Genomic DNA, 144,179 nt, shown 5'->3' with positions numbered 1-144,179 from the left:
ACTTGCTGTATATATTACTTTAGTATATTCATACATGTCTCTTACTTGAGCAAAACCTAATGCAGAAATATCTCATCTTTAGTTTATTTTGGATATCAAGGATCTGTTGGCAACATGGACAGTATATTCAGGAAACAGGAAAAAAAGTACAGCTATCAGCATGAAAATGCTACAAAGTAAAACAGCAAGAATTTCTCCTACTTTAATATAGTCAATACTGAAAAAGTTAAAACAGCTTATCAGTTTTTATTTCTGCCATATCCTTTTTTTCATCACGCCTGAATACTACTCCGATTTTAAATCTCTACAGGGCTTAATTACTCTGAAGACACACTTTTGTCACTGGGAGTGCTCTTTGCACACTTCCTGCTAACAAAGAAATGCTTTGATCCACACTGATGACAACAGTCTTTATTCTTCTCTTTCTTAAATCCAGTAAATTCCAAGTCTGCAAGCAGTCATAAATTATATGTACATTTTAGTGTTTATATAGAGAAGCTGTTGTGTTTAGAGAATGAGAATAACCAGAGTGGTCAAAGAAAACTCTGAATAACAAATGACACGCTTCCAGTAAAGGTCTAAATCTTTTTGATAAAAAACAAACAAACAAACAAACAAACAAAAAAAACAGTGGTCTGCCCGAAGCAGGGATGTACATGTATTTTTCAAAAAGTAAGGTATAATATTGTTGCTGGGTTTTGTTTCTTTGTTTGTTTTTAAACATCAGACATATATCAGCTGCAAATTATCCTACTGAGCTAATTCTCACAGCAAATTCTCCCTCTAAAAGTCCACATTTTCCTTTGTACAAAGCACCGAAAATTTATAACTTCAAAAAGAATTCTCAAATATTTTACTATGGAAATAACATGGCAATGCAGGCTTCTACTAAGTGGACTTATTTAGTAAAGTAGATCTGTATTTATGCACAACAGTAACATTTAGAAATATGAAGCTTCACTGTAAAAGTCAGAATACATTAAAATGGATCTTAGGGTTTATAAAGCCTGGATGGTATTCTTAAGAGCTACATATAAACTAAGATTTACTGAGCCCCTGCTCTACTGAAAGAAAGATAACTTATTCTCACACTATTTATATAACAGCTTTCAGGAGCACAGAAGATCTAAAAGTAAATCTTTTGGAACATATAAGCTGTTATTAAATATCCCATCTCTGGAATCATAAGATACAGAATGTTGATGTGAAAAGGAGAAAAGTTTTACTTGTATTGCAAATTCTTTTTCCTTTTCCTTTTTCTGCCCTCCCCTTCCCCCCCCCCCCCCCCTTTTTTTTTTTCTTTTTTGTGGTCTTAATGTTCATATTTCTTCTCTTTTTCTTTCTCTCTCCTGAAAACTTTTCCAGGTTGGCCCTTTGCTATGTTACCAGAAACGGCTGCCATCTTTGTTACTGTTAAAGATGAGCCTTAGCCATCCTGCCACACCAATATGGCCTCAGTTTCAATAAACTTACAGATTTCTATAAAACCTTGCCTTTCAGGTTTTTGTCCTGCCTGTCACAAAAACAAGAGAAGCTCTTGGCAGAATTTACTTCTCCCTTAGAACATTATTTCTTTATTTATTTACTTCTCACCAAAGGTTTTCCCTATACTTTCACTTTTACAGGTGAGTAGTTGGAGACCTTCGCCTCTTCTTTTCTCCTTTTGGCTGTCCTGTTAACTTTTCACTGAGCTTCTGTCTTTATAATGTGCAGAATTTGAGGAAATGACCCCTGGGGAGGCAGTTCCACTCTTTTCCTGAAGAAAGCCAAACCCCCAATTCAGTCAGAAAATGGTGCCAAGTATTCCAAAACAGGAGATTTTTTTCTATAAAGGCTTCAGCACTCCATGCTGCAGATAAATCTGATCAAAATGGTGTAAAAACTCTCCTGTGTATTTCAGCTTAAGAAAGTTCAAAGAGCAGTAAAATCCTTTAAATACTTGCATTTATGAAATTATCAAAGTCTTTATGAGGGTAAAATAGATGAATCTGAATAACCATTTCTCAGTTTATTATTATTTTTTTTTTTTAGATAAATCTGCATAACTATCAGTTTTATTTGTGGTAGAAAATAAATAAATATTAGTGTGAACAGAAGATACCTGTGAACCTGATCTCGGGCAAATAATAGTTGGAAGATGTATAAAACTGAATAGTGCTGAGCCTTAGGAGATGGCAAGCAAAGGGAGAATTATTATTTTATTATTATTATTAATTGCCTCTCCCCAAATATATTTTTGGGGTATTTCTAGAATGTGTATTTTGCATTTCTTAGCAATTAGGAAAAATCAGCTGCTTACAACATCTTAAGGGGTCTGACATTGATTTCTAGTGCTACGATTAGTTTGATTGCACTTCTGGCAACCTGACACAGTCAAGTGCAAACAGATGTTCCATGGCAGTGGGATTGAATTCAAAACTGCTTGGACACATCAGCATCAGTCTCTGCCCAACCTAATTCACTCTCATGGCAAAACTTCAGTATTTTATGAAAGTCACATGGCACTAATATATCAAAACTGTCTTTTTGAAGGAATAAATTGATTGACATCATAAGCAAACAAAGTAAGAAAAAAAAAAACAAACACACTTTATGAGTATCTGATCCATAAAATTTCAGTGCCTGGAAAGGCAAATGCTGTGGGTCAGATACACAGACACAACTAAATACTGTTAAATGTTAAGTGTACTTTCCTTGCTTAACTTCTGAGTCTTCACTCATGACAAAATCCATCTGGAGCAAAACATGACCATAAATGTAACCACAAGACTATAAATTACCCTGTGAATAAGTTGCTGTCACTTCTTTCTGTTGCTTTTATTTTCTAATAATTATCAATCAAAACTATTCAAAGGAATTCTAAGGAAATGGACATTTTGATTGCATTAACATAATTGTTTTCCTTGCAATTGTTTTCAATTTTGAAATATTTTAACTAAAATTAACTAATGTATTTGATATTGATAGGTGTGGTTGTATGCAGCTCTACTGCTGGGTATAAATCATGACACTCACTGTCTTAGATAATAGCACACAAATAATGGAAATAATAGGCCAAAAGGAAATCTCTCTGTTGGACTAATCTTTATTCATCACTAACCTCTCCAGCCATATTTGCTGTTTTGTCTATTGGATATCGTAATACATCAATCTTAGGTGGTCTTCTCTCAGCCACATACCATCATCCTGCTCAGATCCTCAAATCCTTTCAAATTCTGACATTTCTCCAGACTTCTGCAAGTAGACCTGGAAAGTTTTCTGATGATTTTCATAATGTATGGCTGATAAACTCGGAAAGATCAATACTGACATTTTAAATACTCTATAAATCCTAGAATCATAGAATGGCTCAGGTTGGAAGAGACCTTCAAGATCATCTAGTTCCAAGCCCCCCACGATGGGCAGTGATGCCACCCACTAGATCTGGTTGTCCAGAGACCATCCAACCTGGTCTTGAACACATTCAGGAATGGGGCACCCACAGCTTCTCTGGGCAACCTGTTCCAGTGCCTCACCACACTCTGAGTGAAGAATTTCCCCCTAACCTCTAATTTAAATCTCCTGTCTTTTAGTTTAAAACCATCCCCACTTGGCCTGTCATTATCTGACTGAGCAGAAAGTTGCTCTCCATTTTTTTTATAAGCCCACTTTAGGTATTGAAAAGCTGCAGTAAGGTCACCCCAGAGCCTTCTCCTTCAGGCTGAACATCCCCATGTCTCTCAGCCTCTCCTCATAGAAGGGTTCCAGCCCTCTGACCACTTTTGCAGCCCTCCTCTGGACTCGCTTCAACTGGTCCACATCCTTCTTGTGCTGGGGCCCCCAGACCTGGACACAGTACTTAAGTGGGGCCTCACAAGGGCAGAGCAGAGTGGACACAGTACTTCAAGTGGGGCCTCACAGGGGCAGAGCAGAGTGGGACAATCACCTCTCTTGGCCTTCTGGCCATTCCTCTGCTAATGCAGTCCAGGAGGCAGTAGGTCTTCCAGGCTGCAAGCACACACTTCCAGATCACATCAAGCTTTTCATCCACCAGAACCCCAAACCCTTCTCTGCAGGGCTGCCCTCAATGACTTCTCTCAGTCTGTACTCATGTCTGGGATTGCCCCAGCCCAGGTGTAGCACCTTGCACTTAGACTTGAACCTCATTAGGTTCATGTGGGCCCACTTCTCAAGGTTGTCTAGGTCTCTTTAGATAGCATCCCTTCCTTCTGTTGTATCAATTGCACCGCTCAGCTTACTGCTATCTGCAAACTTGCTGTGGGTGTACTTGATCCCACTGTCTATGTCATTGATAAACATACTAAGCAGTACCAGTCCCAGGACAGACCCCTGAGGGACACCACTTGTCACCGGCCTCAACCTGGACATAGAGCCATTGATCACCACTCTCTGGGTGTGACCTTCAAGCCAATTCCTTATCTACTGAATGGTCCACCCTTCAAACCCATCTCTCTCCAATTTGGAGATCAGGATGTTGTGTAGGAACATGTCAAAAGCCTTACAGAAGTCCAAGTAGAGGACATCAATCATTTTTCAACTGATGCAGTCAAAATACAGAAAAAAATAATTGGCAACTTCTGAAGGTAGTGCTTGTAAACACGGGAGCACAGATGTTTGACAGTGACAAATCAGTGGTGATGTGGGCATCAATGCGAAGGAGAATTTTAAAGAGGAATTTAAAAGGAACTGAGAAAGCGGTTTTGCACATGTGATCCCAGGCTGGCCTCACTGTGCTGAATGAAGATAATTGATCTTTTAATGTTAAAAGAGACAAGACAAATGTATGTGTATAGGTAGTCATGGTCTTAAAGTAAGCTGTTGTATTTTTATTTAAATAGCCACCTTTTGTGAGAGAAAGGACAAGGTAAAAGGATATAAACAAAGTTGTGACAAGAACAGAGAAACAGACTAGGGGAAATATCTTTGAATTAGCATTTTTTTTATTTCATTTTGAGCAACACAAGACTGTGTCATGGTCAAAAACAGGTCACTGAGATTGCTAAAAATGGCATTCTTCACTCAAGTATATTTTGTGGGTGTATGCCCTTTATCCTTAGGGTCATTAGCTAGGTTCCCATCATTATCTCCAGTATACATCTCCAGAAATACTCTGTTTGATACTCTTCTACATAGGGCCTATGTAGAACAGTGTTAGCTCGATCGCTTCTAGACCTCCTCTTAAGTAAACCTCATCTTAAAATTACAGGATTAATCTTTCAAAGACATATGAGTGTTAAAGGAGATTGTCAGAATCTGTAAAATATTTTAAATAAAATATTACTCTTTAAGAAGCATAAATTGGTATTTACCTCTCTCTGTTTTTGTAGATATAAAATATAGGAAAGATAAATGCTTTCTTACCTCAGTTTTCTCAACAATACTGAGCATGCTTTAGCCAGGCTATCCTGAAAACAATGTTAATTCCTACTAAATATATGACTTCTGAAGTAGAAATTTTAACTTGTACCTACATGCTTACAACTCAGTGGGTTTAACAAAGGATTTTTGTAGTAGTTTTCTTAGCTTTCCCATCCCCTTTGACATATGCAATATATATTTTTATATGAAATATTTTATTTTGCTATCAGATATTACAAAGGTATCTCCTCAAATTAGTCACTAATTTCACCTTTTGCATAACTCAGTTATCTAGTTTTCCTGCCTTCCTAACAAAGCTTCATTCTATTGGTGAGAGAAGTCAGTGTTTTGGGAGTTTTATTTTGTTCTATGTGGAAGACTTCCTAAGAAAACAGGATGTTATGTGTGGCATCTTCTGCCAATATTTTTCTTAATATTCTTCATTTTTTAATATGAATGTGATAAACATTACACCTTTCAGGTATAGAAAAAGTCAAATAATCTAACTACAAGGAGTAATAAAATTCACAACAGTTTGTATCTCACTGGGTAATTTCGCAGCCAGCAGCAAGATCTTACAGGTTAAGCAGGATTTTACATTTACTCTAGAGATGTACTGTGTGGGAGCTGATGTAATCCATTGAGTTTACTCCAACAGTAGGCAGATATTTCAAAAGCTTGAGATTGGGAAAGAGAAACATCAGTTTCCGTTTGATTAGTGCTTCTGCAAAGCTACCTTTCTATAGCCACTGAATAAGAAAGAACAGTTACTTTTCCATACCTAACTGAATGGATCAAAATGCATCCTTTAATTTACTTCCAGCTCTACTTTGGAAAAAGTCTAAGAGAAAGACAGCATCACCCTATACTTTACCATGGGAGTGTTTAATGGCATAAATACAGTCATGATGAACATTGCTGATAAAAACAAAACAAAACAATACAAATCAATCAATCAAACAAACAAAGAAAAAACTTATTGTGTGCAGCAGCTCATATGAAGAGTGGTTTGTGTTGACATATGCTAACTCCTGATGATACCAGTATTGATGATTACTTCAAGTAATAAACCTCACAGTAAATCAAATCAGTTCTTGATGCTGGAAAACCCACACTTTAATCTGATCAACAGTTGTCTAGATTTTGCCAGGTCTTGGTTCAAATGCTGCCTTGGTTCAGCCTCTCCTGGCATCAACGGAGTTACACATAGTAACCTAGCTTTAATATGCTTTCCAATCATTGTCTTTTTATTTATTTATTTATTTATTTATTTATTTATTTATTTATTTAATGAAAGGGAAGGGTTTCTGGCACAGAAACCCTTCTGTGCCCTTTTCTGTTGTTGGGTTTTTTGTTTTTTTTTTTTTAATTATTCTCTTCCCCATCTCACTGGGATGAGCAGAGTGAGGGATGAGCAGAGTGAGGAAACAGCTTTGTGGTGCTTAGCTGCCTGCCAGGTTAAACCAAAACAGTCCTTTTGGAGTCCAACATGGGGTTTGAAGGATTGAGATAATAACAGATCTGACCAGAATGTGTTAAAACAGGATTTGTAATAAACATTATATTAGTTTAATAGTTGCTAGTTGCAATGTTGATTTTTTTTTTCATGTAAAATGTTGTTTTATTTGCTTTCAAGACTGTTTTTCTAAATTACTTTGATGTTATAGTAGTTGTTGTTGTTATCACCTCCTCTGGTGGCTAGCCTAAGTCTGTTTATGGTTTTGCCAATTTGTATATAGCATGTACTCATACCAACCATGAACATAATCCAGTATTTGTACTTAGTATGGCCATCATTTTTGCACTTCAGGAACCTTGATATGAAAACTGTTATAACAAGTACACAATTTACACCATGTGAGTTAAAATAATTTTTGAAATTTTTTAGTATTCTTGGGATGTTCAAACTGACATGATCCTATTGTTATGTCTCTTGCATGTGTTTCCAGTTTGTCTATGTTTAGACAAATATTTAAAAATACTACCCAGAGATTTGCCCTGAGGCAGAGTGGCTATGAAAGTAGGAAGAAGAATGAATGGCTAAGGAGTGTGGGAGGATATAGGCAGGTATTTACAGTGGTTGTCACCTCTGATGGTTTTGGAATTTGCCCCTGCACAGATGCAGAATCCTAAAAAGCTGATAGAATGTTTTAAAAAGGTGTGTCTTGATCCTGGCACTGCCTTAGTTTTACTGCTCACTGCACTGTGCCGGTCTCTGCCTATCAAATGCTATCCAATACTATTCAGCACCTTCAAGTGGAAGAAAATGCCACTGAATCTGATCCAACCTTCATTTCACATCCTGCTGCTACTCCAATTCCTGAAACAGACCTTGCGGCTGGGCCAGAGAACCAAGATATACCAGTATCAGTTGCCTCTATATGCAAGGTGAAACAGTGGATGCAAAAGTCAGCTTGTTTAGTAAGGAAATAAACTTACTAAGAAGGAAAAAGAAGAAGAAGAGGATGAAGCATGCTACTCTAAAGCAGGGCTATCATAGGAACAGGAGAAGGAAGTTCCGCACAGTTCCTTCTGGGTCTTCTCTTTCCTTTTGCTTCAGTTTTAACTTTGGACCTACTTCTTGCTTCACACAGGCCCCCTGCTCCCATTCTGCTCTCTGTCCTTGGCTGATTGCTCCACAGTGCTGTACAAGGGTTTTTACGCACATGAATATGATCAGCTGCTCTTAGGGAAAGAACAAACTCTTCTTCCCTCTTCCTTACTGAAAGAAGTGGCACAAACAGTACGGTAGCCAGCTCAGGGAGCTTCTCTCTCTCTCTGTTGCCCAGACAGCCCAGACAAAACACAAAATTTACATTTATATGCTATGAGGTTGAAGCAGTTGTCGCACATACACTGAAAGACTATCTTGGAAGGGAAAGCAGAGAAAGCGTATGCTAACTGATATTACTAAAGATGAATATAAAAAGATATCTCAAACAAAAAAGGAGTCAGAAAGTTCAAGGCTGAAAATGAAATAAAACTAACAAGAGCATTAAGGGATAAAATTGACTCAGAGAAAAAACATGGTTCCTGTGGCAGGACAGAAAGTTATCTTGATTTTACCATGTTCTTAATGTCCTTTTTGCTCCTGCCTCTCCACCCAAAAATAAATAAATAAATAAATAAATAAATACACAGATAAATAAATAAATGAATAAAATCACTTTTAGTCAGCCAATTATTATAGATGTAGCAGAGAAAAAAAAAAAAGTGCTTACAATGCTTCAATAAAGAAAGAATGGATTATAGAATAGCTGGATAAATTGCAAATGCTTTGAAGGCCAAACAGGGTCATCAAAGTGTATCTAATAAGAACAAGGAACTAGTGGTCTCCAATTTACTCCATTTAATTTCAGTTCCAAAGAAAACAGACAAACCTGTTGAAATGAAGAAAAAATCACCTAATAATTTCTACTTGGTAGATCTTATCTGTCTTGTTCAGCACTGCTTAGAAGGTGCTGTCATGAGGAAGCCAAGGAAATCATGACTGGTTGAAGCAGTTGCACAACTGACTAGAAGCATACATCCAGAGGAATACTCATTCTTGTTTCACTGTCAGACTAGGAGCTAAATAAAGTAGGTTTCTATGTGAATCTCTCTTGTACCTATGAGTGTTTGATGCGTCTGATAGTGACTTCATATGATGTGAATGCATATGATCCTTTAAGACAATTTTAGATTTTTTTTAAAGTTTGAAAAATAAAAGAATGATCTGAGAAAAACACTGCAATTCAATAGGATGAATGCAAAAATCTATCTTCATATAGAAGTTTTGGGCTGTACAAATATAGCTTGAGGGAGAATGCATGAATACTACTGAGCAGAATACACAGTTATAGTAAATAAGGAGATGGAGTAAATTTGGTGCATTGATATATATATTTATATATATATAAAAAGCTACACAGTAATAAATAAATAGAAGTCTCTTCCACAAAATGCACAAGGTAGGTCTGTTCTATCTGGTGCTGTATGATTGGAGGTCTAGAAAAATGGTCTACACAGAATTGTTGAAAGAAATTTGTGTGTTTAATTCAGGGGAAAGAAGGCTAAAGGAAGATATAATGTTCTTCAAATATGTAAAAGGAAGCAGTAAAAAAATAAAATAAAATAAAATAAAATAAAATAAAATAAAATAAAATAAAATAAAATAAAATAAATGTAAACTCCAGTAAGACTAAACACTAAAACTAAATTAAAAAAATAGGGGTGAAAGAAAGTTCATCTGAGCTTGTTAATTTTGCATAGCTGGAAGATATTAAGCAAAGGTTTGACAAATGTTTGGCATAGCCAATTTTATCTTTGGCTGAGGAAGAAGACTTACATAAAGGTGAGGAAAAGCAAAGAGAACTGCACTGTAAATGTTTTATAATTCTCTTTCCCACCATTCTATTGAGAAAAAGTTGTGTTGGAAAAAAATGGTTGTAAATATTGTGCATACTCACTGACTGAATCTGTGTTGTGCAATAATATTGCAGGTCTTTTTTTTTTTTTTTTTCTCCTCTCCTGAGAGCTTATTGTGAAGTACTCACCACACACTTATTTTGAAGATTGAAAGAGGAAATAGTTCTCTAAGTATAAAGCATAATCTACTATCTGGAAGGGTTTATATACACAGTAGGCTGTAATGTCTAATGACAGATTTGTGATACTTGATCTCAGAGCTCTGATTTATTTACTTAAAATATGTTTCTAGGTAAACAAGGACAATCTTCACGTGAAACTTTCTCAACTCACTGGGCTCCAGCTAGCAAATAGTAATGCTGAACAAGTACATAATTTTATAATATTTTTAACTTCAAGGTAGTTTATCAAATATCTGACTTTTGATTTTATAATACTGGTTGCTTTTAACACAATTTAGGAACAGTTAATTATTCACTCGATAAGGACTTAGATTTCTGAATAGGTCAGCTGGGACTGCTCAACCAAAAAATTGCAAATGAAGTCCATATTTTTGACTTGATTCAAACCCCACGTGCTGTAAAACATTTAAAACCGAACAAAACCAAACAAAAATCTAGTAATGAAAAAGATATAATAATTTTATTGGTGGAAAATGATGAACATGTATGAACAAGACTGGGTTTTAGAAAGTCTTTTTTTTTTTTTTTAGCATAAAAAGGGGAATTAAAGATGTATTTTTAGTGGCCATAAGTTCAAACCTGGTTCTCCTGTCTTGAAGAACCTTCTTTTATGAGTTTTTGCCATTCTAATAAATCTCTCTGTAACAAAAAAAAAAAATCTGGTCTGTTAAACAGAGGACCCATATTCCACCAAGATTTCAATTTTATAATTTCACACTGAAACCCTTCACAGCCTATTAATTTGTTATTAATATTTATGTTTGTAAAAAAAAATACTGGAGAAATATTTAATTAAGCCAATTTGACATAAGCTTCATTGTCTTATTGCTAATTATATCATATAAGTCTCTAGTGAATATCTTTTAATTAAATCTTTTTCCTAAAAAAAATTAATCAATTTCATTCTAAAAATTCCCTCAGGTATTAATGATTGAACTGTAACTTTTTTAGTGTGTAATAAGAACTGAAAAAATAATATTTAACATACATTTTATAGAACAACTTGTTATAGAACAACTTCACCGAAGCAATAAAAGAACACTGCTTACAAAGCAGTCTATGTACCACTCTTCTACTTAAAAACCCACATGGGAATAATTAAACAATAATGTGTTTACTACGTATTCATTATACTTGGAGTCCCAATAGAGATGATTACCTTTCTGTTTCCGTCAGAAAGCAAAATTATTTGTTGTGGAGATGAGTCTTATGCCTTAGTTATATTCCCAAATCCAATACAATTTTGCAATAATTCAATTTACAGCAAAAGTTAGGAATAGTGTTAGTGGCTTTGCCATGACACTGCAGTCACAGGGTCAGAAGCACAGCCTTCTAGACCTCCTTCAACTTTTGAGTAACCGTGAACACTAATATAAACAGCTCCATAACATATCATTCCTTATTTTTCTGTTCTTTTACATCTTTCTTTCTCTCTTTCTTTTTTCTTTTCTTTTTTTTTTTTTTTTTAATTCATTTTTAAGTAATATTTTTGATCAATCCTTATATTCTGTTTCTTGAAAATAGAAATAGGTAGGAATTTTATTTGACAGTATCTGTGATAACCAGGATACCTTGCAATCAGGATTCTTAGCCAAAAATCACATAACAGTAAAAGAGACTGCACAAAGCTCCAGGTAGTAAGGGCATGTACCATTGGTCAGAAGAATTTGTCTCGTGCCTGTGGTGTCTATGTGGCATGTGCGCTCATAGTCACAGAACACAAGAGGGGTAGAGTAACAGAAACAACTGTCCAATTACTACATAAGAAGTGGCAGCATGCCTTGGTTTCTCACCATTGTTAGGAATTAATCTTGGCTGTGATTTTCTCAAATATATACGAGGAAGATATTCAACTTTGCAGGGTAATATTCATTTAACTACAGAATAAATAAGAAAATATATATATATTAGGTAAAGTGGAACAGTTTAAATGGAGGAGAATGAGAAACCTAAGTCCTGAACATGTAATAAACACAGTGTAATAAACACCCAAGATGGCAGACACAATCTAAGCAAATGAGTTCTCTCAGAGATGAATATTCTGAAAGTTCTGGGGAATGAAATGTAAATCTTCAAAATTCAATTAATGGAGCTGTGAGGAAGAGGAGTAGGAAGCAGCCCTGGGCAAGGCAGAGGAAAGCAAGGAAGCAGAGGGAGCCACTTTGGCATAATGGAGCGCAGAATAACACCTGATTTCTCATGTGATGCTCGGCTAAAAAGGGCTTGAGAGTTGCTTGCCTGGGATCTTTCTGGAAAATAATGAATGACATGTAACAAAAAGCTGCAGACTTCTAATCTCTTGCATCATGAAAAACAGTGAAGTTACCCTGTGTACTTTCTTCCCTTTCATCTATTAGGGTGCAGTGCCCCTGCCTACAGGACACACAAGGGAGAAGACAAATAGCTGGTCTCTGATTTTTGACTGGGCTTATATGTTGGGCAGATGTCCAACAGAAGGTGAAATGCATCATTTCTGGTCATATCCAGAAGGTGCACTTAAGGCTTCTTACGAAGTTTCCTACCTTTTTTTTTTTTTTTTTGGGGGGGGGGGGGGGGAACTGGGCACCAACTGAAAAGAAAATTGGAGGTTTTTGAATTGTGTGTTTACTTCCAACTTTCATCATGTACAGCTTTTATGAATATAATCCTGGGGTTGCACTGTAAATGTATTTTTCTTTGCACCAGTTCATAAGAACCAACAGTTCTCTATGCCTGTAATATATTTTCAAGAGTAGCACCAAATGTGAACTTCTCTGAAACACTCTGCTCCTGAGGGTTTTTGATAAATATCATTTAATTAACTATTTGTAAGATAAAAGTACAATAAAAGTGATAAACATATCCAGCTTGCTATATATATTTTGTTGTTATTGTTATAAGGTAGAAATTTCAGAAACTTGAAAATCTTTAAAGAAACATTATTGTTATATCATAAAGGGACATACCACTTGCTTTAACACAGTTCTGAGATATGCTGATTGTACTGATTACTAACCATAGTATTTTGTATAGCTTTGATAAGATGAACACCATTACTCCATAATGATAAAACTTTTTTTTTTTTTTCCCCAAATGATTTTGTTAAAAGTGAAAATACAAGAAAAAAATATAAAGATGTAAAAGTTTTTTATTAACTCAGGGTCTAGTTGGCAGCAATTTTCTATTGTAACAATTTAGAAATGTGAGTAATGTTAAACAATTTACCCAATCTTCTCTTTCCTTCCAGACTCACCTACTTTGGAGGTAGAAGTAAGGACTGGAAGACAGTCCTGAATCCCAAGGACTGAAGGACATCTGATCCTGGTTTGCATAAAAGAAAGTGCAGTAGAGGTTTTGGAACACCAGAGCCTACAATTTTAAGTTGCTTGGTGGAAGTCTGGCTAAGTCATGTTTAAATGTGTCTTGACGGAATTTGGTTGTATTCTGTATAGTTGAAACTGATGTTTCCGAAATTTCTCACACCTCTGCAAGAAGGGAAACCACTGAATAGCTAAACCATTCATATGAACTGTGTCATGGCCAAGTTTAATTCCCTGCTCAGTCTAATTTAGAGATGGAGCTTGAAGCTGGGTTTCCTTCAGACTGATGGACTGGCCTTGCCACTAGTTAATGAAGCTTTTTTATTTTGTGTATGTGAAAGTTAGTCATGAAAGTGGAGCAGATCCAATTATCACTTTTGATTTCTAGAAAAAGCAGAGAGAGCACATGACCTAATGCAGGAGCTGATAGAATCCATACAGTTTCATAGTTATATGCAGAGCTGGTATAGTCCTTATAGGGCAGTTACAAGCCTGATACATTATAGCTGGACTAGTCATCAGCTCTCTCCCAGAACTGAGTAATATAAATATTTTGACTCCAGTCAATCAGCATCTTTCAACAAAAATTATTTCACTATAAAATCAATTTTAATTATGACAGTTATGGGCTGCTAAGTTGTGATACTTGTTTGGTTGACTATGTGTCAGTAAAAATAAGTCAGTATATTTGGTAGAGTTTCAAATTCTGCCCCTGATTATCTGCAGGAGGGTGGAGGGAAGATGGAAAGTTGGGAAGAGGGAAGGATGGAAGAAAGGAAAGAGGGAAGGAAGGAAACAGAAGGAAAGAGGGAGGGAGGGAGGGAGGGAGGAAGAAAGGAAGGAAGGAAGGAAGGAAGGAAGGAAGGAAGGAAGGAAGGAAGGAAGGAAGGAAGGAAGGAAGGAAGGAAGGAAGGAAGGAAGGAAGGAAGGAAGGAAGGAAGGAGGGAGGGAGGGAGGAATGAAGGAAGGAAGAAAGGAAGGAGGGAAGGAAAGAAGGAGGGAAGGAAGGAGAGAAGGAAGGAGGGAAAGAAGGAAGGGAGGAAGGAAGACTATATCACTGGCATCAATTCTAGAAGAATAGATTAGTAGGCTGAACTTTCGTTTCCTAAAAGAGCTGACTAGGGTCACATCTACTTTCACAATGGATGGAATTTTTCAAGGAAGAAGGTGATCAGACCTAAAGACTATTTATTTATTGTGGAATCTGCCTGTAGTAAATAGGGAGGTTCTTAGAAAGAATAGGAAGTTAATAGAATGAAGTTCTTTGAGATGTCAATTCAGAAACTCTAAGATGTTGTTCTGAATTGCCTTCTGGAGTAGTTAATCTCATTCCATTAACTAGAGAAAGAATGTAGAGAGACTTGTATGAAACTAACTTTTATGTACAGTCCTTCAGTGCTGCTGTTCAGTGCAGTAATACATACATTTGTATACTGTTGCTCTAACTTCTGGAACCCATCGTACATTAAAAATGTTCCAAGGTTTTATAGGAAAAAGATGGGATTTACTTTATATTCACTTTCAGGGCCAGGAAGAACAGAAAAATGCATTCTTCAAAAATGCTCACAATGTCCTTCAAACAATACTGCCCTTCCAAAATATAATCAGAATTGCTTACAGATTGCCAAGACTGCAAGTGCAGTCTCAGCCTGCTATGGCATCCCATATACTGTTTTCCAGCCTTTCTGTTGGAAGGATTACTGACCAGAAGCTAGTGGGCCAGTGGAGAATCTGGCAGGTAAATGTCTCCCTCTGACATTCTTTTTCATTGTCTCATGGCTGCTGAAAGTGAGGAGATGGATTTCTTAATTTAATATTTTCACCTAGATAGCCAACAAAAACAAGCATAGATTTGTCAAAATACTGCTATTGGAAATATGGCCTCCTTGACAGCATAGTATAACATAAGATCTATGCTTTATCATGTGATGAGAATGAGGAAGGTTATCATCGCTGCACTAGTATAACTCAGGAATAATACTCTTTTGGAAGCATGGCATGCCTATGTACCAGTTTCTGAGAAAACAAAGTTATATTCCTACAGAATACAACCCAGTAGCCAAATCTCATCCAGCTCTTTAAAGCTGAAGCCTAGCAGCATATCCCTTCTGTAAGTATAAGGTCTAGATAGTCTCAGCCAGAAGTAAGATGTTGTGACTTAGGACTGGTCTGTTGGACAGCTGACACAACCTCTACTCATCTGTGCTAGCTCCTAGCGCTGGGTTGAGCCTAAAATACAGGCATTCCCCATTTCAATTTCCAGCTTCTATGTTCCTTGTGAGCTTATGGGAACTATTCCTCTCAGGAAATATCAGGAAGGCCTTAGGCATACTGTAGGCTTTCAAAATATTATGGAAGTCCTGAGTGCAGGAGTTTCAAAGAAATAATAGGAATAATGGCTTTTCTAGTTGTGGACTCAGGACTGTTTTGTTTAAGATAGTCTCATATTTGTAGCATTGTTTATTGGTCCACAGTCCCACCTGGTCTAAATCAGCTATATCCTTTTGAAATCAGTGGAGCTGTGCCAAATTATATCAACAAAGATTCAGGTCCTTCACTTCATAAATACATTTATTAAACTCATTTATTACAAAACAAGGCACCTTAGGATTCTGAGAATTCCCCACAGGATCTGGCAAAAATATAGCTTAGCCTGTCTGGTATTAATCTGATTCACAGTCCAGTTAAGAAAGTGTGCCAAAGGAATCCCCAAACATAAAGACTGTTTGGCTTTTCTCTCACAGCTAGAGATATGTTCTTCCCTCCTGGTTCTTCTCAAATGGATGAGACATTCATCCTTGTCCCATCAAGTTTATTATCTATGTTGTAAAATGTGAAGCTTGGCTAGTATGTTTTAAAATTACCCAGTGTATTGACACACTATTTCAGGAATTTAGCATTTCAGGAAGTAGCAAAATCATGGGGTAGCTTACCTAAAGGTCATAGGTGCCCAGATCACAAAATACCATCTGAAATGCTCAGCAGCAACCCAACCATGAAAGCAGCTAAATAGGTGCACTGTCTAAGTTTGAACTGAGAATTCCCAAGACATATTTAAGAATATTATGTTGTGAATATACTATATGGTCTTGATGAAGGCAGCTGACCAAATGTCTTCTGAAATGGGTTTCCAAAAACTGATCAGAAGGAATACAGTTATGGGTCAACCTATTAGGTGCACAAAATTAATGTGCTTTGTTAATCCGAGATTCTTCTCAAAATGAGTATAGCAATATCCTTCCTTCCTTCCTTCCTTCCTTCCTTCCTTCCTTCCTTCCTTCCTTCCTTCCTTCCTTCCTTCCTTCCTTCCTTCCTTCCTTCCTTTCCTTCCTTCCTTCCTTCCTTCCTTCCTTCCTTCCTTCCTTCCTTCCTTCCTTCCTTCCTTCCTTCCTTCCTTCCTTCCTTCCTTCCTTCCTTCCTTCTTTCTTTCCTTCTTCCCTTCTTTCCTTCTTTCCTTCTCTCTCTCTCTCTCTCTCTCTCTCTCTCTCTCTCTCTCTCTCTCTCTCTCTCTTTCTCTCTTTCTCTCTTTCTCTCTTAAATTTATTTTTACCATCTTATTTTCTCCGGAACTAAAATATCAGAAAATAATTTATTTTTATGCGATTAAAATACTCACAAGAGAAGTAAGAAATCAAGGTTTAATTCTGTCTTCCACTTCAGGCAGCTCACTGCTCTCAGTTTCAAGGAGAAACATTTTCTTCCACTCTCTGGGCCTAATTTCATTGACAGATCTAGTCAATATGCTTAGAGAAAAAGATAATGTATTTGCAAGGGAGGTAAGGTAAACGTTTGATTTTAATATATATTAAATTAAGTAATAAATATTTAATAATAATAATAATAATAATAAATTATTGTTATCATTTTATTATTTTAAATAAATTTGAATATTAAATACAATTAATGATTAATATTAGTATTAGTTAATATTAATATATATAGTTCTGAAAGAAACTTCTTTCTAAATGAATCACCTGAACTATAAGGAAATAATCCCAGAATCACAGAATCATCTAGGTTGGAAGAGACCTCCAAGATTACCTAGTCCAACCTTTGACCTAACACTAACAAGTCTTCCACTAAACCATATCACTAAGCTCTACATTTTATCAATATTTCCAGCCAATGTTTTAACTCTTATGTTTCTAACTTCAGAGTAATCAGACAAGATTCTTAACAAGATTCTTTCTCTAATCAGATTGAAAGTCCTGCTGTTATCTTCTTTACTTTAATAAGCCTTTTAAATAAAATGAATTATCAACATTATCAATCTCAGTTAAACACCTTTGACCCCAAATTCCCTTTAGTTTTATCTTCAGTTTTGGGAATTTTTTTCTAAATTTTCTGACCTTCAAGAAGGTCACGTGTTCAGCTATTAGTCTTAACAACTGTGAATTTAATATATAAGATGATATATTCTTCATAATTTTCATTGAAAACTGATTTTTTGAGGCAACATTTTACCATTAACTATAAGTGAATATTTCATTTTGGATAGCTTTTGTAAATATTAGTCACATAGATATTACTCACCATTGCAAACAGCCTTTCTCAACAGGACACCAAAAGTTGTATTATGTATTGTTTTGGGTAGGACTTCATGTGCTCAAGCTGATAGCTATCCATAAGATTATGTGCATAACCAGCCTACCAGGGATTAAAATGCTATGTGATATTTTCATGACTTGGCTGGTCTATACAGAAGCAAATTAGATGATTTTTTGAAAACGCATTTTGGAAAGCAATATTCTTTAGTGGGGTTTTAGAAGATTAGTCACATTTGTTTAGAGCTCAGATTATTACTCCTATTACTTAAGTCAATCTCTTAAATCCTGCCCTCCATGCATCTAATAACAGCATAGATGTAACCATTCCATATAAATAATACCCCTGTTTAAACATAGTGATGCACTGAAAGACACAAAGGACTTTCAACTTCTCTTCACTGTATCTTACCCTATTAAAGGTACGTGGATTGAATTTATCTATAAATAATTTCTTTAATCTTCAAATTAAAACATCACAGTCATCTTATTTATCCCCCTTTGATTTCAACAGTTAGACAGAAAGCATTGGATAGCACACAGAATCTATATGCAGCATTCTGTAATGTATTATTCAAGAAGTCTGCCATTAACTACAATATATATTGCAGTACCAGATGCTGTTGCAACATAAATAAGGAACTGCCGCTTCTCCACTACGTGATCAGGAAAATGTGCTGGATCAGCTTATGCACTGAAGAAAGAATCCAGCACTGAGCTTTCCTTGTTTCCTTCTCGCAGGACTGTTATGAGCTCAGAAATTCACTATGTGATACACTTAGCTGAAGTGCAAAGCCTTGATTTCTCCCGTGTTTCATTGTCATGCAAATCAAAGTGGATCATGGAAGTGACATGAAAAAAACAAACAAACAAACAAACAAACAAAAAAAAAACGGTGAGAGAGATGGCAGATGCTACCAGTGTGAGAATCATGCTACTATTGTCAGGTGAATAGTTAGGATGAATGGGAAGGCTGCAGACTTCTAAATCCTTGACAGTAGCATCATATTTGTCTACTATGTTTTACAAAATAAACCAGGCACAAGTGGCTTGTGCTGCCCTGTTTGTACAGTGTCAATGCGGTCACCCTAAAGACTATACTCGTTGTCCATTCCTACTTCCTGGCTCTTTGAATGACTTTAAAAACATGTTGAGGACTAAAATATCACTCCGTAAAATACTGAGATTACTTTTTCTATTGCGCCATCCATGGTATGTTTAGAATCATTTTGGATGACGGATACATAGTTTTGAATGAACTATTAGCAGTCATCTCAAATGGCCACATGGCATACTCTGAATATTCAGTGAGGCATATATGTTCCTTCACATGGAAGGGAAAGATATAAATGGCTGGGTTTTTTTACAGCTATTTACACCTCTGATTTTTAAATGTATTATAGATATTTAATATCTAGATATTTAAATGTATTATATAAGAACAGGAGGAGATCACTGGTGGATGAAGGTGAAAACACTTTTGCAGCAAGACCAAAGATGAGGACAGCTACTTGGAGGTCAAGAGAGAGCAGAGACAGGGAAAGAACAGAGAAGAGGAAACTCTTATGTCTCAAACAGGACATGGTCCAGTAGACCTATAGCAGGACTCCTGAGGGCAAAAGGCCCATAGAACAGAGGTCTGTGACAATGCATGTATGCTCCCAAGGAGTTTGGGAAGACAAAAGAAATCTAGTTTCATTGTAAAGAGGAAAGGATGAGGCTAAAGGTTATCATTTAAATTTCTGAATCTTATGTGGAAAAGGACAATATCCTTAGGCCAAATATTTTCAAAATATTTCAAATATTTTCAAACCAAATGGAACGTCCTCCAGCCTGAGTAGAATCACCCAGCAAGATGCCACTTCCCAAAAGTGTAAAACTTGGAATCCTCCCAGCAGCATTTTTTTTTTATCACTGTGACATGACAAAATCATACCACAGAATGTAGTGAATGAATGACAACCTTGTCTCATATTGCCTCCAAAGAGCTCTAGGGATGGAATTCAGAAAGTTCAGGACTCCACAGGTTGCCAGTATTTGGTAATATAGCCAGAGCACAACAGTTCTCCTGCCTATTCTAAACATGCAGGAGACATCTTCACAGATCTGCTCATTGGGTAACTCCATAGATGCTCTTGTCAGCATGGGCTTTGGCCTGCAGTCACAATGGCAATAATGCTGGCAGAGGCATCCTGACCTAAAGCAATGGCTATTGCAAGAGACAGGAAGAGACAAGGGAGTGTCTGGGAATTGATCCTGGCCATATAGTTCTACAGGACAATAGGGGCTCTCCAGGTTTTTCCATTCTTTCCCAATTGACAATTTTTCTTGATCTGTTTTCATAGAAGACCCCACTGGCCACTGTTATAACTCAAAATTATAATTCATTATTTTGAAGGCAGAGGGGAAACAACATTTATTTTTATTAACTGCTCTTTGGTCAAAGGTTATTGCTATAGGTGAAACTTTATTCCTCAGCTGCCTTGAAAGGCCAAGCAGGAACCTTGCCTCTGTGTGTATGCCGTGATTTCCTCTAAGCAATCTGCCCCGATCATAGCCTGAAGAGGGCCTCAAGGCACATAAATCTCAAAGGCTTTGAGAAAGTCCAGATGGCCTCAGTAGGAAAAGGTGTCTTTTCTCGATATATTCTCATTGCATTTTGACTAATGTGTTCTGGCCAATAAGAAGGCCTGGCCTAGATGTAAATATTCTCTCTCTCTTTTTTTTTTTTTTTCTGTTATTTTTCCAAGAGGGCAGGCAGTCCTTGAAGTGCTGTTAAGTATGGAGTGGTTTTCAGGCTCAAAACCATTTGCACTTGCCAAAGGAAAAATATTTTCATATTTGACAATAAGAAAATATATCTGCAGTGTAACGCATTTTGTCTGTTCTCTTGACTTCAGAGAGTCCTTCAGCTTCCTACCTTCCTCCTCTCTCCCCACTGTTGGTGGAGTGCATGAACCACTGTCTTGTGCCTTGATCTGGGCAAGGAGGAGCTCTGCTCCATCTGGGAACATTTCATATGACCCTCAAGTCATGTACTTAGGAGAACAAGGACAGGGCACAGATACATGAGTCTCTGGACAGTTAGAGCTGAGGGACAGAAGGCTAGCCAGCCCCCACAAGTTTTCAGTACCATGGCAACCAAATAGTAAAAAATACAGAAGAAAGTGGGTGGGATGTTATATTTTAGTCACTTACAAACAAGAGATGCTTTTCGATAAAAAAAGAACAGGAAAGACCTGTGTGGGTTAGGCAGCCTTAAGAAATTGTGATGGCAACAGAGGGAAAGCCTCCGTAGGCAAATGAGGCAGAGAAGGGAAAGGAAAAACTGTGTCAGAGTGAGAAAGTGGAGCTGTCTGGGAGGTATGTGGAGGATTATGGTCCCTGTACACCCAGGAAGGGCTGGGATGAGTGCTGTTTGGTGTCATACAAGTGGTAGTCCCATGAAGGGCACAGAGTGGGTCGTGGAGCTGGCTGAAGGGAGCTTGCAGGTCTGCTGGTCTTCAGGAAGGGAACAGCAGCTCATGGGAGTGATCAAAGAGAGCAGCTAAGGCGCGGGCACACTAAGGGAGGGACACTTGTAGTTCTGTGCATTGGATAAAATGCAAAGCTTTATTTCATATTTATTTGTTTATTTTTGATCACCCATCTGAGAAAGTAACTAAATATGTCACATGAAAGCTATGCTATTTCATGATTAAAAAGCCTGTCTTAAGCTAGCACTAGAAGTGTTTTAATGTGGAGCAAGTCAGATGTTTTCTTCAGAGCTATCTAGTTATCTGTACCTAGGATATTTTTACATTTTCAGAATGTATATCAGGATGTACATTTACATATGCATCTTTTATAGCAAGGATGATATACAAATTTTATGTCAAATTAATTAACCAAGTTTTAATTTTAAAGATGCCAGTTTGCATAGATTTATTTTAATTTATATACTGGATTAACTATTAAAGTATGTATTTCATTTTTGTGACACTGATGTGCCTTTTTTTTTTTTTTTTCAGCCATAATACTTCATAAATCTTTTTAAAAAGTTATGGGACAATCATCTTCAGTTAAGGATAGAGATCTTTGGCATGTGATTATTTCCCTTCAGGCCAGGTGCTCTGTGCCAGTCTGTGCCTGTTTTTTCCTGTTTGATCAAAACCAAAATTATTAAAAAAATAAACACACACACAACAACAAAAACACACACAACAGATTTCATGTGTGTCCTGTTCTTACAAGCTCTTTAAACATATTTCTAAAGTACTGTTTTTATCTCAGTATTTATGAGCCTGCAGGGATGATAACAAGAATCTCTTCCATTGCACCATTGTCACTGAAGAGCATTCCCACAGTAGTTTTGAAATAAAGTATATCAATTCAGAAAGCAACCTCCTAAACTTACTACATTATATTAACCATTTCTCTGTAAAATGAGAATTAATAGGTTGTTTCTGGTGATTAAAATTGCATTAACATCAGATATGGTTTTCTTAACCCATCTATAATGGAAGTAAAAAATATGGGTATTATATTAATTCTATTTATAGTAATAAAAATATGGGATAGTGAAGGATGCAAGCAATCAAGGGAAAATGAAAATATAGCATATGAAAAATGAAAATGAAAATGAAAATATAGCATAAATACCACTGATGGCACTTGTTGCATTGACAGACTAACTTGCATTGATACACTAAAACTGCAATCAGTAATATTTCTGTTCATCACAATGAAACTGAGATGAATTCAGAGAAGAAATTCCACAGATACTGAATTATATTACAGCCTCACCAGAAGATTTTTTTTTTTTGGTCTGTTTTCCTCAGACATTATGGGCTTTAAAATCAGCTTCTTCAGCAATAAATATAAGCAAGCTTTAAGCACATTTTTGTCTTCTAATGAAATGTACGGAGGAACTGAAAGTTGTCAGCATGGACCAGGATCTGCTTTTAAGCTCTCCATACCAGTAAGCATGAAATGCTTTCAGGTCAGACAACACACGTAAATCACCTTTTATGTCAAGCCAGGCTACACATAAACAAACAGAAGTACTATTTATTTACCAAAAATAAATAAATGTACTGCACTATTTGCAAAAGTTGTTCAAGAATAAAAAGAAGGAACATATATCTGTCTGGTATTTTTGCTTCCAAGGTCCATTCCACCCTCCTGAAGTCAGCTAGGAAGCTTCAGCCTTCCTGTCTAAAGCCTGTTTTGCATGCAACCTGATTTTGTTCAATTGCATTCATGGAAATAGATCCTGGATTTGCTGTTTCTGCTTCAAAAATATCATAATTCTCCTGCTGAGATTTAACAGATTGAAAATTCCCTCTGCAAGACTCATGATTTTGGGCAAAATTTCAACATTCCTGCCACCAGAAAAGTGTCTGTTTTATCTAATCTGGAAAAGTTAATGTCTCTTGGGTATGATCCAGGGCTAATCTTATTTTTTCATGCAGCTAATGAAGGATTATTTTCATGGTGAGCTGAGCCAGTAGCAAAGTCATTCACTGTAGGGCAAAAACATTTCCTACTTGTCAAGTAAATGAATTATATCTCTTCTCATTGACCCTGATTTTTCCTAGAAACATAGGACTGGACAACCATACGTTATAGTAACATTTAATGTATTAACACTACAACTTTTTTTTTTTTTTTTCCTGGATTTTGATAGAAAGATATTTTCAACAGACGTGACATTAATGGATCACTTTCAGAAACTGTAGATTCAGAATGGGTATCTTTGAGCAATAGTGTGATATCAGAATACACTATACACAGTGACAAGTTATGTTAATAAAATGAGTTTCACTGAAATTTAATTTGTGCCTCATTATTCTCTTGTGGTTATCTATATGGAACTTTCTAAAATAATTCCATATGGCTTGATTGTCTTTGCAGGCTATGGGAGACACTTTTTAAACATTATCAGTATATTTTTAAACGAGGTGTCAATGAAGTATTGTGATTACAGCCCTGTAGTTTAGTAGCAAATAAAAAACAGCAAACAACATTAGCATAGCTTATGCTATGCCTGTCTGAATAAGAAAGGACTGTAACATATGAACAGGTAATGTTTATAAACATTTTGGTTATGGAAAAAAAAAAAAAAGTGACATAATCTGTTTAACTGAAAAGTATCAGCTTGGGTTAGAACCCTTTCTGCCTTCACAAACAATTGATCTCCACATCCATCACAGTGTTTCTGAATACTTGGCTACAACCCTGGGCTTAGCAGCTTATGCATAAATATGTTCCACAGAAATGAGAAGTGGCACCCTATGCAAAACTTGCATCTACTTTTCCATCTGCTTTTCTTCTATTTTGTGCTTTTTCCCTCCCTTACAAGGTCCTAGCAGATTCTGCAGAACTTCAGGCAGAAAGCAATTTGCATATGCAAGTGCAAACAGAATGACACTGGAGAGGGAGAGCTGCAATTCGATTATCTCTTAGTTAAATGCTGAGAAAATCTGTGTTCTGTGGGGATTACTCAGAATGTCTTAGGAGGCTGTAAAAACCTTACACTGATGAAAGTCACTTTGAATATATCATCTAACCTTCCTGTGTGAAAAGAGTTTTTCTCTCCCATCCCCCCGTTGAATTCTGGCAAGCTCTTTGCATTATCTAAAGCCGCTAGCATTTCTGCAGCTTCAGGAGACGATCTACAGAATCCTAAGGAATCTACATTAGCATCTCTGGGGTTTGGCTAGGTTTTGTGTTCCTTGCAGGCTGCTCTGGGGATTGTATACACTTCATGCCAGTGTGTTGATGGATGTTTTGTGATGTTATATAAATTTATTTATTTATTTATTTTTAATACATTAAACTTTACAGGTGGAGAATGGGTATTCTATACCTCAGAAAGGGTGACTGTGAGAGACCTTATCAGAATGAACAAGTTAAAATAACTGCTTATATTTTAAAATTCATTTCCATTTAAGACACTTAAAAATGCTGAGAACACCACATCTACTTGTTCATCCATTTTGTGGCTTTGCCACTTTCCCTCAATATTCCTTTATAAAAGCAAACGTATCTACTCAGAGAAACTGCTATCACACTGCGGGACACAGCTTTCTTCTAACTCATTTGCAGTAAGGTTCCTGGTGTAATAAATTTCAAGTCAAAAAAGGCACTACATTCTATTTCTGTAGGGCGACAAAAATAGGATTTCATAGAAGGCTATTCCCAAGGGCAGGTCTGTGGGAAAAGCTGCAATAAACTGGCTCCCACCATTGTATTGTCCAGCAAACCAAAAAAAGCAAACAAATAAGTTTCTTCCTTTCTGTTTAAAGAAACACATATAATTCTGTTGTATGTATTATTATAATACTGTTTAATTTCTGTGAACTATGAGTAATATCCATGAATAAAAGCATCCAAACCTGGTAGCTGGCAGTTATAGCATGAGATTGATTTCTCCAAAGACAAATTCTGAAATGATAAAACACTGCCCCAATTCATTGTGAAGAGGCCAACGACCTCTGTCCCTTTAAAAATCTTGTTAAGTGGCCTTCCTTTTTTTTTTTTTCTTTTTTTTTTTTTTTTAACTTCCAGCCTTGTTTAATAAAACAGTTCTAATGCAAGATGCCCACTTAATAACATGTCGTTCAAAGTTAGCAATATTTTGGCTTGTAGAATTTTTCATGTCAGGATCATGAATTAGCTTACTAATACTTGCTTAAGCCAACTGAAAAATTGTATATTTAACAGATGTGGATGGAAGTACAGAAAAAGGGATGTTAAAAGATGTTCTCCAACTCATTGATTTTCCTACATACTACTTGTGATTATTATGGCTGGTGAGAAGAAAATTGTTTTTTAAAGGTTTTAGATTATTTCAGAATACATATCAAAGCTCTTCCAGAAATGCAGATTGCCTCATTTACTAAATTGTCATTCACAAAAATTAAAAAAAATGCTGTTTTTTTTTCCACAGACTTTTTGTAACTTTTTTTTTTTTTTTTTTCCCCTAATAAATGGTATAAAAATACAACCAGAGTCCATGCAGCTGTCAAACCTAAAGAGACCTAATGCTTCCTCTTGAGATCTGCTCTCACTGGGAAAAATGCTCACTTACCACCATCAAAAGTGCAGTCTGTGCTGGGGAAAACAGAAAACTTGGCTCAGAAAGAGTCAAGGTTGATCCCCAAGCAGAAACAACAGTTCATCCCCATGGAGCAGGCACAGAACTCCACATAGGTGGGGTGCAGATCAGGGGGACATGAATTATGGAGCAAAGAGCTCTGGAGACTGAGCAGGAGCCAGTGTTGTATCCATTTTACCACTATCTAAGGTCTGGTGCAAATAGGAAAGATCCTGCCTAGCCTCAAACACTGACAATCTGAGCATTTACAAGAAGGACTGATCTGAGATCAAAGGAAATTTGGAGTATTTCAGGGGCCTGGGCCCAACATCGCCCCTGCTTTATGCAAGGATTGAGATAAGAAATCTAACTCCAGAAATATGATTTAGGGACCCAAGCTATAAACAATGCCAGCACTCTCCTGACAGCCAGCTGGCTCAGGAGCCTTTGGCTCACTGACAGAAGCCTTCAGAAGGCTCCAAGCCAGATTGTCGTATGGATGATGGTGGCTTTTCACATCCCTTTTTTTTTTTGCCCAAATCTTCTTGGATAGTTTTACTCCCTTGCTTTGTCAGACCTCTAGAAGTAAAACATGCCATAGCTAAATAAGATTAAACTGAGTTGACAAAACCCTTCTTTTTCATTATCTATGTCTTCCCAGTAATTATCAATTAAAATCAGTTTTCCTATTTAAAGGGAAGAGTGGTTTTATATTATCTATAGGAAATTTCAGAACACTATTCTTTGTGAAAGATTCTGGGATGTGGGCAGGCCTCAAGGTGTCAGGCAGGGCAGGGCTGTCCCGAGGGGAAGTGGATCTGGGTAGCAGGGTCAAGCTTGTTGTGATGCCTCCTCACTTCCCAGTGTGTGGTTCTGCAGGCTCTGGTTAGCATGCTAGTTTGATGCATACTTGTGCTTTCTTGCTGCTGGTTTCCCATATAAATATATGGTTTTGGATGGGAGGTGAAAATGCAATTGATCATGGCCTGGAACATGCTGTGATTATTGCTGGAAGCAATGTCCACATCTTCTCCCATGCAGCTTATCGCTCCCCAAACACCTTTTCCTTCATCCATAAGTTTACAAGAGTTTTGCACAAAGATCGTAACTCCTTTAATTTCATTCTGCAATTCTCTAACCATATTGTTTTCCAGTGATTTCTAAGCCAAAGAACATCTCCTACCTGAAAACCCCTATCTCCTAAATTTAACTAGTGCTGCCACAGCTGCTTGAGCTGTTCTCTCTCCCATTCCTTCAAAAATTCAAATACATATTTTCATACATCCTGGAGTGCAAGTGTTTACACATTCATACCCATCCTGAGGATCAGCCCGTTTGAAGACCTTGGCATGGAATCATCTTATCACCCCAACTGTCATGCTTTATCTTCTTAATGGTTATTAGATCTGTGTACTTGATTAACAGCGCTCACCCAGAAGCTGCTACATGACAGTCCAGTTCCTCTGAGGTTCTTACCACTTGTAAGAACTTTGCCCTCTCCTTTCAACATTGATCTCAGCTCTGACACTGCAGTACCTTTCTATTGATATTCCTACCATTGCCATCTTTACCGCCTGTCCTGCTGCTTCCCACCTCTCTCCCTTCAGGGCATATCTGCCTGTGCACTCTGTCATTGTCCTCCTCTCCCAGCTTCCAGAAGTCACTTGAAATATCCCACCTGTTGCTTCATTTGATGCTGTCCAAACAGTTGCAATTTGCTGTAACTGGTTCCAATAGTGTACAATCTCCAGATACAATCTATTAACATCCCCCAAAGCATTAGGCTTGCTGTTTGACCAAAAGTTGAGGGAAATCACCAGTTTCAGTTGCGCAATCAACTGAAAGCCAAGCCACAGCTCAAGGACTCCCTTTTGATGCAGCCCTACACAGCAGGTCAGGGTTTCAGTTTGGTGGAGTGAAAGTTGTCATGGATGGCCAACAAAATCTATTGAACTCCTCCATGTATTTAACAGATATTCAACTACACATTTTTTGTTGGTGTATATTTGAGTGGGATAGTGCTTTCAATTTATTTTTCCTTGCATTGAATGGATTCCTCTTCATGTGTTCTTCTACACTTCAGAAACCCAACATTATTTTTCTCAAAAATTTTAGACAGTGGTAAATGCGAATAAATATTTAAATTTTCTGAAAACAAGTAAAATAGAATTTAAAAGGTTCTCAACTCCAAAAATGAAATTATGGTTACAGTTCTGATTACTTATGTAAATAAATCTGTCATCAGCAAATACAAAACAAATGATTATAGTGAATTTAGTTTAAACATAACCTGTCATAGCAAAATTTAATTAAAAACTGGTGTATATTTACTTTAGTTTCTACCTTTACCAGAATGTGTCAGAACAAAAAGAAAATCAACCCTGCAGACCAGGAAATTGTGGAAAGACCATCAACTCCTTTTAATGCTGTGTTCAAATATGATGGTTGGACCAGATGATCTTGAAGGTCTTTTTCAACCTTAATGATTCTATGACTTTGTCAAACAATGGAAAACTGTGGTCAACAGAAGCCCTTCTGCAAAGCTTTAAACTTGTTTATAGATCAAGTGTGAAAAGTGGAAACATTAAAAGGGATTGTGACAGATGATGCAGATTGTGTTACACAATGCCAACGTTTTGGCAAAGTGAGAAAGATGTTCACAAATCCTCTTTGGACCTTAGGCATGCTGTCTCCATCTCAGAAGAAGCAGACAGTAATCAGTTAAGGTGAACTGACAGTAACTTCATTCTCTGTTTTCTTCTCAGGTTCCATCTTCTGTAATACATAATAAATATGTTAGTTTATGTAATGTATATGTATATGCAATTCTTGACTGGAACAAATTAGTTAATTCTCCTTCAGCTAAGTAGCTAAAGTGCTTTGCTCCAGCAATGATTTCTCAAAGCTGCTGTGGACAAGATCTGAGTCTCTATGCTCTATGCTGCTTTTAACAATATCCCAGCAGTCTCTGGGTCATCTTCTACTTCTCCTCAACTTTACTTCCTATCTCAATGTATGCAATGCCTGTCATTAACATTCTCCAATAGAAACACCACAGTTTTTTGCTCTCTGTATTAATTTATGCACTTTCAACCAAAAACTCACAGCAAAATGATACATTTTTCATGGTACAGATGGGTACTACATGACATTCAGAGGTTATTCAGAGAAGGGTTTCAGGCCAAATGTTATTTAGTGTGCACACAGCTTATGTACGTAAAGAATGATCACCATCTACAGTAAGAACATGACCCAGGCTTTGCAACTTGGCCTGGACTTCAGGGAATGCGTCTTGTGGGCAGTGTCACTGGTGGTGCAGAAGTAATTACAATCTAGTAGTGTAATGCATGCTTTCAGTGAAAATTGCTGCTTAACAAGTTGGGTGCTCTTCCATGGGCAACTTCAGGATCTAGGTTGCCAAGGGTTGGGACAAAATGTACATTATAGCATAGCTCAAAATGTCAAAGTCACAGGTTACAGAAGCCAGCTGCTACAATGGAGAACAACCCCTCTGCTTCAAATGTGAGCCCAGATCTTCGAAGACTGAGCCTAGGAAGACTAATTTTTATGACCACCTAATCTCTCATCAGCACAAAGCCTGTAGTAATTGTAGCTGGATTCATTGAGTCACAGCAGAAAATTCTCAAAAAAAAACACCCTATTTTCCTACAAAATTGATGAATTGAAGTAAATAAAGTCATTATATATATATATATATATATATATATATATATATATTTTTTTTTTTTTTCTTCTGTGAAACACATCCCATAAAATAAGGTGAAAAACTGCATTTAATACTCCCTTCTCCAGGTACTAATGGAATGCACTTGGGCCAGCCTATTCTCTCTCTCCTTCTTTTTCATTTTTTATACCACTGATGTGAAATTTTATGTTATAAAACTTTGCATGTCTATTCCTTCAGTTTCACTCAATGTTAAATGTACGCAAATATACAGTGGGGCTTATGAGTTTTCCTAAGGTTATGAAGGAATTATATCCATTTGGCATCTTCAAAATGATTGCCAACGTACTTTATCAGGAAGCACATTTTACATTTCATATTTAGAATTACTGAAGTGATAAGTGAAGTGCTGCTATCTTTATAGGCTGAGTTTATATCAAATGCTGCTTCTGCATGCTTCAATGCCAGGTTGAATTAAGTGAAAGAAGGTGGCTTCTGTAGTTAGTACTACGTAGAAAAAAAATTTAATCACATAAGACCCTGTGAAAATGAAGAGCTTCCACACAACCCATGTATTCCTTCTGGTGAAAAGGAGATAATCTAGGTTCTTAATATGTAATGATGGAATAATAATAATAATAATAATAATAATAATAATAATAATAATAATAATAATAATAATAATAATAATAATAATAATAATAATAGTTCCTTATGTTTCAGAACTATCTGTTTACTATCTGTTTAATCTAGTCTGTTTACACTATAGCCTAAATTTATTCATTCACTGAAGAGAAGTTTTTACAGTTTTTTCTGAAGGAGATAGGAACGGGAGGGTGGGAATAGCGCAGTAGTATTTCCTTAGTCATTTGTGGATTGCCTTTCCTACTGAATAAGATATTTAAGCATTCTATCTGTAGTTGTCAGTTTAACGCATTATGGATTCATAAAACAAATTTGTTCATTTGAGGAGGATCAGATTATGAAAACAGGAAAAAATCATAGTCCTTTCTATAAATAAAATACTTTTACTTTTTTGACATACTTAATTCTTGAGATGAGTAAGGGTAAAAAGAGTTAACAAACTAAATATATCTGAAGTGACTACTGTTAGCAGTTCCTCACAATATTCCAGAAATGTTCCATATGGAAGGAAGCAGATCTGATACGTTTTTCAAGAGGGAACTAAAAATAAGACGATGAAAATAGACAAAGACTCTTCTGTCTTAACTAGAAGAAATTGGTCCCTTGGGTCTGAGAACTAAAGTTTGCCAGGAGAAAAGGAGTATGTTTCCTAGGGACAACAGCAGAGAGGAAATAGAAATCACAATAATACCGTCAGACTCGGTTATGAGAAAAGATAACTGGCAGAATGCTCAAAGTACAAAATCAGTCTCTGAGACTAAGATTTTTGAAGAATAAATACTATTGTATTTATTGTTATTACTTGTTGTTATTATTTGCGCTTCAGCTTTTTTTTTCTTTTTTTTTCCAGTTTTGTTACATTTCTCCACTAGAAGAATGGAAATGTGATTTTCATATACAAAGTTTGTTAAGAACCAAATAACTCCACACCATACCTTAATCTAGTATAAATTCCATTACAAAAAATATTTACTTTTGATTTTGAAAAGAAAGTTGTGTCTCAGTCAATGGGTTTCGATGTTCCTCTTCTACTTAGCTGGCCATGGCTCTTTTTCTCGACCTTTTTTTTTTTTTTTTCCTACTTGACTGTTTGACTTGACAGTGTTACACAGTTCTTGCAGTATATAGGAAGTCCTGTAAAAACCTGAATTCCTGCATCACCCTAGGCTGCAGCTGTATGCTTGCAGGCAGTCAAGTGGATCTAACAAACTGCCAGAGTGAAAGGAGGTTGGCTCCTGTCTTCGCCTGCCCTCTTCCTTCCTTGCTCCTTTCAACCAGACCTACCTGGGAAGAGCCCTTGTACTGATGCCTCTGAGGCTTGCTTTTCTCTTGATATTTGTGTGTTACTTCACTAAGTAGATTGCCAGTTTGTAGATTCTCTGGTTTACAAGCTTTTTCAGATGGAAATATACTTTTTCATATACTTTTTGTTTGTTTGTTTGTTTGTTTGTTTTCACTGCCTTCTGTCCTTCAGTACTTATGTGGTTTCTAGCAATAGACGATCAACAGATATTTTTTATATCAGTCAAAATACAATGACTTCTTGCCTAAAATGTTTCAGACTTTAGGTGACTTAAATGCTTACAAATGCTTCCAAATAAATTGCAATATGAATAGAGGGTAAGCAGCTCAAAATCTCTAGTTTCTGCTTTGTTTCAGGATCTGCTTTTCAGAAGTTATGGAGAGGAACAGTATCTGTGGTATTCAGTGTGTATTTTTGATGCTCAGTAAGTGAGGTTTTAAATACCTTAAGGATGGGTTCTTGTGTTCCAGTCTGGTAATTCGGATGTGGCAAGTTTGTCACCTTTTAAATCAGATATTACCATTTCCTACATCTGTATCTATAGACAAGCTGCATCTATAATTGTTCATCTCAGTACAAAATAAAAAAGCGTAAGTCTTTTGCAAAATAATGTTGCACCTAAAAACTTTACTGAAAGACCAATACTAAAAATGAATTAATATTATTAAAATGTTAAAATTATTAACATATTAACTTATTTGGGCCTTGTTACTTTGTTTCATTTAAGATGAAGAGTTTATTACATGAACCATCTATGTTTTTTCATATTTTTTCACAATACAAATGCATTGTCTTGCTCACCTAAGAAGAGAAAAACAAACAAGCAAACAAACAAAACAGCAAGCACTTTTCTTTCTCGGAAATCATCAGGAATGTTACCTAAGCAAGCTTCTTGCCAAAAAAAATCTCTGGCTTATTTTCTTCTTCCTACAGTCATGCTTAACTTTATCTTCTGCATTGCTCTCTCTGAAACCCACAGCTGATGCTGATACCATCGCCCCTACAGTAGGTCCTAGATAGATTTGGAGAAAACTCTTAAGCAGATGCTTGAACAGTAGGCCTCTTTATCTGCAGCTTATTTTATTCTTGGCTTGTGCTGTCATGATGAAATACCAAACTAGATGGAGACTTATGAACATACTCATCTGAGTGTTAGTGCCAAACATCTCAGTGCTCTGGAATTTCCTTCCAAATTAGATGATTTTTAACATCCACAAGAGCTTAGCTGGTCTTCTGTTGGGACTGATGATGTATGCCTGGGAAACTCACTGGCTGTACCACTTGTTCATCTTGGTTCAAGACTAGTGTCATGTTGCAGCTGTTTGCTGCAAAGTAAGCTGTTGTAAATAAATGTAGATTTAGAAATGTTATTCTGTATCTTGTGTAACACAGAAAAAAATTATTAGAATATAAATTTCATGATGAGCTCTTACATCTGACCTCAAGCTGTCCTCAAGTGGATTTCTATATAGACACTCTCTTCAGGTATTGGAAATTCCAATAGTTTCCACTGAGGAGACAGGACAACCACTGTTATATGAACTATATAGAATTGCTGGTAAAGAAATATCATTGTCCAGTGATTGCTTTACAAAAAAATCCAGATTGTATAAAACATACATTTTCTCATTTGTTCTTCGTAACAGATCAGTCTATGCAATTTGAATCCTTCTAGCTACTTGGAAATCAGCAAACTATTTCACTTAGCTTTTCCTTTTTCTTCCACATCATGTTATTGTATTTGTTTGGAATTTCCTTCCTTCCTTCCTTCCTTCCTTCCTTCCTTCCTTCCTTCCTTCCTTCCTTCCTTCCTTCCTTCCTTCCTTCCTTCCTTCCTTCCTTCCTTCCTTCCTTCCTTCCTTCCTTCCTTCCTTCCTTCCTTCCTTCCTTCCTTCCTTCCTTCCTTCCTTTTTCCATGGTCTCACTGTCCAGTAGCTAACATATTTTTGTTGCAAGGATATCGTTAAACTTTTCTATGCTTTCCATGGTGTGATAGGTCACAAAGGAACACTTGCTCCTTGGCAAAATTGATGTAGTATCTGGAAAAAATACAAGTTCTCCAGGCTCTTATTTCTGGTTATTTGTCCATGGATTGATCATATATGCAGAAGAACACTTTGCCACAATAATGTTTTTATTAACCTTCTCAAAAAATTGAAGGGTCTTTATTTTCTCACTCTCCCCAGTAAATTACAGAAAAAATATTTTATGTCTCGGTGCTTGTGCAAAAGAGAAAACAACACCAAAAGCTGACTTCAAGGTAAAGCAGATTGTGCATTGGCTTTGAGTTTTCCAGCCATTCTTCTGAAGAATGAAACAAGGGAATTTATTTGGGGCATCATATTTTGACAAATTCCCTATTAAACTTGAGGAACGTAAGTATTAAGAGTCAACACACTACTCTTATAGAAGAGTACAAGGCCACAGAATATGAGACAAAGAGCAACAGGTCCTAAAGAAAAGACATAAGGTGGACATTGTACCTTTCATAAAGCATGAATGTTTTTCTCTTGTATTTTTCCTACATCTCATTCTGTTTCCAGCTTCTTTTCCTGATGTTGTTTATCATTTGTTCTTTTTTCCATCATTTGGGTGTGCCTTGTCCTTATAGTTATCCTGGCTATATAACAAATGTTATACCCCTAAAACTCCCACTTCCCATACCAAAAAGGACTCTAAGCTTCTCTGAAAGATTATGATACCTTCTGTCACTTTGGTGATGGAGCTGTTAAATGCCAGTGAAGGTTGGACTAGACAAACTCTAGGCATCCTCTCCAACATATTTTATGTTTTTGATTTGATTCTGTGGTTTAAGCATGGACAAGGGGGAATATACCTACCAATTCTCTCTCTTTGGGGACTGAAATGCACCTTTTATGGGTCAGCTACAGGCTCTGGTTTTGTATGTGTGGCAACACATGCCTGAGAAAATTGATGTTCACTTGCTTCCCTGCTAACCTTTTGGCTTTTCTAATGTGCTACAGGGAAAAAAATAAAAAACAAAATAATCCACATCCCCCAAACATTCTGCAGTGTCTCTGCCAATAATGGAGAGCTTGTTCTTTCATCCTCCCCTAGAACTCTTTACATGAGACATTCAGCTCTGCTTTTTCTCGCCTTCTGTTGAGACCAGTTCATAGTGTCCAGCCATTGCAAGCTGGCATCTGTACAAGAATGTTTTATGGGTCTGTGCATGTTCAGATGAAATATGCTGCAATGTATTCTGCTGTGCTTGTGTGCTTAGGTGAATGTGTGCCAGGGAAGGAGAGGGGCAGACCACTCAAGAAGGGCAAGCTGGTGCTTACCTAACACTTTCTGAATTTTGAATGCTCAGTGGTATGCATATGTAGCTGTGGGTATAGCTTTAAGATTGAGTTTGGCTTTGGATAGGATGGCAACGCAGAGACTACAAATTAGTGATGGATATTCAACACCGCCCTCCTTCCTCTGCAGTCATTTGGCCCTACACTTGCTTGCTCTGTATCTCCTCTCTGCATTGAAGCTAATAACAGCTTCCCAAATAATCTCTGGTGCAACAAGAGAAAGCCCTGTGGTATTAGGGATTGTATTTCATGACAAAATAAAAATAAAATAATAAAAATAAAATAAAAATAAAATAAATAAAAATAAAAATAAAATAAATAAAAATAAAAATAAAAATAAAAATAAAAATAAAAATAAAAATAAAAATAAAAATAAGGAAGTCAGAAAGACATGCTCTGAATCAGACTACTGTCCTAAGAAAGAGTCTCATTAAAGGTTCTTGCTGCCAAATGCTGTTTCACTTGCCTTCAAAACTGTCTGCATTAATGACTACCTCCACTTGGAAGTTATTTACATAAAGTATTGTTCTCATGTCACTGCTACAGATAGCAGCTCCTCACTAGGTGAGAGAGAAAAAAGAGCAAGTTGCAAATTAATTCAGAGAAAGTTGGTTTTAACACGTGGTGGGAGGGATGAAGTATTCATCCTGTAATGCCCCCTCTTGCACAACGGGGTATGGCATCTCATAAGAACATCACATTGGCAGTGAAGGTGCAGCTCAGTGTTACCATAGTTCGTGCTTCACAAACTGTGTTTTTCACTTTACACAGTTGAGTAAATAATTCTTTCTCAGATAATGTTTATTTTCCAGCTTTGCAGAACACATTTGTCTAACAGGTTTTGATACTCTTCCATTGCATATATTATTCCATATATTACACCAGAAATGTTTGGGCTGGTGACATTTTTATCAGCAAAGTTAATTTCTATTAAAACAAGGTTTAAATTAAAGCAGAAAATCTGTCCTCATTATCTCTATTATGAAGTTATTTTTTACTTACTGTTGGACATCCTAATTAAAAATAAGACTGTTTGTACCAAACTAATTTAATTCCTTTCAAAATGAGTTAACTTCTTTGGAAGTAGACAACATTAGCTTAGGTTTAGAAGGTCCATTCCTGAATTTAATCAGGAATAGCTATTCTGGAGCAATGCCATGTAGACAAACTTCCCTCAGAGACAGAGCTGGAATTTTCTTCTTTAGTGAAATGCTACACAGTTGAAAAATGCTTGTATTTTGAATTCAGATTCAACTACCATTTTTTTCAGAAAATCTAAGAAGGAAAAAGTGTGGTGAACATTTCTGTTCAATACGTATGATGACTTCTTAAAAGAAAACTTCAGTAGCAGGTCAGCTATTCAATGTTTGGATAAACTTCTGTGTGGCTGCTGAGGCTGACAGTGACTTCCTAGCTAAGAAATACATACATACGTACATACATACATATTTGGAATTAGAGGGAAAAAAGCTATTGATCTCTCAGAACCTGAAATACCTGAAAACTCTGAGGTTTATTCATTTTTTGTGTCTTTCTTGTGATATCTACTTAATAGAGTGAGATTTTTCTGGGCACACATTAACATGTTAAACCTGAAATAGATCCAAATAAGATTAAATACAAGGTCTTTGAAAAAATAATAATATATATATATATATATATATATATATATATATACAGTTGTTTGTTGCTGTTTTTTCTTTTGTTTGTTTGTTTGTTTGTTTGTCTGAAAACACCTTGTTATTTTTGTAAATCTTACATTTGATGAAATGTTCCAATTTGTTATTTTTAGAGGTAGGCATGAAAGGTCAGACAAGTTGTGTAGAGAAACAACCAGAAGTGACTTAAGCGTAAGAGAAAAAGATTGCAAAAGATTGGGAAGTTTCAATTTTATTTTTTTTTTTTTAAAGGATGTTATGATACTCCCCTTGGAATAAACAATGTAGATAACATGCTTGACTGAACTCTAAAAGGAAAAAAAAAATGTAGACACTAATCAATTTTGTATATTGTAAAGTGATTACACCCAATGGCCAAATAAAGTATAGTTTATGTTATTCTCCTAGGGTTAAAAATAATAATAATAATAATGTTTTCCTCAAGGTTACAGTTGGAAATAAATTCTGTACTTGGAAAAAAAAAAAAAAAAAAGACAGAGAGAGAGCGAGAGAAAAAAAAATTACTCAGAAGTTTTTAGGAGCCTAGAAAAGTAACTCTTTTAGAAAGAACACTTCAAAACAGTTCAAAACTTTTTTCTATTCCATTTCTGTTTCCAGCAGCAGTACCCAGTGGGTTTGGTTATATTTGCCCCACTAGTGCTCTGAGGTCCTGACTATCACTGAGAAACATTGCCTGGAATGACTGAGGAACAAAATATGCCTCGAATAACTGGAAATTAAGCAAGAAGGGAGTGTTCCATCTTACTAATTATCGTAAATCTAGTTTCTAGGGAATAACTTCAGAACTGGAGCTTGTGCTTTGATGTTTCTGGAGATCATATGGTATGACCAAGTATCAACTTTTGTGTTGCAATGCTCAGTCAACATGCTTATTCTTTGGATGGGTGATTTGCCAGCTCATTCTGTTGGCATGTTTTCTTGATTCTTCTTAATAGCAAACTGCAGTCAGATGATTGAAATAGGCTACAAAGTGATTTTTCACATATTAAGGTGTATGTTATTAGTCCTTTGCTGGAGGTAGTATCTCACTCTCAAGATGGCAGAACATATGATGAGAGAGGTCCTCAGTTCTTGGAGGGCTGTTTCACCTACCTCATATTCATTTCATTAAAAATGAGTATTTTTAAAGTGTTTCACATTGATCTGGTGATTTTATATCTCAACAAGTGAGAAATTCTCACCTGAGCTGTTCTGCCAGCTTTGCTCCAAAAGCAGCAACCTCAGGCAAAGAATTTGTAATAACTGGTGGGAAACTGTAGCACACAACCTCTAGAGAGTTCTCTGCAGTAATTATTTATTTATTTATTTTTACTAGAACTGTAGCTTTGGTAGGTTTCCAGAAATGCAAAGTTCCAAAACATGTGCTGAAACAGAAAGAAACTTGTAATGAGACTGGAAACAATTAATAAAGTCACGAATGGAGTTCAGTTCAGAAATGTATTTGGTAGCTTTGAAAGCAAGTTAAATATTGTACTGATAGAACAGAGAACTATTTAAGGACAGTAAAATGGTTGTGATCAGATTAAGTGAAAAAATATTATAAAGGATATCATATGCTCTTCAAAGAACAACTTGTGTTTTCTTGTTTTGCTGCTTCCTCTTCAAACAGATTTCTACTTTTCTAAGCGGTGTAACATCAAGTAGATGGCATGTTCTGATATTTCAAATGCTTTATTTAATTGCCAGAACTGTATGATAGCTGCCTCTGTCTCCTGCAGTTGAACTCTGCCCTTATTAGAGCACTGTTATTACTTTACAAAACCTCACAGGAGAGTTTGATGTGGAAATTAGATTAATTTAAAAAATAATATCAGATAAAACTATCAATAGTTTACTGCATGGTAAATTTGCTTTCATATCTCTTTCAGTTCAGATTAGATGGATATTTGCAATGCACAAGGTCCACTATAAACGTGCAGATTAAATTCAGGAATTCCTGTGTGAAATTTTATCATTTAAATGTAAGAGTTTCATGTAATGAACTAGTTAATCTGAATAAATATATATTTATTTATATTTATATAAATATTTATATTTATTTATTATTTATTTATATATAATATATATTTTTTTCAATTTTATCCTCTTTTTTTTTATTATTATTTTTATGTCCTGCAAAGAAATATAGAATTCCAGGACCTGGAAATAAATATGTCTGGCTGATGTAACTTTGTACTGTTTTTCCTTCTTAGGAGATAGAGTGCCTAAAAAACACAGATTAATTTAGTGGGCCAGTTCAACCATCAGGAGGGGCATATAGGCTGAGGGCTGATGTGTTCTGCACAGGAGGATTCAAGGGGCTGAGCAATCCCTTCTTTGCCAGGGCACCACAGCGTATTCCACCTTGCTGTGGGTCACCTGCAGTTTACCTGCTCTACCTTCCAAGCTTGAAAGGACAAGCTCCATACTGCACAATCCCTGCCTTGCCTCCATAAGGGAAGATAAGGCTTCCCATCACCACACACACGGAGGATGTGGCTAAGTCCTCCTCTCACTCAATAGATTAATCATTAAATTGTTTGCCATCATTAAAATTGGGAAGGAGGACAAGTGAAATTAAAATTACTTTTCAAATTTCTACTTACGAGGATGGGAGCAAGGCCACGCTCTTCCCTCCCTCTTTGGATTAGGATTGCTGTGCAAAATACAGTGCAAGCATTCTGGGACCATAGCCCAGGGAAGCTGAAGATGGGCACCACTTAGCATGCCCTCCAAGGCCATTGGTGCCCTCTCGGTGTATGACTAGCTGGGGCACACAAATCTAGCTACTAGGTCATAAGAAGGCATGTGTGCTGCTGGGTCAGGTGTGCTGCATGTTTTGGTTCAGGATACACACACTGCTCTTCAGCCTTAGCACAAAGAGGCTAGGTAATGGACATAGAGGTAAGGGATGGGGATCACATGGGGTTGAGTAGACCTGGAGAAGTGACATTACAGGAGGTGGTGGGAATTCAGCAAGATGAAGCCCAACAAAATGAGTGGGGGCTATGATCAGTCTGACCAAGACCAGTGAGAGATTCACCACAAGGAGAGGTTAAACTTCAGGCAGTCTCTTCAGGCAGTTTTATCAATAGGAACTCTAAGAGAACTGGTTACAAAAACAAGGAACTGGTTACAAAAACAAGCAGATGATTAACTTGACCAGCTGTTGCTATCTTAAATCTCATAGGTAGGCATGTTTAGGAGAAAACAGGGTTAAATACCTATGCAGTATGACTTTTTTTTTTTTTTTTTTTTTTTTTTACCCCTCTGAGGACACACTTGCAGTGGGTTTCTGTGCTCACAGTCAGCCTGTGTATAACTGTTCAGTACACCTTACAGTCAGACTATCAGTGCCCCAGTTATAGCTGTGCCATGTCCACTTCTGGTTGTCATGGTGACCTCACACTTCTTCCAAGTTACAAAGATAACAACTTTTGAGATTAAGCTATCTGGGACAATTTCAGAAGTCTAATCTTTATGTAAACAGTTTGAAGCTTTTCCTTCCTAAACGGTAACTCAAGCATTTACTACCTACATAAAAGAGCTTAGCAAGGCCTCTAAGCTCAACTGGGCTGCATGAAGTTTTAATTGAAGAATATGACTCAAAAGGAGACTGAAGTAGATTCAGGATAGCTGCAGGATGTACAAGATATATGCACGCAAGGAAGGAAACCTGAGGTTCAGGGAATTTTTAGGTATTGTTCATGCTGAAATGCAGAAGGTCCGTTTGAGTCATGCAACTAAGAGACAGATTTTGAATCTCGGTGATAAACTTGGTGGCCTACATGGAGATACAGATTAATTCATTTTAGGTGCCCCTAGGGACATGGTAAGTACATGTGGTTCTGGCACGTGCAGTCACGGAGAGGTAATGGTGCTGAGCTGCAGATGGCTAAAGAGCCCAACTCAGGGTGGGGCACCTACGGAGCCTTTTCATCAGTGCATGGGATTTGGCAATCCTGAGGCTTGCTCTTGCCAAGAACTGGATTTCTGAAGAGATTCTGTTACATGCAGCCTTCCTCCAGGGTATATGACTGAAGTTCATCGTAGTTACCTGTAAAGTTTGCTGAATCCAAACACTGCCTCCTCCTTCCCCCCAACACCCCTCCATCCCACACACATGTATGCACCACATTATAGGTACATTAGTATGCTTACTGAAAGTGTTGCTCTGTATCAGCAATTCTGTTTGAAGTGTAATAAATACCCAGCTGCAACTTGTAACAGTACTATTTATTTTCACATTTTTTTTTATTTTTTTTTGATGCAAAGGTTAAAACATTTAGAACAAAATCAAGAAAATACAAAGCTAAGGTAATAGGATTGTTCTAGAATATTATCAAACAATAACAAACTGCCAAGCACTACTGCAGTGTCTATAGGATACTTTTTTTCTCAGTTTCTTGCAAAGGAGTAATTGCCCCAAGGAACTCATTGCATTATATCCAGGAATGCAATTCAAAAGATTTAAATGCTATATCTCTCCCTTCACTGATGCTATTAATTGGTTTTGAGACACATCCCCATTTTGTCATTTCTGAAGGTGAAGGCTGTTCTGTGTTTTGTTAATGATGACAGCATTGCTGAGAAAAAGGAAGGTCTAAAATATTTAACTTTAAGAACATGACAGATAAAATAACCTGTGGGGTCCTAATAATCATCAATCACAATGTAAGAGATGACAAGGTGAAATTTCTAAGATGACATTTTGTCACTTGGGGTAGTCACTTAAACTGACAAAAGCTATACATTCTGCTCTGCAGCTTCTTTACTCTAATTGGGCCAATTTTACTATCATGCTGTTATCTTGCACAGCAGAACTGGTGACAAACAAAGAGGCTTTTGTGATCTCGGTTGAATATTTTTCCATGAGCTCAAGAAAATATCTTCATTGCCAAAAGAGAATGAAAATTGTCCCTGTATTTTGTGACTGGCCAGAAGCCCAGGGATCATGTCTGCCTGGAAAACAAGTCTAATCTGTATTTTAGTTCCTGCTTGCTTATCATGGGATCATGCAGAAAGGGCCACAAGTCAAGGGAACTATAATTGCATTAGGGATTTCTCCTGTTATGTGTTGAAATAAACTTTCCTCAGGATATGATGGAGGAAAAAGAGGAATAAACTTCCATTCCCTCACTCTTCATGATTTTGGCAGTCTGCTTTAATTTTGCCTTATTTTCTATTATGCAGTATCACATAAAAATTCCCTTTAAGCATATACCAACACGAAACTTGATTGTGTTAGCACATGCTTCAGTGTGGTTATTGGGAAACTTATTCCCTTTAGAAAGTTTGAACTTTGGAAGAAAAGTTAACACCAATGGCTACATGAGAGCATTAAAAAGGATCTGTAAGTCGTTGATGTAGTATTACATTAGAAAATGCTTATGTTTTAACATTCAGAAACTTTGTGCTAAAAATGTAGTAATGCACAGTGTTAATATGGAATAAAATTATACTGGAGTCACTGGGCATATATCCAGCTGATGAAAAGTACTGTAATTTCACAGAAGTGTTAAGTCATTTAAATGTACTTCCGAAGAACAGTAGGTTATTATAATAAGCATTTTTTTTTTCTGATTGACAGAAGTAGGAAAATGCTATTATTAATGCTTTCCATGCCTTGGATAAAGATTTCATTTGTTTTCATCCACTAAACAAAATGCTTATATTCATTGCTTTGGAGACACTGAAATTGGAAAACTAAGAGTAAATATTTCCCTCGATCCTTTAGCGCATTTAACTCTCCAGAGTTCAGATTAAGAGGTGGTGGACAGTAGTTAGTCATAAACATGCATAAGGCATCAAAAAATCTTAAGTCAGAATACCAAAAACATTATGTTGGTGTCTCTTTGGCTGAGGTTATGTCTGCTTTCTCAGTATTTAATTATTATCCATTTCCCCATCTGTGTACATTACAATTACCACGATCCTGACATCAGTGAGAGCTGTTTTGTTAGCTGAGAGCTCTCACATCTCATTGCCACATACCCTGCTGTTAATCCTGCCTTCCCAAACCTCCAGGCCAAGTTTCTCTCCTTTATATTATATTAATGCTGTTTTCAACATAAAGTATGGTTAGTCTCCAAACTCTGCAGGTACTTGGTTCTCATTTAGCTCTACCTGAACCTAGTGCCCATTTTACCTCCAACCCACCCATGCCACCACTGTTGCTCCTTAAGTTATGACTTCTGATACATCATATCTCAGAGCCCTGCTGCTCTGTGGCCTCCTTCAAGCCCATCGCAGAATCACAGAGTCACAGAATAGCTGTGGTTGGATGGGACCTCTGGAGGTGTCATGGTCCAACTCCCCTGCTCAAGCAGGGTCACCTACAGCAGATAGTCCAGGACCATGCCCAGACATCTTCTGAAGATCTCTACAATCTTTGTGGGCAGCCTGTGCCAGTGCTCCATTACCCCATAGTAAAGTGCTTTCTGATGTTCAGACAGAACCTCTTGCATTCCACTATGTGCTCATTGCCTCTTGCCTCGTCACTGGGCACTAAAAAGAGCCAGGCTCTGTCCTCTTTGTACCTTTCTTTCCAGTATATATAAACATTGATGAGATTCACCCAAGCCTTCTCATTTTCAGGCTGAACAGTCTCATCTCTCTCAGCCTTTCCTCACAGAAGAGGTACTCCAATCCCTTCTTCATCAGTTCTGCCCTTTTTTCTGTACCCAGAGAAGCAACCACAGCTCTTGTTCTCATACATATTCTAAATTGTGCCACCCCCAAGTCCTGTTCTGCTGTCTCCCAGCCCATTTGCCCTGCTCTCTGCTCCATCTCATCAGTCCTTTCTGTACCTCACTCCTATTTGTAAGCTTCCCACAGCTTTGCTTCTCTTTCTAAGCTCATCACGTCTCTTTTAGAAGCAGGTTGAAAGCCTCAGCAGGTTTATATCTCCCTCTTAGGCTGGAGTAATTTCCTTCATTCTCAGGAGGGGAGAGGTGCCAGAGCTCCCTGAGCAGCTCAGTATTTCTTCTTATTCCTACTCCTTGTCCTGGGCTTTTTACTGAAAAGACAGAACAAATTGCTGAAACCTGAAAGACAGGATGCCATCCTTATGGGATAAACTGAACACAGCTAAAAAAGCTGAGTTCTTAAATGCAACTTACTGCAAAAGAAGTGCATCAACAACACTCAGAATTTTTAGAGGTAAATTATATCAAAATCCTAGTATTTGGCTAATAGCAAGAATGGGATGAAAAAGGTTGCCTAAAGCAGGCACAAAAAAAAAATTAAGCTCATTAAGGAGCTACAAGAAACTTTCAATTCTGAAGTTGGAATACTTTGCATAATCAAAGATACACTGTAGATTGGTACTGGAGGCTCATAATGAGGACATATGCTTTAATGGCACAAAACATTAAAATGCATGATTAAGAAATGAAATGTATTATGGAAGATTCTGTGTGTAGTAGCATATATTATGGCAGAAAATTCTACAAGGAGAAGGCAGGACTTTAAAAATGTTTTAAACAATACTGACACAAAGTAATATACTCAGTATTTGGCAGTGCGTTATATCTTTATTTAGAACAATAAAGTATATGTATATAATGTAAATTCCAAATTTGAACTGGTATAAAAAAGGATCAGGGAAAACATCTGTCTTTAAGAGGACATATATATACACACATCACATTATATAAATTTTGTTGATTACCATCAGTCAGAATATAACTATGCAAGACTGTGCTGACATTTACATCAAAATAAATGAATTTGCCCATGATACAACCAGCAAACATCTGTGTCTCTATCACTAAAGAGTCTGAAGTTTCCGCGTTCCATCACTTTGATAACATAATAGCAACATGCCACCATTATTGTAGATCTGCATTCACTAGACAGTTGAATCAGATTCCTGAACAGAAGAATCTTGGATAATTCTTAAATGTAAATCTAACTCAAAATATCTGTATTTTATATGTAAGGTTAGCTTTTCAATTTAATAGTTGTACTATGTGTACTGAACAGTTTCAGTGTATTACAAAGAGAGAGCAACAGAGAAAACAGAGCTGGTGAAGAATAGAATCTAAAAACTGTGCAGGTTGTACACATACTCCATAGTATAGCACATTAGTTGTTCATAAGCTTACTTATCCAATGACCTTGTGATGAAATAAGTACCATTAATTTATTCAAGTAAACACACATCTAAAATAGCACATTGAGTTACTCAGTATATCACTATCTGCTTTTTATTCTCACAAGGCCACTATTAACTGCATGCAAAGTTCAACTACTCCAAATGAAACCTAAAAAATTTAATTTCTCACAAAACCACAGATATCTGAAACCCAAACTTTTAACTCTCATAGAAAAAAGAAAATACAACACTCACTTCTCCCCAACTTCATTTTAAGAGAAAGGGCATAAATTTCTAACTGAGTTAATAATGCACAGGCTATGTCTACCCAAAAACAAGATCAAAGAACTGATCACTCTTCAGAAGTCAGACAGGTTACAGCTGGATAAAGAAGCAACTAAGGGACTATTTCTGCTGCTACTATTCCCACAGAATAGTAACTCATCCTACTTCCACTGATTTCAAAGATGACTCATAAGTCAGTAGTTTTTCAAAATTTAACTACATCTGAAGTAAGAGCTTCCTTGATGGGTAGACAAAATGGGCACAGAAGCATTCAAATAATTTCATGCTCACATTTTCAAGTGCCATGACATCCATTGTCTTTACAAATGTCTAGAACTGTCCTTCTACCTTGCAAAATGACTGAGACCACCCAATATTTTGTACAAATCTCTCAAAAGTGGGTAGGAAGAACAGGGAAAACATGAGCTCTAACAACAGTTTTGCTAGTCTGTGTTGTATTATGTCCAGTGTATGTACAAAATAAAAACAGGTTGTGATGTCAAGTTGGAAGGTATATACATGAACTTTCTTTCACTTCACACGTAGCCTTAAATTTGCCTTGATCTGCAGCAGAGATTAAAGTACATGACATTATCTAAAAGTGACATAGCTACTATTTTAAGATGTTACTCTTAGAACATGAATGTTTTGCTACTGTCTATCTGGGTTTAATGTATGTTTCAATTTAAAGCTGATATTTTGTATTTTACTATTGAACAGGTAGAATGAATATTAAGGAGTCTAAAACATCACACATTTTGAATGTCAAACTATAATTTAAGGCACCCCAATGTGCAATGTAACTGTGTTTTTGATTTGCTGGAAAATATGTATTTAGGAAAACTAACATTCTTATAAACAAGTAATATTAATAAATACCTTTTTTTTTTTTTTTTTTTTTTTTTTTTTTTAAATGAATCATTGAAAAATACTGTAAAACTTCAAATGTATAAACTTGCTTTGAGAATGTATAGTATAGCAACATGAAATATTTAAGTTTTTTGGTAAAATGTGTAAGGATAATTGCTTCCACTTGATATGGATAATTTTCATTTCTTTCAAAACTTATCTGAAGTTATTCTCCCCCTTACCATCAATTAGGTCATGCTGACATTTCTTTCAAGGTAAATCTTAAATAAGTTTAGAGGTCTAGTGAGTAAATAACTACACATTTTCAAATGAGACTGAACTGCTAATGGATAATTCTGACTGATTTTTGCAGAGCTAAAATTTGAAATGTGTTCGTTTTTTAGAAGCGGTGGGCAACCCTTCTCACAATTATTTCTTGTTGAATGGTGAGTGCTCCAGCATCTTCTGAATAAAAATGAAGGCCTAATTCTCATACTGAGCTTCTTTAGAACAGAAGTTCCTGAGATGATGCAAACTTCAAAGCTCTGTTAACATTAATGGAACTGTGTTAATTTGTATCAGTTGAGCAGGACTGGAGGGCACTTTTCTGACACTAAGTCAGGGCAAAAAGGCCTTTGTATAAATGGTAATGATCCACATGGTAATAAAAATTGATCCATATGATCATACCTTGGTATCAGTGAATTCAAGAGAAATTTCACCATTGATCTCAGTAAAAATGCCATTCAGGGTGTCTACATGCACACATCAAACATCTGAGTTAATTTTTTTCTTTTGGTGAATATGAAAGCCAAATGAATTTTACTAATAATACAGTTGTGCAAACACACACATATTATATATAGGTTATATACTTTTTATGCATGGTTCTCAGGAAATTTAGCAGATGATTAAAAATTCCACTAGAATTCTTTAAAAATTAAGTCCATGTACAAGCAGCATTTGGACAATGCTCTTAGATACGGTTTAACTCTTAGGTTTCCCTGTGTAAAATCAGGACTTGATGATTCTACAGGGTCCTTTCTAGCTCAGGATATTTTATGAATCTACAGTTAAGTTATAGTATACTTTAAAGAGAATTACAACTTTCTGTGAAACGAGCTGTGTTTTTTTTTTTTTTGTTTGTTTCTTTTGTTTTTTAGAGTTTTTTCAAGTAACTCAAACTAAAACTCTTATCGACCTTGACAATTTGAAGTGAGTTGCCCTTATCTTCTAAACTGAAACCCCTAATACAGATAAGTGATTCATATCCATTATCTGGAAAGAGACAGGATGAAAATATGCACAACTGCACTGGTAAATTATACCATTGTAATTTTAGGATTTACTTGAAAATGCATATGTGTACCTCAATCCTGTACAGATTCCATGGATGCTATAGCAGCAATAGATATAGAAGGCAAGTGAGAAATAAAGCCTTTCCCTTTTGTTTTAGGGAGAATTAACCTTAAGAGTGGAGAATGCCAGGATATTAAAGCTTAATAATCATTCAAAAAACAATGCAAATGTTAATTACAGCTGATGTAAGTAAAAGCTAAAGACATTCTCAGGATCTTTCAGATTTTCTATGCTATACATTTAAAAACAAGATATTAATGGCATGCATCTTCAGCATTTAAAATACATTTCATAGGTTTGTCTTTATTCTGATGTTTGAACGCAGTTCAGACTCTTTACTTTCTCTTCCCTTGGCATGGCTGGAAATTTCACCAGTGTTCATGTATCCAGCAGTTACTCCTAATGGTTCAAAGCTCAATGATGTATTATCACCTCCTGTTTACTTTGTCTTCATCCAGTATTTGCTTCTTCTGAGCAGACACCGCCAAAGCTGATGAATTCTTGAGGCTTTCTGGGGCAGGCATACAGCCACCTGGCATCCAACAGTGACCACATGTTTCTGTACACATGACCTTTGCCAGGCATAAACCCAGTTCCTTATAAGTAAAAGGCTACTACACTGGTCCATGGCATGACTTTACTTTCAAGTTTTATATACAGTATTGAAGAGTATGTTATCTGTATCCATTTCTGTGTTTTCTGTCAGTTCAGAGAACTCCATTTGAAGACACCAAGGTAAGGTAGAGGACACAGAACTTAAATTAAGGATGCAAAGGTATTTATGACTTTCAGTGATTACAGATAGTTGGAGGCATTTGAAAGATGCATTTTTTTCAGGACATGTACTTTGTTTGCCAGAGTCAGCTGCAAGTATTAATGCAAGTTAAAATCCCCAAATGCAACGTAAGGTAGATATTCACATAAGATACAGCCCTGCTAAGTGCACACTCTTCTTGTCGTTGTTCAATTCAGTGTTGGTTTCACAGTAAGAAACACAAATTGTCCTCATACTATGTCATGTCTATGGAGTCATGGGCAGCAACAACAGATGCAGACTCAGTCTGTCACTCCAGAAGGAATATGAATGTGCTTAAAGCTGCTTCATTTATGAAGCGAACATGTAACTGTTACCTGCCTAAAGAGAAAAATGGAAATTACAATTTTGCTGATTGGTATCTCTGTATTGCCAAACAGTAGAGCTTTTCACAGATATATAACACAGACATTTTTTCTTATAATTATGGAAATAGATATATTCCAAGACACTTGCATGGCATTCATTTATTTAGAAACAAAATATATTGTTAATGAGATGTATTTTCAATTTCATGCCAACTCCTGTCCAAGAACACACTTACCAGCAAAAGCCATTAATATCTAGTTGACAGTGATAAGATAACTTTCATGGTTTTACAGAATTGTTACATTTGTGCAGGGCTTTAAAGTGTTCTGGACAACACAATATCAAATGAACTTACCATTTTTTGAAAAATAAGTGACTGGTTCAATGCAGTGATGATTTCCCTTTTTAGTGAGCGGATGTTAGAATAAATTAGCTAGGGAGACTGAAAGTGGCTATGAAGATAACTACAAACAGTTCGGAACAGACCTGAGAGTGCCCGCTGCTGGGTACACTGGAAAGCCTGGACTGCCAGTTGTACTCTGATGCTTGCTCCTTCCACTCTGACATAAAATAAACCATTCAGCACTGCCTGAATCTTCCAGACCTTTGCTGGAGAGGCCATCCACAGGCTAAGTAAAGCCCTAGTCCTGCAGAAGAAGCCCCTTGCCAGAGATGTGCTCCTATATGTAGAGGACTGCTGGGACTGAGAAAGTTCACTTGTGTTCGCTGCTCACTCTTATACACAAACACAAGAATGATGGATCTGATAAGGCTATGGAGACCGCAAACTGTGTTGTGTAAACAACTGAAAGAAGCTCAGCTCTATCCTGCTATTTTAAGGATTTTGTTTTTTAGGTCATGCTGCTTTGAAACAGCTGTAGAAGAAGAATTCTCTGTATTGGCTGTCAAAACCAAGAGAGAAGCAGTAGCTGAATTTTGAAATTCTGTCATTTTTCATTTTGTAATATTTACATTAACAGCCAAATACCTAAATTATTGATTCAGGATTAGGAGCTAAAGACCTTCAGGTGCAAACAAAGCCTACTAATAACAAGTTTTATTTCTTTTCAACAGACAAAAGTTAAGCTTGTGTTAGGACTTTAACCCATACGAACTTACCAGTACATGAAACAGTAACAGTGTTGAGGGAGAAAAAGCAATGGCTACACTTGTAGATGTTCTTTTTCTTTCTGCTGCAACATCCTGAAATAAAAAATAAGTACTTTGTTACTACAGTGCTAGTACTATATGTACTATTACTACAGTTTCAAGGAATTAGAATGGAAGTTTTTATCAGTTAGTTACAATAAAAACGTTTACACATAACAAAAGTGATGTTTGTAATTTAACTGAAATTATTAAAACTTATGTTTGCTAATATGTTCTTCCTACTTATAGATGAATTTTCCAAATTTCTTCATGAAGAGGGAGCAAAAATGTACATATATGTAAGAAGTCTTCATGTGTAAAATGTAACCTGTTTAAATTTTCCTTTTAGGGCAATGTCCTGCACTTAACTAATTGTTCAATTTTCATCTTTTGTCTTTCTCCTGTAAAGCAATGCTTTGTATTTCCTGTGAAGTTAGAAGGAAGATTCATGTTCCATTTCATGTGTTTTAATACCTGTGAGGATGAGGTGTAGAATGAGTTATTTTGAGCAACTAATATACTTGGTAAATATGCAGTCTTCCTTTCTATGAATGTTCATGAAGAAAAAATATTTTAAGTATGTGTGATTCTAGAAAGTGTAAACTCACTTCTTCCATTAAACATTGAAACTTGCAGCACAAGTGACCAAAAGTGCTAGATCAGAACCTTCTCTATTCCTGCCTTCATCTATGGGCAGCATGAGGCATTTCACAAAATATGAGAAGCCTACAGTATAAGATGTGTTCTAACATAGACATGTTAGAACAAGTTCAGAGGATGGCCATGAGGATGATCAGAGGGCTGGAGCCTCCTATGAAGACAGGCTGAGAAAATTGGGGTTGTTCAGCCTGAAGAAGAGAAGGTTCTTTGGAGACTAGCCTTCCAGTGCCTAAAGGAAAGCTGAAGAGGGACTCTGTAAGGGATTGTAGTGATAGGACAAGGGATAATGGCTTTAAAGTAAAAGAGGGTACATTTGGATTAGATATTAGGAAGGAATTCTTCACTCAGAGAGTGATGAGGCCCTTGAACAGGTTTCCTAGAGAAGCTGTAGATGCCCCATCTCTGCAAGTATTCAAGGCCAGGCTGGATGGGGCTTTGAGCAACCTGGTCTAGTGGGAAGTGTCCCAGCCCATGGCGGTGGAGGGAGGGTGTTGGAACTAGATAACCTTTGAGGTCCCTTCCATCCTAAACTGTTCTTTGATGTCTTGACCCAAGTCATGTTCAAGCAACGTTGAATATCTTCTATTGTTATTTCTGGGTTTGTCGAATTGACTGAGTTATACAAAATTATTTCAGCTTTAAAAAGAGATAAAGCTGTGTTTAAGTATGAATAGAGCAGCAAATCATTTCAGGATGACCTTATGAAGTCATTAGGAATATAATCTCAATGGCTTCTATGAAAGTTAAAAAACAAACAAACAAACAAGCAAACAAAACTAGAAAACAGTATAACATACCAAGGGGAGTGTCAAAAGATGACAAAATGTGAAAAACGTTACTGCAAGACAGATTTAAAAGGATTTAGAAGTACAACTAAGAAGATGCTGTTTTCTTTTTGTTTGCTTAATATCAACCTAGTTTTACACCTTACAATAACAAATTCACTTCTCTGTCATTTCTTTTACAGGTCTCAGTCATCCTGGGTTTACTTCATTCTACCCAAGTAAGATACTCCTTTGAAGCTGCTGCTTTTCATCACTATTCCTTACTCATGGTGGGAGGAAGGACAGATAAAGGGAAGGTAATGCCTCATTAATAAAATGAGGTATACAGAAATATCCTCCATATAAATTCTTACTTTTCAAATAGGAGCTCCTTCAAAGGACACAACCTAAGCACACATTTTGACTCTATAGCAAAACACTTGATAATGCGGTTTGGTTTTGTGACATGATTGTCATTCTGAGAGCTGAAGAGGAACCTTCAGTAAGCATCTCTCAAAGACGAACTTACATTTGTATATATGTGTGTAAAGTGAAACATTATACCTTATCTCATTTTCCTCTTGACAGCCATGACACTCTGTAGTTTCATCACTCTCTGGTCTGGATTTGGGATGTGTTTTCTAGAAGAAAAAAAATGCATTAAATGTAAAAATTTTAACGCTTCATTAAAAACTCACAAAACAATTGTATGTTTCAGTTTGCTTCAGAATTTCAATATCAAAATCATTTTGCAAAACATAGGCCAAATCTTATGTAGGCCACATCTCCTACTCCAATAATTTTAAAATTAAAGCCTTTGTATTGTAGGTAAGCCACAATAGCTAAAAGTAAAAGAATCCTTCTCATGATATAATAGAAGAACTGAGAAATTGGGTGAATCCCGTTTTCAATTTCCAGTTAGAGAGCTAGCATGCTGCTAAGACAAGATTTACAGTTTGGTGATGGAACTGAAGTATTTCACAAGAGATTTACATTTGCATGTCACACAGTTCAGTGAAGATCAGAAGAGATGTCTCTTGCTTTCACATGCAGAATTGTTCTGTTTTTCCTGCCTCTGTATAACTATGAAATATGCAATGTAAACAATCAAATGTAGTATTTCTTACCTTCCAATATATGGCTCCCAAAATAAAGCCAATAAGAAGAGACAGTAATGATGTCAATGCTATGCTGATCCCTTGAAGGCTGGAGCTGCTAATGAAGCCAAGTGCCTCTTCTGTAATTACAGATGTTCTCGTTAGGGAAGACAGATTTATGGCAGAAAACTATCTTCAGGGCAACACTATTAGTAAGAGCACTTTTATGCACCACCTACATAACAGCTTCTTAAATAGCAGAAGAGATACTTCAAAGTACTGTGTACAAGAGATGCATTTCATACAAAATCTCACAGAAACTTTTTTGACCACAAAGATGCTCCTCCCATTTCTGCAATTGTTCTGTTTAATAGTTCCAAGACTAATTATCCTTTTGTCATTTGTAGAGCATTTTCTCCTTCCTTTACTTAAAAGTTTTGGATATATCAGTTTTTAATAGTCTTATTTTGTAACACAACGTAATTTTTTGAAGAGAAAATATCTGCCACTTCTAAACACTCACTTCATGTATTTGCTTAAGTTCCATAAGACACATCCTACTGACTGCAGATAGACATTCTGCCTTTCCAATAATGAACCTCAACACGAGGCCTCTCAAGCGAGGTTATTTTAACAAAATAAGCCTGAATTCACTTCTAATGTGTGCCTGGAAAGGTCCTGCTGACTTCATTAAGATCAAACCCTTGTAAGTTGAAGTCTAGCTGTGTGCTATTTTGTTGCTACCATTTTTTGACAGCTTCTTACATTTCATATGGAAGAGCCCCAATCCTAGTCTTTTATGTACACAGAATCACAGAATCACAGAATTTCTAGGTTGGAAGAGACCTCAAGATCATCGAGTCCAACCTCTGACCTAAAACAATTACACAAGCAATTACACAAGTACACAAGCAATTCCATTCCCCTCACAGACAGCTGTGTGCCTGCCAAGACTAAAATGAGGCTATCCAGTTATTTAATCAAGAGCAGGATGTGAAAAGTCCTGTGGAGTCACCCTGGGATCCACCTTCTGAAATACAAAGTGAGAAGCAGGAAACTGCCAGTTTAGACACCATCCACTCAGTTTTAGTTGATATCATGATTTGGAGTCTGCAGCTCAAATGGTGTGAGTATTGTCAGCTTATAGGAAAACAACTAAACTAAGCACAGGAAAAGTGTAGATGATTAGATATAGAAATAAAAATGGAATGATAGCACTAGAAATTTTTGTGACTCATACAAACAGCAAACTTCTAAGCACATATAGTATGATATACTGTGTCAATTGATGTGCATTTAGTACATTATTAAACAGCCACTAAGAAAACACTTCAGAAAGGAGCATTCGCATAATATCTGGAAACCTATTTTCAAATCTCTGAGTTTTTCTGCAAGTCATGGTAGACGTTTTTACACAAACACTCTTTTTATCTTTGAAATCCATCCATGTTTACATAGTTACCACAGGGAGAACTACAAAATAAGAAAACAGAAAGTCTGCACCCCATTATTATGCACCATTTACAAGGCTCTAGATTCCTATGATAGAGGTTTCAATTTTACTTACATCCAGTAGACTCATCATACTAAAAGGCAATATTGGTCAAGCAGAATAGATAATAGTCTGCTGTGAAAGAAATCTGTCTACAAAGGATAAGGGAAACAAAGTTCTACAGAGATGAATGTCAGTTGAAAAGAGGCTATTAATTAATCTGCCTTTGTCTGCTCAGACATTAAAACCAAGTGCAGAAATTAATGGGAAGGGCATATCTTTTATCAAAGTCTGTTCTAGGTTAGGTATAGAGGAGGTTGACTTACAGAACTGAATCTGGCAAAGGCAGGTAGTGTAGAGAGAGCCTGAACAGATTAAAAAACATTGACATTATTTATGAGACTTATATTCTCAGAAGAAAATTCCTATACTGTTCTTGTGTTTTAGTCAAGAAAAGTTAAATGCTTTTTTTCTTGATCACATTAGCCATTCTTCCCAGTGTGAGACTGCTCAGTTATACAACTGAATTTATGGTGATGGTCATGTTTCCTGGATTCTGCCTGAAGTTCAGAAAAAAAAAAAAAAAAAAAAAAAAGGAAAAGTGAGATAAAAATCAGAGGAAAAACTCTTCATGTCACATGAAGATTAAGCCATTTGATAAGATGTTATAGCAGTGTGTAAAACCTCAAAAAACATCTGACTGCAATGCCAGCCTGCTGATTTTTATGTAAACTTCTTGAGAAATTGTGTGCATTCAGGGAGATCATTGTTAGTCTGGCATGCTGATTTTTACAAATTTTCAAAAAATTTAGATTTTCTTAAACAACAGAAGAGTTTTCTTTACAATGAGGCATCTAAAAGTGGAACAATCTGATTTTGAGAAGATATCTCCAATACAGATGCTTTCTTCAGCATCTATGGAAAGGAATCATAGAATCACAGACACATGTAATGGTTTGGGTGGAAAGGACCTTAACGATGATCTAGTTCCAAGGATGCCATGGGCTGGGACACTTCCCACTAGACTACATGTAGGTTGCTCAAGGCCCCATCCAGCCTGGCCTTGAACACTTGCAGGGATGGGGCATCTACAGCTTCTCTGGGAAACCTTTGCCACAGCCTCTGAGTGAAGAATTTCTTCCTAATATCTAATCCAAACCTATCTTCTTTTACTTTAAAGCCACTACTCCTTGTCCTATCACTACACCCCCTGATAATGAGTCCTTCCCCAGCTTTCCTGTAGGCCCCCTTTAGGTACTGGAAGGCCACTTTGAGGTCTCCCTGGAGCCTTCTCTTCAGGCTGAACAACCCCAATTTATTCAGCCTGTCTTCATAGGAGAAGTGCTCCAGCCCTTTGATCATCCTCATGGCCCTCCTCTGGACTCATTCTAATACTTCCATGTCCTTCTTATATTGGGGGCACCATGAACTGAACACAGTGCTCCAGGTGGGGTCTCACAGGAACAGAGCAGAGGTGACAATCACCTCCCTCGCCCTGCTGGCCATGCTGCTTTTGATGCAGCCCAGGATACAGTTGGATTTCCAGGCTGCAAGTGCACATTGCCAGGTCATGTTGAGCTTTTCATCAACCAACACTCCCAGGTCCTTCTCCTCAGGGCTGCTCTCAATCTATTCTCCACCCAGCCTGTATTTGTGCTTGGGATTGCCCCAGTCCAGATGCAGTTGTCCTTGCACTTGTCCGTGTTGAATGTCATAAGATTTGCACAGGCCCACCTCTCAGTGAATAGTTTTATTATAATTATTTTTCCTTCAGTAGAGACCTTTACCTCTGTTAGAAAATTGAACTAAAACAGCTCTATACAGCTCTATACTAAAAACATTCCAACTCCTGATGGTTGTGAAGGCAGAGCAGGATAAGGAATAGGAGGAACCAGATGGTTTGGTAACTGTGAACTTCTTGGGCAACGCCAGAGGAACTTCTGGCTCTGCAGTTGGTACATTATTCACTTGAAATAGACCCTATCCTGCAAGGTGCTAAAGCGGAGTGGAAGCAGGCCAGCACCTCTCCAAGCTCTCACTTCACACCTTGTGGAAGAATCCTTTAGGAAGTGAGATCATTTGAAGTAGATTCATTTATAATCTTCATGGACAACAGGATGTTAAGCTGTGATTGAAATGCATTTACATTGAAAGCCACTGAGCTACACAATGAAGTTATTCAGCTGCTTTCCACCTTGAGCCATGTATGTAGGTTTAGTAAGCAATTATGATTCCAACCACCAGCTAGATTTTATTACCATTTATGTCTCAAAGGAATTTTCACTTTACCTCTGCTAAGCTCCAACACAATTACCAAAAGATCTTATCTACAAAAATGTAGAACAGCTCTCACCTGTTCATTAGGGTTTGCCATTAACTGTAAAGGTGGAATAAAGGAACAAAGGCACAGAATGCAACACCAATTGCATTAAGCCATGCGTAATATTTTCAAATTGTTGTGCAATTACTGAATTAAACTACAGTATTCTTTGCTTAATTATAAAAATCGACCTTCTCTCTAAAAACACTTCTATAGGTCTCAGTGTTTACAGAGCACACGTTCTTTGAGCTGTTCAGTACTGAATAATAAAGCTTAACTATTGTAAGGAAACTATAGGCAAAAAATGGAAGAAAGCAACACTGAACCTTCCATAAAAATATAAATTGTGCCATAGAAACAAGGTGCTAATGTGAGAAGTGTTATTAACAGCTGGCAAGTTCAAGTTTAAGCTGGGAAACATGAGATTCATTTGGTGGGGTGAAAAAAAAGAATACTATCTACTGCTTGATTCAAGCACTGAAACAAGAGATGAAGTTCAAGACCTCTTATCCTGACATTTGTTCTTTACATAGGAACCACCTCATCTGAATTCTCTAGACTATGCATGGGATAATGATCCAAATAACACCAATGGGACTTAAACAGTTACTCAGAATTTAAATTGGATTACAGTTATGTAGAACCAAGAGAAGAAAACATAAATATCCATTTTACATTTAGTTAGGATAAGATTTTTGGTGTAGATCTTGTCAGGGCTCACCTCTATTACAGTAGTTCAATTCTGTCATTGTGTAATAATGATGAAGTAATGAAATATGACTTGCAATAAATGTAGCAGCAACACGAGAAAAAATGTAAGTTAGCTAATTTATATTATATGCAATTCCTATGATAATTCTTTCACAAATGATTTTATTAGATGATTTTCTTAAGGTTTGCCTAAGTTGAATTTAAAATCAGGAGCAATTCAAGTCATCTGGCTCTCTAAGCAGACATTCATAACAGATTCCATATTTATTATTCATCTGGAAGGATTCTTTTGTAAACAGTGAATGCTTCTCAATAGCTTAGAAACCATTAATTTTAAATAGATCATTTTAAATAGATCGTTTTAAATACGTTTAATAATAAAGAGGGTTATTTAAAAGAAATGCATTGTTTTGTGTCTAGGGATGCCTTTTTTCAGGTTTTCTCTCTTCTCCAAATATATGCGTTTCTGAATTTTGAATCTAGTTGTATTGTTCTGAGAATAGACCTGCAGCTGGCAGACTGAGTCCCCTGTGCTGAGGGTTCTCCATGTGGAAAGTAGTAAGGATTATTCATTTTTTTTCCTTCTAGGAAGGCAGGGATTAATTAAAAAAGAGAACTTACTCAGCAGTAAAGCCAAAACAAACCTAAAATTGGTGCCGAAGACCATTCTCTGGCAGTAAGAGAGAGAGGCCAGTAAAGATGTCACAGGTCTTTTACCCCAAAAGCTCCAAACTAATAACAAAAGTGTAACCAGTCAGCATCCAATCTCCAAGTTAATGTAATTTAATCTGATTATGCGTTCAAACTGTCCCCAGCCCTAGACATTCAGTCTTTGTCATTTCTACATAAGGCTGTTAACTGCTATCCAATTTTCAAATAAATTGCTTAAGATAATGTTAATCGGTTAGAATACACCTTACAGCATATGGCCAGCCAAGCAATTTCTTTGACTTACTGCATTACTTTAATTTACTTAGGCTTTTTTTTTTTTTTCCTACTTCATTATCAGTTCCAGTTATAAAGCAAGATTAATGAGCCTGTTTCTGTACTCCTGTTCACAGTAGAGACACAGATGCCAATTCAGAGGTTGGAGCCCTGGCCTCTATCCGGTGTCCCTCTTGTTACTCTGATGGGTCAAAACTCCTTTCATCTGAACTGCTTCTGTAATCTCTTTCTATCTTTCTTTGGCTCCTTGATCCATTCTCATTGCTTCAGGCTGCATTTGAATATTCTTCCTCTCATAGTTACATCAAAAATTATTACATGTTCAGACCTGAGATGCAGTTATGCACTTTTTAGCCCCCTCCTTGTGCCTCACAATTGGCTCTGGGCTCATAAGGTTATTTGCAGCCAGCTGTGTGACCTCTTGGATATGAATTTATGGCAGTGAGATTTCCCTTTTCCAGAGAGGCAAGCTGGCAGCCAGGAGTTGAAGGCAGATTTTATTCCAACCTTCTTCTCAGAGTACTGGGGAGTGATAGCTTCAGACCTTGTGTTAATTAGAAAGCAACCAGAAGGGCTTTCAACCTGACAACTGCTGTAAGTTAACTAAGAGGTAGCATACACGGTTATGAAAACCCAGAGAATAACTAGATTACACATTTGCAAGTGAAGTAGGAAGAGAAGAAATCCATTCTTAGCAGTATCTGTCCCACAGTCAGGAGCTTCCATTGTGCCTACCAGGCTGTACCAGGCTGCCTCCTTGGCTATGCTTTCCTCAGCATGAGGAGCATCAGCCATACACTTCAACATCACACGTTCAGATAATATGGGTGTTTGTGAAATGAAAGAGGGAAATAGTAAATAGGGGTGCACACTGTCATCCTGATGTGTCTGGGAGAAAGGAACAAGGGAAACAACATGTATGATAAGATTTAGGCACCATTTCAAGAACCTCTAAGGAAAAACCCCTCCTTCAGAAAACTCCAGAGAGTATTCACATTGTTGTACATTATGTCACTAAAGTCCCCTGAAAATCTGTTATTTCTCTTCACTTCAGGTTCCTGTATCCTTTCTGACCTTTGATGGGTAATGCTTCAATCAATGGGTAATCTTACGGCAACAACTCCAGGCTGTCTGACCTGTCAGTCATGTAATGCACTGATCAAGACAGATGAGAAACACAGAGATAGTCATGCCAGACAGAAGATTACAACCTCAAAAAAGGTGTAGTAACTATGTTCTTGATCTCAGCTAAAAGCACACTGAGTGTGGAGCTAGTCTTTTTGGAACTACAACAAGTCTTCAGGTTTGGTATCAAGTTTGGCATCAGGAATACTCTCAAAATACAACATACAGAAATATTTTTCACCAAAGTGAGTATCCTGAGCCCAATTCAGGACTGCTATTCTGTTATTTGGAGAACCTTCCTTTTCTGAGAGTTAAAATGAGGTATCTGGAAGAGCCATGTTTGCTGAGGTCATATGACTAGTGAGACCTCATGATAGCAGTGAGACAAAATGAGGAAACCTGCCCTCTCCAAGTGCATGAGAGCTGTCACAGCATTGTAATTTTATACCATTTCTAAATTTTGATTAGACACGTTCATTGCATTTTACTATTGCAGCTGAGAAACACATGGTATACCATCAGGCACAAGTAACTTCTCATTAATTTATTCAATTAAGACATTATTTTCCTCTGAGCTCTCATAACAACCAGCCACCAGAACAAAATGGAGACACATATATTAATTCAATCACTTGTACTTACTGTTACTGCTAGTGTTACTGCCAGTGCTGTCATTCCTAAGGGAGCTGGCAGCAACAGGAGGAAACAAAATTGTTTTTGTGACAGCGACTCTGGAATCTAAATAGAAAATGAGTGTGTCAGCATTATGTAACTTAAAATACAGTTCTCTCTATATAAGATGATTGGCTATAGGACTACTTTGATTTCGCTATAGGGCTGTTCTAAAAATGTAGTTACAGGGCTTTTTTTTTTTAATAAGACAAAAAACAACAACAACAACAACAAAAAAAAACCAGCCATATTAAGAGACAGATGTGTCCACACACTGAGCTGCAGCTGAATAGTTATTCTGGAAAAGCAATCATTTTAAATGTGTTCTTAGGCTGTAGCACTGATCTACTTCTAGTTACTACTGGTGTAATTGGGCAACTAGACACATTGCCCTAATTAAAACAGCTAATAGCTGTCAATACAGAAAGTAAAAGAAAAGAGAATATAAAACCTCTGTTTACTGGAAGGATGAGAATGAACTGCAAGAGCCTCACACAAGTTAATTCTTTAAAATCAAGCAAACATGACCCTTTTTCAGCTATGGAGACAACTCGAGGGTACTCCAGTTTACAACTTGTCCTAGCTTCCTGTCCTTTAAGTAGTGCAATCAGGAGCTCCATTTCTACCTTATAAAAATTAAATAGCGCATCAATAGAAGATAAGATGAAGAATAAGAGCAATGTAAAAAGCCAATCCAGCATGTATTTGGGATGAAAAGAAACAGAGCAGAGTATTGTGAAGTTATTTGGATTATATTAAGGAATGATGTCACCAGAAATGATGGCATTAGCTTTACTGCCAGATATAACTCTACTTAGAACAGAAATACAAGCATTGGTACTGGTTGTAATTTTAACTTGCAGTAAAAAGAGACATGGAGATACAGACTCAGATCCTCAGCATCTCTGAAATTAAAGGAAAATCACCCATTTCTATCTACTTAGTTTCTGTTCCCTAAAACAAGAGCCATCTTACCATTCTCTGGTGTTTCTACTGTTGAAGGCAGAATACAGTCATTCTTATCCAATGTGTCTGCAAACTCCTTGTAAACCTCAATGGTACTATTAAAGACCTCAAAAAACTGCTCAGGAAAGAAGCGATGTTCTTCATAAAGGTGACCATTTTCTTTTATAAAATCCTAGGGTAAAACATAGAATTCATCTTGAAAGAGGGTCAGGTGAGACTCTAATTTCATCACCTCAACATATGATTAAAGTATGCAAAGATGACATAAAATAGCTTAAATTTTTAACCTGCAGAAGACCAAATCTGCTGTATACAACCTTAACAAAACAAGCAAGGCATCTGATATGAGGATTTCAAATTAACCTTGCAAACAGAAATAAAATATTAATCCATGGTTGTAGAAATGCCAAGGAATGAAAGGCAATCTCTCATCTCATGCTGAAAACGAAGAGGTTTTACTTTTTTCTCTTCTTCTCTCTCTCTCTGTTTTTCTTCTCTCTCTCTTTTTTTTTTTCTTTTTTTTTTTTTTTTATATTTTTAATTTGAGATCACTCATTAAACAAACAAATAAACAAAACCTTGATTTCACATTACTTGCTTATGTTCTGCATGATCCTTTTAATCTGAATTCAGGAACACAACACAATCATAGCTATTGTCGTAAGAGTACAGGGAACAGAATACAATAGCTAGGACACACTGTGGCTTAGAAGCAGGCTGAGATCTCTGATAATGTACCTAAAAATAAGAACAGGACTATAAACAAGGAAACCCAATTAATTTGAGGTCTAACAGACAAGTTTTTTATGCCAGACTAAACAAAAATATTGAGGTCCATGTTAAGATCGTTTATGGTTGTTTTCTTTTTTTCTTTCTACCTGACCCTGGCTTTCACAACAGATGTTTCTTATGCCAGCAGTTCAAATTTGATCTGGGGTTGCTACTCCTTACTCCTAATAGGAATGGTAAAAACATGGGTTAAATTGATTTCCCTTGGCTTTAAATTAAAACCAGGGGAATTTTCCTAGTTCTTGGTTCCAAAATTGTTTCCTCTTTAATGCTGAATTTCTGTGAATTACAGGGTATTTACTTCCTTTTGCATTCTGCAAAATAAATTTCCCTTTCCCCAATCATATTCCAGTTGAGGGTCCTGAATCATAATGACAAGAATACAGAAGAATAAATAAATAAATAAATAAATAAATAAATAAATTGAAGATTGGACAGAATTTGATTTGGAATGGAATGATGGGGAATATCTAATTACGGAATAAGTTCTCAGAAATATAATGGCAATATATGACAAGGTTACAAGCTTATATCACATCAAATGACATTGGGTATTTTTGTGCACTTAATTTATTCTGAATTGAAAAGGAGAGGAGAGGAGAGGAGAGGAGAGGAGAGGAGAGGAGAGGAGAGGAGAGGAGAGGAGAGGAGAGGAGAGGAGAGGAGAGGAGAGGAGAGGAGAGGAGAGGAGAGGAGAGGAGAGGAGAGGAGAGGAGAGGAGAGGAGAGGAGAGGAGAGGAGAGGAGAGGAGAGGAGAGGAGAGGAGAGGAGAGGAGAGGAGAGGAGAGGAGAGGAGAGGAAAAAAGAAGTGATTACAACAGCTAAGGACTTTCTAGACAAATAAATGCATAGAGAAGATGAAATCGTAGTCCTATAAAACATGATGAATTTGGGCCATTATTTTTCAGTGAGACAATACCATTGACTACAGAATTTTTAATTACTGATAGACTGGTTAGAGCTGGGTAGGAGATTAGAAAATTAAGTTTTCCCTATCAATTTAATCCTAGAGAATCTCATATGTTTGATCCATCAGATACCCAAAGACTCATGGAATCCTCCCAGCTGCTGCTGGCTTACAGAAACATGGAAATGGAGCAATATCCTCTAGTCTTTGCTGCACCTCTGTATAAAAAGTTACATTAAATCATGGTGAAGCTTTCTGAGCCTCACAAACTGTGATACATACTTTAAGAGTATATTAATAGTTTCAACTACATAATTTTTACATTACGTTAAGATCACTAGGAAAATATGTAATTTAAGCTGGATGTACAAGGAAAACTTCTGCTTGTTGGAAACAGACATGAATGAATTAATTATGTTAAGGCTGGTAATTTCACTACTTATATAACTGCATAAAGATCTTTGCATATACTGTAATTTCATGCAAGTCATTTTCTTTGAAACAGGAAATGACAACTATCCAACATTAGCACAATGTACTCAGTGCATCTCTAAACAAAGCAGGATTTCAGACATACAGCAATAGAAATGAAAACAAATTTTAAAAAAATAAGTAAAAGTATCCAACATAAAAGTAGAAAATCTGCATTAGATTACCTTATTTTTATCAAAAGCTAGACATGCCATAAGATCATTAATTATCCTTGTGAGATTATTGATGATTGAATAGTTGCTTAAAACATCAGACATATCGGAAATATCAGAAAATTTCTGGAGAAGACTATGTAGACTCCTTGAAAATTCAGGCACCATCAAATGCAACCAACAGTGATTAGGCTGTCAGGGGATAAAAAGAAAGACAGAGAGGTAGATTAAATATCAGACTTTTCCAAAAGCTGGTTATGCAACTCAATGTTCTAAAGATTAGATTGTTCTTTCCAATTTAAATTATCTTGAATGTCTAAATTAAAAATCTCCTTTTGTGTCAGCCAACTTTTTCTTCAGTCCTTTTGGTAAAATTTCTATTCTCACTGATACTGACATATTTATGGTTGTCTGTTTGATGCCATCCTTTCATTAAATTCTTAATGAATGCTAAGCATAAGTCTGTTGAGAATTTGAGCCTTAGGACATGCTACTATGAACCCTCTTCTATGCTTTCATTAACCTTTTTTTTCTCTCCAGACCTTTTTTTTTTTTTTTTTTATAGGAAAACTATATTTTTCCTATAAAAAAAAAAAAAACTTTCCAAAAAAAAAACCAACAACTATTTTTTTATAGGAAAACTATACTCAGTCTTAATTGTATCATTGTTACCCTACATGACTCAGTTAATCTCAAAGATTCTTGACTTAAATCTCTTCTGAAGGATAATTCCCTAGATGTTTTGCTATGGAAAACCATGTGTGCCTTTATCCACCTCTGAACTAGTTAGCTCAGTTAACTTCTCTTAGTGCTTTCACTAAATGCCATTCCTAAGAATAGTTTCTATACCTAAAAGTCTTTCTTTTCCTGAGTTCTCGACAACAAAAGAGTTTTACACAACCTGTCATGGTATCTGCCACATCCGTGCCACTGGAATAGAGTTCAAACACTTTAACTGATTCCTGTGCAGCTAGATTGCAGATAAGGTTTATACAGCTGTTCACACAATTAGAACCTGGTCATTCATTTTGTTACCTTACAGGAGTCTTTAACTTATTTTACTTGGATTTATATAACAATAGTTAAGTAAATAAAAGAGCCACTCAGTTCCACTCTCCCCAGAAAAACAAAAACAAGAACCAAAACCAAACCCAAAACAAACCAAAACAATAACAAAGAAAAAAAAGAAATTGCCCTTACCAGGTATGGTCAGTAGAAAGGCAGGTAACGTGTTAATCACATGGCAACATGTATATGGAAATCTCTTCCCAATAAATATTGCACTATTCACAGTAAATGTTATGGAAATTTATTGCACATATGGAGCAATTTTTTTCAACTGGTGAAAATGTCAAATGATCGTTCAAGCCTGCCAGCCATGAAGATTTTGGCCTAGCAACCCCTAAGGAATATGTACCTTCAGTATTACTAAAATTGTTTTGAATGTTCCATGATTTCACAGAATCACAGAATCACAGAATATTAGGGATTGGAAGGGACCTTGAAAGATCATCTAGTCCAATTCCCCTGCTGGAGCAGGAACACCTAAGTCATGTCACACAGGAACACGTCCACGGATGTTTTGAATGTGGAGAAGGAGACTCCACAACCCTCCTGGGCAGCATCCAATGAGATCATTCATACCTCCTCCTGCAGCACAAGGGAAAATTCTGCCACTCTACCTGTTTCTAGACTTATCTCATTTGAGTCAATTTCTGCAATAACTCTGCATACAGATTGTTTATTCTAAAAAAAAATGTATTTACTACTATCAATATCATTACCTGGAGACAAATGACTTTCTAAGTAACAGAGCTGTTCTGCCATGATCTGTATATGTCTTTGATGAGGAAGAAACATCCATACTTTCAAAGACCAACCAGATCACTAGGCTTCCATGCTTAGAGAACTGAAAGGAAACACATTGTTTAGCTCCACCTCAGGTTTCATTTTTGTGTACAAGTTTCTCACACACTACTAACAAGTTTTCTGCAATTATATCAAGAGTTTAAAAGGAATGAAACACAATGTGAAACGGATAGTGTTTGGCTTGATTCTCTGCTTCCCTTTTCTCCTTCAAGCACTACAACAGGAGGAGAGAGGCAGATTCAAAAATCAGAGATGGTTTGTTGAAATGTACTCCATTCAAGCAGCATGCATTGTGTCATCTCCCATCAGGAGACAGAAAACAAGTTTACTTTTGCTTTGGTGTAGCTACTCTGAACTGCAAACCTGGAAACTTTATCTGAGGTTTTGTTCCTGTGGTTTAGCAAGTGCATGAGAATCTCCTCCGGCTGAACTGTTTTGACTTACAAAGCTGTATTCCATGGGAGCGTTAAGTTTTCTTTTCAGTAATATCAAGAGATGCATTCTCGTGCTTTCTCAATACCTATCAAACACAGGGATGAAACTGCTAAAACTGACATTATTTGTCAAGAAGAAACAGAGGTTTGACTCTGCTCTTTTTATGTGTGTAAATTTGGACTAGGAATTATATCTTGGAATACTTACAAACCTAACTTCCTCTGTATTTGCAGGTACTCGTCATTTAGTTTTTTCTTTCTACATTTATCTAAAAGTTTGGAGTTTATCTCTCCTTTTGAATTTAGCCCCTGCTGCTGTCATCTTTGCCTTTTAACCTTCAGGTTAGACTACACACTTTGCTCTATTCAAGACTACTTTTAACACCACTCAAATGCCTTGAGCTAGTGCATAATGCAACAACCATTCTGTTTAATGGATCAGGTCAGTCTGTTCCTGTTACATGCACTACACTGGCTTTCCATCTGCTTTGCATTCACTCTGCCTTCCTACCTTTAGTCATTTACATTCTAGATTTTCTACCTTGGGTACATTTCTCACTTTGTGCACACATTTAAGATTGAAATCTATTGGGGAAAAAAAAAAAAAAAAAAAAAAAAAAACAACAAACTGCAAAGTGTTGTTTCAGTTTTTTCAAAGCTGAACAAAAGGTGTTTGCCTTATGCAAAGCCCTAGGTTTCTCAGCTTGCAGGGACCTTTAAGATCCCAGAGCAAAACCTACATATTCAGTCAGCCCTTGCTGTGGTATGTGCTGTGGTACACAAGCTGAAATCCCCAGAGAGGAATTTGGCAGAGCAGGACGTGAATACCGCTGAATACTTCCCCCTGGGAAGGCATGCAGCCAAGAGCTGCACCTTCCCTCACCACTACTGAATGTGGTGTACAAGCAGAGTGAATATGGAAATCCCAGCTCTAAACTTCTCTTCTTCCTATTTAATTCTTGGCTACACATCATAAATGTAAACTGGATCTAGGTTTCTGGATGTGATGCAGCAAGATGACATGGCGTTTAAACTATAGAAGAAACTACTTACTGGCAGCCAAAACTAAACCACGGAGGGAGGTAAGAGTTAAGCAGTGAGAACAACTGGGAGTCCATTGCTCAAGCTGGCTCCCTGGTCTTCTTCATCCACAACATAAACACTTCCCAAGAGAGCAGCAGAGAGAACACAGCCCAGCCCACACCAGGCAGCTGCAGTGCTCATCCCTGAGTGGGGAGCAGAACCCAGGCTACGGCTGCTCTCCACTGATGCTCATCACAGCAGGCATTGAAAGGGCTGAATTGCAAAATGCACTGCAACCAGGGGATGGTGGCAGCTAGTCTTCCTGGGTAATGGTTATTTTGAGCAAATAATTATTTTTTCATTAGTTTTAATTGTATTATATAGGACCTAGTGTACATGATTTCCATAGAATTTGTTCTGCTGATTTTTTCTGCCAAAGGAGTAAAGTTTAAGGAATATGCATTCAGCAGAATTGCTATGTTCAACTTCTTTTCTTTTCTTTTTTTTTTTTTTTTCACTGCATGCAACAACCAAGAGAGCATTTTCAACCCATCCTTTTAAAAAATATGGGAAAAAAATAGGGAAAAAATATTTAGTAGAATAAGCAATAAGATAGTATGAAAAAGTTTTTAATACAAAAGGCTATAACATTTTAAAGAAGGCAGAAGGTGTTTACTTAAAAGCATCATTATGTATTAACTATGGAGTTACATAGAAAGAATGTGTAGAAGGAACTTCACAGCATGTTTGAATGAAATAACATCCTCACTTTTTGTCCTTTTGTTTAGTTACTGACACTGTTATTTACTGAACTTGGGCGTCTCTTCATTGTCTAGTCCGTTTGCTGTACTTTAACAAAATTTCTAAGCTAGAATGATATTTTAGGATATATTCCAAACTACAATTCATAAGAAACTACTTGTTTAAGAAAAAGAAAAATCAATTGGCATAATGAAATAATAGCATAGTTAGGTGTATTTATTTTTTTTCCAGAGAAAAATGGTAAAAAATGGAATACGAAGAAATATTTTTGCAGGATTCTTGTAATTAGCAAGGTTTTAAGTGACTTCAGGAATCACTATATATTCCTGTCTTTTAAACGAATACTTGCAAAAGTGGAACAACTGTCCTTCAACTGTAACTTATTAAGCCATAGGACTAGCTAAAAATGTTATCACCACCACAGGTTCTAGTGGGCTGTTTTATTGGAATTATCATGAAGTGATTGTACTTACCAAGCTATCCATCTTCGGGACATATTTAAGGGTTATCATATAATCATTTGGCAGATTTCCAACCTACAATAAATAGATAATAAAAATGTTATTACCAATTACAAAAAATAAGACATCTTCCATCACATTCCATTGTTTTGTATTCAACAGAATCCATCAAATATTCAACACAGATTTGTGTAACCTACAAGCTGTAAAAATGTGCATACTGTTTCCTACAGAATTGCTACTGAATCTTATTTGCTCAGGAGAGAAGTATCTTCCCACACCTCCCTAACTTTCCCAGATCCAATCTGATCATGTTCAGCACTGCCCAGAAGAATTAAAATCACTAATGTGGTGAGAAGAAGTGATGTTCTGAGGTTATGCACTACTGCAGAATTTCCACTGCATTTCCATCTTTTAATGGCATGTCTTCAACTGTTGGGAAAATTTGTGTGGCAATTCGCATGTAACCTGAACATCTCCAAACATGCATGCCCGGTAATCTTTGACTAAGCCCTTCTCCTTCAAGTAACTTTCAACGTAAGAAGGCATTTCACAGAATCACAGAATTTTCTAGGTTGATAGAGACCTCAAGATCATCGAGTCCAACCTCTGACCTAATGCTAACAAGTCTTCCACTAAACCATATTGCTAAATTCAACATCTAAACGAAACCATATTGCTAAATTCAACATCTAAACGTCTTTTAAAGACTTCCAGGAATGATGACTCCATCACTTCCCTGGGCAGCCCATTCCAATGGGCTCATTAAAGAAGTTCTTCCTAATATCCAATCTAAAACACCCCTGGCGCAACGTTAGCCCATTCCCCCTCGTCCTGTCACCAGGCACACAGGAGAATAGACCAACCCCACCTCACTACAGCCTCCTTTAATTTACTTATAAAGACTGATATGGTCACCCCTGAGTCTCCTTATCCCCAGGCTGAACAAACCCAGCTCCCTCAGCTGCTCCTCATAGGACTTGTTCTCCAGACCCCTCACCAGCTTCGTCGCCCTTCTCTGGACTCGCTCGAGCCCCTCAATATCCTTCTTGTAGTGAGGGGCCCAGAACTAAACACAGTACTTGAGGTGTGGCCTCACCAGAGCCAAGTGCAGGGGGACAATCGCTTCCTTAGTCCTGCTGGCCACACTGCTTCTTAAGCCAGGATGCCGTTGGCCTTCTTGGCCACCTCAGCACACTACTAGCTCATATTCAGCCGACTAACCTAACAAAATACCTGAACCTAACAAACCTAACAAAATAATAAATTTGAACCTAACAAAATACCTGCCTACCTTATGGTGACAGAAAAACACTTACGCACAACTTTAACTTTGAAGCTGTGCCTCCTACTAATGGTGAGCGATATAATTACATCACTGAAGTGTCCTGGGGCAAAGGAAAGCTTTTGCACATATCAGCTGAGCACAACTCTACCACTGTGGGTAAGTATGGGGTGCTCTGAAGCAAGGATAAGGAGTGGAGAAAGACGTCTTACTAAACTATACAATGCAGTCTCCTACAGATGGGATCCAACACTACTCTGAGATATGCTTGATATGCTATCATATGGTGAATGTGCTGACTGGGGATATGCTGCCACGATCTACAATCTCTTGAAAAACCTTGTCCAAAAGGTCTACCAGTACTGTGATACTTAGTGATACAGCAAATTTGTTCTCATTTGTATTGATTAAAGATTCAATGGATACTTCTCATCTTTATTTGAAATCCATTTAGACAAAAGATGTCAAGGATATACATAATTCCCTTCCTGAAGTAGAATCTACACTTTGTTCAGCAAAGCATTTCTGCTTCTTTGGGTTAAAGATCGTTCTGTCATGTCTGTTTCTGCTTCTGCTGCTATAGCAACCAGCAAAGTGATTTTTTTTCTTTCTGTGCAGTTTTTAGGTAATATTTTGTTTGACACAACAGAATGTTTTATTGTTAATTAAAATGTAGTTTCAATTTAAAATTGAAACAGCAATTTCAAAATGTTCAGGTTCAAGCAATGATCAAGGACAGTACTTATGTCAGTCACTAGCGACTTCCAAACATTTTTTTTTTTACACCATGGACTGAAACACAGTCCCTGAGTTCAGTGACCTCTGGCTTTCTTCTACAGCAACAAAAAAACAGGTTTTATAAAAATAACCACCATTAATTCATTTCCATAGATCAATTTTTATTTTTTTATTTATTTTTATTTTTATAACCACATATTCCCAAAGCAGCAGCTGCAGAAGTGCCACTAAAAATCTCTATATCAAATTCTGTTTACCTGGATTTTTGAGGAATTGATTCAAGATACTAAAAATAGTGAAAATTATTGCAATACATTTGTTCTTTCTTTAGAGCATCTTGAACCTTTCTGATTTATTCTAAATTCTTATCCACTCTTTTTTTTTTTGCTCTAAAACCACCCTGACATTAATAGATAATGCAGTCTCTTTCCAGCTTCCTTTGCGTGCCTAGAGAGGTAGGATTAGCAACATTTCAACCAGCAAAGATAGTGAAGATGCTACTCTGTGTGCAAAGTTTCCCCTACTCACTCTAGTGGGATTCAGTACTTAGCAATGTCAGCAAAACTACTGTTCTTTAAGAAAGGTCACTGGAAGATTAAATTTGTTCCAAATCAATGAACACTACAAGAATTGATATGCATTATGTATACAATCTACTTTACTGGCATCAGAGCCTGTCAAGCACTTTTCATGCACAGTTAAAAAATGTAACTGCCCAAGCACTCTTACAGCTCCTCAAACAAACCTGGAGAATACAGCTCAGTCTCAGATTTTTTTTTTCTTGACAGACTGTGAATCAGAAAAAATATTTTTGAACTTATTATTAAAAATGAAGATCAGTGAGGGGGGAAGGTGTCAAACACAAAGTACATGCCCTACCTCAAGACATAACAATTTGTTAAAATTTTATTGATTGAACTCCACATGCCAGATGCTCTGCTGATGATAAAAGATGAGAGCTCAGTCAAAGTGAGGTAGTTAAATTCGTGTACCAGTTTGACTTCCCAATTCACTCACAGCAAACAGGCTAGAGCCCCTGATGTAAGAGTGAAGAACACATTTGAACTAAAGCTTGCATTTCAGGCTTCCTGAAATGAATCTTGATATTTTGTTGAAGGCCAACCACCGATCCAAAAGTAACCACTTGCTTTTTAACTGCAGAATTATCCTTATGCAGGAATGAGAGTGTGGGCCAAAAAAGGGTCAAACATGGCTACACATATCTTTTGCACCTGTGCACAAAGGCAGAAAGTATTCTGTTTACCAAGGTGGCTGGCTGCTGCAGTTCCCAACCAGGAGCAGCACAATGGACAAAAGGGCTGTGAGCTGCCTGAGCAAAGGAGGATGAAACATGACTGTTCCTTGAAACTTTCTGAGTTCTGGAACAGTCTTTCAGTTCCCTTACACAAGGCCTAAAGTACAGTGACAAATCTGGAGGGTAACAAATTACCTGCCTGCATAATCTTCCTTGTTTTATAAAAGAGTAACATTTTTTATGATAGTCTTGGAAAGTAACATGTACAACAAAAATAACCCTACACTTCAATTAAATTGCCCCCCAGATTTCTCTGATTTAGTGGTTGGTATAGTTGTAGAAATTTTATCAGGCTCTGAGAACAAAATATTCTTTCCAGACATGAAGAATAGGGAACTTAAGTCTTTAAATTCATATAAAAGCAATATTAAGTTCTATATTCCTAGGTGCAATAAAAACTGGGGAATGTAAGATTCCTTTTGACATACAGAGGTTTCAATATTTAATACAGCACCGTTAACATTGCATAACCCAAATATACTTTTTGTACGATTAAGTAAGTCTACAGTAAATATTACCATTTGCTGTTGTAAATTATTTCTTTTTTATTCAGAGGCACATGATGGAAAAACTTACTTTCCTTTTCCATTTCTAACTCTCATTTCTCTTATCCTCATTCCTATTTTTTTCCCATCTTGAATACATCTGCTTCTTCCCTCTTTGCATCCTCAGCTTTTCTTTTTCTGCAGGAGCTTCCACTTTCTGTCCATCATCTCTGCAATCTACTTTACCTCATCTGCTAATGAAGCAGTTAATTAAATCTTTATCATTTGGCTTAAGACAACATGGTAACAATTTCTGTTCACACTTCTTATATCCATACTGGCAGATTATCTGCACAGGATAAAAACACTGGATTCCCCCCGCACCCTGCCTTTTTTTTTTTTTTTTGGTAACCCCTTCACTCAGTAGAGTTGGATCCATTCCATACATCCATACATTCTTATGCAAAATCAAAGCCACAATTACAGTAATGTAGTAGCATAGCTTTATGCTGACTTTCTATGGTGAAAAGAACAATGGGGATAGGCTTTACCGACAGGTGATGCAATTACAGTTTTATAATATGGAACATTTGTTCATCAAGTAATGTGTTTTCCTCCAGACATCTTCATTTAAAAAGAGGCAGCAGTTCAAATGATTTGTGATGCAGAATGAATACTCTCTAAATACCTTAATTCTCTATAGGTATGAAACTATGTTCTTTTAAAGTTCTCTCTATTTAAAAACAAAAAGATTGTTGAATTGTTCTTTTCTTCTGGAAATGCTGTTATTTAGGACACCTTCTACATAGTACAAAATTACATTATAAAGATTTCAATTTAATCTTACAGAAAATACTACAAGTAATTTTTGTATTAATAGACTGTTTTGGTCTTAAGTTTGTTAATACTCAGAAACCTTCATTTTATCGAATCTCTTCCTCCTTTCTATAACTTTTGCTAAGAGTCTAGTATGATGCTAGTGAAAATACAGTTTAATACCAGTGAAAGCAAGTTACACAATACATCTGTCCTCAGTTTCTTATTCAACATGAAGTTGATTAAGCTAATGAACCACATTTTTGGGCACTGAACAGTGTGTCTTATTTATTCTCCACCAGCATAGGCTTAGTAGACGTGCCTGATTTACATTCACAGAAAGTTTTGACTGGGGAATGTTCTTCTCATTTTCCTGGAATACGATAGTTTAACAGAACACAGCCACAAGAAACCAGGAAATATTTAGAAGATGCTACAACAAGCATGTAAAGCCAAAATGTGTTACAACTTCACAGGCAGTGTAAATAGTGCCTGTGAAGACAAACCAATAAGCTTGCCATTGATCATAAAACGAAAGATAAACAGCTTAAGGGAAATGAGTAGAAGATATATGGTCAGAACAGCACAATGAACAGACAGAATGGCAAAATTGTAGAGGCTGAAGGCAGAAAAAGACTTTTCAGTAGACTGGATTTTAATTCACCAAGAACCTGGAAGAAAGATGTTTTGGTATAGACAAAAAGCTACATAAACACTTTTTTTCATTTTATGATGGAAAAAAAAAATAGCATTAGAAGTGAACTTAATAAGCATTTGAGAATTGGCAAGAGCCAAAATGGACACCTTTATTATAGACCTGAATAGCTGGAGAGATTATTATTATTAAGTGTTATTACTTTACAGTGAGAAGAAAAAGGCACAGGAAAGGATAACATTTGGGGGAGATGAAGAGCTCATAGCCCTCCCATGTGGAAGATTCAGTCCATACAGAATCTAAGATGATGTCTGAATGTTTGTGAGTAAGACAGGCCTACATCCTAAGATAAATGATGGTATCTGAGTATTACTGCTGAACAGTAAGTTATCTCACACAGATATTGGACTAGATACATGACTTTGAACAAAAGAGTCCAAAGAACATGCCAGTGTGGCCAAGAATAAAGCCTGTAGAAATGACTGCCATATTGTTCTCAGCAAGCATGATAAAGATCTACTAAAAGCCTTTGTATAATAACATCACAATAACCATCGGCAATAACAGTACATACAATAATATTAGCTTCTGTGAAATCCCCAGCTCCTTCTGGGAAATCCTACAGTTTGTTCTCAGTGTGAAAGGGGAAGAAAGTGATTAAAGACACAATATTCTACTGGCATAAAATCTTTGGATCAGTGAAGAAATAGATCTATAAAGGCCTATAAAGAACTCAGTCACCTATGCAGGCTATGCCTAACGCTGAAGACAAATCTTCAGAATATAATTTCTCAATTTAATCAGCATATTTTGTTTCAAAATGCAGATGGTACATGATATTTATAGTAATTTACAAGAGTCATAGGCCCTGCCTGAACTAAATTTTTAAGCAAACATCTTGGAGTCCATGTTGTATATACTAAGGATATACTCCATGTAACATTAAAAAAATCATAAATACAAAACAAATACTTCTTGAAAACCTGTTTCCAAATCTATTGCTACCCATCCATTCTGAAAACAAAGTTTCTCTTTAATTAATCCAGATATGCTAATATACCAAAATACTAAGTGCTATGCAGAAATGTCAGTGGTCTGCTCCAGGTATTAGAACTACAGACATTTACCCATACCAAATGTACATAGCCATGTTGAGAACACCAGCACCTAGGCTAGGTTTTATTTTTTTATTATTATTATTATTTTATTTTTTTTAAAGTAGTTCAGGAATCATTCTACAGTGCACACACAGTGGTTTTTGTAGACACTTCTTAAGACTAATAGTAGTAGGATGGGAAGAAAAGATCATTTAGGAGTTCAAGTAGATATTCATGCTTTCAATGATGAAAGCTTCATGATGCAGCCATGATTTTCTGTCAAAAATTTGATAACAAATTTACAGCAAATATAGTTTTAACAGCATTTGGAATAACTGTTCTTTTCAGCTAGATAATATGGTTAGTCAGCATTCTCTGTGAGTTTCAGCCTTCTCTTATAAAAACAGTCAGTCTAATAAAAACCAAGAGTTCTTGTACTAAATTTAAGATCCTACAGTTATTTCCACATTATCTCTTCAGTTCAGACTTTATGGAAATGATTTTTGCACAAAAAATCCATGCAAATATTAATATATACAGACAAAACAGGGAAACAAAGTCTCATCAAAACATCTTCAAACACTCAAAACAAAGAGAACTCAGGTGTCTGGTGTTCAGCCTTGGCATTCTCTGTATCTGTCTGTTATTTCTCACACCCAAAACGTCTTGAAGCTTTTAGCTAACTTCACCAAAATTTTGCATTCTATAAAGAGATATGAAAGGCATATAGGTAAGAGCGACCTTATTGCTTTTTATAAGTACATTAAAGAAGGCTGTAGTGAGGTGGGGGTTGGTCTATTCTCCCGTGTGCCTGGTGACAGGACGAGGTGGAATGGGCTAAAGTTGTGCCAGGGGTGTTTTAGATTGGATATTAGGAAGAACTTCTTTACTGAGAGGGTTGTTAGGCATTGGAATGGGCTGCCCAGGGAAGTGGTGGAGTCACCATCCCTGGAGGTCTTTAAAAGACGTTTAGATGTTGAATTTAGCAATATGGTTTAGTGGAAGACTTGTTAGCATTAGGTCAGAGGTTGGACTCGATGATCTTGAGGTCTCTTCCAACCTAGACAGTTCTGTGATTCTGTGATTCTTTGAAGTCAGGAGAACAACAGTACAGCATCTTCACTGAGGAGTGGCAGAGGAGCTCAGCCCAGTTGTGTTATGCTCAGTCTTGGCAACATCAGAAGGGTAGTGCAAGCCAGACAGTAGGCAGGGTTTTTCTTCCAGGACAAGCAGTGCACATGCACCAAAATATTCACCACCCGAACTCCTTCCTTCCAGCCAGCAGCCCAAGTAAAAAGGGATATGAACCTGGTAGGAGCTCAGAACATTGCCCAGGTAGGCCTCATGCCCAGGGGCCATGGGAGGGAGCTAGCAATAAGGTTGTATGTGGAGAGAGGTGAAGAAGTGTGAAGGAGGGTGGGGTATGGATATGTAGTGCTGCAGGGGTATGTGCAAGAACTGCAGTTGCTGGACTAGACAGGAGGAAGATGCAGGAATATGATATGGAAAAATCACAGTCAAAACAAGCAAACAAACAAAAAAAAAGCAAACTTGATTTTTGTAGTATTAGGTGTATATCATAATGTATCATAAAAGAAAAGTGTGATTGCTCAAGCTGGATACAAATTTTTGTTATCTGTATTTACACATACTTGAAATTTAAATTGTACTAAAGGGAAAGTCAAATCATGTGTTCTGAAGATATATAATTGACAAAAAGTTACTGCTGACCTTGTACCAGGCAATTTCATCAGCCCTCACAGGATTTTTGTTGCTCTGTCATGCTTTCAACAGTTTTAAATCAAAGCTTAATACTCTTTCAAGAGATGAAATATTGGCATGTTTTTTTTTTTTATGATAATACTTCAGACTTATGCCTAAAGGGACTAATGTGAAGCAGTGAGCATTTGAGAAGGACTATAGAGGACCCCCAGAGATTTGCACTATGTGCCAATGCATATAACAATGCCCAAAGAAAACAAAAACATTGCACTGGCAGCAAATGCTAGGGACTCCAAATTAAGTGTCTGATAGCATAAACTCCAGTCTTGCAACTGTTTCTCCACAACACAGTCATAATTTTCAGCTGAAGACAATATGTAAGTGCAGGTATGTTTTTTAAATGTTCAGTATATGGTATTTCTTAAAAACACCGGTGCTAGATCCTGTGGTACTGTAAGTCAACATAATCAAGGAGTTTAGTAAAGTCAAACACCAACTGACTTCACACATGAAGATGCAGTTTTTCAGGTGAATGCAGTGTTCAACTAAGTAACAGTTAAAATGTACTTAAGTTGATTTACGGATGCAGCTGTCAGTCCTTCAGATTTAAACTAATTGGCGTGACAAAGCAAGTAGAAACAGAAATATAGAATATTCTTTGTAGCCTACTCACGCCTAAGATTATAAGAGTTGTTCAGTCATTATTGCTTTGATTGCCACAAAGATATTTAATATCACATTATTTTTTATATATGGTACAAGTTTCCCAGAAAACTAAGGTAAAGACTTGTGTTTCATTTTCATGTTGTTTGTCATCAGTCTACTCCCTACATGTCAACAACACAAAGACAGTAGTCTTTCATCTATATGGGAAACAGTCTGTTCCCAGAGAATGTTTGAGGAATCAAAACTTTTGACAGTTTTTATGCAAGTTTGGAGACAACGAAACACATATGTATATATACTCTAAATTGGTCAAAGTCACCTGTTATATGTGCTGAAACTATTTTCCATTCTCTGCAATAAAGGTTTTGGTTTTGATCAAGTGACAGATGTTAATGGATTATTATTTTTTTTAAGCATTCTTCTAGTTCTAATCTAGATTTGTTAACTTTCCTTAAAAATGTAAGGCCATTATCCAATGATTATTGTTTAACATAAAGAATAATTTAAAATAAAAGCTACTTACCAATTTTGCAATGTCATTTACATCATCTGTCACTGGATTCCCGCAGGAACTCTGGGCTTTGACAAGAGGATTAAGTAGGAGTAGTTGAAGACAAAAGCAAGTGATAATCCAAGTCTATATTTAATAATTAAAAAAAAAAAAAAAAAAAGGAAATAAAAAAAGAAAAAAAAAAGTGAGTAATCTCCAAACGAAGTAATAAGAGACTGTAGCAATGTTTTTCATATATGAAGTCAAGATGCAACAATACTTTCCATCTTTCATGAGCATGTACTCATACTGCTATATGGCAGGGGTCCACAGAAATGCACTTAATTGATCTTTTGTGGAAGAAAGTGTCTTTAGAGTAATAATGGAAAACTTATTGAGCTGTCAGATTGCTTGCGTGGAATCCTGCTGGACTTAATCACCTAGTTAAGATTCTGCAAAGTTAACAGATACCAAAGAAGAGAAAAAATCACTATATTCTTCATCATCGATATAAAACTAACTAAATGCTTGTCTTTCATCTGATAAAGTATTCAATAAACCTGTGTCTCTAATGTGATAATGGATGATAAGGAACAAAATGGTAACAGACCACAGCAAGATAAAAGGCAAAAGTTTTCATCACAGCCATTACATTTACAAACTTAAACTGTAAGCAAAACCATAATTGGCCCTGCCCAAATACTGAGGTCTTAAACAGCAATACCATATACTTTTTTTTTTTTTTTTTGTTCCTAAGTGACATACCCTGGCCTATCGGTAGCAGTAGCTTGGCTTTGAAACTACCTTTCTCACTAAATCCTATTGGAAGAACAGTGTAATGTACTTCAACAGGCTTGTGAGATTCGGACAGAACAGATAACTAGAACTAGCTGTAATGCACCTGGGTGTCTCCTTGGCTACATTGCCTAACTTCCATCACCTTCTGCTGTTCCTTTGCTTTGCTGGTTTTCCACAGAGACCTGTGCCAAGTTTAAGCTGTAGATCTTCATTTCCAGAATGTTAAAGCATCTAAGTTATGGATAATCAAAAGTTGCCTCTGGTTATAAAGCTTCTTGTGCCAGCTGACTGAAGCTGTCAACAACAGTCAATGATGCGTACATATACTGCAAGTATGGAATTTGCCTGTGCAGGCTCCCAAGCCTCCAAAAGGGCAGGACTGGGACCAGCATTTGCTTCTGCACGAACTGTGACACATCTCAGGCTCATCTGTTCTCTGCATCAGGTAGAAGGCTCACACCTTCAGCCTGGACTTCCTCACCCCTCAGTTTAAAACCAATGCAAATCAAACAGCAGGGATGAAGTTCTTTACAAAAGCAGAGAGATAAAATTACAGATTTAAAGTACTGAATATCATTATAGTAACCTAGAAGGGCTAAAGAAGCATGAAAATTAAGATTGCTTGGAAGCTACGTTATTAACATGAGAGAACAGTGCCAGGCACTTTACCCAGAATTACTAAACAACAAGTAAATCTCTCTCTTCTCTTTCTTAAATCTTACATATATCTTATATCTCAAGTAAAACTTGTCAATTGCTTTCTTAGACTATGGCTTCCTGACTTATTTAGGCAAAACTTCAGTGTGGGCTGCAGCTGAAAAGGATAGTCTGGCCTTTTGTCTTCTCTTCTCCCATGCTGTCGCTAGTGAGATGGCTGAGTAAGCTGTAACAAGCAGACAACTTCCATTCTTGTTAACTGCATGATCCTTCAAGCAGTCCAGCTTTCTAATCTAGCTAACTACAAAATCATGGAAGAGTGAGTACCCATACACAGAGACAGCAGAAATGCCTGGTTATATTTGTACAAATAATCACCAGGAGAAAATAGTAGAAGTAGTGTGAAGGGAGGTACCTAATATTCTTTAAAAAAATAAATAAATAAATAAAAATACACCACACAAAGCTTTGAAATTGTGCAAACAGAAACAATCCAAGCTCTTGGGAGATGAAGCTGTCAGGCTCAGAGTGATGCTTGAGACACAAAAGACAACAACTCTGTGTCTATTTCTGGCTTTCTGATGAAAGGGTAGTGAGACTTGGAATGTGGGGGCCTGGTTCTGCTGATTTTCCTCCTCTTGAGTAATTTGGCCGACCTCATTGTGTTTGTTCCTCTGCTCTCTGTTTTGCATGTAGAAGTGACCAGGATGCTGTCAGTCTCTGAAAGGACCTTTGAGAGCTCCTTGCAAAATTCGTGTATATGACCTCAAAGCTTAGAGAGAACTAGCTTTAACTGGTCAGAGAAACATCTCCCCCTCTTCATATAAGCTGCAGAATTGAAGAGGAAAGCAAAGGGGACCTCAGTTAAGAGACTACTTTCCCACTGCAATTTTTTGAACAAAATTGTTGTAAAAAAGACAATAAATTTAGATAATGAAATGGACTAGCTATACTGTTTTCAAGTAAATACATATACATAATATATACATTATAAGTATTTACATTATATATATATGTATTGTTTTATCTTCAGAATTAAACAGTCACTAACAATTACACTTCCTGAGGATCAGGGATGTTTTCCTGATTTGTTCTATGGAGATGGAGTCCATGCCAGAAGTCACTGATTTCTTTATTTGGTTCCTCAGAATTGAGAAAGATAGAAGTAAGTAAATGAAGATGGAATGTTTTTCTCTGACTTGTGTCAGTGTCGTAGCACAGAATTTGACCTATCTAAAAATCAGAAAAGTAACAAAATTCATTCATTGGAAATAGTGTGTTGTTTGTTTGTTTGTTTTCCAGATCAACTCAGTATTATGAAAACAAACAGCAGCACACTCTAAATAAGACTAGAGAACTCTGATGTATCTTGTCAGTTTTCATACTTCGTGACGCAAAAGGACAATCCATAGATGAAGTTTAAAAATCTCCACTTATTTTGTAATTATGCAAATCAATAAGAATGCAATGCTTTGGTTTTTCTTTTTTTTTTTTTTTTTTTTTTTTGGCCCAGGGAAGTAATGGGATTTAAAAGCACAGTCATTTTTATAACTGCTGTTAAAAACAAATGTGTTGTAAATTTTGAGATGATTTGAGGCTTTTCTTGCTTATTTGTCCTATGTCATCCAACAGGAACTGAAAGTCTGAAAAGTACTGCTAGTTTCAACATGCCTATCATCCAAAATCTTTTAATTATTTGCACTTACAAAATATTTATATTACACATGCCTATAGGCACATTGTTCGTAAGGACTGAAGAGATCAAAGAGGTATGCTATTTCTGTGTTATTTACTAATGACCAAACCTGCTGTTTGAGCAAAACTTGAATAGACTGAATTAAATCAAAGACAGAACAAAAGGGAAGCTTAAACAACAGCTTTATAAATAGAGATTCCAGTTTTACACTTTACTAAGCATAAATGAGAGTTACCCACACAGCAGTCATAACAGATTTCCATTTATAATTACTTCTCAGCTAAAATGATATTTTCAAAGTTGGCCACAGGATTTAATCACACATCATCACATTACCTATCATAAACACCTCTATACCATAGGGCCTTGTTCTATATTAGTTTAAAAAAAGTCAGTGCTATTTAATTGTTTTCATGTTCTGAAATCTCTTAAATGCTGAATTTACGAGATTTCTAAAAGATGCTTTTGGAAAAAAAAAATAATGATTAGACTAGAAAGGATAATTCAGATTAAAAATGTGTATTATATACAAATCATTCTGCAAAAGATTTTTATCATTGCCACAATCTATAATTTCAATTAACAGTTTTTTAGAGGCCTAGCTAGCTAGCGTGTTGAAGGCTGTCATTTCAGTTGTAAATCAACAACTTTTTCATTCAGGTTGTTCGCTTATGATCTGGAGTGTTGACAAAGGCTGATGAATGAATGTCTTTGACACTTTTTCACAGTATGATATCCAAGATATTCAATTACCCTGGTTAATGTGCAGCTAGATTCTTAAGTGAAAAAGCAGAAAGGGGAAAACCACATTGCTAAATAAGCAAAACATTGGCAAGTCTGGATATTTCCAAATATCTAGTTCATACTGAAAAAAAATTTAATTATAACTAGGAAGAAATCATCAAAATCAAACAGAAATAATAAAATGAAAAAATAATTAAGCACAGGGAGAGATAGAAACTGCACAGATGAACAGGTTCTACATTTTACAGTTTCTTGCATTCAGAGCAAGTTAGCCACAGAACTTTTCACTTCAGTTTCTTGAGTAAACCAATTAACCACAAATAAGACACAGCTGAAGCAGGATTAGCTGACAATGTAGAACAGTATTCACCCTGGGCGAAGCTTTCCAATTTTTTTTGTTTTGTTTGTTTGCTTTTTTTTTTTTTTTTTTTTTTTTTACTTCTTCTAATGCTGGGGTAGGAACATCTCAATATTGGATCCTCAGGCTACTTTGTTCATGCTGCTTTGCTGAGGCACAGCTTGTGAACCTCTGCTATAGACAGCATTGGCTTGGATAGTCATGGATAGCTAACTTAATGTTTGTACCTAAAAAATGGATAGCTAACTTAATGTTCATATCTTAAAAAGCCTTTTGTAACAAGAAACAGAAAATTTTGTAACAAACAGAAAATGAAAATAGGAAAAAAAGATCTTTCTTGCCCCCCCCCTTTTATTTTTTCACAGAAAATGTATCCAGAGCATAAAAGTACAATAATTATTTGATATGCCTACTGAGGGACGTAGTTATTCAGCTGTGTTAGAGACAATTAAAGACATGGAAAAACTGTTTTTAACCAACTAATTTTGGCAAGTAAGTTTTGAACTGGAAAGTTTCCTTCATACTCTCAGGTACCCAGGAGATAACTTCAGTGTAGTTAGAGGAGCCATTGCATGAATGCTATGCATTCAATGCTATGCATTGAATAATGCATAGCACTAAGTCCAGTATGCAACCTTTACTGTCCTTCAGAAGGCTGGTACTAGTCTCACAGAATATAATAGCCTATAGATTAAGGTGGTCACTAATGAGTGGCAGATCTAGGTTAAACTTCCTCCAACCACAGTAATTTTAGCTCACAGGAAATTTTGTATGGTATCTACCTCCTAATTACCAAAGAAGGTACTTTTCCACCTGTGACATCTTCCTTGTTAGAAGGGGGATACATAAGTATTTCTGACTGCTTCTCTCTCCCCTCGCCCCCCCCCCCCCTTTTTTTTCTTTTTTTTTCTTTTTTTTTTTTAAGAAAAAATGTGCATTTTGCACTGGAAAATTGTTATGTAGAGGAGGGGAAAAAACACACACACATACACAGACATTCACTGCACAGGCATCAGAACATTTATGTGTATCCTCGTCTTGCACATGCTACTCCATCTGGGCACCCTGACTTCTGGGAAGCTCCCCAGTCAACATGAGAGTTTTCTTGAACAACCTTTTGGCAGTCCATTGAACAAAATGGAGCCTATCTCCAGCTAAGTGAGTCACCCTGCTGGGATGAGACAACTAGGAATCTCTGGATCACACCCTAAATGCTTTGTTATGATTACAAAAAGCAGATGCATACTTTTCTAGTGACTGATATTCTTCTTCATTTTTTCAACATTGATGTAGTAGGGAGAATGATGATAAAAGTAAACAAAATTCATTAGAGAGCATCGATGTGACTTATTTGGATTCTGATTTAAACACAGGCTACAGAAAGACCAGTTACTCTTGCTGAGTAAGCTTTGAAATTCTTTAGACATTGAATATTGTATAAGTACTTACAAAATGCAGAAAACTTTTCTAACTAATTCTGCATATACTATCTAAAACACATGATACAAATGTACTATAGGGGGTAAAGAGGAAGGAAATTAATGAGTTATTGTTACAAACATAAGTAGGGAAAGGTACTCTTGCCCCTTATGTTCAGATGAATTGAGCAGGCAACCTGCTTTCATAGCTGTTTCATCTATGTGTAACATCCTGTATATGACTTTCCATAAAATTCCCAACCATAAAACCTCTCCCCCCTAACCATTGCAGATTCATTTATTTTCCAGTGGGTGACTTCAGGAATGCCTAATGACAACTGATAAAACCAGTATTTTTCAACTAATTGTCCATTTGATGCCATAATGCCAAAGTGGCACTTGCTGGTCTCCACCAGCTGCATGTGAAAAGGAAAAGCCAGTTGCTGTATCCAGATGCTTATAAACCTTGTTTCCTTCCAAGCTATACTGTCAATGAATCAGAAATCACTCTATTTGAGTCAAGGGATAAAAATATTCTAAACCTGCTAAATGCTAATATAGAACTAACTTTTCTTCACTATGTTCTTCAGTAAGAAGGAGAAACCATTCCCTAGTTCTGCAAAGATATGAACATTGTCTTCCTGAGACAGACAACTTTAGGATACAAGGTCTTATTGTGCTGAAACAATGATGAATCTCATTATTCTTTCCCACAATCCAGATTTTGGGAAACCTAGGAAGCTCCTTAGACAATATGTCAACTTTGTTTCATGCAAACTCAGGTCTTCTTGACAGATACAAAAGCAGCAGGCTGCTGCAGCCAATATGCTATTTTTGCACTTAGTAAGGCACTATCCTGCTGTACTTGGTTTTGTGTTTCAACCAGAACCGAGATGGACATTATAAGCAAGAGGAAGTGTAGACTGATACAGTTTGCCTTGCAAATCAATGTGATACAGGTATTATTTTGTAATTGCATTTGGTAGGCTACAAAACAGTGTTTTTAATGTATAAATTATTAATTTTCCACCCCTGCAAGGATTCCTGTGTAAAATATTTGGCTGTCCTAAAAATGTTGCCTTTGGCTCTTCAAAAATGTTATCTGTTCCATAACAAATTTTGTCCACTATTAAATCTCACTAGTCAATCAGGGATTCATGCAGCTTCCTTGCAACCTAAATCTGTACTGGATGACAGGCAGTTTGTTTGGTTCCCAAACACTGGGAAGTGAAGTTACCAAGAGACACGTAATATATGGACGTTGCCTCTGGAGCTTATACTAACAGTGTCCATATAAATACTTAACTGATTTTCATCCATAAGATAGCATTTTAATTCTACCGAAAACCAAGACTTCCATGGACAGAAACATTTAAATAGGAAGAAAGGCTAATAATAATAATAATTATTATTATTATTATTGTTGTTATAAAAGATGTATTTTGGAAGAAATCTTACTGTTAAGTTAAAATCAGAGATTATGAGGATTTCATAGGTCCTGCATAACCTATTTAGGCCATAAGTACCAACAAGAGATTTTTTTTTCTTCCTTGTAAAGTTCCATTACAGTCATCACTGATCAGTACTGAAGTTTTACATTATTCTTTCCCAGTGAAGTGCAATAGAAAACAATATTTATTTCTTATTTTAAGGGAGACACAGAGATCCAAAATACCTGCAAAATTCAAATAGTAATAGCAGGAGACCAGACTTCAGTTGACTCAATAAAACATTCCACAGACTCCAAGAGGAAGTAGGAAGTTTTTTGTTTGTTTGTGTTGTTTTTGTTTGTTTGTTTGTTTGTTTTTCCCTGGGAACTTACAAAAGAATTTTCTAGCATAAATCCAAAGACATTATTAAGTAACTGAAAGTGGAAGGCAAAGTAAAATAAAAGATTATCTTGGCAGGGATGAGAAGATTCTCACATTGTATAGAGGTGGATGATCTGACTTCCTCAAGTAATGAAAAGACATTTTCTTAAATAAAATGCTAAAGACTGTTTTTAAAGGTCTATTTAAGATGTTTTGTTTGTTTGTCAAGTTTCTGAAAGAAAAAAAAATCACTTTCTTGAATATTCTTTGGAGTTATAATGAAAATGTATACATGACTACCCCTTTTAACCTTAAAATGTCAAGCTCCAATAAAGGAAATGGAAGAATAGTTGTTATGGAAGTTCTGTTTAGGATCTTTAATTCTTACCATCTGCTACAAAGTACAATGAATTTGGATTAGAAGAACTTCTACACTGACTAAAATAAAAAACAAACAAGCAAGCAAGCAAACAAACAAAAAAAGAGAACAGTGAAAGTATGCAAGCATCAATTATTTTGATACTTGGCATAAAATGAAACCCATGCACATGATGAAAATGTCTGAATTCCCTAGTAGCTCACTATTAGTATTAGCTAAAACAGATTGTGTTTCATGGCTACATACTTTGCTAGAAAGTTAGCTGCACTAGAAACCTGAAGAATTTCAGTTCACATTTGATCTGTGTAAATTGATTTGTGAAAAGAGAAAAACAGGAACAAAAAAATAGCACAAAATTAGAAGGGTATTAGATTTTTATTTTTTTTTCTTTCTGACATTGTATACACTCTTGTGGAAGTAGAGGATAATTTTAAAATAAAAATGACAGATTTGCCAGCTTGGCCTAGATCAAAGGCATGTCTCAGAAATACACAATTTTGTTTCTGAACTCTGAATAACTTCTCTGACAGGCCCTGTATCTTTCTAGGGATATAAATTTGGAACTAACTATTCTGACCCTCTCAATAAGAAATCTTAGTCAGAGACCTCATTATAAAAGGATAATTGCTCAACTTAGACTAAAACTAGATGTCAATGCAGTTGAGATTGTGTGTTTCACCCAGCTACCTTAATTGTATTACTTTTAAAGAACACTGTTTGGATATCTCGGATCTACCCACACCAAAATAAGCTTTCACAGCTCTGAAGAATAATATTTTGTCACATCGATATTGTACTACATATTGCAAGACTATTAGCTTCCTGATATTTTAGAACTGATGTCTACATTGTTGGCCTACAAGCGCACTTAGAATAAGGTGAGAAACAGTGGCTGCAAATGATACAGTCTGCATCATGCTAAATAGTACGGGTTTGAGCTCCAGTAGCTTCCCTCTGTCATTCTGCCATTGTGAAGATCTCATGAACAACATCAGGCAAATGTATTAGTCTGCAGTCCATCTTAGAAAGCATTTACCTGCTATTACTGCTATTACTGAAACAAATGATATCTATAAGTAACCTGCATTCCAACATACAGGGGTAGGTCTAAGCAGTCCTTCCAAACAGACAACCAAACTATTTAGGCTCCTGGCACCTAAATCTCTTGACCAACTTTATTTGCCTATCACCACAACAGATGTCAGCTGTCAAAGTCACTATGTGCTTCTAGTAACTCCTGGGATAAGTACTGACCTGGTACAATGCTGTGATAACCTTCTCCTTTTTGCAGAGAGCTTGCATTTGTAATAAGACAGGATAATATCAAATGGAAGGAATGCAGGAGCAAAGTGGGAGTGGAGGGAATGATAAAACTGTCTTGGGAATTTGTTCCAGATCTTCACTGTTCTCATGGTTCTTATACTGTCCAATTTGGGTGTGCTGATGGCAGTTTATATCACTGAGTTCTCATGGCAACACTGCTCCTTTGTTTATGTAGTTATACCTCCATCTTTTCAGTTTGTTCCCTTGATATATCTCTTCAGATCAACCCTATCTGAGTCTTCATTATGCCTTATTAACAAGTTTGTATGACTTCTAGCACTAGATTACATGGAGGCAATGTATATATATATTTAAAAAAAAAAAAAAAAGACTAATGGAAAACAAACCAACCATTCACTTCCTCTTACCTTCTCCCAGATCTCAAATTTTATTGATTTACTCTGTATAGTGCCTTAGTTTCACAGACTTTCCCCTCCAGCCTGTAAATCCTCTATTTACAATCCAAATATAAATAGAAGATTGCCCTATGTCTCACAGAGCATTGTTACTGCAATTACAGTGGATGCAGTATCCAGACAGGTGGTTGCCTACGATTTGAAGAAAAGCTAACAACTTAAAATCAACACTTTATGTCATGCAACTTTTAAATGGGATTGCCTCTCATTAGTCAGAGCATTTTCTCCCATTGATAAATAACAGCTGACATAAAATGTATTCCTGATTTACTCACACAAAAGCTGGTTTCTTTGGATATATTCCAGGCAGTAGCACCTGCAACAACTTAAAAAGGCCTGGAACAGGAAATTTTTGTGCACCAGAGCTGAGTTTTCACTTTGATCCCCCAAAGACTCAGTTGATAACTTCAAATTATGATGTAACATACATTTTTCTCTTGTAAAATGTTGGTGAGGAAACTGATCTTGCATTTAGAAGATTTTTTTTGTTGTTTGTTTGTTTTTAATTAAATAAATCAGATATTTGGACAAACCTGTAGTGACATTTTTCAACAGTAATTACATCATTGACAAAATAAGGTTATTCAAGTTTTCAGATGTTTTAAATCCTGGATCTTTGGGGGAATACATAAGGGTTATTTTAGGTTTCCTTCCATCATCAGTAGTAATACCTGGACCTTTGAACCTTGAGTAATAAAAGCTGATATCTACACTTTCAGAATTCAAAAGATACTTTTATAAATACTGTCCCAAACCCACATAATTACCTTGAAGTGTGTAACAATCTGAAAAGTATCCACATAATAATTTACCACAGGATGAAGGACTGCCATTAAAAATCTCAGCTGCAAGAATTGGGCTAGGTCGTGTTCTTCCGCAGTGGAAATTCAGTTTCTACTCCTTACAATTTATTTATTTATTTTCACCAATAAGTTTTCCTTTTGGACATCATGTCCATTTATGGACTATATACTCTTCATTATTCAGAAATGTGGGTTTACAAATTTAACACAGACTTTTACAATCATCTTGTGTACAAAACACTATGCAAAGTCAACAAAAGACCTAGTATGTTCCATATGTGCATATTAGAGGAAAATCTAACACAGCACTGCATAGTTTGTTAGAAACAGTTTGAGTTTTAAAGCCAACAAATAACTTTCCACAGTGTTCTGTTTGCAAGAAACTATTTGTTAGGAAATGAAGTAGGCTTCCAGCCCCCAGAACAGCTACTGCATACATTTCAACAGTAATCTATAGTCTTTTTTTTTTTTTTTTTTTTTTACAAAAACTGCAGGAATTTTCTGGAAGATAATTTTTTCAGAGGGAAGAAAATCAAAGCCCCGACAGGCAAGCTATTTAAAATCCAGCATACCAAAAATCAACAAAAGTAAAAAATGAAAGCTGTCTTTTGGCTTTGTTTCTAAGTTATCAAAACTATCGGAAGAGGCAGAAAAAAAAAAAAAAAAAAGAGGACTTTGAACGTTGAACTTACTTGTTATTATTAAAAAAACTATTGTTTTGTTGTTTTGTTTGTTTTGTTCTTGTTTGTTTTTGTTTCATTTACTTTGTATTTCTTGATATAGTAGGTCTGTCATTATAGATCTGTCCTTATACCACCTTGGGAAAAGTCTGTTTAAACTTTATCATTCAAAAACATGGAACAAGCGACTCACATTTGACAAAAATCAGATGACGTTTCAATGATCCCAGCCGAAATGATACTGACAGGCTTATATTCTTCCTGGACCTATTTAGCAAGATTCCAGTAGGTTTTGACTTTTTGCTTCTTCCTATCACTGTACCTGACAAACTGAGATGCATTCATTAGGAATGCTTCAAGAAATTGTTTATGAGATTCATGCAAGTTTATCTCAGTTATTTCCAAACAAAACTGAGTAAAAAAAAAAAAAAAAGCCAGATTTGAAGTTGTTTCCTGGCTGGGAAAAACAACAACAACAACACTCTTTAAATTTCAAATCTTGATTTCAACTCAGTTCTCTCATACTTATTTATGAAAGCAACCTGGTAAATAATTCTACTTCCAAAAAAATTCTCTAAGCACTTAGACAGCTTTTTAGTTCCTGCATAATTTGAATCAGATGCTTTCCTATACATAATCAAAACCATAGCAAACAATTTAGCTTTAAGGTGATGATCTGTGAAAGAATAACACAACTTTACATTCACACCACTATCAGAATATAAGGACGTTAAGAACCAACCTATATCTTTTGTGAAAAGATTTATCTGAAGTGATACACTGATGGATGAGATTAATCTCAAATGCCTTGAAGTTACAGTTTGTGTGACTGCAGACAACTGACACATCAAATTAGAAACTAATCTTCAAAACATTTAAGTATGCTTATAAGACAACATAAGAGCTGAGAAGGCAATAAGCCATTTACCTCAGCAAGCTGGAATTACAAATACGTTATACCCTGTCCTAAAGCTATTAACTTGGACATTAGTAAGATCAACTACATTTTTTTTTTAACATTTCACTCTAACTTAAAAACACTTCCATATGTCAAAAATATCTAACTGATGATTATTTCAACTGTGGATCTTCTTACCACACAAAATGAACATCAACTTGTTTTTCATCGTATACTAAAATATATCTTGCCATTATTAATTTTAAAAGTTCTTCCTGAAATTATTTTCATGAGATATATTTATGTTTTACAGAAAACAAATTCCCAAAAGAGACATTTTAAGAATTTGAAGCACTGTATAAAGTCACTCCAGGTCAATGTAAGTTGAAAATGGCAAAAAGTAATGGGATAGAATGGGACTGATCAAAGTTTTCTGGAACATAAAAAGCCAGTGACTGCATCAAAAACTTCAAGTATATTTTGAATTCTTATTCAGTCCCACAATGGGAAATAAATATTTTTAAATGCCTTTTCCTGCTGATGTTGAAGTACATGAGTATCTTTCAGGGATGCTCCATGGAAACTCCACCATCTTTCAGTGGCTAGATCTACACATGTCAGCATTGCATAAAATTTTACGAGTTCTAACCATTCATACTCATATGCTGAAAGAAAGATCTTTCAGCATAAATGTCTCAGCTGTCATTACTTCAGTAAGTAATTGGAGTTCAGATACAATATATTTCAAAGGGTTTTCCTTTTTTCAAAACTACAGACTGAATTGTTACAGATGGTAATTTTGGCAGATGGTTGTATATGAAACTGAGTTTATAATTAGTCCAAATCTGACTCATGCAATTAAAGCAATGAAAATTTGAAAAATAAGAAGTGTCAGATCTGTACATGATGAATCTGGTAGCCATAGGAAATAAATAAATAAAAATGAAAAGAAAAAAGAAAAGATCATTCACACTTGCAAGAATATATTGCCTATATGATGTATTTCTTTCTAATTCCTTGAATTAGAAGACAAGCAAGTTTTCATGGTCACAGTGTAAACTAAAGTAACCATGTCTTTTAACCTATTTAAGCATATAATCCTTTTTTCTTCAGTAAAGGCTAATGAGATGGGCTGAAGCGATCTACCAGCTCCCTGCTGCTGAAAGAGAGCTCTCAGCACCTCCTTCTCTGTAGCTTCCCTTGCTCTGACATTCATCCGACCCTTCACCATGTCAGTAAATTCACAGACAGTGACTAGTTAATTCAACTCAGAGACACAAAACTAATCTCTGGGGAATGACTGGAGGAGGAAAAGAGATGTGCAAGGATGAGAAGACTGGAACTGCTCTTCAACTAGTGACCTCTTGGGCTGCTCTGACATTTATCAAGCTGCACTTTAAGTGATATTATACCCAGTGTCAAAAAGCTTTCCAGACTAGTAATTGTGTGTGAAAGTAACACTGCCTGTTTTAGCATCTTCTGACTTTCGACTGTGTTGAATATTTTTTTTGCTTCTGTAATAATGAAAAGATCAGTAAAGTCCCATAATCATCCTCTCCACTGCTTGTATACCACTCTTTCCAAACATCTCTCTCAGTAGCTTCTTTCCTTCAGCTTTCAGTCCACCTTTATGCACAAATTGTTTCCATATAATGTTTTTGTCTATTTTGGGATTACTATTTCTGTTATATTCCTTTTTCTGATGGAGCAACAGGGACTTTGTTCAAGGTGGCTGACTATCACCATCATAAAAACATTACACTTTTTATGTTTCTCTTTCTGCTTCCTCTACAATCCAGTATCTTGGTTAGTTTGTTCTACCACAGGTACAACACACAGATTTTTCATCCATTTTTCTTGACCATGTAAAGATACAAGAAAATTAAAAAAGAGCTTGGAATTATTTTTCAACTGATGGAAACTACTGTTTTTTATGTAGTTACAATTAGTTCAAAATACTCCTTCCAAAATGCATCTCCCTGCACTTCCACACAATGAACTCCATTTGCCATCATGCCATCTGTTCTCCTGTCTTCTCTAAACCTTTAAAAAGTTCCTCAGAATCTCTTTTAGTTTCAATTAACCTGAGTAATTTATGTAGCCTGCACATGTTGTCATCAATCTGTGAACCCTCCTTCCAGATTGAACTATATGAGGTTGCTGACAATTAAAGAACATCATCACTTAGGCTTTACCATGTTACAAATTAACAACTTATTCCTACACTTTGCTTTCTGTCCCAATACCATTTTTCCTCAGACTGTTATGATAAGGAACATACAATATGGGGCTACTTAGTTTTCTTCTTAGACCTTTCTAGGGGAGACAATCTAAGCAGGTTACTGCATCACTTTCCCTTTATTCACCCATTTTGAAACACAAAGAATCTTATTACATTAAAACATTTCTTTTACAGGAGCTGGGATTTTCTATTCCTTTTATTGAGCTCTTAATACAGAGTTCCCACCTTCCTCCTATTGAGTGATTTAAATACAGATCTACTGACAACACAACAATAGAGTCAAGCTGTTAAGAAAAAATCTTTTTTAAACTCTGGACATATTCATTAACTCTGAAGACATGAATTAAGAGTAAATGTGTTAAGAGTTACTGCGTATTTAAGAAAATGAAGGGAACGCCATGATCACTGATTTTTTCCAAGTTATGAACACCTTGCCTTTACTGTAAAATTAACCTGAGTTGTAAGCTATATCCAGCCCAAAACTCTAGACCCTTCCACACAAACTGTAACTCTAGTATCCAGGTGATTTGTGAAGACCAGACACATTCCTCTGATATATATCAACATGCAAGTACAATCTTTCAATTCTTTACAATTTTGGAGAAATATAAATGCCTGTTAAATGCACATGCCTTTCACATATAATTTTTAAGACACCAGTAATACAGTACTTTGAATTTAGTAAGTAACTGGTAAAATGTAGATATCTTCACAACATTTGCAATGGTGAAACAAAACAAAACCCTTTAAAAGAAACTGCAATTTTTCTTTGATTTTAGTGATGATTTTCATGGGGGTTACTTAGAAAAAATGCAGTTGTAAATTGTGTGTAGTAAGTTTAATTCTTATAAAACTTTACTTTTGGTCAAAAGATATTGTGGGAATTAGAAAGAACTATAGTTATCAATAGTGAAACAATTGTGATGCACGTTCAACTGCAGCCTTGCTACAGATGTGCTGATAGGAAAACTCATGTAAATATTGACATGATCTAATCTGATTCTTAGATTCTTATACAGCTAGTTCTCCAAAGTTTCCTAGAATTACTCTTTTAAAAGAACAGACATTAAGTTGCCTGGCCTATCACAAAATTTTTTTGATTTCTGGAATTAATCCTATAGAAAATATATCCCATCACTGAGATTAGTGCAAATCTCCTCAAAAGTATACATTTTTCAATGTCTATACTCTAAAATTCCAGTAAGATTTGAGTTAGTGTATCATAAGTGATACAGTTCCTTATCAAGTGATACTTGTCAGTTTGCACAAGAAAAAAATTCTTCCTAATGCTGGAATTGTGCCATTTAATCTGAAATAAGTGATGGAACATGTAGGTTAAGAAGATGAAGCAATCATAGCAGATAAAGCCAAAAAGCACACCACAGTTGGACAACTACCACTTCAAACAGGTACAAATTCAACAGAAACTGAAGTAATGGTTTTGGGCACAAAACACGAGGGATTTGTTGCAATAGAAATAAACCAGTAGGCTAAAATCAGATTAACTTTACGTATGTCTCAGACCATTTGTAGAGGTCAACAACATTCTGTTGCAGCGTGAAATGACCAAAAGTGCTGCAGACAATCTATTAGTGGCAGGTATCTAGTTGATCACTAAAACCTGCATGTGAGATTTAAAAAAAAAAAAAAATGCTGATGAGAAAGAAAATGAAGAAAAAAAAAACCAAGAAATTCACCCCATTTGATTTAAAGGACAAATGAAATCACTGAATTAGATATTTCTAATATAGTTACATAATAAAGCTAAGAGATACAGCAGAAAGCAGCAACAATTACTTCTACAAGAATTTCCTTTGATCTCAATAAGTATCTGACTCTTCCAAAAAAAGCACAAATTTCATTAATATATTAAGGAGGAAGAAGTAGTGTCACTTCCAGAGTGGCAGACCAATATTTCAGAGGGCTCTTCAGTTAGGTTATGTGCTGTGATCATATAAATTAAAATATTCCACAGAACAGGAGATTCCTTCTAATCCCAAAATGCTTAATTTTTTACAGACAAGATGAAATGCAGTAAACAGAGGTTATTCAAGAGATTAATTTTTGAAGTGGGTCTCAAAAAGTTGATAGGAAATAAAAATGGCCACTCAACAGACTACTAAGAACCTGTAGAAAACACCCACCAGAGATGAAGCTTTGAATGAGTGGAAAGAAACAGAGCAGTGAAAGAGAAACCTTACAGATTTTGGTTTTCAGAAGTGCAGAACTTTCATTTTAAAGAGACTTAAATGCAGCTGAGGCCAGGAAAGGTGAATGAAGAAATTAGTGTAGAACTATTTTCTGTCTAAATGGGGAGAGAGAGAGAAGATGGAGAAATGCACAATCATTTTTAGATGTTTGCTTGACAATAGAAAATGAATTCCAGAAATTTTGGTCACAAGGGACAAAAACTTCTTCCATCTGTAGTAGAAGACAATTTATGGGGAATTACAAACACTGCTTGGGAATGGAGTCCAGCCTTCACCAAATTTTAAAAAACAAGATTTTCACTGATTTTACTAGTCTGAAAAGAGGGCTCTCACCAGCCAGCTTTACACTACTAATGGAACAAACACTGAAGAAATTTAACAAAACAGTTTGAAGCAGACTATGCTTATGGCCAGAATTTTAAAAGGACACAGATTTAGAGACTGCATGGCACATCTAGGGCACATTCTTTGCCAGGGATTATAATACAGAAGATCAAAGCAGCTTCAGCGACAGTATTTAAACTTACAGTTTATAAATAAGTTTCATATTTCCTTGAAAATAAAGAATATAATACACATCAGAACCATTAAAACTTGTGTCAAGTACAGCACTGATAGTTTTTGCTATTAGAATGGAAATGTAATCCACACACTGTGGAACCATAGTAATTTCAAAAAGACAGCAATTATGAATATTGGAGATCTTTTTACCTTTTTTAAATAACCACCAAAAAGATCTGTTTATTCGAGAACATTTTTTTTTTTAATCCAAATGAAAAAGGGTGCCAAGCAGTGTTATACAAGCTTCCTAACTTCATTTGGTTGACTAATATTCCTATTCCTGCATGCTTCAAAGTTGTAACAAAAAAACAAATTTCAAGAAGATCTGACATGTAGATCTGTATCAGTTTAAAGAAATAATGCATAATGTTGTCTGCTCATCATTTTCTGCAAAAGACAAATTTTGCTGACTTCACTTAATAACTAGCAAATGGAGGCTGGAAATTAGAGGTCTGGAGCGTAGGACTTCTTTATAAAAAAATGTTAGCATGTTTAAATTTCAACATCCTTAAATTTCTATGCATTTCTTTTCATTTGTGATTTTTTTTTGCATATATTATTAATTTAAGTGTATCAGTTCTGAGTCCTCACTGCCTTACTTCAGTCCATTATTTCAGTTTGAGCACAAAAGTCAGCAGCTCAGTATCCTACTCCCATTTTATACACAATTATGAAATCTCCATAAACAGAGGAATTTTTTGGATCAACATGAAACAAAGAAATAATTGACTGAATCCCTGAACACCCTAAAACCTCTATGTTTACAGGCATATTTCAAAATAATGAGCCTTGTACATCAGGACATTACTCTGAGATTTCAGTATGTTCTGAACACACTGTAAGCTCATTCTTTTGTTCAGGAGCAACTCTTACAAAGAGAGGTGCTGTGTGATTTGCACAGGGTTTATTCTTTATTTTAAATGGAAATAAATTGTCAGAACATGCACAAATTAGTTTCAGTCTGGCTAATATCACCAGGATAACCTTTTTTCAAAAGTAATTAAAGGTCACGTGTTACCAAACAGACCTATGAATCCACCAGAGATGATGTATCATACATAAACAGAATGCATATATTGGTTTGCTGCTACCTAACAAGTACAACGTAGCAAAGAAATTTTTATATTTTTTTTCCCTCTGACTTCCATATTCAAATACAATGTATTTATTTTTTCAGGTATCGTCATAAGGTCTCTTTCAGAAAGGAAAAAAACAACAACAGCAACAACAACAACAAAAGGATCACTAAGTTCTTCCTCAGAAAATGAGGAATGCACCATACCTGTCACTGAATTCTATGTTTCACAAAGAACAAAAACACACAAAGAAAAAGCTATAGATCCAGTTGACAAAATGCTTTAAGATTATCCAACATAGGACTCAGATAAAGTTTTATTCTGAGGAAGTTCTATTGTGTCAAAGTATTCATTTATCCTCTGCCTTCCTTCTTTTGCAGTAAAGTACAGTGCGAATTCACACACAGATTATGTCTGTGCTGTAAAGGAAATACACAGTTGGCATATATTTCTGCACACATGTTATTCTAGACTGAACCTGGACATTCCCAGGGTTCAGCTATTCCTATGTTACACACAGACTTTCAAACCTCTTGGGCAGAAGGCTTGCACACCACTGTTAGACCTAAACTGCATACAAGTTTGTACACAAGCGCAGGCTGACATACAAAGAATACTTAATATGTATCACTGTTTTTGCATGGTGTGTGCTCCTCTGTATATATGTGTACATGGGTTAAATGGGATGAGATATATGGACTCCTTCCCTGTTTTCAGTAGTTGCAAGGAAAAAAAAAAAAAAAAAAAAAGAAGGAAGTGCCATTCATGTATGAAGAAAGACACTACAAGACTATCAGTATATGTGATCCTGCCCACATCAGAGAGATCCCAGCCAAAGCAAATGCAGAATTCAGTTCCTATCACACAATAAATAAATAAATAAATAAATAGACTTCATATACTTAAGATATTTCTAAAGCAAAACTTAGGGTGCTTCTAAACTTGTTAAAATATTTGTAATGAAGAGATGGTAGAGCAGACTGGACTAAACTTATACATGGTCTTAACTGTCAGTGAATTAAAGTCCTTGGAGCTTGGCAGCAGAATGAACGAAAGGCAGCAGACCAGCTGAAGACACTAGATGAGAATTTATTTTCACTGAGACAGTTAATGTGATTGTGTTGAAGCTAGATTCAGTCACACGGATGACCACACTTGGAAATACCAAGTTACACAAATAGGTAGGACTGGCTGACTGATTTTTACAGACTTTGATTTGCAGACTCCTAAATCTTTGTGGAGGTTTAAAGGCTGGCATAATTCACAAACTGTGATTTTGGCCTTATGGCCTGAAAGGTAATCCCCCCTACATTCCTAGATTATGTGTCAGCCCCCTTTGAGTTTGAACAAATAAACCTAGCAGTTTACTTAATTTGGTCTTAAAGTATGACTTAACCCAGAAGAGTTAAGATCTTCATGTGCATGGACCCAGTTCAGATTTGGAGCAACAGTAAAGTTATGATTTTTTTAATTTTTTTTTTTCCTCTGGCACAATGCATAATTACTTATACAAAGTAGAATGGATTCAACAAAATGGAGTGGATAGTTAGACTCTCTTTAGAGACTTGAGTTCCCTCCAGAGAAAAGACTGGAATCTGGGTCTGTCTCAGTCTAGTGAGTGTACTCAACTAAGTTATTTTAGATTAGCCTTTTTCTACATGGACCGAATCAAGGCTAATCCACATTTAATCTCTGTAGACCACACACTCATCATTTTATGATGGTTCAGACTAAACCTGGTAGTATTGGTCTGAGCTGGTCTGCAATCCAGCTGTGCTCCATGGCTGCCAGAACACACCCCTCTCTGACTCCCCATCTCCACAGCCCAAAACTAGTGGGAAGTCAATAAGGGTGGAGAGAATACCAAGATACTCAGACTGATTCCTAGAAAGTCTTCACTGGAACATTAAGAAACACCACATGAATGGCGGTTAAACAGGCACCAAATTGTAGATGTGAGAAGAGGTAGCTCTTAAGGCTTGGGCTAAATAGGACCTGGAAGATCCTGTACCTGATCTTCTCTATCCAGTAAGATTTGAAGCACTAAAGAAGAAAATGAAAACAAACAAACAAAACACCAAATACTGCTGTTCCCACATATTTACAAATGCTGTTTAACAGCAGCAAAGATTTAGACCTAGCAGGTGTCTGAAAGCAGGGTGTGCAGTAGACCGGGTTGAGAGATCCCTCCAGGAGTTCCCTGAAGACCTGACCACCATCAGTGCACAGCACTGGGCCTGCAGGGGGGAGCCTGCACCCGTCAGACTGCACCACCTTGTCTTGAAGTGTTGATCTGGAGGCTCAGGACTTTGCAAAATAGTATGTTCCAAAGCACAGCACTAGCAGTGAATACAAGTGCCTCCCTTAGGGGATACCAGCAGTGACTTCTTAAATTTGATGCTATTTTTGCTTTGCACCCAAACTTAAATCTGCTCCACATAGCAACAACAGCACAAGAACATGCATAAAGCAGAAAATTCCTAATTGGATTTAAAATGGTTATCCCACCCATCTACCTTGTGTAATTTAAACACTGTTTAAACAGGAAAAGCAACGAGTCATTCACTCAGTGATTATTAGATAACAATAGGAAATTAGGGGATAATTTATTTCCTGCGTTATTTTGATCCAAAGTGTTCATTAATCTAAACTCCTTAACTGTTTTTTATTTAGACTTACAGTAGAAATAATGTCTTCATTAGTGTATCTACTTCCATTAACCACCGTTATTATGCATGCTACCAGTTTTAATCAAATAAAATACCTAACACTTTTTATTGTTGTTGTTTGGAATGTATTTTTATTTTTCATTCTCATACTAATATAAATACCTGATACTTTTGCCAATAATTAAATACATCCAGCAAAGAAATCTATATTTTACAGCCTCCTAACAGTCAGTTATTTCAGTATCGATAATACTTTTGAATGTTGGTTTTGCATATTTCCACAGGACTCAACACACAATGCAAACAACAGCCAATCTACTAAAATAATGAGGAAAACTAATCCCTCTCGACTCACCTTACATTGGTCCATCTCCTTTTTCTACAAGTGCACAGGAAAAAGAAACAAGCATTTGCAGTGTGTTTAAAAGGCTTATGAGCCTCAGGGTTGGCATACTGAAGATCAGGGAAAGAACAAACACTTTCATTTTCCTCTGTCAGCTCCCACACCACTCAAATGGAATGGCGTAGGGAGATTTTTCCTGCCTTGCTTCAAATAAATGGGTGTTGTGTTTACATACTGCATACTGAGCATTGCCCAACCTAAGCCAAGGGCTGTGTCTTGCCAACTCTTAACTCACGAACAATATGGCGATTACATGAGCCAGCATACCATTAAGTCACATAACAAAACTCGGAGAATGGCACTGTCAGCTTGCAGAGCTGTACCTGAACAGCTGAAATGTCTTGCACAGAAGGAGAAACTACACTTTTGTACAATGGCAGAACAAGGTCAGAAAGCAGACTAGGTCAGAAGACTCAATCTAAACAATATAGCCAAGTGCAATGTAGTTCGCAGAGATTAAAACTAACAGACACATAATGTGGGGGGGGGAGGGTGAGGGGGGAAGAAGGAGAAACCTTTACCAAATACTCCCCTACCCTAAAGTCTTCCAGGTTATCTGCTGTGTAGTCTCCATATGACAATTTGTGAAGAATAAAGTGTCCAAGATGTCCTCCCCAACTGCCACTATCACAAACTGACCTCCCATAAGCAGAATAAAAACTCTGGAGAAGAGGAAAGAGACCTTATCCCATTACTCAAAGTGAATAGCGCAACATCCTCCAGGTTCCAGCAAGTTCTCTTTGTCTATCTGATAACCAGTTCTCTTTATCTGATGAGCAGCAGGTCTATGCTCACCACGAGCTCCAAGTATCTTCTAGTGCTTCATGTTCATTTTCTTGTAGAATGGGCAAAGTAGATTGAAGATCACAGCTTACAAATAATGGCTCTGCAAGCTCACACAAATATATCAAATATCTCCTTTGTATTTCTGTTTTAGCCCACCAATATAAGCCAGGAACAGGCAACTTGCAAACTAACTTTTTTTTTTTTCAGGTAATTTTTTCTCATAATAAAGCCTACAGAGGCTCCCATAACAGTAACACAAACATACTCTGGACAGGACAACTTATGGAGATCATTTAACTACTAGCAATAATATGTGCATTTAGAGGTAAAAAGCCAAATTCAGATCTAAGACCCTTCTAGCACTGAGGTTTCTAAGAAGTTGTGCATCTAACCCACAGCTGAAGATCGAGTACACAACCCAAATACCGGACAGTCCATAACATCAGAAACCTTCTGAGTTAGCCTCATGCATGATCTCTCCTTGCAGCATATTTCTCAGTAACTTAATCCTATTTAGATTGTCTTTGAATCTAACAAAGAACAAGGAAATCAGAAACCTGCTACATGTTTTTGTAAGATTGTATCACTAGCTTCAGTCATCCTATTTTCAAAATGTAAAAAGCTGTCCAGACATCAGTGGTATTCTTGTGTTGTAATACTGGCATGCAAAATGACATAAACTCGCTTCCAATAATAGTCTTAATCACTAAGTATGCAACCCTGCAAATCCTCTCATACAAGTGATTCTTCAATAAGATTAATTCATGGGAAAAGTCCCATTGAAAAAAGACTTGTATGACTGGACCCTAAAAGTTTAATCGTATTTCTAAAGGCATTACCACTATACATGTATATATCAAGGAGGGGTTGGTATATTTAAAACAAGGGTTTATATAATTATCAGACTATCTACAATTTCAGAAAAAGATCCTGTTAGGACTGACACTCTTGGGGAGCATGCTTCTACAGTTCCCCATGTCTATCTGGTTAAGACTAAAGTAAATAAACTGACCAAGCTGTTCACTTCTAGCCTAGCATTCAGCACTCACTCCTCTCTTTCAGCACTTCATTTGAACTAATGTATGACTCAGCTGCTCCTTCAGCTACACTACTTATATGTTTTCCCTGTGAAATATTACCTTAAACATCAAAATCCCTGATTTATTTCAAGCACTACCCAGGTATTACTAAATGTTTCCAGGTACAGTGAGGTAGAGGTTCTCACTTTCTGTAGCAAGTTTACTGCAGAATCTATGTCAAGAAATCTTATTTTCTAGCTTTCTAATCCTGATCTCTTCTCTAGGCCAGATATTGTTTGAGATAATAGGAAACCTAGCCACAGGAGAGCATGAAGATTCACTTTAATGTGCCGAGTGCCACAGCATACTAAAGTCCTCCTTCTTGTATCCACATCACTTGCTCTCTCTTTGTACAAGGGTCTTCATGATTTCAGCTTAAAATCTTCCTTGAAGTATCTCCTGCTCTGATCTCCCTGGAATGATTAATGGTTTGGTATCACATTTGTTTGCTGATCCTTAAAATGAAAGAAACAATCCTTTGGAAAGCTAGGAGTCTGTCACTGTCTCCAAAAAGTAGGAAGTGTAACTGCTTGAAGGCTGACAGATGCTTCAGCACCAAGACAAGAAGCTGTTCCACAGGCTACAGCTCCTGAGCCCCTGAGTCAAGCCATATGGTACTGAACGCCAGGACTGCATGTCTTTCCCAGTTTAGTGGGAGAGAGGGATTATTCCTGCTTTGCTCTGAATTTGCAAAAGTACTCTGTTGGTTTTTGAAGTTTACAGTTCATAGGAAATGAAACGCTTGACTGCTTGCACTTGCAAATCTTCGTTTGCTCACTGAACAGTTTTTTCTTCTCTGAAGAAACAGCCCAGCATGCATGTTTCCGTGGGCTAGTATAACATCTTACGACTTCACTGCTTCCACTCCAATATCAAGCGAATGTATAAAACTCAGCACACAAATATAGCTCTTACAGCTTAATGAGACCCTTCCTGACTAATAACCTATTCAGCACACTTGACCAAGTGTGTGTATAAAGTCTGAAACAATAGTTTGGAGGTGCAAGGCATCTTTAGTCACCTAAAGGGAACAGCAGCAACGGATGTACACTGCTAGAATTCAGAGCCGATCATTTAGGGCTATACCTTGCTGCAATTCAGCATCACAAAAGTTAACAGTCAGCAATTAATACCTCCTTAAGCATGGGTGCATTCTGCAGTGCTTTGGCCAGCTGAGGTTTATACGTTTCAAAAAGCAAGTGTTTCTAATTCCTGTCATCTCTTGAAAAAGTATTTAACTGCCTCAAAGACTTTAGTAAGGTGCCTCCCATTTTCTTAAATTTTATATCTTTTCCAATTATTGTATGGTGATGTCTTCAGGCTGCCAGTGTGTGGGGGACCCAGCAGCTGCCATGGGACAGGGGAAGGCAAAAAGTATCTTGCTTCTTGAGAAGAAATGAAGGGGAAGATGAAAGCCCCCAGCGCAGGATTCACAGTGCGTGTGTCTACACAGTTCTGTCTGGGAGCTCAGCCTTGGCTCTGAGCAGCCTTACTCTCACGGAGGTCAGCCAGGATGGAGGTTAGTGGCACCTCACAGAGTCAAGCCTTAAACTTTTCTCTTTAGAGCTTCCCTGAGCTGCTTCTTGTTACAAGATGAATTTTCCACTTTTCTCTACTTTTTCCTGCCCCTAGCTTTCCTCTGAAAATACACACAGCGTGGCAATTGTATTCTGTACAGAACTTGAAGAAATAGGCACAAACCCCCACAAGGATACAGAGCAATTCTTCACAGCAGGGTGAGGGGGGTAGAAGAGAGGAATGCCAGGGGGCTAGCTACAGCACCGACCCGGTGCAGCACGCCGAAGCGGCTTGAATGGAGCCACTGAGAATAGCAGCCATAGCACTGCTGCCTCAATTTCATGTTTTTGCACTCCGTTCGTGTAGCCCACGCTCAGCAGTGTTAACACAGGCAACTGATTTATTACGGCAATTTTTTTTCCAAGTGCTTTCCGAGGTTTCTTACGGCTAGGCAGCCGATCCGGCCCGCTTGCTGGAACTTTTCCATGGGCTGCGGGCGCCGAGAACAAGACCTGGCGGTAAATTTTGTTTTGTTTTCCTTTTGAAAATTCTTCCCCCCCCAGCTTCCAAACCGCTCCTGGGCGGTGGCGGTTCCCACCCGCGGCGCCTCTCACCTGGCGGGCCAGCGGCCGGGCACCCGACGGCAGCCACCTCCCGCCACCCCAACGTGCAAGCCAGCAGCCGCCGGGGCCCTGCCAGCTCCTGGGGAGCCCTTCTCGGCCGGGAAGCTGCCCTTGGGCCCCTGCCATCAGGCAGGCAGGCAGGTATCTCCCGCGGCATCCCCCCGCCGCCCCCCGACCGCACTCACTTGTGCCTTCTTCATAAGGAACGGCAGCGCTGCAGTCCAGCCCAGCCGGCCGTGTGCAATCTCCCTTCAGCTGAACTGTAGCTCCAGCATAATGCAGCAGAGGATAGTCCACGCATTGGGGTTGCCCACAGCGAGCCCCGCGCTGCCTGCCGCCTTCTTCCACCTCCTCCTCTTCCCCCTCCCCGCCGCCGCCCTGCGCGCCCCGCTGTGCCCCTCTCGCCGCGGCGTGAGCGCAGGCACAGAGTGGAGCCGCAGCCGGCGCCCGGCCAGCTCTTTTATATCCCCGATCTGCCTCCGGCAGCAGCGGCGGCGGCAGCCCCGGCAAGACACGCCTTTCTCCTCCCTCCCGCTCCTCCCGGAGGACGCGGAGCCGAGGCGGATCCCGCTGGGAGGGGGGGAAACCCGAGCAAACTTGGGGGAAGTTGGAGGCAGGAACCAGCCTGGCCTGCCCCTTCTCACCGCGGGAGGGCAGCGGGCGGCGCCGCGGGGACTCGCCCGACGCCCACGGGCGCCCCGACGGGGCGGGGGGCGCCCGGGGCCAGCCCGGGCGGGCGGGGGGCTCGTACTACCCCGCTGCCCGTCTTTGCATCGGGGCGCGGCTGCTGGAGAAGCCCGGTGCCCTCGAGGAATCGGTGCCGGCCGGGACGAGCCGTCGGTCCCCGACAGGACGGGCAGGGCAGCGCAGGACCGGGCTCCCCGCGCCCGTCGCCGCCTCGCCCCGGCCGGCGACCCCCGTGGCGGTGCTACCTTCGCTCGGGCGGCCGGCATGGGCTGCGTGCCCCAGCGAGCTGCAGAAGGCTGCTTACCTGCTCCAGCCGCAGAAAAGTTGTTGAGCAGTGCCTCCTAATGCTTGCGTGAAGGGCATCCTGCAGGTGTTGCACCGCGCTGCGAGCATTTGCATGCTCTGTAAATGATACAGCGGGGTGGGGAGAAGCGCTGGGGTTTTGCCGTGCGGCGTCCTGTTGGCAAACCCATCCCAGCGGCAGCGGCAGGATTTGAGTCCTCATCTGAGAAGACGGTTGTCAGGTTCCTGCAGACGAAACCTCCGGCATGCATTAGGTGGAAAGACGAGCGGGTTATGGATCTACCATTTCCTGAGACAGCAATCTTTAATGATGATTAAAGAGCACGTTAGCAATCAATGAAAAGAGAATAGTCTGCCCAAGTCAGTGGTCATTTCCCAAGGGAGATTAGATGCGTTATCACAAAGTGCACAGTAAGACATTCCACTAGAAAAAGTTCGTCTAGCTTTAGCTTAGAATTAATGATACATTTTCAAAAGTCTACGGTTCTGGCCAAAGTAAAGATGAGTTTTTAAGGCACAGAAAAAAAAAATAAAAAAAAAAAAAAAAAATCGAATGCGTCCTCAGCTCCACTGAGTATTTGGGTTTCAGCGCAGGACAGATAAACGTCTAATCTCATTGTGCCTCCACATCCAATACAGAAATCTTGGATAATATTATTCTTTTACAGCACCAGGCTACTGCTGAATTCAAAACTTTTTTCTTCACTTCTTGATTGCTACCATGCTGAATTACCTTTCAGTTCCTGTGTTACCTTCTTATCAGACAGTTTTATATGTCCTTCTGCCTCTAAATGGCAGTGATTCAAGCACTAGATAAGTAGGAGGAAGGGAGGAAGCCTGTTTAAAAAAAAATACACTTGCTGAAAGGATATTTTCTATATTACCTAGAAGTGATTAACCCTTACTGCTTTCACTGTATACACATTTAGTAAATAGGGCCAGGAAATTAAAATGTTGCAGCATATTTCCTCCTTTGAACAGATGACAGGTTTAGTCTCCTGGGGTGAAGCACTGGAAAGTGTGAAAGAGCAGTCTGTCATAGCAGCTACCTACCTTATGGGAAACACTTCTGGTCTTTCTCTGCTTTGAGCTCTGTCACAGTCCACCATTAGTCATCACAGAAAAGCTTAAATGGATGCCCTGCATAACCCTGTCAATGCAGAGAGGGTAAGACTTGGTACTCTAATAGGTTTCTTTACCACCCAGGCATCCTCCATCTTTTCTGTCTATCCCTTATCTGAGTCCTTGAACTTGCCTTTGCATTCTGCCAAGCTCACCTATAATGGATTAATGCCCTTTTCATCTCTTCCTTCACATAGACAATTTACATGCATATTACTGTTGTCCTTGGCCTCAGTACAGTTTGGAAATTCTTTTTCTCTGAAACTCAGAGTTTAATAGTTTAAACACATTAATTACTTATGTCAGAAACCCATAAGAAAACATGTTTTTATTAGTCAATTTCCAGTACAGAAGTGACTGTTGACTTACCAAGTAAGCACAGGTTAGCCATGGACTGTTAGAGCATTGTGTGGTAGGTTTCCAAAGCACAACTGCAAACCACATTCAGTCTTTTATGGTTTACCTCATTTGCAGTTCTAAATGCCTGAGGGTGAACACAGGCTCCTCTCACAGTTCTGTGAAAACCTGTTTCTTCACAGGGAAGCTATGGAAATAGTGCTGGTCATCCCAGCTCTTCATAGGATTTGGTTCCACCCACTGAACAGGATTGTCCTTCACCAGGAGTGCTGTTCTATGTATATGGAAATAGCAACAAATGAAGCATAAATGAAGTCTTTCCAGTCTACTGTGAATGTTGGAGTCTCACTGTCTTCTGCAGGTGAGAAATGGCTGCTAAATGCTGTTTATTCTAAAATTTTGTGGAATATCTGCTGTGCTTTATATAACTCCAACCATGAGAATAAGCTGGAGCTCATGAGAGTGAGCTTACCACTATGAATGAGCTCACTTGGTGCGTCAGTAGCTTGTCTTTTTGTTGGAGCAGCCAGAATCAAGGAGTATGCAAAATCAGATCTAGCTTCAGCAGCTGATGTTGCAGAGTTAAAAAATGCTCCATGACAGTCTGGAAAATTCAAAAAGATTCTCCTATGAAACCATCTAAATTGTGAGGGCAAACAACAGTATGTAGATATTAGGCGGATAACACACTAATCCCACCTCATCTGTTAAAGACTGTGATTGCATGGGGGCCTTTGCTGACACAGAGACTGTCTGCAGCATTTGCCCACTTTCATATCGTGGAGCAAAGTTTCATTTGAATTTCTAATTAAGACTTGTTCTTATGCCTGACAGTCTCCAAAGTTACTTTATTTATTTATTTATTTATTTATAAAGCACCATAAGTCCTTCGTGCTTTATATAAATGTCAGGGAAAACTTCTGCAGTAGTACTAATCAGTAAGTAAGAGAATGACTCAATCAAGGCTTAGATCCATGGGGGCACCTACATCACTATGAAGCCAGTTTTATTTCAGTGCACACTGTAAGAGCACAGGATGCAGCTGTGTTTTTTCCTTCATGTGATCTGGTTCTAAAGATTAATTTGAGGGATGCAGTTTTCACATAACTATTTGACTCACCACAGTGTATTACTATGGACTAGGATTTTGTAGATAACGATACAATTTTAAAGTAAAATCACTAATTAGTCAATTCTTTTGGCAAACTGGAATAGAGATATCTCCAAATTAAAACAAACAAACAAACAGTTAATAAAATTATTTGTTGAACTGACAATAGCTCAGTACCTCAATAAGCTCTTTCTGAAAATAAAATAAAATAAAACAAAACAAAATAAAATAAAATAAAATAAAATAAAATAAAATGAAAGAAAAAAGAAAACAGCTCTACTATCCAAAAACCATGCAGATTCAGGAAAAAAGAAGAAGGTAGTGCAGCATAAGAATGGAGCCAGGTGGCTTCAAAGAACTGGAAACCTTATTGAGGAGTGTCACTGAAGGAGGCTGCAGTTGTACAGTATTGTGTGAGATTTCATTGCCCAGAAGCAGCTTCAAAAGTAAGCAGGTAGAGAAACCTAGAATGCAGTCTTTGTTTTCATTGGAAGTTGACTTTGTTCATACTACTCTCCTGGACTGGTGGAAATAAGGAATGACAAACTTTTACTGAAAAACTAAAAATATTTCTGTATGTTGCTCTCTTTGCTGTTTTACTTCACAGTAAAATGACAGTTTTATTTCCATGAGGATTTTACAGCAGGATAATTAGCATGCCAGAGATACTTTGTTTTAATATTGCAACTCATAAAGGCCAGAATAGGAAGTTGCACTGACATTATTAGAACTCGGTCAGAGTCTGTAATAAATACAATTGAAGCTACTGAAAAGTAAGTGATCATTTCCCAACTTACATGAAAGCTTCTTTCTTCTATTCCTTCAATATACAAAGGTTCTAAAGCAGTATTAAATGAGCATCTGAAGACCTCACTGGGATGAGGGAATTCTCAATTAGAAAAAAGGGCACATGGAGGACATAAATTGGGAAAAAATGGTGCAGCCAGAGTTCTGTGATTTTTGGCAGACACCCTTTGGCTTCTGATGGCCCTTCAGATGTTCATAGACATTAACAGAAATCTGAGGCTTCTTGAAACTCTTGTAACATTTTACAACCACTAGGGTTCCAAGAAGATCAGAGCATAGCAGCAATTGAAAGATTATTTTTTATTTTTTTTTTCAGTCTTAACTCACATTTTTTTTCTCTCAGATCTGTTCTAAGAGGGGTCTGATTCATCTGGGATCACAATCAAAAACACTACATCTCCTTTTGAGGAACTAGTTACATGTGTGATCTTGAAAGTTACTCAGTTGTCCAGAGCAGGGAGACCTGCTGGAGCGCACTGTGGTTACTCTGATCACATGCCTCTGTTTCCTTTCACAGTAACAGAGGTTGCAGGGATAAATGGTGCCCATCCAGCACTGGTCTTCATGTTCAGTCAGAAAGAGGCCAGAGTTTGTATTAGGACTGACAAACTGGCTGTTTTCCAAGCCTTGAGGTGGCAAGTAACTTCAGTGTACCTTGCAGTGATAGCTGCTAGTGGGTATGTGTTCTGCACTGTTCAGCAAGGCCTTGGTTACCACAGTCCAAACATCTTTATCCTGTTTCTGCAGTGGTGGAATACCTGACCTGCAAGGGCAATTTACTTTTCTTTGCAAAGAAATTGAGTTCAATTAGAAGATTGGGGAGCAATGCTCAATTCTCTGTTCAACAAATGCAGTTAGTCCTAATTCTGGAGTACTGTCTTCCAGAGATGCAGTTAGTCCTCTCTTCCTGCAGTTTGCCAGCTGTCTACTTTGGAGTGTCCCCTGACATGCCAGATGAAAAGAGCAGTCACTTATCCAACACATTCTGATTTCTTCAAGATGCTGCTGTTGGTCTGACTTCTAGGGATGTAATCCTATCCCCATATTTACAGTAGGTGGAATTTTAGTGTCCACAGGCTTTTATTTAGATAGGAAGAAGTTTTGTCACTGCTTCGTAAATGGGAATACCAGAGGCATGATTAATCAAAAGTACTGGAGTTCATGCTTCTGAGTACCATATTCACAAACAGTGTAATGCACACTGCCTACATAATTACAAAGAATTTTAGTTACTATATTAAACAATAATTATTTTTCCAATATTCAAATGATTTTTAATTCACCTCCCATTTTGTCCTATTTTCTGCCTTGGAAGAAAAAGAAAACAATTGTGCTGTATGGTCACCAATGCAGGCAATGTTGGAGCTAGGCAGACTCAAGCTGGTACATCATCTTAGACATCTACAGTGCAACTAGATGTTTATTACAGTATGAGACAACCACTGCTTATTATCTCTAAAATTCAGTTGTTTCCCTGTCAGTTTGTACAACCTAATGCATTAATTATAGTTATACAGTCTAAAAAAAAAAAAAAAAAAAAAAAAAAAAAAAACATTATTTTGCGTGTACAATTCCATTTTCAAACAAAATAAAATAACAGTTTGGCATTTGTGCCATGCTTAAGTAGTTCCTTGATATATTCCTATTTCAATTCCAGTAATTTAGAGGTGACAAATGTATGAGAAATACATATATCTGATCCCATTTTTTTTCCCTATATCTCTTGATTTGCATTAGTCTATGTCATCCTACTCACAGTAATTACAACCCTAGGGAGTTTCATGGTAAAATGGGTTCATTTGAAAACAAAAAGCTGTGTAAGTGGCATTGGATATAAATATTCACTGTTTACAGGGAAAACTGAGACTATTTCTGTTCAATGAAAACATATATATATATTCATAAAAATATATATATGTACTTATTATATATTATATTTATATTTATTTACATATATTTATAAATATATATATATTATTATTTTTGTATAGTGCATTCCCTCTGAAGGAAGGGAGTGATACATTACATTATCAGGTACAGTGACTTCAGAGCCATATTACGTCATCACTTTTTGCTTTATGAAGTCAGATTACATTAGGAATGTGGGAAGGATTAAAATGTATGCAGAAATAAAATGATATCCTAGGTTGAATTCCCTTGCCATCAAGAGAAACTATATCATTCAGCCCTTTCAAAGGTTTACCCATTTTCAGCATAAAATGAGTTAAGTTTCTTGCCCCTGCTGGTTTATGGGAGTGATGTTTTAGAATTTGACTCATCTCGTAGTTGGAAAACTACTTTTAATTTGAAGCCTAATATATTCATGGTTAATTTATACATGTTTGTTCTTGGGCCAAAGTTGTCCTTTACCATAAATAGTTCTTTTCTTTCCCTACTGCTTTTTGATCCTCCTGCCCAACCTACTGGCAATATGTACACTAATAAACAAAACAGAGACTAAGTATGGGCTCAAGTACTGGCATGCAATGGTCTGTGGTGTTTAGTTTTTAGCACTCTGTTTGGCACAGTTCTGGTCCATCCAGTGTTCTCCAAGCCTGAGCTCAGTCAGAGGAAAATTGCAAGCCAAGAACTGCTTCCAAAAGGCAGTTCCCCCTGTTCTGGGGGAGGAAGAGAGTTTGGCTGCATGGACACAAACCATCCTCTGCCACTTACCCTAGGGCCAGAGAATGGGTCCAGGCCCAAAGTTGTGGTTTGGATTACCTCTTTTGACACTAAAAATAGTATTTGCAAATTATATTAAAAAAAAAAAAAAAGTTTAGTAAAACAGGTGTTCGGGAAATGCCCAACCACAGCACCTGTGCAGTAAGTCAACCTTAATTCTGGAATTTCCTCTCTTTTGAGGTTTGGAATTGCAATCAAAGCAGTCTATGAAAAAGAAAAAAAAATGCAGAATTACTTCATAGTGAAGCTTTATCTTCTTCACTTGAAGGTCCTCTAGTATTGGAGCTCACCAGGTAAGATTTCATTGTCAACAAGAGGTTATTGTACAGTGACAAATTTCCTACTCTTGTTATCCCTATGTATTACTTCAGGGAAACAAAGAGCTAAAGCTTTCCAATTGCTGAAGAAGAGAGGACAGGGAGAACAGACACTGAGACCAGACCCTTTCTGGGAGATCACGAATTTGCTTTAGATATCTCTTTAAAGATAATAGAGAGAGGGAAAGGTTGGAAGTTAATGATAATCCTATTTTAAAGGATTCTGTGTGACTCTGTGTTTTGAGTACAGCTGTGGAAGGGGCCTCATTCAGAAGACATTTCTTATCCAATTAGATTAATAAGAAATATTTGAAAGTAGATTTGTCCAATAGTTTAATTCCTGCAAATTGACTCTTTACTTGACTGTGGGTTTAATTGCATAAGAAAATACAGAATTAAACTACTTTGCTTTGATTGTCAGTTTCATTAAGATGGCAGTACTGACCTACTCACAAACCATGAGCTCTGACAGGATAGAGAATCAAGAAGTATGAAGATGAGATATATATATTTTTCCCACACGGTTTTGGAAATAAACCAAAATGGAGGGCTGCAACACAAATGTGAGATTTTTTAAATGGTAATAATTTTCATGTAATATATCCAATCTATTAAGTCATTTGCTAATTTTAAAGGTTATAAAAAGGAAATGTATTTCAGTCTGCCTTTCTTGATGAAGTAATATGAATTTAATGTATTGTTTTCAGAAGGACAGATTCATGTGACAACTCTTTCCCTAGAGTTTCCATCTCTGAGGGACTGAGCTTAACGATTTTCATTTTCTTTCTCTCTGTTTGTGTCATGCAACACGGTCTAACAGTCATAATTTTCAGCAGCTTGAGAAGGGTGATTTGCCATATTTTCTCCCTTAGTCCTTCCTAGATTAAGTGAATGGATTATTTCAGAAAGTATTAAGATAGCAAATGAGAGAGAAAAAAAAAAAAAGAGAGAAAAAAATAATGTAAATATTTTTGTTCTGCATTTAATTCCAGTCTTATATACATTTTCTTAAGTTATTCTTTAATTGTATTGTGATTAATTGCATAAGCTTTGTATCTTGTAAAATACAATTACTTTTTTATTCTAAACAACCTGTCTTTAAATATCATTTAGTTCCTTTGTGTTCTTTAATTATTGCAGAATTTACACAAGAGCAATTAATATACTTCTCATAATTTATTACTTTTCTTATATCTAACAAATCTCTGCTTTTCTCTAAGCCAATAATTTAACATTTTTAATGCCTTTTTATAGGAAAATCATAGTATGATTTTGATAAATTCCATTCTCTTTCCTTTATTGTAGCCTACCCTGTTAAAACAAGGCTTGAAGAATTCATGTTTATTCTGACAGACAGGAGCTGAGCTTATCTAGAGATGAGGACTGAACACTTCAGGCCTGTACTGGAAATTATTTGGTTAAATATGACAGGAGCCAGCTGCTAAAAATTGCCATCAACAAATCCTGCTGCCCCTAATGGCATTCTTTCCCCAGGAGCTTTGGCACTCTGTACATGAAGCTTCCTCTTCTTCTCTAAGACAGAGACCCAGTCGTCTCTCCTTCCCTCTACCTCTGCTTTTGTGTACAGGGGAAGGAGGAGCATTTCCTTGACAACTTCTTGCCTTCTGGCCCTGGCCCTGAAATTGGTTGCTGTTCCCTTGGCAGCACATGATCCTGGAGCTCTACAGCTGTACACTGTAGCTAGTGACAAATAGACAGCTTCAAGCTGCCTGCTTCATCTTCTGCAGCACATTTACTTTCTTAGCACATTCATTTTCCTTGCAAAATAAAATATTAAATACAATTCTAGAAGGCAGAAATCACAAATGTAGAAAACAGCGATTTTCTCTACTGTTTGAAATACCACTTTTTCAGTGACAAGAATCTTTGTAAATAAAATAAAGCAGGATTAGTTGTATTTTTATAAATCAGAGATGCTGGTAGCTGTGGAAAAGGCAGAGATGATAGCTGGCCCACCATACACTCTGAAACAATAGAGACATGTTGAGGCATGAGGCCCTCATAAGATCTCTTATAAGATGAAAAGTTCTGTTAACTCTTGCTTAAATGGTTGTTCTAAATTCTGATCGTGAGTAAAGAAGGCTTATTTAGGAGAATGAACAGTCTGTTTGTGGAAATAGAAAAAGATCTTTGATCACTTGATTTGGTAGGCAAAAAGCTAAGATTCTGTTTCTGTGGAGGTCAAGGAAATATATAGGTAAAGCAGAAACAAGAAACTAGTTGTATTTATACAAGGATAGGTGTGGCCAATAATCAGCTTAAGCTGGAATCAAGCAAACTACACAGGACTGATATTCTGAAACTGCCTTCCAAAATGAGCAGTGGGAAGAAATAATTCCTAAATGGAGTTTAATCAGCATATGACAAAGATGTTAAATTGTGCTTGCAGAAGAGAATAGCAGGTGACAGGAGTGTGAGGCCAAGGCAGTCTCTTGCTGTCCTGTCAGCAGAGGGATAATGGAAGGAATGTAAGTGCATAAATTTATTTAATCTTTCTTTGTCCCAGTGAATGAATATCAAGTATTTCCCTATAGACAGGTATGTGATGATTCTTTGCAATGATGAGAAGCATTTCTGTCTCAAATACTGTTATGGATGTCCTTTACAATCTCCTGTTTGTTCTTTCAGCAATAGAACTCGCTGGCATGATTTTTATAGAAGTAGTAGGTGATACAGTGGAGATAAGGGCAAAGAGAGCTTTCTCTAACCTATGCAAGGTTGTGGTGCATCTCTTCATTGCTGTAAGGATCAGAGGGTGTGTTAAGGACTTCATAAATCACATGTTGCCATGCCAGGATTTGGGGAAAAGACCTAATTACACGGTGAAGGTAAGCTAGAAATGGAATAAATTATGTTGGAGAAAATTGTGAATGTATTAGCATTGTCTTTTACAGCAGAATAATGCTGGCAACAAGTGATCTTTCAAAACACGTGTGAATGTGTCCATCCTTTTATAATAACAGAAACTGATCCTTTGCTTGTGTTGTGGCATAGACTAGATCTTCAGAAATCTAAAACCTTTTCTGTCCATATTTTCCTTTTGTCTTGGGATGAAATGACATGTTTGAGACTTTGGATGCTTCAGACTTATATTCAGATATCCTTATCCTCAGGGCCTGCTTCAGTGCCCTGAGTGGATGGAAGACTAGAAACAGAAGAACTAAGAATGGTTTTAGAAACTGATTCTTTCCTTGACTCAGGGGGAAATGTTATGAGACAGAGTCTCAGTTAACTTTATATAACCTGCATGAACTGTAGGTCAAGGGGATTAAAAATGTCTGCAGTCAGTTTTAAGAAACCTGTTTTCACAATTGCCAGTTTTTCTGAGGTAAGTGGAGTACCCAAAAAGGTTGCAAAACTAATGGGTTAAAACAAAATTTATCCTCTCTATTGAAAATTCCTTCAGTAAACTGAAGATCTTGTTTCAAACAGTTTAAGCTTTATATTGGATTTTATTGTTCAGTAAAGTAATGAAAAATCCCATTGTATCCTTGATCTTTTCCCAGTTGCTTTTTAAGAGAAATCCAAACATACAAAGGCACAATATTATATATTCTATCCTTTTTATGAGTGTCTGTGTATTTATTTATAATCACTGTTTCAGTGGGTGTCACAATAATAAATTTTCTTTTTAACCAACTATTCCAGCAATTTCATTTTACTTGGTGGAAATGATCTTGATTTATATACATAGTCACATGATCAGAATTTGACCTTCTGTTTGGCTCTTTGTTATGCTGTATGTACAATAACAATATAATGAACTTGTGCTATTTCAATAGCTACAGTGACATTAACAAATGGTCCTGGAACACAGCAAAGATTCTTCCGCAAGATAAGATACCATAAATTTAGTTACTGGAGCATTGCAAGTGACAATGCTGAGGTTTAATTTTTAAACAGAATAGCTGCGTTAATCCCATCTCCATTGAATGCACAAAGAAAGAATTCATGGTAATTAGGAAGAGACAAATGGCAGCATTCACTTGTGGAATTCTGGGCCCACATATGCGTGTACTAACCACTTTAGGTCTTTAGGTTTCTTACTTGGCAGAAAAGAAATTATATACAAGGGGAACTTGCATACTGGAAGGAGGCTCCACTCTGTCTCCAGACATAAAGAACATCTACAGGGTGAGTGGAAGCAGGTTTATAGTAATTATACAAGGAGCTGGAAACAGCCTGGTTGCCTAATATGTTCCATTTTCATTTTATGTTTTTCTTGTATCCGTATTAAATGTTTTAATACCTCCTTTAAGACTGTTACAAATAAAAGTTTAGGCTGGAAAACTGTGTTTTCCTTTGTCTCATGAAAGTCGCTTTGAATTTGTCTAAAGCAGAAATTGCAAAAAATGCAATTTATTTTCCATGACTTGAATTCCCCAGGAAAACTTTAGCAGTTTGCTAAAATACTGAGCATGAGCAACCTGAGACTGAATCTGTCTGTTCTGTAGAGGTACATGCAGAACTGTGAATGCTGCAAAACTTTCAGAGCCATGATAGTGATAGTGGATGTGAAAATTGAAGGAAAAAACATGAGCATATTGTGTCTGTTTAACAGACTCAGCCACATAGAAGTTTCTAATGATGGGAAAGAAAAGGAAGCAGGATGGACTTGGCTTTCTGGAATGGTGGTGATGGTGGTGGCACATGTTCTGCTGAGGAAAGGAAGCCAGCCTTAGTTGTTAGCTATTCAAATGTGACTGGCAGCTCAAGTTCAGGTGTGTATGCTGAAGAATTAAATTTAGGTGAGTTTCCCTAGATATCATTTAACTTATAAATAGGGAAATTGACCCTCCTCCTTTCTAAAAAAAGTAGGGAATTCTCTAAAGAAAATCTGTTCATTATACCATTAGACCATACTGTATGAATGTTCCAGAATTTAATAAGTGGTTCATATACTGTCTGTTGAAATCTTATTTATGTTTCTGATGAATTAATTATATAGAATGTCTAATTATATGTCCATCTACTTTTCCCCTTTCATTTAATGTGTGGGACAGATGCATAAAGAGATAAAATGTCTTGAATTACCAATGCACAACTAAGCATTAATTTGGCATTTCCTCAAATTCTTAGTCCTTACTTTTGCCTCCTAAAATATTTTCATAAAGCCAAGATAGCATTGGTTTTAGTATAGGCTGAAGAATGCATGCCAGAAAAACCATAATCTTTGCATGTGGTTTAAAAACTCAAGCTTTGTAATACTGGAGGTTCCTTATATAGTGACACTGCATATTAGTGTTTCTTAAGGGAATATAGATAACAGAGATGCTTCACCCAGAACATAGTTGCCCTCCTTGTGTGTAGATTTATAATATTTATTCCAGTCTCTAAGTATGCATTACTACATACAAACAAAAATTAATATTATGTTAATTAACACATTGATTTATTAGTAGTTTTGAACAGAGTAAAAACAGAGGAGTAGAGGAAATTAGCTGCCTTATAAGGGGAATCTCCAGAAAGCAAAGCTAAATCCCATCATTTTGTAAGTTTTGAAAAAAGCAGCATTTTTACCACACTGTGTTGTCAAGTTGAAGGTGATAATGTAAATACACCAAAAGGGAGCAACTGCCTTGTGCACTAAAAGCAGTTTGAAACACCTCCTAAGCATGGATCTTTTTGCAAAAGATCACAAAACCAATGCATTTTAAATCTTGATTGTGTGTTGACATCTGTGTGTTTGTTTTTGAATACCATATATTGATCCTTGTGTATAACCTACTTGAATTAAATAAAAAATAATATTTTTTAAAAGCAGCGTAATAAAAACTGCCATATTTAAGAATTCTGTTGTAAGCTTATATTTAGGTGGCCTAAATCCCAGTACCTACCCTTTGTGACTCATGCTTCAGAGTCCTTATCCGCTAGGAAAGACTAGTTATTTGTGGGGAATAGACCATCTTAGTTTGGGGCCCTTCTTGCTGTTAAATGTAGAATTAGCATCCTCTTAGGCAACCAGATTTCCAGCATGGGTATTTGTCCCTATATTTTGCAACTTTAATTCACTAGGAGTAATCGTTACGTAACTATAACTCAGTTAAGAGTACTCACATAAGTGTTTATTTTGTCAAATCCTTGAATTATGTTTACAATATGATTCTACTATACAAGTTAAAAGCTTTCTATGACCTAGCTGTTATTTGCGTGCACTGAAATGGAAAAGTAAAGGTGAAGGAAAACGTTACTTGTGACTTAAGCCTATAATACCTGACCTGCTGAGAAGGATCCTGTCTTCTCAGAATTTCACTCTGAAAAATAACCATCTAAACATACCAGTTGTGCATATTTAGAAAATAAAGTGTTCTCACATGAATATGCTCTTTAAACTCTGTAGTGATTACAGAACAGGAGGGGAGAAGAAAAGACAGATTCAGAAACCCTCCTGGATCTGCAAATATGTTTTTGTGAAGCACTGGGAGAATAATTAAAACCTGATTTTAATAACAAAATTTTATAATAAGGAGCTACTGATTTTTTTCATACCAGGCCTTTCAAGATGCTTTACTTATGAGGAATTTTAAGTTAAAAAGCAACTACTGAAATCACTAAAAAGCTATTTAGTTAAGGAGTAACAAGAAACCTAAGTGTTTGATGCTGTTTGCACTGAAAATTTACGTCCTTGACTTTTATGGAAGTAGGATGAGGTTGGTAATACTGATTTTGTTTCCTCAAGTAGTCATGTATATCACAGTTTTGACAGTCCTTTGGATTAGGCTTTAATCAGCTTTCAGATCTGTACTAGCTGCAGATCTGGAAGGGAGCTCTGCAATGCCACTCTGTTCTTTTTCATCACCATGGCAAGAGACAGCACCAGATAAATATATAAATAAACAAATAAAAATAAAAAAATCAGAGGTGAGTTATAACTTCTTTTAAAAATTCACAAACCTCTTCTCTGATATCCCAGAAGAAACACTCCGTACACTTTGATTAAAGCAATTAGTGTCATATTCTAAAGTCAACCTTTGGAAACTCCTGATTTAGTTCTCAAGAGCTCCAAGCTGCTGTCTGACTTCTGTCCAAGGGACAGCAATAAGACTTCTAAAAAACTTTTGAGAGAATTATCATGTGAGGGGCATGAATGATTTTTTTTTTTTTTTGAATGACTGTTAAGTTATGTCACTTCTTTAAATTAATGGAATAACATCCTGAAACTATGGTGATCTTTTTGTTTCTGTAGAGAACCCCCAACCAGATACACATACAGCCTCACTTTCTACTGCAAAACTAAAGAAACAGTATACTTTGTCATCACAAGAACTGGACTTTAACTGCCTGTTTTCATTGTCTTGATTTATGATACTTATGAGTTCATTCCCTCTGGCAGAGACTTGGACAGGGAAATCTGCATCTTTCTTTCATGATACATTTCTTTAAAAACACTGTAATCTTTTTCTTGGAATTTTACAAAACAGCAGCAAGAACCTCATCCAGTGTAAATTTGCCTGCTGTATTGACTATGACTGAGCTCTGCTAATTTACATTAGTTGATTATCTAGCCTATGTTTTTTAACTTTCAAAAAATGCAAAGGGCTGTTTCAGGGATCAAAAAAGCTGTGCTTGACCTTTAAAATTACTTACACACAAGGGAGACAAGAAATGCGTGTGTTTGTTCTTGATCCCTTACTGCTTTAAAATTTAAACAAGTGTTTTAAAAATAGTTTAGACCAATGTTAAGCACTTTGACAGGATTAATAGCATTCTCTCTCTCTCTCTTTTTTTTTTTTTTTTCTTAGACCTTCTCCAATTTCGTTTTAGCCAAGGTTAGACCTGTAAGTGCTAAGCTAACTTTGCACTGGGAAATAGAGGAAGTCAAATACTGAGTAAGAAATATCAGTGTTTGTCTTATTACTGGCTAAATAAGGCTGTGAATGAAAAACACTAGAATAGCTGACCTGTAAAAAGATGCACAGATAAGTTGTAAGTTTATCTAATCATTTTATGCAACCTGAGAAACACAGCTACTCCAACACCATGCTGGCTTTCCTTTCCTTCATTTTCCTTCCATCAAGTTACAATCATTTTTTTTCACACAGCTGGACTTTAGCACCCACCTGTGTTTCTTGACAATGGCAGTAATATCTGTCCGATAATTTTTATTGCCCATTAATACAAATTGAGTTTCATGACTTGGAGATGCGGGGCTTCCGCTTCTTTACCTTGTACATTATTTCAATTATTCTGCCAGTTTCCAAGTCAACCCTGGTTGCAGAGGAGCAGTTGTGCCCCACATTAATTCTTCCTGTGCCTTCTTTCCACATCACAGGCAATTCTCTGCAGGTTGACTTCTGCAGTCTAAGAGGCACACAATTATTTTGCACAGTAGGCTAAGGAGAACAGGCAACACCCTTCCAGTTGTTTTAGCCATAGATGCCTAGAGTTAATAGGAGCAAAATAACATGTCTTGCTACAGCAGAGTAATTCTCCAGACATTGTCCTCCTTAAACAGGACTGAGCGACAGTTCTTGCTCCATTAACAAGCAGCCATAGCCCTGCTGCTTGAAGGGATGATCTTACACTTGTCTAATTACTCACTTCTACCCTATCTGCTCTTGCTGGAGGGGAGGACATACAAACAGTGGGTAGCTCCACCAGTGGAAGGAGGAACAAAGAGCATGGAAAACTAGGTGGTTCCTGGTCATAAACCCTCTCCCCTTGTCTCTCCTGGAGGTGGTTGCATTGCAAGCATATCAGGATTTTCAAGCAGGACTTTGCCTCCACCCTCCAGAAGTGCAGTGTCTATGGAATACGTCCATTACTCCTTGAAAGCAAATTTTACTTCTGTGAAGATGAAGATGGAATTCAATTTTGCTTGCACAACTGAGGTTCTGAGCTAGGATTTTACCAATAGAAATTTTACATTGTGCTTAGGCAGCTGAAAAGACCACTGCTACTGTTGTATTGGATGTAGGACACGTGTGCATGAGTGTGTTGATGCGGTTCAGTAGTGCAGTTTTCAAACTGCACTCAGCACATTGGCTTGGTTTATAGAGCAGGTTTTGTGCGTGTGTATTAGTTTCTGTCTGGTTGAAACTGAACCAGAAGCTTTTCTCCAGGAATGTACACAACCCTTGGGGGTTCCAAACCATTGACCAGTCCTTTGAGACATGATGGGAATGTCCTGTTCAAGGTTATCAGACCAGATCTAGTCTGAGAGAAGACCCCTGAGACATAAATAATGCAAATGTAAGGGCAGCAGCAGCTTTAGTCTTCCAATCTACTTTTACTTGCTGAGTTATTTGTTAATGTAGATTTAGTCTTACCTGCCTGAAGAGATATTTATAGGCTGTTAAGATTTTCCATGGAACTAGCCCAGAGCTAGAAGTTGGAAAGGCTGAATAGTCTGTGGTAGATAATGTCTATGGGAACACCTAGAGGCTTATATTTTATACAGTTGCTTGGTGGGAATGCGTTCTTCATGCCATCATTTCCTGGGAAGCACAAAGCACTACACAAAACATGCATTTTTAGATACTCTTCCTTCACTGCATGATTTGAGCTCTAACTTTGATCAGTTCTTGAACTTGCCAGTGGTCATAGAAAGCTTAGAGGCAGAGGCACCATGTACCTTTTTAATCTTGTTTGTTGGTTCAGCTCACAGTGATGAAAGTGACGAAATCCATGTCACAAAATACAGAAGACAAGATGTAACAGAATATAGAAGACAAGAAGTCCTAAGACAATATTTTTATTAACTGAATAATTAGTCTCTACTGCTTTTTTCCTGAACAGTTCTGGTGATTCTCTTCTGAGTAGTTATAAGAATAATTATTTCTGTCCTTACATAGAAAGAAATTATATTTAGAGTATATTTAAGAGTATATTTGAGAAAGTTTTAACTTTTTAACTTTCATTTCTTGATTTTCTTCTTATCTATTTTGATTTTCTGTTGTATCCAGTGAATGAATTCCAGATGCTTTCAGTCTTCCCACTTCTCATGCTATGCTACATATTTAATTAGGAAATGTTTTCCATATTTAACAGTTTTTTCTCCATGCGGATCTGTTTTATATAATTCTTATGATTAAATATATTATGTTTCATAATAAATATTACATATTTTATGTTGTTTTATGCTATATCTTATAGATTGTTATATGTATTTTATATATATTTTTTATGATTTTAATTATTACAATCTACACATAGTGAGAAGAGAACAGCATAGCATTATGTATCACAAATGGCATAAAATTTCAACATGTGATATTATTATAGCACAGTAAACTGTTTCCTTTAAATGGATCTTTTGCATAACAACTATGTAAATAATTGAAAATCAGAGAATCATCTATTTCAATGAAAAAAATTCACCATGTTTCTAGAACAGTCAGTCATTTGGGGTGAAAAGATTCTGTATTTGTGTATGCTTCATAGCGTTTGGTTTAGCAGTTTGTGTTTTTTGTAAAATGAATATGAGAATATGAACACTATCTATTAACACCTAACTCACTGAAAGCAAGGAAGCTGTGTTCCAGTGGATTATTGCTTTCTGTTTTGAACATTGGGGGGCTGATTTATCCAAAGACTGAAGAGAAATTGCATTATAGAACTATAATAGAAGAGTTATAGACAGTACTATATAGCTTCTAAATTCTAGTTAGAATATCTTAATACTTTACCTATTTTTCTTTTAAATAGAGTTGCATTTCATAGGAACTCAGATACTCAGAACTTGATAGATTTTGTAAAAGGTTTTCATTTTTAAAAGAGCATTTAAGCAAGATAATTATTCCTAATTAGCACCAAGAAAACGGGGAAGCGACTATAAACTTGGGATATAAATGTTGACCAGTGTTTCCGACAAGGTGCTGATTCTTGCATTTTTAAATGTCATTAAAGAGCTTAGAAAGGGCAAGGAATAAGAGTGTTGTGTCTGCCTGATGCTGACAAGACCAGAAACCTCTTCTTTTCCTAAACAAGTGTATCACAGTTGTTTACAGTACTATATGTTTTACATTTATGTGAGACCTGGAAGGCAGAATAATGACTTTACAGAATATGTTAATATTCTGCAGTTTGAAACATTTTAAGAGCTAGCTTCATATGTATCATGGAGGTAATTAAGATTTCAGCAAACCCTAAACTTAAACTAAACTAAACTTAAAAACAAAAATTAAAAAAAAAAAAAAAAAAAAAAAAAAAAAAAAAAAGACTTCTGTGTGTTCTGTGTGCCTGGGAAGTAAGTTATGTATCAATGAATCATTGAATCATATTCTTGCATATGAATGTATATCCATTAAAAAAAAAAAAAAAAAAGGCCCATAATTAATAGCACTAAAGGTACAAACAAAATGAAGACCATTGTATTTTAATTGAGTCATTGTATCAGGCCTGCCTCCTCAATCCAACACTGTGCTGAAATAATTCTGGATGCAATACTGCATTTGCAACTCTGTTGTGTGGCATTCCAGTAAAGCCATACAAGTGTCCAAAAATGTCTGCTTTCAGCTTTGGTGTGGCATATGTTACCATATGTTTTTCACAACTCCATTGAAAAGCACATCATGGCCCTTACCACCATGGCCCTTACCTCAGGGCCTTACCACCTAAAATATGCTGTTGTTGCTCCTGAGAGTGGTATGATGGCAACGTGACCATCTCCTGATGGTTCTGGCCTTTAATCAGGAAAGGCCTCAAAAACAAAATTAGCATTCCTTTAATTTCTTGCTGCTTTGTCTTTCAGCACACCTGCTAAATCATTTCTGTTCTCATCCAACTCTCCTCACCTACAACTTCTTAATGTCTTAACAGTAGCTTTTGATTTACTCCATGTAGTTCTGCTGTTCCTTTATATTGTCTTTTGATGGTTTTTGCTGTATGTTTTTTTGTATGATTTTTCTTCAGTTGCACTTAATGAAGTAAAATCCATTCATTCTCTCTCCCTCTCTTTTTTCTTTTGTGTGTGTGCGTGTGTGTCTCAGACTAATTGCATGTTCAATAAGGTTTATTTCAGTAAGTACTTACTTTGCTACTTTACTTTTCTCCTTATTGCACCTTCCCAAGAGATCAAAGCCACATGCTCCTGAGATAAATTTTATAATATGAGTTTTATTGTTATTATTTAGTTGCTTTCGCTCCTCCCCTTTTTTTTTGCTCTTTTTTGATTTGTACTCTATCGTTTTCTGATCAGTTGCATAAAAATAATTGTCCATTTACATATCCTCAGACACTTCCTCTATCTGTTAGTCTCCTCTAAAGCAACAGTCCCCTTATAATTACCTCTACCTCTAATATTAAAATGTTGGCCTTAGTGTAGTGCAATATCTCACTCAGAATAAAAACTTTCTTTCAAATTAAAGTAACAATACTACAAGAGACAATGTACCTATTATTTTTTCTACTTTACTTTCATGTATGGACATTATTCAATTTGGCTTCTTGGTTATTCCTGTATATCAGATAATATATTTGATACATGTAACATTTTGTACATCTTTACATCATATAGCAAACAGTCATAATTTAGAATAGAATGTCTTGTTCCATTTTTCCTTGCTTGTTCTTCCTGAACATGTCACATTTTTGTTAGCAATATGTCAGTCCTGTGTTTGACTTCTAAATTGCCAATTAAACTGCAGCTTTCATTGTTTACTAAAATGATATATATTGAGTTAATAAATTAATTTATTTTTGATATTAAGTTTCTCATAAAATCTTCAGACACAATAATTTATATGATTTGTGAGGACTTCAATATTTTATAATTTTGAAAGCATGAAGGTAAAACTCAGAAAGTCAATTTTATTTCTTGACTCTTCACATATAAGTGACTCTTTCCTTAATTTGCCTTGCAATGATAGTGGGTTTTTACATGACCTTGAGTCTGACCTTGAATTTCTGACTTTGTGTTCTAATGTCAACATGTATATAAGATGAGGTTTGGTGTACTGGATCAGACAAAAGCACAGCTAGATTAGTAGCCTGTCTCCAACAGTGTCAAAACTTAGTGAATCACAATAATTCACTTTGGAAGGGACCTCAGGAGATCTCTAGTCCACCCTTTATCTTCTCAGTAGCCTCTTCACAGGTGTTGGAAGACTGCTATTAGGTCCCCCCTAAGACTGTTTTTTCTCCAGTCTAACAAACACAGAGAGAGAAAGAGCCTACAGTATCACTTCCCCAGAATACCTTCCTGGCTTCCATCAATTTTTGGCTCAGTGACTAAATTTTTGTGTCAGTGGTGATGATTTTTTTTTTTTTAAATAGCCCTTAATCACTTTGTCTTTCATTAACTCTTTAAGAATTTTGTGGCAAGAAGTCTTATAGCTCAGCTGTGTTACATTTTGGTTGTTTTGACCTAACCAATCACTAGTTTTATTTGATGACTCCTACTTCTATTGGAAGAAAGAGTGTAGAGTTTAGTCAGTGTCCTAATGGTTCTGTATTCCTTTTTTTGCTACTTTTCAACACTGTTTGCTTTTCTATAGTAACTGAGTGCTGACCATAGAAACGTCTATTACAATCACAGAGCAATCTAGGTTGGAAGAGACCTCCAAGATCACCTAGTCCAACCTCTGACCTAACACCAACAAGTCCTCCACTAAACCATATCACTAAGCTCTACATTTAAATGTCTTGTCAAGACTTCCAGGAATGGTGACTCCACCACCTCCCTGGGCAGCCCGTTCCAGTGCCTAACAACCCTTTCAGTAAAGAAGTTCTTCCTAATTTCCAACCTAAACCTCCCCTGGCACAACTTCAGCCCATTCCCTCTCATTCTATCACCAGGCATGTGGGAGAAGAGACCAATCCCCACCTCGCTATAGCCTCTTTCAAGGTACCTATAGAGAACGATAAGGTCACCCCTGAGCCTCCTCTGCCACAGGCTGAACAATCCCAGCTCCCTCAGCTGCTCCTTGTAAGACTTGTTCTCCAGTCCCCTCACCAGCTTTGTTGCCCTTCTCTGGACTCTTTTGAGCACCTTGATGTCCTTCTTGTAGTGAGGGGCCCAAAACTGAACAGAGTACTCAAGGTGTCCTTGATCTCTTTCCTCTGGAGTACTGGTTGGTCCATTAGCACTTTTGTCTTCTTTTGTGCAGCATTTACATTAATCTTCACTGAAACTTATCTATCATTTTAACATCCAGTCATGATATCTCATGCTTTCTGTCTATGCTTCTATGCTGATGCTAAACTTTTCTATCCTTAACAAATGCAATAGTTATAGGAAACTCACTATTTTATAAAATTTTGAACAACATAGTCCTGGTATTAGTACCTATAAACCTGTTTTTTGGTTTTGTTTTTAATGGCCCTATCTTCCCTGAGTGTTCCTTTTATCCTCTGAATATCTCCTGGCTCTTTGGACTCCCTGACAGACTTCCCATGCCTGATATATTTTAAAAAATATTTATTGTTGCTTTTTGCAAACTTTCCTCAAGTGATCTTCTGGTTTGCCTTACTGCATTTTCATGTTTAACCTGCCAAAGTTTCACCCTCTCTATTTTCCATATTTGGATACCACTTCAACATTTTCAAACATGCCTTCTTGCCTTTAATAATCTTTCTTAGCACTGTTGTTTAGCCATGCTGGCTTCCTTTTGCTTTTCTCAAATCTTTCATGACAGGAAGTATGCATATCCTTTGTACCTTGTAGTATAGTCTCTAAATTGTACTTTTGCTGCTGGCAGATTTAACTCCTTTTTTTCACCTTTTTATGGTCTTTTAGCTACCTCTCATAGTATATTTTAACAGGCTTCATTATTCCTAGCTAATCGTTTTTTGAGGGTTGAGCACAATTCTAATTATTTTTTTTGTTGTTGTTCTGTTGCTGCTGCCATTTTTTTTTTTTTTTTTCAAGCTTATTGTGGTCACTTTTACAGCATCCTTTCTCAGTAAATCATAATGAGGACAGCTGAGTTGAATTAAAGTAGAACATATCTCCAGAGAGTAAAAACACAACATTTCTGTCCAGTTTCTAAAGCACTGTTATTTACCCTAAAAGCTTTCCTAGAATTCTTCATTTTGGAAGCCAGCTTCCCTCCAAACTCCAGACTGGAGAGACGTTAAATGATGCTATGTAGGGAAATCTGCATCATAGTATCTATCTGTTTAAGAGTGTGAGTGAAGCATACGGGCAATTATTTCAAAAATGCTTTAGTATATCTGGTTAGACTCTGTTACAGAAGCATCCTGCCTGTGTCTTGGCACAGTTGTATACTAATAAATGTCAGAAGACCAGAATAAAACAGTCTGCTTGGACCCTAGGGATTCACCTAACCCAGAGAAATCTTCATATGACTCTTTAAAATACAATTATATATCTTTTGTCTCATTGCATTCAACCTGACTAATAATTTTTTAGCAAAATACATAAAATAGAGTATATATTTTCTAATGGATTGTTTCTACCTCTACTTTCTCTCTATAATTGTTCTCTTTATCCATAATTGACTTGGTGATATAACCTGCTGAATTTACTCTAGGAAGAACTGATATCCACCAAAATAGCAATTTTTACCATTGTCTCTAACCAGGGAATAGTTGTGTTGGCCATATCTGATTATTTTTATTAACATGGGATATGATTTACTGGTGACTGAATTTAGGGTACAGAGTACCTCAGCTTGTTTCACTTGATGTTTCTCACAGAATTAGTAATCTGTTTCACAAATATGTTCCAAATGCATACCACAAAAAAAAAAAATAAATAAATAAAAAAATCCACTTAGGTAAGTTAATACTCTCCTAGCACTATCACTCTAAAAAGTTTCATCTCCAGCTAGTCATAAGATGACTGCACATTTTTAACATATCTTCTTCAGCCCAGCTGGAGCACTTACTTAGATAGCAATATATAGCCTCAGAAAGGGACAGGAATAGAATGTTTAGTCTAACTGTTTTAGACATTTCATACAGACTACTTCAAGAAGGAGTATAAAGTCACAACGTCACTTTTAAGCTAATCTGTACTGGCATTGCCAGAATACTACCATTTGTCCACTCCAGCTCCATATGCCACACCTCTCATGTCAGCACTTGAAGTGATCTGAATCTGAAAAAAGAGTCAGTTCAAATGCTCAAATATCTACACTGAAAAAATAACATTTCACTTAAAAAAAAAAAAAAAAAAAAAAAAGGAATTAATTTTCTGCTGAACTGGCTCTAGGATCACTATGTGGCTAGAAAAGAATAGGAACTGGTGGTAAGGGCAGAGGAGGAAACACTAAAAGCAGAAGTTTCTGCAGCTGTATCAGACATATGTAGACTCTGTCTTCACCATCAGCTAGATCTTTGTAAGAATGGACCTTAGTGAAATCTTTGAGATTACTTACTGCCACTTTAAAGCTACCATCCTTAATGGCATTTGCTACAAAGGAAGAGATCATGAAACACCAAAAAAATTGATGGGATAAATAGGAAAAATATTTGTTCCAGTGACTACAGTAGTAAATTGTTTTTTGAAGGATGTATAAAAAGCAGGCTTTCCTTGCAAAAAGGGGAGAGGAGTAATCAAGATTTTCCCAAATTACCTTGCCTTTGGTTATGGTTTCAACTACTGTACCTGCATAATAAAATCAGAATTTTTCCCAATTTCTACATTCTCACACAGTCTTGCTAGAACTGATTAGATTACTGAGACTCGACAGTTATTTTCCCTGTAACTGCAGTTGGCAGAAGACATTTTTGCATGAATCTGGGTGAAGGGATTGGCACTACAATGATTTACACTGTATTATTATATTTTTAGGAAAGAAAAAATAAAACCATTTTCTTTCAATGAAATAGCAAACTATGAGAAAACCACAAGAAGTTGTGTAATCCTGATGATTATGAAATCTTCACATTTTTTTGCCTAGGATTTGAAGTATCTAGCTGCCAAGTCTGAAATTCTTTTGTATCACAGTAGGCTAACTCCCTACTTGCCACAGACATTATCCCACAACTTACTACAGAAAATGGAGCCAAAACAACATTGTATGGTCTACAAAGACTGTTAGATAAGATATTAATCTAGTAAATTCAAAATCTCTGCTATTTCCCTTTATATATGATCTTTGCAATTGCATAACACTTTTTTTTTTTTAATTTTGCTTCAACTCACTGCCTATCAAATCTGTTCCTCCTCTTTTTAGAAAAAAAAAAAAAAAAAGTTACTTTTTTATGTTCCCAATTTTAGTGTCTGGACCGCATTGGATCAGAGCCTACTGCAGCTGCAACTACTTACAACAGAGTGGTGTTTGAGGGAAAAGTTTACCAAAACTTCCTTTTTCCCACTATTCCCTCACGAGGGTCAGCACTTAAGCAGTAATTGTGCATGTTTCCCCTGATCTTAGTGGAGTTTTATTTCTTGATGAATGGGACTTCAGGAGAAGAGCACTCAAGTGACTGCAGAAAAGAACATAAGCTGATTACACTCAAAATTGGCTGTTCAGTGTCCATAGCTGAAGAATGGTGCCATTACATAATAAGCCTATGTACAGTTCATCAAGCCACTGTTTTGTGGAGTGTGCATGTGAATGACTGCTGTTTGAGTTTGGCTTCTCTCACACCCAAACATTATGGACAGATCTTTGGCTCCACTAGTGTCGTCAATCCCTTTCTTCTTTCTGTATTGGGCTTACGTGGCAAGGGTTTGGTAGCAGGGTGCTGCAGAGGTGGCCTCTGTGAGCAGACCCCAGCAGCTGCCCCATGTCAGATCAGAGCCAGCTCCAGACAAGCCCCAAAAGGTATCCACTGCTGGCCAGAGCGAAACCAGTGAGTGACATTGGTGAGTAACTCTGGGAGAGCAGATTGAAGAAAGGGAAAAAACTGCTCTGTGACAGCAGCTGCGAGAGACAAGTGAGAAGCAGCCCTGAAGACTCCAAGGTCAGTGCAGAAGGAGGGCAGGACGTGCTCCAGGCAAGCATCAGCAGTTCCACTGTGGCCTGTGGAGAGGCCCCTGGTGGAGCAGGCTGTCCCCCTGCAGCCCATGGGTCCCACATGGAGCAGATCTCCATGCTGCAGCCTGTGGAGGAGCCCCCGGTGGAGCAGGTGGATGTGGCGGGGAGGAGGCTGCAGCCCACAGAGAGCCCCCACAGGAGCAGGCCCTGGGCCATAGCTACAGCCCGTGGAGAGGAGCCCACGCAGGAGCAGAGGTCTGGGGGGAGCTGCCGCCCACCTGTGGGGGACCCATGCTGGGCAGTTTGCTCCTGACAGATGGACCCTGTGGTACAGAGCCATGTTGGAGCAGTGCTTGAGGAGCTGCTGCCTGTGGGCAGCCCCTGCAGGATCAGTTCAGGAAGGACGGCCGCCCATGGGAGGCACCCCACGTGGAGCAGGGGTAGAGAGTGACCGTGAAGGAGCAGCAGAGATGAAGTGTTAAGGACTGACTGCAAGCCCCATTCCCAATTCCCCTCCGCTGCTCTGGGGGAGGAGGTAGACGAGGGTAGATGGGGGGCAAAGGTGTTTTTAGTTTGCTTTTATTTTCTTACTGTGCTAGTCTGCTAGTGATAGGCAATAATTTACATTAATCTCCCTATGCTAAATCTGCTTTGATGGAGATGATAATTGTTGAGAGATCTCCCTGTCCTTACCTCAACCCTTGAGCTTTTTCCATAGTATTTTCTCCTCCTTTTACTTTAAGGAGTGGGAGTGAGCGAGTGGTTATGATCGAGTTCAGTTGCCCAGCAGGGCAAAACCACCACTATAATAAAACAGCTTGCTTTAGCCTCTTGCTTTAAGATAAATTCACACAAGAGACCAGTTTGTTGACAAATCTATGAGAAACATTTAAAGCATTTTAATTTGATTAGCTTGATTGCTTTCTCCAAATAAACTGTAATGTTCTACAACTTTAGTTTACAGTGTGGTGCCAGAAATGAAAGGTTTTTAGCCTTCAGCTAGCAGTTCTTTTCTGGTATTTCTTTAATGACTGCAGTGCAAGGAGTATGGAGGTGTTAAATGAAGGAAGCTGATGGGAACATGCATTTAAAAGAAGCTTTTCAAAATACACAAAGGATTTCTGAATTCTCACAGTCACTAAGTTTTCTTAGATATCAATCAATTACAAGAGGACTAATCTAGCTGTTTTTTTTTTGTTTTTTGTTTTTGTTTTTTTTTGTTATTTACTCACTAGTGGTCACTTTTCTCACATGTTCTTGAGTTAATAATGACCTGCAGATCATGTAACATCACAAGGAATTTCTTCTTCTTACTGCTTGAACAAGAAAAAAATCGTTTGGCATGCTGCCCTTCCCTGGCCTGTCCCTCAGCAACCCCACCTGTCAACAAGAGGTAGATGTGGCTGTTCTCCTCAGTGACTTAAGCAGTCCTTGTCTTCTGTCACTGTGAAGTGTACGAGTGGTTTCAGAGTTTTAATTGGGTGACTCTGCTGGAGGTGAGGACAAGTGAAGACCTAGGCAAGGTGAGTGGGATATATGTGGCAAAGCAGGAGGGATCTGGGAGGCAGCATGGCCATTTTGAGGAAACAGCATGAAAGGAAGGGAGCTGTAGTGCAAATGGCTTGGGGCAGATGTGGGAGATAGGAACCTCAAGTATTAGAGGGGTAACTCCTGAAATTGTGGGGAGTGAAAAGGGTGTGAAACAGAGAATGTGGTTCTTGTGAGAAACGCTTTTGCAGCCAGCTAATTGTGGGACCAATCTAGTGAGCTGCAATTGGGTTTTAGTTTGATGATGTCATAGATAGAGACCCATCTCTACCATTGATGATGTGACATCATAGCACAGATAGAGAGCACTAAGAATTTAATTAATAAAGAATGGTGCTGTGAACATAATTAATGATATGTGGCATTAAAAATTGATTCTTTTGGGTGTTTTTGTTTGTTTGTTTGTTTGTTTTTCTCATTAGGCTTAAAATCTTATCTTTTAAATTTCAGATCTGGATTTCCTAATGTTATGTCCTTACATTTGTAAGGTTCATTTACATACACATATTTTAAATATTGGTAATCATTCATATTATTGTTTTGTGTAACTTAGGGAAATACTGAGGCCTGGAGGGTGTTGGAGTGTTTTACAATTGAAATTTGTCTGTAAAAATGGCACACTTGCTCCATGCATCAGATCTCTGTATATGGGGAATATGTTTATTTTACTGTCAAGCCCATTTTTTTTTAATGTTTTATAACAATTGCTGTGCAAAATAAGCATCCAGATAGTAAATTCAGAGATGGAAATTTGAGGATAAAATGTAATGTATTCATTTTTTTTTGTTTGTTTGTTTGTTTCCTCTGCCCTTTGCATGTACTTTTCCTATGATTCTAGGCACTTTTGCACAGGAACTATGGATTGGATTATACTCTGGGCTGAAGTGCTATGTGAAGACAACCAAGACAGCTCTAAAGAAAACCAGCAGCAATCTTGGCATGGCACTCAGGACAGTTAACTCTCTGACATACAAATTACAGTGGTTTGCACTAGGCCTTGTGACTGTGGTGAGCTATGTTTATGGCTAGATCTTGTACCACCTCAATACACTGCCATCTGCATTTTTATTTTTTTTTGTGTGTGTGTGTTTATTCTGGACACTTGGAGGGCTTGTTGAGATCTAATTTGGTCCTAAGGGGACACACACACATATTTAATATGGGTCTTGTGCATCATGACAAATAATAATAATTCCTGTTCCACTGTGAAATTCTGGTGTCATTTAAACCTGTACACCCCACTCAAAACAACAGGATTTGGATGTAAATTTTATCATTGGAATCTTTAGGTCTAGTCTTAAGCCTGTTAGATATATTTTAGTGGATATATTTCCACAAACTTTGAAAGTTGCTTGTGCCAATTCTTTGATATATATGCGAGAAAGCACATGAATATGCAAGGCTGGCATAAATATGAGAACATTTATTATCTGTAAACTGAACAGATACAACACACACACACACAAATAGAAGCATAATAACTGTTCCACAATTTATATTTTAAGGTCAGAATCTTACTTTTACAACCAAACATTCACCTTTACAAATAGATTTAGTTAAGGACAAGATAGTTAAATAAGTTTTTCTTTTCAGATATATGTAGATATCTGAGGTGAATTTTAACAGCTTATGTCCTTAACTTTCCTTTGGGGGAAGGTAGACCATGATTCCTGATGTTGTCAGTGTAGGGAATTACTTCAGTTCCTTCCTCCTGCGAGAGGAATGACAAAAATAGTATAGGTGATCTCCAGATACCAGAGGAGGAGGAAGTTACACCTACTAGTAGTGTGAAGAATAATATAGTCATCCTTGTCTTTTCCTCTCTGGAAGTGACTTCAGGTATAGAAAACTGTTAAAGCACATGTCACTATGTGACTCTGTGTCTCTCCTTTGGCCATCTAAGAGATTAAAACAGGGAATGGTTATACCTGTGTTACTTTGCTGCTCATATAGAGCCATACATTTTGTAGCAAAATTAAAGAACCTTTAAAACACATTCAGTGGTATAGTCACCAGAGCTGTGCTGCTAGAGCTTAACCACTTCGTTACATGTGCTGTTTTTTTTTTAAACTCTGGCCAAGAGTATAGCGAAGCAGATTGTGCAACATTCTGTTTTTATGGTTTCTGTATAAACATATTAAATAGATTTTTTCTTAAGAACTTAATGATACAGTCATTTATTAATAACAAACAGAGAATTTATACATCTGTTTTGTTAGTGACTTTCAGAAATTCTGATCATGACAAACTTGCAAGATTAACTCCAAACATTCTAGTTCTAAACATTACTACATTACTAGTGCTTAGTGAGACTCAGGCCCTGCCAATTCCACTCCAGGCTTTCAGAACAGATAGTCCCTGGTGAAATCATATCTTTCTGCACATTCGTTCAAAGCATGGTCTCATTTTTTGTTCTCTAACCTGATGTCAGGACCATTCGTATCTTTTTCATCTCTTATTTCTCTTCCAAGTCCCTTTTCTCTGGCACAGGCACTTCAGGAACTTCTGTTTCCTCTTTTTTTTTTTTTTTTTTTTCTTCCCTTTTTTTCCCTTCTCATCTATATCTCCTTATAATTATCTTCCACTCATACTTTTTTCTCTCTTGACTCCACAGTACTTCTCATCAGCCCTTCTTCACCTCCACAGATGACTTTCCTCACCTAGTCACCATCACATCTTGCCTTGTCTCCACTCCTTTGAGAGAGTTGTTTGCTTTCTCTTTCCAGGCTCTCAAATCTTCCCATCTCTTTTCAGTAGGCACCATAACCAGCATCACCCGTTGGTTAAAAATTTGCATACTTCAGCACTGTGTGTGCTTACAATTCTCCTTGCATACTTACTGTCCCCTGAATGTGTTTCTTGGTACCAGTACTTTAGAACTGTCACAGCTTTGGCAGAACTGAGTCCCTGTGCTCAGCTGAGATCAACTATCAAAATGTTCCTCTGTTCCTCTGTGCTTCTTCCCAAGCAGAGTCCAGCTCATTGTGCATTTCCAGGCTGTACTTCCTGAAGTTAGCCCTGCACACAATAGCACCTCCCCATCTTCATATTCAAGAGTGGGGTAGTCCAAATTCTGTTCCAGGATATGGGACACCTGGATATGATTCCTATGTCTTCCCATGGTCCAGTCTCTGCAGAGCACTCTGCAGTAAAGTGCTTTATATTACTAAGGCAGTTGACTAACACTAGTCTTGTGCCCATAGTTTGCTTCAATGCATGAACAGTGTGCACAATGGGAGAACTCAGGCTCCCAGTGAGCTACGCTAACATAACAGCAAAGACATACCCTTTTAATCTCTCCTGTTGTATCTGTTTCATTTTATATGGAATAATTGCATATTACATGGGTGGAGAGAGAAGAAGGTGAGTGAGTGAAAGACAACAATGTGTTCAAAACTTGTGACTCTACCATCTGGAATGGCTGCATAAAAAAAGAACATAATATATATACAGCACAATAAATGACTGAATGACATGACTGTTACAAGGGGAGAGTGCCCTCCTTTTAGTATATGTATGAATTCATATTGCTGCAAATGACAGTGTTGCTGCAGAACAGTTCTTACAGATATCAGACAACACTGTATGAAATATTTTCAGTGCTTTTGTGTTTTGTTGTTGCTGTTGTTTGTTTTTGTTTGTGTTTTTCTTTTCTTTTCTTTTCTTTTCTTTTCTTTTCTTTTCTTTTCTTTTCTTTTCTTTTCTTTTCTTTTCTTTTCTTTTCTTTTTTCTTTAGGAAAGCATTATCCTCTGTTATTGTTTGTAGACATGTCAGAATAATAATTCCAGAGACCAATAGTACTTGGCATTTACTACAATCTAAATATGTGTATAAAATTAAGAAAATCTTGTGAAAAAAAAAAAAAAAAAAAAAAAAAAAGTATCACATTCTAAAATCTTCCATCTTCTCCCTTGATCAAACAAATTTGAAAGGAAAAAAAAAAAGCCACAGTCACATTGATGATAATCTTTTTTTAATTACTAATTCAAATTTTTTACACATTTACTTTCTAAATCATAGTGGCCTCCATTAATCCATTTCTTTTGGGAGTTAGACCTAAAATGGTTCTTTACATTCATTTACAGTCTGCTTAAATTCTCTTACTACATCCTCACATCAACTTAAATTTTGTCTCTGTTCTTAGAGCCCTATCCTATCCTCCACTAATATAAACTGCCATACCTACTCTGTTCTCAGTTAAACTGCACAGATTATACCAGCTGAGTTTTTGTTTCCTAGCATCTGCACATAAATAACACCTGTGAATAATAGTCATTTTCTCTAACCATACCTTACTTAAAAAACAAACAAACAAAAAAAACAACAATAACAACAACTTGGATGTCTACCTCCTTCAAGCATTTTAAAATGTGATTCTTGAACACTTTCTAGTTTGTCTATATTTTTATTTTTCTGACATTCTATTAGACAGTAATGGAGAAATAAACTTTTACTTCCCCACAGCGTGACTTAGAATCACAGAATGGCTCGGGTTGGAAGGAACCTTAAATATCATCTGTTTCCAACCCCCCTGCCATGGGTAGGGAAGCCACCCACTGCATCAGGTTGCCCAGGGTCTTGTCCAACCTGGCCTTGAACATGTCAAGGGATGGGGCATCAACAACCTCTCTGGGCAAACTGTTCCAGTACCTCACCACCCTGTGAGTAAAGAATTTCTTCCTAAAATCTAATCTAAATCTCCCTTTTTTAATTTAAAGTAATTTTCCCTTGTTCTATCACTATATTTGTGTAAAAAGTCACTCTCCATCTTTTTTATAAGCCTCCTTTAAGTACTGAAAAGCTGCCACAAGGTCTCTCCGAAACCCTGTCTTCTTCAGGAAGAACATCCCCAGCCTCATAGAAGTGCTCTTATGTTTCGTCATAGGAGAGGTGCTCCAGCCCTCTGGTCAACTTTACGGCCTTCCTCTGGACCTTCTCTAACAGATCCACATCCTTCTTGTGCTGGCGGCCCCAGACCTGAATGCAGTGCTCCAAGTGAGTCCTCACAAGGGCAGAGTAGAGGGGCACAATCACCTCCCTCTAATTGGTGACCACTCCTCTGTTGATGCAGCCCAAAATGCAGCTGGCCTTCTGGGCTGCAAGTGCTCAATGCTGCTGGTCATGCAGAGCTTTTTGTCCACCACAGCCCCAGACTTGATTCCTACCTGTGTGAAACCACATTTTTGCTGCCAAATTTTTCACATTTAAGTTGTTGAACAAGATGTCTTTAGGAGATACAGCACCTCTCAACAAGTATCTTGTCTGTGGATTTCCTTCTCCAAAATTTATTGTAGTTACTTTAATTTCAATCAGATTCTGATAGTTATGATAAAGCTATAACAATTGACATCTTACTTTGTCAAGATTAATACTAATACAAGGTGATATTCAATGTAACTCTAACAGAGTCTGTTTTTTGTTGTACTCTGTCCATGTTTCCACTCTATTCTGCTCCTTATAACTATTATTCTCAAATATGTTGGAGTTCCTGAGTACTACCTGTGAGTTTTGCATTTTAGCTTTTACATGTTGCTGATATTCCAGTAAATGGTAAGTGGTATTTGCAGACATCGCAAAGGACTAAGAAGGAAGTAATATGCAAAAACTAGAGAATACAGATAAATTAATGCATGTATGATTATATATTTTTAATGTTGTCTTAATGCGTACATGACAAAATAATGATATGACTGCTCTTTAACCACTTCTGAGTTATCCACTTTGTTAAAGACATCATGAGAATTCTTAAGAAAAATATAAAAGAATTCTTTCAAGAATATTTGTCTCTTCTAAAGAGTTCAATTAATTTTAAAGGAAATCAGTTTTTTAAGTGGAACTGGAGAGAGCAGACACGTCAAGGGAGGTGATTCTCTCCCTCTACTCAACTCTTGTGAGACCCCACTTGGAGTGCTATGTTCATCTCTGGGGTCCCCAGCACAAGAAAGACATGGACCTAATGGAGCAAGTCCAGAGGAGGGCCACAAGGATGATCAAGGGGTTTCGAATGAAGAGAAGCTGAGAGAGTTAGGGATGTTCAGCCTAGAGAAGTGAAGGCTCTGGGGAGACCTTACAGCAGCCTTCCAGTGCCTAAAGGAGGCATACAGGAAAGCTGGGGAGGGACTCCTTAACAGGAAGTATAGTGGTAGGAGAAAGGGTAATAGATTTAAACTAAAATAAGATTTTAGATTAGATATAAGGAATACATTCTTTGCTATGAGGCTGGAGAGGCACTGGAACTGGCTGCCCCCAGAAGATGTGGATACCTGGAAGTGTTCAAGACCAGTTTGGATGGGGCTTTGGTCAACATGATCTAATGGGAGGCGTCGCTGCCCATGGCTGGGTGGTTGGAGCCAGATGAACTAGTCACCATCACTGGTGACAGATGAAGGCACAGGAGCAGACAGGCACAACCTAGAGAGTGAATCTATGACTTCTTAGATGATGGAACTGGAAAAAATTTTAGTTCTTGTCATTCAGGAGTAAAATGCTAAGTAAAGGAGCAGAAACGGAGGTCATGTCATAAGAAAAAATGGCTTTGAACACAGGTAGGCTAATGATGTAAGGAAAGCTTTAAACTAAGATTATTAGTTTCCAACAACACTGAATCAGTGAATATTATGTAGAAAAAATGTGGAAACGGGACTAAGAAGTAGGGGAGCTTTATTCACATAAAATGTTATGTGAATATTCCCAGTGTTCAAGCAACAGAAACAGTAAACAAGAGGATTTGGAGATTATCATACATTTGTCTTTTTATCGTTTAATTGACCAAAAGAAAAGAAACAAACAAACAAACAAACAAACAAAACCACTTGAGATGATTCATATGACTGTGACAAAATAAATCATGAGTACAACTTGTTTAAGGACTCTGTACAAGGAAACAGAAGGGAGCTATGTAAACGGTAAACAATTTTGTCTGAAGAGTAGTCTCATGGGAAGAAACGTGGCAGTTCTGGTCTATGACAATTTAATGAGTCAACAGTTTGCCCTGGCAGCCAAAATGGCCAACCAAATACTGGAGTACATCAAGCAATACATTGCTGTCCAGTTGAGGGGAGTGATTGTCCTGCTCTGCTGTGTGCTGGTGCAGCTTTACCTTGAGTGCTGTGTGTAGCTTTGAGCACTGCAATATAAGGACATAAAACTATTAGAGTGTCTAAAGGAGGGCAACAAAGATCTAGGAGCATCTAGAGAGGAAGATGTATGAGAAGCAGCTGAGGTCACTTGGTTTGTTGAGTCTGGAGAACAGGAGGCTGAGGGGTGACCTTGTCATGGTCTACAGCTTCCTCAAGAGGTGAGCAGAGGGGCAGGCGCTGATCTCTGCTCTCTGGAGTCCAGTGGTAGGACCTGTGGGAACAGCATGAAGCTGCATCATTGAAGGTTCAGATTGGATATTGGGAAAAGGTTCTTCACTAAGAGGGTGCTGGGCACTAGAACAGGTTCCCCAAGGAAACAGTGATGATACCAAGCCTGCTGGATTTCAAGAAGCATTTGGACAATGCTTTCAGATATATGGTTTCATTTTTGGGTGGTTCTGAGTGGAGCCATGAGTTGGATTTGATGATCCTTGTGGGCACCTTCCAACTCAGGATATTCTATGATATTCTATTAATGATTTTATGCTTCTATGATGCTGTGTACTAAGAACTAGATCATTGAAAGTCTCTGGATATTGATCAGTGGAAAGAAAAACTGAGAACAGTCATGCTCAGAATTCTTTCTGCATATCTCTAAGTCATGAAGGTCTTTATTTGTGTAGCTGTGTGTAGCAAATGTAAGATTTGTTCTTAATGTAAAACTTGAAGAAATTTGCTGTGAAAGGAGTACTTTCTGAAAACTCAGCCTATGCTTACTCCTGCTGGTAAGCTAAACAATCCTGGGAGTGTTCTGAATGTCACCTCCTCTATGACACTGTTAGAAGTGTCCTTGTCATGGTTTTGATCCAGAGCATGTCTGGAAGTCCTCTTGATATCAATTGGAATGGTATCCATGTGGTGACAGAGGCCACCCCTGTCCTGAATCCTGTAACAGACTGCTGTGGCATAGGAAAACCCCTGGAGCATGGCCAAAACTAGAGGTAAACATTTCCTGGTAAGAGGAGGGAGGATGTCTCACTGCTCAAGCAACAACTTGCTTTTGTAAGAAAAGGGAGGGACATACACATATGAGGAGCATGCTGGGAAAGAACAGGGGTTAAATTCACCTGGGTGTAGCATAATCATAATAAACAGCAATTCTGTCAATACTGCTGTTTTGGAGAATGCACTCCAAAACATTTACATCCAGTGCCATCTAAAATCACCAGTGGAGGTGTATGGCCATTTACAGGATGAGTCCTCAACAGCTTCCAAAGGTCAGAATGCTTTGACAGCATCCCTCATGTGTAGACGGACCAGAAATAGCTGGGGATGTGGCACATGTAGAAGAAGGTCTAGGTAGTTCCCACAGGTCCTATTGGGCCAGGCTGGGATTTCCCTTTTGGTTCTGGTAGGGAAAGGGAGTGGTACGGAGAAGTGGAGGGGAGTAAGGTGCACATGGAGCTTTCTCCTTCTGCCAGGATGCTGTTGCTTTTCATCTTCTAGCTCCTAGACCCGTTTAATGCTTCATTAATGGGTGTCCCTGAAGCAAAGCTTATGTGCCATCTGCTTTTTCATCCCCTAATATCTTTTTGCCCCAGTACAAGAGCATTTACTTCAATACACCCAATGACTTTTTTTTTTTCACAAGAGACCCATATATATGCACTGTCATACTTAACACAAGCTCATTCTTGAGGAGAAAAGGGTAAGGAAAGAGCCTGTGCTCATTCTGAGCTACAGAAGGCCCATTCCTGCAGAAAGCCCATTCCTGTTGTCCTCAGTTATCTCTCGTGACGTGTCCACTGGTCTTAGGGCAGAGTGGACTGGGGGAGGTCTAATTAGGATTTTAGCAGGTTCTTAGTAAAAGAAGGAGTTGTGTTGGATTGCTGCCTAGGGTTTAGGTCTTTATTTTTAAAAAAGAGCAGTGATGTTCCCTACTTTTTCAGTGCTTCCACTACAAACAGATCACATACTCTATTTCTCTATTTCAGCATCCAGCTGGTAGTGAACAAGGATTAAAGAGCAGCTAGACAGGAAGCAGGAAAATTTATTAAATGTTAGGAAAAAATAAATAAAAAAGGGATAATTTTCTAGCAAAGGTAGAATTTCTGTCATTGGCAGTTCCCCAAAACAGGTTAGAAGATATGCCAAAAGGTTTTACAGATGGTTGGTTCAGCCTTGGGTTGGTGCAATGTAAAACATAATACTTAAGGATACATTGCTCTTGTTTTTTTTTGATATCTTTTATATTCTGAGTACAAACATGAAGTATGGAAGAAAAAAAAAATAGTTGTACTCTTTCTTTTAGCATTATTTTATTACATGACACCCAGAAGTACTAGCAGGGAGCAGCTGAGAACAGTGATTCCATCCAGAAAGACCACATCCTTGAGTGACAGCAACATAAAAAGAAACAAAATGTAACAGAGTCATTTCAGAGCAAATCATAGAGCAAAACAAAGGGCAGAAAAGTAATTTGAAAAGCAGTTACTATTTGCCATCAATATCAACCTAGAGGAGAATATGAAACAAAGCTCGGAGTTTTGTTTGCATAAGCAAAGATAATGTTCAGGATTACTAAATAATCAAAAGCTTTAAAGTATGTAATATCAACACCCTTTTTAAACAAGTTCTTGCAGAACCTTTGATAAAGAAGTCAATAAGCCTGCATAAGCCTCTGGACATCTACAATTAGCTGAACCAAAGAAGATGAAATAACTAATGAGGGACAAAACATTGCAAGTATTTTTATATGTTTGAAAATGAACTCAGTGTTTATTTAGCATATATTTTTGATGCTAGATTATTACTGTTATCATATATCTAACACTTACCCAAGAAGAAAATAGTAAAACACAACAGCACGTATTAGCTTCTGTAACAGGTTCTGGTACAAGGAGCACATAAACTAAAATACATTTTTATTTGAAAATGTATTTTTTTCAACTTGTTTGGCTTTAATAACCAAAAATGTAGACGACTTGTAACATAAGCTTCATGGAAATATGATATGAATAGGCACAGCTTCATCCAACTCATTTAATATAACACAGTCTCTATTCTGACCTGCAGCAATGCTACTTTCATTTTTACTTCTTCCTTACTTGATGAGAAAAAGCCCATCATTAAAATCAGGAATATAGTCTTGTGAATTGAGGCCTCATTCCTGGTTTTGAGTAAAGACAGAGCTAGCTTTCAGTTGGGAAGTTCAGACATTCTAGGCCTCAGGTCTATAGCCTGTAAGGTTCTCTCTTAGACTGTTTTTTAAAAACATAATTGTGTGGGACATGAGAATATTTGTCAGTTTATAGCTAGCAGCTAACATATGGTACACCATATTTAATTTTCTTCACAATGATGAGAATTTATTAAAACAAGAAATGTCAGAAGTGAAAAAGGTCTTGTAAATACATGTAGGTTTTTGAACATTGCAGGAATATAAGTGTTTATATTTTAAGAAGGAACTAGATTTAAATTAAAAATATTTTGTGGATGTAAGTCTGAACAGGAATCACAAAGATGTACATTAAATAAGACCCTCAAATATAAATATTAATGTTCTAAATGAATGTGTTGTCTACTACTCTGCCAAGGAACATTATTATGATGGAAAGTGAGCGGTTCTCTGCCTACTAGGAACAGACAATACCAGAACACTCCAAATATGATCACTAAGACAGACACTGACACAGAAAGACCTTGAAATCTGTATATGTGCTGCTGCTTTCTCATGTTACACTTAGCAATGCAGATCAATGATGTGGAGTCAGATTTAGTTTGTCTTCCATGAAGCATCTAGACTGCAGGAATCTCCCCAGAGCAGGGTCTACAATGCCTGGCCCCTTCATGACCTAACATTTTAAGTTCATCAGGGATCTTTAAAATAAGGCTTCCACACAAATTCTTCTTCTTTGCTTGACAGACCACAAAGTGATTTAGCCACTGAATTTAGGCATTAGAATTAGGTATTTAAAGGATAGCAATATCCATTGTAAGCTGCTTTGCAAAGAACAAATGTGCCTATGATATTAGTGTTGATTTTTTTTTGTTTGTTTGTTTTTTAATTGGGGATAAGTATACATAAATCATAATTCCTGCATATTTGGTTCAAAATGTCTTGAAAGAGTTTCTAGTTAAAATTAGTACCTTGTAAAACAAAAGGTGTTTTTCTGAAACAAGGAATTTCTGAAATAACAAGTCCTGTGCTTCAAAGGTGAATCCAACCCAAATTTGGTACAGAGATGAAGCCAGCAAATAATCTGCTCTGCCACCAGAGATAACAAACAGAATAATGGAATCATAGAATGGTTTGAGTCAGAAGGGACTGTACAGATTATTTAGTTACAACCCCTTGTAATGAGCAGGGACACCTTCCCCTAGATCAGGTTGCCCAAAGCCCCATCCAAACTTGCCTTGAACACTTTCAGGGATGGGGAAATCCATGTTAAAGAATCCATGTTTCTTGTAGCCCCATTTAAGTAATGGAAGGCCACTGTAAGGTCTTCCCAGAGCCTTGACTTCTCCAGTCTAAACATCCCCGGATCTCTTAGCCTTTCTACATTGGAAAGGTGCTCCAACCCTCTGATAATTTCTGTGGCCCTCCTCTGGACTCAGTCTAACAGGTCCTGAATACAGAACAGCATGCAGTACTCCAGGTACTGCACAAGACTGGAGTAGAGGGGGAAAACCACAATTCTTCATCTGCTAGCCACGCTTCTTTGCAAGCACACATTTCAGGCTCGTGCTGAGTTTTTCATCAACCAACACCCCCAAGTTTTTCATAGGGCTACTTGCAATCCACCTGTGTTTTTGCAATCTGCCCAGACTGTATTTTTGCTCAAGATTGCCCTGGCCTAGATGCAGGACCTTGCACCTGGCCTAGATGCAGGACCTTGCACCTGGCCTTGTTGAACTTCATGAGTTCACAGACCCACCTCTCAATCCTCTCAAGTCCCTCTGGATGACATCCCTTCCTTCCAGCATGTCAACTGCACCACACAGATGGTGATGTCTGCAAACTTGCTGAGGACTGCATTCAATCCCGCTGTCTGTGTCACTAAAGAAGACATTAAATAATACCAGTAAGGAGGTATAGAGAAGGAGAAGGCAAGAAGAGTTGCCTATCTTGAAATACATTTTTCTTGAAAGGCATTTAAGCTGATCAGCACCTTCTCCCTGTCTTTTCTCATATAGAATCACTTTCTTTATTTAAATGATTTGATCTAAGAGAAGAACAGCAGATGTTCAGTGAATTACATTTTCTGTATATCAATAATTTGATTTTAAAAAGGAAACAGGAACTATATTGTCTTGTTTAGAGGAAAACACTGGTTCATCCCCCTCCCCATCTTGGAATTCAAATGCCACACATTAAAACTTCTCCACCACAGGAAAAAAAATCTGTTCCATGTTTTTCATTGATTATTTTTTTTCTCATTTTCATTGATTATTTTTTTTAATTTTATACTTGGACAGTTGCATGCTATGAATTTAAACCTAAAAAGCTAAAAAATGCCCAGAAAATAAAATACTAAGATAAATATTTGAATAATTTATTAAAGCTTTTGACTTTCAATGAAATGAAAGGAATTGCAGTAGGAATCTGGAAAGCATCACTGTATTGTTTTATAAAATAAGATTTCCAATTCATTTTAATGGTTTCCTCTCACTAAATGCTTATCCCCATATTCTAGTTCTTTTAGATGGAGAGAATAAAAGATCTAGTTAATTCTGAGATACATTAGTGACTGCCAGAATCTCATCCCTACAGAAAATGATGTTTCTGCCTAGTTTCAATGGAAATGTAAGTACACTGGCAATTATATCTGAGATCATCTCTTACCTGAAATGGCTCTAGACTGGTCTGGATTCATGAAGGGATCTTAATTAAATATAGACTTAATATGTAAAGAGGTTACAGAAATTACTACACAAGTAAATGTAAAACATTATTAGGCAATGAGTTTTAAAAGATTGTCATCATGATAGTCCTGGTTTTGGCTGGGATAGAGTTAATTTTCATCTTGGGTCTGGTATGTGCCATGTTTGGGTTTAGGAGAAAAATAATGCTGATAATGCACCAATGTTTTAGTTGTTGCAGAACAGTGCTTACACAGAATCAAGGACTTCTCAGCTTCTGCTGTCCTGCCAGTGAGGAGGCTGGGGGTGCACAAGAAGCTGGGAAGGGACAGAACCAGGACGGCTGACCCAAACTGGCCAAAGGAACATCCCATGCCATGGGATGTCATGTTGAACAATAAAACTGGGAGGGTTGGCTGTGGGGCTGGGGGGAAGATGGAAAGGAGACAATGCTCAGGGACTGGATGGACATCCGTTGGTAGGTAGTAAGCAATTGCATTGTGCATCACTTATTTAGTATACATGTTTATTATTATTATTATTAACCATTCTTTTATGTCCAATTAAACAGTCTTTATCTCATCCTATAAGTTCTACTTTCTTTTTTCTTTTTTCTTTTTCTCTTTTTCTCTTTTTTTTTTTTTCTTTTTTTCTTTTTTTTCTTTTTTCCCCAGTTCTCTTCCCTATCCAAATGTTGTAGTGGTGGGGATGAGTGGCTGTGTGGTGCTTATCTACCTGCTGGATTAAACCACAACAGTGACCTTTTAAAAAATCTACCAGTGCCCATAACTGAGAAGTTATAAAAAAATAGTTAATTTGTTTTATAGCGATGAAATATAATACTAAAAACACAGCTATGGTGGAAATATTTTAAATTAAACCTAAATACTTCACTCTAGCCTTAGATATATAAAGTCTACAATGTGTCTCAAGTTTCTGTGTTTGGAATGATTTTAATGCAGCAGATCAAAAGTATTTTTACAGAAAAATAAGGTGGAAATATTTTTGATATTTGAAAAGTATAATTTGCATAGTTGTCTTACATATTTCAACTTAATCAGAAGCATAAATCTTTGAGAACATACCAATCTAAGCAACAAATGGTCTGCAATCAATCTTCCTTGTAAAAATAACAATGAATCCACCTTTAAACACATTATTCCACCTTTTTGGCAATTATAACATGCTCTTTGTGAGGTGGAAGACTAAATGGGTAGTAATTGGTTGTTTTGCAGGATAGAAACCTTTTCCAACTTTGTCTGGATGAAAGCTTTAATAATTTTGGAGATAAGATAACATTAGTTTGGACATAATATTTCTGTCTTACAACTTTATATAAACCTTTATCTTATCCTTACAATAATGCCTGCTCCACATTTATTCAGCTGACCTTTTCATTTGAAACCATGAAAGTGTTGGTTGGAGAAGGTTGAAGTTCTGATATTTTCGTATGTAAAATAGGAAACTGGACAAAGGCTCCCAAATGTATTTCTGTCCTCTCATCATCTCCCAGATTAGTTTTTGCAGAACCCTTTTCTTGCTGTAAGCACATCTAAAGAATATTTTTTTAGCCACTTTGACCATATTAATATTTCCTCTCTGTATGTTGTGTAGTTACATCATATTGATAGTCATCTACATGTAGTAGATAGTAGATAGTTACCAATGTGATGTAGGAGAAGGCCCAAAGGCTATCCAAAGCTCTGCGTGGGCTACTTTCATTTTGTCAGTCATGTCTCATTGAGTCCTGAAAAGCAGGTTCTTCACTATATCAGTTAGTGCTGCCAGCCTCCATTGTACAGTTGCTCAATTTTTCAAGTAGTTTTATTTTCATCAGCCAGTCTCTCACACACACATACTGCCTCTCCTAAATTTCTGAATATCCAGCTAATTCTTTTTCTTCTCAGACCACCAAATTGCATCATTTTTTGAAAAAAATAAAGTAATAATAATAATAATAAAAAAATCTGTATCTAGATCTAGAATCCATTTAAATAAAGCAGTAAAGAGCTGAAGAAGAAATGACATTTGCAGCATAGATGTGGCTCATAATGGAATACCATATTCAATCTTGTTATACATTTATAAAACATAATTTTACAACACTATAAAAATTACAGAAAGTATAGCAGCAATATATATATATATTCTAATATCAGAAATCTGCCCTAAACTGAGAAGCTGTCTGAAAACTTGAAGTGTTTTCAAGTTTCACAAGTCCAGAAAGTTGAAGTTGTATATTTTCTAACTAAGAATAAGGCTCAAGTTTTTAAATGGTACTGTAATGAACTGTTAAAAATCATTCCATCTCTTAAAGATTTTTATTACCAAAATTGAATGTTAATTATAAACAGGATAAATACAAGCCATGATATGTAATGGAGTGACTACATTTTGTTCTGCAGTCTGTATTATACAGGAGGTAGGATTCATTGATTTAATTAGACTGAAGTTAATTTTTGTAACTAAAGTAAATATTTCTGAAAGAAGTGTATAATGATATCAGGTATTTAAAGCTTATCACCAGAGTTATCTTTGTGTCCCAACAATTTCCATATGACACAATGGTCAAGCTATCATTGTCTTAGAAGGTGTGAATTCAGTCACCATGCTTGTGTTTTTCTTCATTATCTCCCTCCTCTGCTGTAAAAAAGTGTCTTTGATTCTTTAATTCTAGGAATATGGGTGTGTATTTATTTATTTATTTATTTATTTATTTTTACAAGTTAAGCTAATTTATAGCAGGGCTTTTCCACAGAAACTGCATATTCTCAATCTGTGGAAACATGAGACAGTATATTCTTCAGAAAGGAATAACCTGCCTAACATTTACCAGTATGTGCCTCAGGGTAAAAACATTGCATATGGGTAGTTCCTGAAAAGAAACTGATGTGACAACGACTCAGACATTGGTGTACCTTGGAATAACTTGTTTGTCTGCTCATATTTTTAATTTTCTAATTTCAGGAATGTTCTCTAATGCATTTGTTCACAAGCAGTATGATGGCTATTACATTTAGGTGAATTTGAAGAGAATATGTAGCAT

The 144,179-nt window shown here is 37.0% G+C and overlaps 1 protein-coding gene across 1 annotated transcript; it reads right to left on the bottom strand.

Moving 5' to 3' along the window:
• Positions 1 to 46,877: 46,877 nt before the first annotated feature.
• Positions 46,878 to 101,875, bottom strand: KITLG (KIT ligand). The gene is made up of 10 exons (XM_027451740.3): positions 101,591 to 101,875; positions 76,291 to 76,404; positions 67,001 to 67,063; positions 62,452 to 62,631; positions 60,109 to 60,271; positions 59,104 to 59,199; positions 51,899 to 52,008; positions 51,336 to 51,412; positions 49,318 to 49,401; positions 46,878 to 48,210 (listed from the first exon to the last, which is right to left on the bottom strand). The coding sequence occupies exons 1-9, from the start codon at positions 101,603 to 101,605 to the stop codon at positions 49,362 to 49,364; spliced, it is 858 nt and encodes a 285-aa protein (XP_027307541.1). The 5' UTR covers positions 101,606 to 101,875; the 3' UTR covers positions 46,878 to 48,210; positions 49,318 to 49,361.
• Positions 101,876 to 144,179: the final 42,304 nt, after the last annotated feature.

This window comes from Anas platyrhynchos, chromosome 1 (assembly GCF_047663525.1).
Source record: "Anas platyrhynchos isolate ZD024472 breed Pekin duck chromosome 1, IASCAAS_PekinDuck_T2T, whole genome shotgun sequence".
Classification (NCBI taxonomy): Eukaryota; Metazoa; Chordata; class Aves; order Anseriformes; family Anatidae; genus Anas; species Anas platyrhynchos.
This window is presented reverse-complemented; position numbering and strand designations above follow the sequence as displayed.

Excerpts from the sequence above, each read along its gene's own strand:
- KITLG (XM_027451740.3), bottom strand. Across the intron at positions 62,632-67,000 it reads TCCCGAAGATGGATAGCTTG|CCTAATCACTGTTGGTTGCA; the intron begins GTAAGTACAATC and ends ATCCCCTGACAG. Across the intron at positions 60,272-62,451 it reads TAGCTTTTGATAAAAATAAG|GATTTTATAAAAGAAAATGG; the intron begins GTAATCTAATGC and ends GTTTTACCCTAG.